General features: G+C 37.1%; 7 protein-coding genes, 2 long non-coding RNA genes and 1 pseudogene across 14 annotated transcripts; 2 read left to right on the top strand and 8 right to left on the bottom strand.

Annotated features, from left to right (window-relative positions):
• Positions 1-34,756: 34,756 nt before the first annotated feature.
• On the bottom strand, positions 34,757-35,275 carry LOC131009585 (uncharacterized). Its single transcript, XM_057937000.1, has one exon. It carries the CDS (start codon positions 35,273-35,275, stop codon positions 34,757-34,759), a length of 519 nt encoding a protein of 172 aa, XP_057792983.1.
• A 16,420-nt stretch (positions 35,276-51,695) lies between these two features.
• On the top strand, positions 51,696-57,916 carry LOC131011643 (cellulose synthase A catalytic subunit 2 [UDP-forming]-like). Its single transcript, XM_057939414.1, has 14 exons — positions 51,696-52,168; positions 52,590-52,785; positions 52,859-53,070; positions 53,152-53,248; positions 53,320-53,494; positions 54,382-54,648; positions 54,738-55,083; positions 55,198-55,335; positions 55,431-55,556; positions 55,646-55,858; positions 55,944-56,226; positions 56,338-56,534; positions 56,621-56,971; positions 57,055-57,916. The coding sequence occupies exons 1-14, from the start codon at positions 52,088-52,090 to the stop codon at positions 57,634-57,636; spliced, it is 3,264 nt and encodes a 1,087-aa protein (XP_057795397.1). The 5' UTR covers positions 51,696-52,087; the 3' UTR covers positions 57,637-57,916.
• Positions 57,917-57,934: 18 nt separating this feature from the next.
• LOC131011641 (uncharacterized) lies at positions 57,935-66,671 on the bottom strand. 3 transcript variants are annotated; one of them, XM_057939411.1, is made up of 13 exons: positions 66,453-66,671; positions 64,229-66,311; positions 63,967-64,137; positions 63,137-63,877; positions 62,577-62,747; positions 62,247-62,471; positions 61,973-62,179; positions 61,185-61,856; positions 60,525-60,830; positions 59,726-60,391; positions 59,143-59,454; positions 58,420-59,049; positions 57,935-58,268 (listed from the first exon to the last, which is right to left on the bottom strand). In XM_057939411.1, the coding sequence occupies exons 1-13, from the start codon at positions 66,564-66,566 to the stop codon at positions 58,060-58,062; spliced, it is 6,507 nt and encodes a 2,168-aa protein (XP_057795394.1). In that variant the 5' UTR covers positions 66,567-66,671; the 3' UTR covers positions 57,935-58,059. The 3 variants fall into 3 exon arrangements, with proteins under 3 accessions (XP_057795394.1, XP_057795395.1, XP_057795396.1); XM_057939412.1 differs by having other exon boundaries at positions 61,185-61,853; XM_057939413.1 differs by having other exon boundaries at positions 62,247-62,447.
• Positions 66,672-73,798: 7,127 nt separating this feature from the next.
• LOC131011640 (protein DETOXIFICATION 14-like) lies at positions 73,799-74,984 on the bottom strand (annotated as a pseudogene).
• Positions 74,985-82,469: 7,485 nt separating this feature from the next.
• LOC131011639 (5-formyltetrahydrofolate cyclo-ligase-like protein COG0212) lies at positions 82,470-86,559 on the top strand. Its single transcript, XM_057939410.1, has 6 exons — positions 82,470-82,998; positions 83,106-83,196; positions 84,806-85,032; positions 85,548-85,623; positions 85,983-86,108; positions 86,194-86,559. Exons 1-6 carry the CDS (start codon positions 82,549-82,551, stop codon positions 86,340-86,342), a joined length of 1,119 nt encoding a protein of 372 aa, XP_057795393.1. The 5' UTR covers positions 82,470-82,548; the 3' UTR covers positions 86,343-86,559.
• An 18,543-nt stretch (positions 86,560-105,102) lies between these two features.
• On the bottom strand, positions 105,103-107,700 carry LOC131011638 (uncharacterized). Of its 2 annotated transcripts, XR_009097059.1 has the most exons (6): positions 106,909-107,700; positions 106,763-106,826; positions 106,547-106,680; positions 105,968-106,027; positions 105,739-105,798; positions 105,103-105,533 (listed from the first exon to the last, which is right to left on the bottom strand). It is a non-coding gene; the product is annotated as an uncharacterized LOC131011638 (long non-coding RNA). The 2 variants fall into 2 exon arrangements; XR_009097060.1 differs by lacking the exon at positions 105,968-106,027.
• A 61-nt stretch (positions 107,701-107,761) lies between these two features.
• Positions 107,762-110,082, bottom strand: LOC131011636 (WAT1-related protein At1g43650-like). Of its 2 annotated transcripts, XM_057939408.1 has the most exons (8): positions 109,567-110,082; positions 109,240-109,471; positions 109,105-109,167; positions 108,911-109,027; positions 108,599-108,833; positions 108,372-108,530; positions 108,157-108,308; positions 107,762-108,080 (listed from the first exon to the last, which is right to left on the bottom strand). In XM_057939408.1, exons 2-8 carry the CDS (start codon positions 109,440-109,442, stop codon positions 107,963-107,965), a joined length of 1,047 nt encoding a protein of 348 aa, XP_057795391.1. In that variant the 5' UTR covers positions 109,443-109,471; positions 109,567-110,082; the 3' UTR covers positions 107,762-107,962. The 2 variants fall into 2 exon arrangements, with proteins under 2 accessions (XP_057795391.1, XP_057795390.1); XM_057939407.1 differs by having other exon boundaries at positions 107,762-108,308.
• Positions 110,083-110,208: 126 nt separating this feature from the next.
• Positions 110,209-114,571, bottom strand: LOC131011637 (protein LIKE COV 2-like). Its single transcript, XM_057939409.1, has 7 exons — positions 114,219-114,571; positions 112,239-112,291; positions 112,033-112,142; positions 111,685-111,852; positions 111,060-111,157; positions 110,752-110,878; positions 110,209-110,576 (listed from the first exon to the last, which is right to left on the bottom strand). The coding sequence occupies exons 1-7, from the start codon at positions 114,375-114,377 to the stop codon at positions 110,473-110,475; spliced, it is 819 nt and encodes a 272-aa protein (XP_057795392.1). The 5' UTR covers positions 114,378-114,571; the 3' UTR covers positions 110,209-110,472.
• A 10,699-nt stretch (positions 114,572-125,270) lies between these two features.
• On the bottom strand, positions 125,271-127,284 carry LOC131011635 (uncharacterized). 2 transcript variants are annotated; one of them, XR_009097058.1, is made up of 3 exons: positions 127,244-127,282; positions 126,221-126,321; positions 125,271-125,946 (listed from the first exon to the last, which is right to left on the bottom strand). It is a non-coding gene; the product is annotated as an uncharacterized LOC131011635 (long non-coding RNA). The 2 variants fall into 2 exon arrangements; XR_009097057.1 differs by having other exon boundaries at positions 125,272-125,946; positions 126,221-126,315; positions 127,244-127,284.
• A 936-nt stretch (positions 127,285-128,220) lies between these two features.
• On the bottom strand, positions 128,221-128,873 carry LOC131009584 (uncharacterized). The gene is made up of 2 exons (XM_057936999.1): positions 128,742-128,873; positions 128,221-128,679 (listed from the first exon to the last, which is right to left on the bottom strand). The coding sequence occupies exons 1-2, from the start codon at positions 128,871-128,873 to the stop codon at positions 128,221-128,223; spliced, it is 591 nt and encodes a 196-aa protein (XP_057792982.1).
• Positions 128,874-141,027: the final 12,154 nt, after the last annotated feature.

Below are 141,027 nucleotides of genomic sequence, written 5' to 3'. Positions count from 1 at the left end.
TCAAATGGCAAAGCTGAAGCACCCGAAGACTCTTATTTATGAGAGGTCTTGCGTGCAGTGTACTTTTTTCACTTTTGTATAAATAATTTTTCCACCTTTATGTGGGTGGTGGTTCCGCCTATTTGCAGTTATTTTTTCATCTTTATATGATGTTGAGATCTCGTCTGCGTGTGAGTGTTTATTTGATTATATTTAGATATATATATATAGGGGAAGGCTAAAATAAGAACGCTTCTTAAAATATAAATTAGGAACTATTTTCAGCCCTTAGATCATCAAGATCTACGGTTGATTCATCACCTTGTTGGATAAATTCATGGTCCTGAGTTCGAATCCCAAAGGTAGCAAAAAATTATTTTTCGCAATTCATGCCTTTATACAGTTTATTCATGCGTGTTATACATAAAATTTATGCATTTTTGCTGGTTCGTAATGCTTAAAATAAGGGTGGTTTATTGAATAACCGCCCCTATATATATATATATATATATATATATATATATATATATATATATATAGGGTTCAATTCTAGTGAGAAGCTGTAAATGAGATTAATGAACTTTTCAATAAATTCTTTGAACTTTTCAATGTAACTAACGAACCCACAAATATATTTAATTTGTTAAAAAAGATGCTACAACCAAGAATTGAACCCCAGATCAACCGCAAGTTCATAAGAATTTACAGTAAAGTTCATCAAAATGTACTAACTTGTAAATTCTTTCTCACTTCTCAACACATTTGAGCTTCTCAATTGAACCTTTACCTATATATATATATATGGGAAGGTTAAAATAAGTACATTTCTTAAGATATAAAATAAGAATCATTTTCAGCCCTTAGGTCATCAAGATCTACGGTTGATTCATCATCCTGTTGGATGAATTCATGGTCATGAGTTCGAATCTCAAAGGTTGCAAAAATTTATTTTTCGCAATTTATACATTTATACAGCGAATTCATACGTGTTCTACTTAAAATTCATACATTTTTTTCTAGTTTTTATTTCTTATTTTAAGAGGGTGCTCTTATATAGGGGAGGGCTATGCTGTAAACACTTTTTAACATATAAAATACGAACTATCTAAATTTGTATCGTTTTCAAATTTCGCCGGTGTTGGTTTTTTTTTTAATTTGACGATATGAACAGCCAGTTTTTTTTTTAATTTGACGATATGAACAGCCGGCGGAGTTTCCGATAATGTTGAACAACCCTTGGTTTTTTGGCGCTTTCCGGCAAAGTGTCGATAATATATAATCATATTTGATTTTCTGTTGGATTTTAGATAATGTATGTGTTGGATTTTTATTCCCTATAAAATGTGAAACCGTTGGACAAGACTTGGTTTTCCTGCGATTTCCGGCGAAGGGTCGAGACTCTATGAACATATTTCATTTTCCGTTGGATTTTCGATAATGTAAGTGTTGGATTTTTTCTCCCTAAAAATAGATGTTATTCATGATTCTGAGTCGTTATTCATATGCTTTGCTCACGACTTCTGTATCTATTGTTCATAAGTTATAAAGGGATGTCTGGATGACGTCTTACTCATATGGATTGAGTTGTTTATTTGTGTTTTTCTTTTAGGTGTAACTCTGAGGATATTATTGAATTGAAGAGTTGATGGAGTTATACCACAAAATTAAGAATATAACGTCGTATCCACGTTCAACAATTTGAATGTCTTGTTCATATAGATGAATGCATGTTATGGAGATGTTATTCATGTGTGTGAGGCGTTATTCATGACCTTTGTTCACGAATTTTGCTATCTGGTTCATAATTGATGAATCTTGTTCATGAGTTTTATTTATGTTCATGTGTGTTCTGATTTATTCATGACTTTTGTTATATTGTTCAAGGGCTGTGAATCATATTTGATCTGGTGTTATTCATGTAATTAATGCGTTTGTTCGTGTTTGTGGGGGATTTCTAATATGTTGGTTTCAAAATGAAAATTGTTCATGTTTGCTCATTTAGGTGAGGCCGACTACGCCACTCTCTGCTGGGACGAGTTACGCATCTGTCATTACTGAAAAGAACTAGACACATGTGCGCTGCGCTAGAATTATCAATAACGACTACAATGAAGTGAGGGAATATGTTATGAGCTGTGCATCGAAGCATTATCTCAGCTTGTGCATGGATACTATGTTCAACGCAAGCTTGTTTTGCTTGGATGAGAGTGCAGGAACATACTGCGATTATTGCTTTGATTTTTGTTATTTCTCTGAATATTTGATGTGGTTTTTATTATCAGAAATAATGATACTATCAGAAATACAATATTTCTTTAAATTAGGTATCGTTTTTGGTCATGTGCAATAATGAAATCCCATTATCTAATTAGTAAGCTCTCATTATCTGATATATGATTATGTTCATAAGTACTAAATAAGTGAACAACATGAATCAACAAGGACAATACACCGAAAAAAAAATAACGAACATACAATACGTGCCCGTGAATATATCAATGATCACTATGAACATATCAATGATATTTATGCATTTTGCTTTTTATTATCATAGATAATGAACATACAATACGTGTCCGTGAACATATCAATGATAAATCTATATTGATACATAACAAGAAAAATTGGGATAACAAAATACTCATGAAATAGGACGAGTACTAATGCATTATTCAATCATACAATGACATTAATCAATGAACACTATTTTTAAGACGCACATTTAGGATTTGTATTAATAAATACAAAAGCAAATTAAACACAAGAACTCAACGCATTATTCAAACATGCCAAAGAACATGTATGATGATTGTCGAATATTAGATATGGAATTCAAGCAACTATGAATTCGACCAAACTTGAGTAAATAATACACCACATCAAAGAATACATACAAATCAAATATTCGATCGTGTGGTAGTGGAGAGAGCAAGATATGGTTGAAAACCAAGATACCATAAATATGAAATATGTATTACATGAAAATAGGAATGTATCGGTTACATTATATTAGTAAATGGCCGAAAAATCCTTAAGTGAGGAAAATAAAGCCTGATTATCAATTTATATATTAGCTGTTAGATTAATGTGGGGATGATGGGCTATGATTAGTTCTTAGATCTCACAGGATCCTATCCCTATATATATATATATATATATATATATATATATATATGGGGTACATTGATCTGTTCATTAAAATTATAGATCTGTTCGTTTTTATTTTACGAATTCTCTATTCTCCACAATATTTAGCTTCTCTGTTGAACCCTTCTCTCTCTCTCTCTCTCTCTCTCTATATATATATATATATATATATATATATATATATATATATATATATATATATAGGGGTGGGCTATCGTGAGAGCACATCTTTAAATAAGAAATAAGAATAATTTTTAATGTATGAATTTTATGTAGAACACGTATGAATTTGCTGTATAAATATATGAATTGTGAAAAATAAATTTTTGCTACCTTTGGGATTCGAACTCAAGACTATAAATCCATCCAACAGGATTACAAATCAATCGTAGATCTTGATGATCTAAGGGCTGAAAATGATTCTTATTTTATATCTTAAGAAATGCTCTTATTTTAGCCCTTCCCTATATATATATATATATATATATATATATATATATATAGGGTGTGGTTCTAGAAAGAACTACATTATTTGTGAGAACGTGAGAACCATAAAATCTAATGCATCCACTGTAAAAATTAATGCATTAGCTGTTAAAATTAATGCACTCAAAAAAATAAAAAAAAATTGTTCTCTTCAGGATTCGAACTCAGGATCTGCATTCATCCAACAAGATGATTCATCCAACAAGATGATGCATCCACCGTAGATCTTGATGATCGAATGGCTGAAAATGGTTCTCCGTTCTTCTTTTATTTAGTGGTTCTTTCTTGAACCTCTGGATGAATGCAGATCCCGAGTTCGAATCCTTTTTTGAGTGCATTAATTTTAACAGCTAATGCATTAATTTTTACAGTGAATGCATTAGATTTGATGGTTCTCACGTTCTCATAAATAATGTAGTTCTTTCTAGAACCACACCATATATTAAATATTTAGTATTCTCTGTTTAACCTTTCTCTCTCTATATATATATATGTAAAAGGGTTAATGTTGAAATAAAATAAAATTATCTTCTCTTTACTATTTTATTATAAACTACTTCCTCCGTTCCAATAATAACGTCATGTCTCAGCCAAAGAAATACTTTACTTTATATATTCTCTCTCTATCTCTTCTCATTTATTTTATCTTTCTCTTACTTTTTCATCATTCTCTCTATCTCTTTCCTTATTTACTTTATTTATAATTTCAACCTTATTATTGGAATGGATGAAGTATTTGTTTCTTAATATTTGTTTCTAACGTATGTATTATTTTAAGTATTTTTGTGTGTAATTATAAAATAATTTGACCATATACTGAATGTGCGATAATATTCACACATTTATACTGCTATACGCAATTAATTTTTTAAAAAAAATCGCCTATAATCTTATGATTTTTATGCGCTATTTATGAAATAATACTTGGTTATTCTTAAATTATAGCTCGATATTTGACTCCATAGTGACTTTTTAACCTAAACTTGAAAATATATGACATATATAGTTTATATATACTTAAATATATTCATTGTTCACTTAATAACTAAAGTTAAAAAAATTCGATCAACTAAGTTGATCTATCTTCGAGAAACATGCATCTAAATAAGTGATTATGCCTACAAACAACCTAAAATAATTTTTTAAATATTAAAAAACCAACAAAAACTCTCTTAAGTTGGCAGAAAATTATGACTCAAACTATTAAGTAAATAACGGATAAAATATTGGCGCGATTGATATGCTTGAAGCCATTATGGTACCCGTTCAGACGGTTACTGAGGGTCTTGTTGAGATAGAGGAGAACTCGGAGGATGCTATAGTAATGAGGCAGAGGATTGTGAAGATAATAATATTGGACAAGAGCCTAATAATACGGAGACTGTGCTGGGAAAATGCTATGAAAGTGTAGAGGCTGGAACAGAATCTGGAGAACTCTATTAAGGTTCAACGTGTTGCCAACATAGTAAACAGTCAAGCTAAGGAGGTTAATCCTCCTGGCAAAGCGAAAGGAATTATGGAAGAGATTCCCTCTGCGACGGATCAGCTTGAAATTGCTAATCGCATTAGCAAGCTGGAGGCACAGGTTAGTCAGGGAATGCAACTTTTAGTTGAAACGTCGCAGGCACCGCCGAAGCAAGGACGAGATCGTCCACCAAAGGGGATGGAACGTGCGGGCGGGGTCGTGCAACATGCTTCCGGTCTTGTGCCAGAAGATAACATAAAATGTCGCCTCAGAAAAGCGATGGAGGAGGGTCATAAGCCGAGGGATTATGTAGTTGATCACAACAACAACGATAGTCTTCATGCTATGAATAATATCGCCAACAAACGATGGTCGGACGAGGTGGAGTTGGATGACACCCACACCATAATTGATAATCTTTATTGGTAGGTGTGGCTAGGGATCTTTATCACGTTTTTGGCGTACTAGATTTTTCTCGTTTATTTGAGTATGTCTTGTGGTACTCTTGGCGGTGCTAGGTAGTGTTGTTGCTTTTTTCATTTTTGATCTCTCTTTTCTGAGGCTCGGACTTTTAGTCTACTCTCTTGTGCTTTCAATGGATTTTTGTTTTCCCTTTTTTTTTTATATAAAACTCAATTTAATTGTATGTATTGTCTAAATTTATAATATTTTAAAGTTCGGCAAAAAAGTAACCTTGAGTTCAAAGTTTAAGCTATAATTTAATAATAACAATATAATTTTGAAATTGCGTTCAATATATTGCAATTTTGAATTGAAATATTCAACTAATAAAAGTAATGAAATTACTTATGACATTATGTAATTATGAATTGAAATTTCTTTGAGCAGTAATTTTCAATCGTATATAAATTGAGAAACACATATATAATTTAAAGTTTCTTTTTAGGATTTTACTTAAGAGCTTCGACTCGAACAATTTATGAACTTGATACAGAGTCATAAGTTATATCCACTTTTTTATGTATAGATAGTATGTAACTAATACGAACAAATATTAAACATTTTAAAGTTAAATTAAATTACTCCCTTTTTCTTAAAGATGTATTAAATTTTTATTTTGTTTTTCATTATAGGACTTTTCACATATATTAAAGTGATTTCTCTCTCATCTCATTATACATATGATATGAGAGCATTAAATAGATAATGAGTAATATATTAATAGTAGGAAGTATGAAATTAGTTTTTCAATAACAATAACTAATGTTGTACGACTAAAGAATCATTATCCAGGTAGCAATTGATGTTTTTTTTAATTATTGTGTAAATAGCCAAAATATCTTATAGAAAATTGAGGGAGTATTGGTGAGATTGGGAAATTAATAATGAAAGGTTATATTTTCATTGAACCAAGAATTCAAATCAAAGAACAGATATTGGGCGAGACTATTTCACTCTAGGACAGATGTAGATTTGAATTGAACTCACATTCAAATGACATTTGTAATATGTGATGATAAAATCTCTACGCGGTTGTTCGTCTGAGTAATAATTGAAAAAAAAATTGTGTCTAAATTTATTATAAACATGTGCTTTTTGATAAAAATACAATATATATAAATATAAACTTATAAAATAAGTTAAAGTTGTAAGTGTCGATAGGTCTGTTACTACAACGTAAACATCTGTAGAATTTAAATGACACCAGAAATACTTTATGCAAATTTATCAAACATGATAAATATATGATTGCTTTAATGACGATAAATCACTATGATGAAAAACATAACATTTTATAACATAAATCAATTCTATATTCAGTCCTTATAAATCTCAAATCTATCTAAGGTTGAATAAAGATATATAATTAATCAAACCTAGATTAATCATATTAAACAAAATGAGAATGACTTTGCAGTCAAAAATCTATGTAAGACATTTTCGATCTAAACTTGATTACTCTTTAAATAATCAAGTAAGATTATCTACGCTTATGTTGTTCGTGTTGGAAATATGGTTTTATGCCATATATGAAAATTATTATTTAATTAAATATTTATTATTTAATTAAAATAATGATTGTATGTTAATCTACATCTCGAGTAGATCAACGTGATATACTTGAAGTCTCAAAACCGATTTCCGATGAGTGAGATATTGTATGTCAAAGTTTGGATGTTGAAGAGGAAAAATAACATTTGTTATGTTATCCCACATTGGAAAACATAGAGATGTTTTTCATGTATAAGAATAGCAAAGCACATGGAGTTAATAAATTGACTTGTGGGCTTGCTAGTGGGCTTGATCTAAGTACTAGCCTCGCGCGCGCCGCCGCCGACGATCGATCGGACGGACGACGACGTCGCCGCCGCCGCCGCCGGACGGGCGGGTCGGGTACGGGCCGCGGCCAAGGACTTGGATCTTGGCAATTGGTGCTTTGGGGTGGTGTTTGGGGCCCAAACTATTTTTTGGACCAACTCCATTGGGCTTTTAATTTTTGGCCCAACAGAATTATTTTCTTGGCCCAACTGAATTATTTCCTAAGCCCAGCCCATAACAGCAACAGTTGACAGCAGCAGCAGAAGAAGCAGGACGCCAACTTCGACTTCTGCATGGCGTCTTCAATTTTGCAACTGAGTTTCTTCAATGGCTGCTGCCACCGGCCACATCTTCAACCTTCCAGCCGTCGGAGTGGAATTCAATGTATTGAATTCATACTTACCACATGTCTATAAATAGGCTTGTGGAGAGCATGCAGAAACTACCCAAAAACACCAACAAATACTGCATTCTGCAATTCTACACACACACCCTCTGCACAAAACTTTGCTCAGTTCTTGATCATATTTAGTTCGCCGGAGCTCGCCGGATTGTGGTGCTACATCCAACGAGACGTAGTCGTTTTACCTTTGGGGAAGATACGCCAAACCGAAGAGCACTACCGGGGCGATAATCTTCTTGCGGGAAGAGATTCATCTCGACTCGACTTTGTTTATACATATAATTTATTTATACAGTGTATTTCAGTTGTATCAAATTATTTGAGTTGTAATTTCTCAAATTATTTACTTTGTAATATTTTTCAATTATTTTGAGTCGTAATTTCTCAAAATAAATATTTTGTAATATCTCGATCGTGTACCCGGTTCTAACAATCGCAAGAAGATTATTTCTCTGTCGTTGATACACGTTCGAGAAATGGCTCACACCGACGTCAATATGGATGGCTCCACCACCTCTGCAACCATCGGTTCAACCACGTCGTCAATATTTTCCTCGTTTGCATCAACGGGGGCTTCTTCGTCAACATCTAGAACTATTGGTCTTGCCGAGAAACCATCAACGTTCTCAGGCAAGAACTTCAAATATTGGCAAGAGAAGATGCTATTCTACCTCACAACCGTGGGGTTTGCTGGATTCTTAATGGAGGATAAACCTCCAACCCCGAGTGAAGGGGAAGGGGAGACAAGCCAAGAAATTCGTGCAGGATATTTGAACTGGTGTCGCGGCGACTACTTGTGCCGTAACACCGTTCTCATGTCTCTGGACGAACGGCTCTACCGTGTTTTCAAGGTTCATGAAACCGCGAAATAATTGTGGGAGGCCCTTGATCTGAAATATCAAGTGGACAAGGCAAATACTACCAAGTATATTGTCGCCAAATGGTTGGAATATAAAATGGTCGACTCCCGGCCATTGATGGACCAAGTGGAAGAATTCCAAAATCTTTCACATGAGGTTCAAGCCGAAGGGATGCCCTTGGCGGATGCATTGCTCGTTGCAATCATCATAGAGAAATTACCTCCTAGTTGGAGGAAATTTCAAAACCTTTTGAAGCATGAGCGCTCGGAGATGTCCGTGCCGATATTAATATCCAAGCTTCAAATGGAGGATCACGTGAGAAGTCGTGATCAAAAGGGAAAAGCTCCGATGGAGGCAAAGGCCAATCTCACCGAGAAAGGCGGTCCCTCCAACAAACGTGGTCGCCCTAACCCTAATAATAAGGGTAAAGGGAAGCAAGGCGGACATCAACCATCAAAGTTTGATGGTGTATGTTATAATTGTGACAAAAAAGGTCACATGGCTAAGGATTGCCGCAAGCCAAAGCGGAAGAAAGCAAATGGCAACGTGAACAACGTCGAGAAGGACTTCGACGATTGGAACCACGATGACTTTGCTGCCATGATCTCCGAGGTGAATCATGTGGATAATCCTAACGCTTGGTTCGTGGATACCGGCGCTACCGTCCATATATGCATAAATCGTGAGTTGTTCCACAACTACAAGGAAGTGGAAAACAAAACGATAATGGAGGCTAGCGAGCGGACATCCCAAGTCCTTGGCATGGGAGATGTGATTCTTCAACTCACGTCGGGCGTGGAGATCACATTGAAAGACGTATTACACGTTCCAACTGTCCGAAAGAATTTAATTTCGGGCTTTAGGCTTACGAATAAGGATTTTGAATTGTTTTTCAAATCTGACTATGTTGTAATACGCAAGTGGGGAAAGTTCCTAGGGAAAGACTATGCCTCCGAAGGACTTTTCAAACTTGGTGTAAGAGCTTGTAAGCCTGCCAAAGCTAAGATCAATAAAGATGCATCAACCTCTTCTGCTTACTTGATTGAGTGTTCTGATTTATGGCATTGTAGACTTGGACATGTTAATCTAAATGCTATAAAGAGATTAGTAAAAATGAATTTACTAAAAGTTGATGAATACAACTCACAAGAAAAATGTGAAGTTTGTGTTGAAGCCAAAATGGCTAAGTTACCGTTTAAATCGGTAGAAAGGAGCACTCAACCATTGGAACTTATTCACACCGATGTTTGTGATTTAAAGTTCGTGCAAACTAGAGGTGGCAAGAAGTACTTTATCACCTTTATAGACGATTGCACAAAGTATTGTTACCTTTACTTATTAAAAAGTAAAGATGAGGCTATTGAAGCTTTTAGAAACTTCAAAAATGAAGCCGAAAATCAACTTGGATGTCGAATTAAGATGGTTCGAAGTGATAGAGGTGGAGAATATGTAGCTCCGTTTGCCGAATTATGCAACGAAAGTGGTATAATCCATCAAACGACGGCTCCTTATTCACCACAATCTAACGGCGTTGCTGAACGTAAGAATCGAACTCTTAAGGAGATGATGAATGCCTTGTTGATTAGTTCAGGATTACCCCAGAACATGTGGGGGGAAGCTGTCTTAACAGCCAACTATATCTTGAACAAGATTCCACTCAAAGGGAAAGATGTAACTCCCTATGAGCTATGGAAAGGAAGGAAACCTTCGTATAAATACCTCAAAGTGTGGGGGTGTTTAGCCAAGGTAGAAGTGCCTTTACCAAAGCAAGTTACAATAGGACCTAAAACGGTGGATTGTATCTTCATTGGTCATGCACTTAATAGCAGTGCCTATCGTTTTATAGTGCACAGATCGGAGATACCTGATATACATGTTGGGACAACGATAGAATCAAGGAATGCTATATTCTTTGAAAATATCTATCCTAATAAGGATAAAGGTACATCGAACTCTAATGATGGAGTTGATGGTGATGCTACAGGTTCTAAACCTATGGAAGTAGCTAGTAATTCTACTCAAGTAGATGATGCCACGGGTTCTAATCATGTACCACCTAATAGGAAAAGACCAAGGTCTAAACCTATGGATGTAGAACCGAGACGTGGGGAACGAGTTAGAAAAGCTAATGTCTATGGACCGGATTATGTTGTCTTGATGCTAGATGGCGAACCGGTGACGATTAAAGAAGCTATGTCTGGCTCAGATGCAGCTCTCTGGAAAGAAGCCATCGATATTGAGATTGATTCCATTATGCAGAATCATACTTGGGTGTTAGTGGATCTACCACCTGGAAGTAAAGCTTTAGGATGCAAATGGATCCTAAAGAAGAAGTACAAATCTGATGGTACTATAGATAAGTACAAAGCCCGACTTGTCGTTCAAGGTTTCAGGCAGAAAGAAGGGTACGATTTCTTCAATACCTATTCACCTGTGACCAGACTAACATCTATTCGGATGCTTCTCGCTATTGCTGCCTTGCACAATCTCGAGATTCACCAAATGGATGTGAAAACTGCGTTCTTGTATGGCGAGTTGGAAGATGAAATATATATGAAGCAACCTGAAGGGTTTGTAGTACCTGGGCAAGAGCACAAAGTATGCAAACTTCAAAGGTCTTTATATGGGTTGAAGCAAGCACCGCTTCAATGGCATTTAAAATTTGACAGTGTAATGTTGTCAAATGGATTCAGAATCAATGAGTGCGATAAATGTGTCTACATTAAGAATTCTAATAACGGATATGTTATTGTTTGTCTTTATGTAGATGACATGCTCATAAAACACGCCGCTGCCACCCCTTACCCACTCAAACCCGCCGCCCAGCCTCACGCCGGACGGCCTGGAGCTTCTCTCGCTGTCACTCCGTCGCCCGCCCCCAGTCCCCAGCAGCAGCTGCCACCCCTCGCCGCCTCGCCCAACGGCCAACGGCCCGGACTCCGACTAGTGCCTATTCCCAGGCACCCACTCCCCAGCAGCCGCAGCTATTCCGGTGAACCCGCGACCACCCCTTGCCGCCTCGTCAACGGCCGCCTCCGCAGCAGATCGGCGCTGTTCTTGCGCCATCCACCAGGCTTCCAGCAGATCTGCAGCCGTGCAGATTTGAGACAGCAGCAGACCGGCGCATCTCCTACGCCACCAAGCAGATCGTTCGGCGCCGCCACCCAGCAGTCCGGCTCCCAGCAGATCTCCGACGCTTAGGAGACAGAGTCGTAGCTGCCACCGGATCCGCCGACGCAGCGTGCAATACTCCCAGCAGACATCACCTTTGCGCAAGATCGGTCAACGCCGGTAGTCACGACGCTATGCTCTGAATCACGCCTACCAGCCACCTATCTCAACGCCTGCAGTCTCTCTCGGCCGATTCCTCCCGCTCTGGCCGGCGTCATCTGCTGTCACTATACCCAAGTTCCAACGCCAATGTAAGCTTTCTAGTAATGGTTGAAAGCTCTGTCGTTGTGCCGTCCTTCATCCTTATCGTAGTCTCTTCTCTACTATGAAAATGGCGTATGGTTTGGAGTTTGAGATTTGGATTTCACAATACTTCGAATAGAGGCAGTTTACGGATTCATCTTCTACAAACTTATTTTCCTTGGATATGAATGCTTACTGGAATGGATATTTGCAATAGTGGATTACCTTGAATGTTTTACAACTGATCAGTGGCTGTTGAGTTGAATTAATTGTGGAGTAACTTGAAGTTGCTTGGTTGAGAGTTTTTTCCTATTTCATTGACCGGAGAGCATGAGTCGCGAGGAGGTTTGGAGGGTGGTGAGGAGAAGAGGGCACGAGAGGACCAGAGAAGAAGGCAATGAGGTGTATCAACGGAGCAATAACTTTCATAGACAGCCGAAGACTTGGAGGACTGGTGCTGGTCGATCGACTGGAGAGGTTAAACCTCCTCCGAGATCACAGAGAATCACCTTCTTCTTCAACAACATCCCCGAACATTGCAGCTTTGATTTCTTAAGAAGGAAGTTTGGTGCCGTCCGCGTTCCGACAGACATTTTCTGTCCCAATAAGAGAGATAAAAAAGGGAAGCCTTTCGGCTTTGTCCGATTCGAAGGTGTCAAGGATACGGAAGGTTTGCTTGAACAGTTGAACAAACTTTGGATTGGAAGCTACAAAATTAGATTTTTTAGACCAAGGTTTGAGAGGGTGGTGAGGGATGAGGAAAAAAAGGGGTTCGACGCCAAAAGAGATATTGGAAAGAAACCGGACTACTTCCATTTTTTGGATTCTGCAAAGAAGAAGCCGGGAATTTCCTTTAAAGAAGTTCTCACTGGAGTCTCTGAAGGAGAACCCAGCACAAGAGAAAAGCTACAATTCAAAACTTCAGAGGAGGATTCAAAGTGGCTTGAAGGAACATTCACAGGTTTCATCAAAGATGATTTCTCCTGGGATGAAATCAAAGAAGAAATCAACAGCGAATGTGCCGGGAAACTGAAAGTTTCGACGATGGGGGGAAGTTTGGTGCTCATCCGAAGTATTTGCGAACTGTCAACACAAGAAGTTCTCATGGAGTTAGATGAATGGAGTGACTTCTGGTTTCTTTGGAAGAGGAAATGGAACTTCGTGGATGTTCACCAGCAGCGATCTATTTGGACGAAATGGATTGGGATCCCGCTTCATGCATGGAACTCTCGTTTCTTTGATTCGGTGACGGCAAAATTTGGGCGGGTTTTGAAAATTCACGAACTCACGAAAGAAAGAGAGAAATTGGACGAAGCTTTGATCCAAATCTCTACAGGTCTCAAATCCATTGAGCAAGTAGTGGAGTGCTGCATTGATGGAGCTAGTTTCACACTTCGCATTGAAGAAATTCAGGATAACCCACTCTCGTCCTTGTTCGGAGAACCGGATTTAGACGAGTCGGAATCGGAATCGGATCCAGGATGGTCGGATGGAGTGGAATCTATGGATCAGGCTAACGCTACCATTGGAATGATGGATGGCATCGGTGTGGAAGATGGAGACATTTCGGTTCTCCAAGAATTGAACTCTTCGATTCCTTCGCAAGACGTCTCAGTTCTCCAAGAATTGAACTCTCCGATTCCTTCGCAACAAACCGTTGCAGATACGTCAGTAGAGGTAACCAATCATGAGGAGAAAACATTGGGAGGCTCGAGACTGCTTTTGAATGCGAGTGCTGTCGCAGTTTTAAGCCAGTCTTCTTGCAGGGCCGAGCAGGCCTCTCTTTGCGAGGTACCTATTTCCTTGCCCACGGTTCCTGCTGTGAGAGAAAAGAGAGAAAAGGAACCCATTCTTCTACAAGGGGGTATTGATGATCTGGAAGATAACAGTGAGAATCTCGACGGGAATGTTTTTGTAGAAGAAAACAACCATTCTGAGGGAGTGTCTAGGACCGAAAAGGATGATTCTTCGGGCTCCCAAGCAGGGGAAGCTAGGCTGCCTTCCAACAACAAAAGGGCTGATCACCGATGCACAAAAGGAAAAAAAGGTAAAGGGAAAAAGAAGAATAGAGCGAGGGAGAAGGAAAATTGGGGGCGTTTCATCTCTGAAATAGAACCACTAAATGGGAGAGAGGAGGAGGCCGCAGAGGAGGAAGACATTGGGGAGAGACAAAAAGGGTTGCTTTTGACAGAGGAGGGGGGAATTTCAGGTCAGAAAATCTGGGACTTTGGGAAGAAGTTAGGTCTTTCAAGTCAGATTGAAGAAGAGGTGATTGTGCGCCAAATCGAGATGCAAGGTAACTTCCTTTCCTTCAATAATGCTGGGAGTCAGATGAATTGTCCATGAATTTACTGTCATACAACATTAGGGGCTTGGGGAGTATTGCGAAACAGCGAGATGTTATGGATCTTGTAAGAGGGCATAAGATTGATATTTGTTGTTTACAAGAGACAAAAATGGAGACTTTTAGTGATGTTTTTTGTAATTCTTGGTGGGGGTTTAATAACACAGATAAGGCAATCAGGAACTCTGAGGGGAGAGCTGGGGGAATTGTGTGTTTATGGAATAGGGAGGTGTTCGAAGCATCTAGTTCTTGGGATTTACCGGGGGCCGTGGTTGTTAACGGTAGGTACAAGGAGGACGGTCTATTGTGTTGCATTATCAATGTTTATGCGCCAACTGAATTAAAGGAAAAGAGGATTCTCTGGGATGCAATTGGTTCTATTGTTGAACAGAATGCGGATCGAAGTGTGTGTATTTTGGGAGATTTTAACGCAGTCAGGAGAAGAGAAGAGAGGGTGGGCAGCGGGGAGACGTTTCGAGCGTCGGATGCGAGGTTTTTCGAGGATTTTATTAGGGGGAACGATCTGAAGGAAATTCATACACAAGGTCGAAAGTACACTTGGTACAAGCCCAATGGCAAATGCAAGAGCAAGATCGATCGTTTCCTTGTTAACGAAACTTGGATGCTTACTTGGGAAGGAAGTTCTGCACGCGGTCTTCAGCGTTCGATCTCGGATCACTGCCCAATTGTTCTCACTACTAGAACGGAGGATTGGGGACCAAGACCTTTTAGGTTCCTAAATGCTTGGACGAATCACCCGGAGTTTGAAGATGTTGTAAAGAAAGTGTGGACGGGGACTGACTATCAGGGATGGAGCTTTTTCGTGGTTAAGGAGAAATTGAAGAAACTTCGCGAGGCTTTAAAAGTTTGGAATCGTACATCCTTTGGTGAGATTGATTCTAAAATTCACGAATTAAAGAAGGAGTTACAACAGAAAGATGAGCTTGACGAGCAGAGTTGTTTAGGCGAAGTGGATGTTATCAGGAGAAATGAGCTCCAAGCTCTCATTTCCCTTCAGATGAAGCATAAGCAGATGACTTTACAACAGAAGGCTAAACTGAAATGGCTTAAGGAGGGAGATGTGAATTCCGGCTTCTTCCATAAGGCGATTAAAGGGAGGCGGTTGAAGAATGACATAGGCGGACTGATCTTTGATAACTCATGGATCTCCAAACCGGAAGAGGTAAAAGCTAGGGTGAGAAATCATTTTGAAACCTTTTTCAAGCGGAAAGATAGACAGATGCCTGTTATTCCCATTGACTTTGTGAGAAGGAAAATCTCTGATGAGGAGAGAAATTGGCTGATTAGAGGTTTCGAACCCGAAGAAGTTAAAGAAGCGGTCTGGAGCTGCTCTGGCGATAAAAGTCCAGGACCTGATGGCTTTAACTTTTCATTCTGGAGATCGGCTTGGCATGTGGTTAAGGAGGATATCCTCCAGGTCTTGAAGGACTTCCACGCGAACGGTAAAATTCCTAAAGGAGGTAATGCTTCTTTCATCGTTTTAATACCGAAGAAAGAAGGGGCTGATTCGTTGAACGAATTTCGTCCAATCTCGCTCATTACCAGCTTGTATAAAATCATTGCAAAGATCTTGGCGGGGAGACTGACGAAGGTGATGGGATCGATCATCTCTGATAATCAAAGCGCTTTCGTTAAAGGGCGGTTCATTCTCGATGGTGCGGTCATTTTGAATGAATTTGTTCTTGAGTAAAAAAAGAAGCGACGAAGCCAGATATTCTTTAAGATTGACTTTGCCAAAGCTTTCGACTCAGTTCAATGGGATTTTTTGGATACTTTGCTGGATAGAATGAACTTCGATGGGATTTGGAGGAAATGGATTCAAGGGTGTCTACAGTCAGCCACGGCAAGTGTCCTTGTTAACGGGTCATCAACGGGAGATTTCAAAATGGAGAGAGGCTTGAGACAGGGTGACCCGATGTCTCCCTTCTTATTCCTCATTGTTGCGGAAGGATTGAATGCGCTTGTTGAGAGAGCAGTGGAACGACAGTTATTGTTTCCTGTTAAGATTGGTAAGGATGAAGTGCCGATTACACACCTCCAGTACGCGGATGACACCATCTTTATTTTAGAGGCTGATGAGCGTAATGTGGAATCACTGAAAAGTCTGTTGCTTCTCTTTCATTTTGTCTCGGGTCTTGCTGTCAACTTTGCGAAGAGCAGCCTGATGACGGTGGGAGTGAATGTGTCAGTCGAGAGGACATGGGCTTCGTTTCTCCATTGCAAGATTGGTTACTTCCCGTGTCTTTACTTGGGAACCAAAATTGGAGGCCGAAGCAATGGTGTTAGCGAGTGGAAGTTCTTGGTGGATAAAGTCTCAAACAAAATTGCAAGCTGGAGAAAAAGACCTCTCTCGTTGGCAGGGAGGATCACTCTTGTCAAAGCGGTGCTTCAATCTATTCCGGTATATCAACTGGCCTACGCTTTCATTCCCAAGACTGTGCTCAAGAACCTTAATTCCTTGTTCTCAAGATTTCTGTGGGGTGGAGACTCTCAGTCGAGAAGAATCACCTGGTTTAAATGGAGCTCCTTGTGTTCCAATAAGAAAACAGGAGGTCTTGGGTTTCGGGATGTGGAATTGTTTAATCATGTTCTGTTAATTAAATGGCTTTGGAGATTTTTGGTGGATGGGGGAGCTTTGTGGGCGAGAGTGATCAAATCGATTTATGGGGAACTTGTCTGGGGCGAAGAGGGGGATTGCTCGATGGTGGGAAGAAGTGGACAGTTGGGGTGGTGGGCGAAAATTGTGGAGAAAGGGGGAGGAAGAGACGATAGATGGTTCATTGATCACCTTCAACACAGTCTCGGGGATGGGATGAATACAATGTTCTGGGAGGACGTGTGGGCTGTTAACAAACCTCTCAAGTTCTCTTTCCCGAGATTGTATAACTTGTGCTCGAATAAGAAAGCCCTTGTCGGAGAGAGTGGGTTTTGGGAAGGAGAAGAGTGGGTGTGGTCGGTGAATTGGAGGAGGGATTTGAGGGAAAGAGAGAATGGACATGTGGAGGAACTTTTGAGACTTGTTGCTGCTTTTGTCCCTTCTACAGGTTTAACTGATGGATGGAGTTGGAGGGCAACTACGGACGGTAAATTCTCAACAAAGTCGGCTTATGATTTGGTGGCGGCTTCCAGAGAGGCGCAACAAACTCAACCGGCTGAGATGGCTATGGTTTGGGAGGCTCCAACATCGCACAAAGCCAAGGTGACAGCGTGGAGATGTCTTAGAAATCGTTTGGCTACATGTGACAACTTAAGAAGACGACAAATTCAAATTAGCTGGGAAGAGAGAGGATGCAACGCCTGTGTCGCTGGAGAGGAGACGACGGAACATCTGTTTCTTCATTGCCCGAAAGCTGCGGCGGTGTGGGACCAAATCTTCCAATGGTTACACATCAAAACGACAAATCCTAGAGGTACTCTCCATCATTACACTTCCTTCATCTCTGCTGCCAAAAAGAAGAAAGGAAGAAGATTGCTAAATGCGTTATGGGTGGGAACGGTTTGGACACTATGGGAAAAAAGAAACGAGAGTCGTTTTCAAGGAAAGATTTGGGATATTGAGAGACTTGTTTTACAGATCAAGGGTAGACTTTGGAGTTGGAATGAGGTCTATAAAGTTTTGGAGTTGAGAATCCCTTTCACCATGTGGTGCTCAAAGGGTTTCAATCTTTCCTTCTTGTTTTGATTGGCATCCCTGGTGCCTTGCTTTTTATCTTAATAAAATTTTAATTTTACTGATAAAAAAAAAAGATGACATGCTCATCATGGGAAGTAATTCCCGAGTGATTCAAGAAACCAAAGGCATGCTAAGTAAAAATTTTAGCATGAAAGATATGGGCTTAGCTGATGTAATCCTTGGAATTAAAATTCTAAGAAGACCTGATGGTATTACTATAACACAATCTCACTACGTTGAGAAAGTGTTAAAGAAATTCAACGCTTTTGACAAGCCAATAGCTAAGACACCATGGGAACCTAGTGTGCATTTGAGTGTACACAAGGGAGAACCTGTTGACGCGATAGAATATGCGAAGATTATTGGGAGCTTGTTGTATCTAACAAATTGCACTCGTCCCGATATAGCATGCTCGGTCAACAAGTTGGGCAGCTTTACAGCTAACCCTAGTAATGAACATTGGAAAGCTCTTGAAAGGGTTTTGAGATATTTGAAATATACTCAAAACTATGCGATTCATTATACTAGGGAACCCTCTGTACTTGAAGGGTACTGTGATGCAAATTGGATATCTGATGCCAAAGACTCGTTTTCAACGAGCGGTTATGTATTCACTGTGGGGGGTGGTGCTGTGTCTTGGAAATCCAAGAAGCAAACATGTATTGCTAGATCGACCATGGAATCAGAATTCATAGCTTTGGATAAAGCTGGTGAAGAAGCCGAGTGGCTTAAAAATTTCCTCGAGGATATTCCATGCTGGTCGAAACCTGTGTCGTCCGTGATAATTCATTGTGATAGTCAAGCTGCTATCGGACGAGCACAAAATCATTTGTATAACGGTAAGTCGAGACATATTCGTCGACGTCATAATACCGTGAGACATCTGATCACTAGTGGAGTTATCACAATTGATTATATAAGATCAATTGATAACATAACGGATCCTTTGACAAAAAGTATCCATCGAGATCAGATGTATAAACTGTTAGGGGGAATGGGTTTGAAGTCCACAAATTAAGGATAATCATAGTGGCAACCCAACCATGATGACTGGAGGATCCCAAGAACTTGGTTCAATGGGACAACTAAGCTATGAAAATCCGTGTGTTGAACACTCGAATTGCCTATTCCTTGTAGAACAGTGAGTGTTCGGAAACCTGCACATGGTGAGGTTAAGTCTTTGACTTTTAATGACTCTAGAACTCCTCGAAGAGGACAAGTATAGCAGGATACTTGAGTTAAGAGTCACCTATGTAAGTGTGAAGTGGGGCCGCTTCGATTGAAACACTTATGAATCCAAAGAGGTGTTCCAAGGCCTGTAATGGACACAAACGTGAGAACGAATAAGGATTGAAGCAATATTGTGTCAATATTGTTGACTTAGTATACACCGAGGAGGACTAGTTCAAGGAACACAATCCACTAGGCCGCCGGTATACTCGATAATATTGACTATGGCAGGTTCAAAGCCACAAGCTACCTTTCCAAATGCAATGTTGTATCTTAAGAGGACTGAGCTAAGTGTTTGTATACTTTCGCATACTGATTTCTCACTCATGTGGGGGATTGTTGGAAATATGGTTTTATGCCATATCTGAAAATTATTATTTAATTAAATATTTATTATTTAATTAAAATAATGATTGTATGTTAATCTACATCTCGAGTAGATCAACGTGATATACTTGAAGTCTCAAAACCGATTTTCGATGAGTGAGATATTGTATGTCAAAGTTTGGATGTTGAAGAGGAAAAATAACATTTGTTATGTTATCCCACATTGGAAAACATAGAGATGTTTTTCATGTATAAGAATAGCAAAGCACATGGAGTTAATAAATTGACTTGTGGGCTTGATCTAAGTACTAGCCTCGCGCGCACACACACACGCGCGCCGCCGCCGACGATCGATCGGACGGACGGACGACGACGTCGTCGCCGCCGCCGCCGCCGCCGCCGCCGCCGCCGGACGGGCGGGTCGGGTACGGGCCGCGGCCAAGGACTTGGATCTTGGCAATTGGTGCTTTGGGGTGGTGTTTGGGGCCCAAACTATTTTTTGGACCAACTCCATTGGGCTTTTAATTTTTGGCCCAACAGAATTATTTTCTTGGCCCAACTGAATTATTTCCTAAGCCCAGCCCATAACAGCAACAGTTGACAGCAGCAGCAGCAGCAGAAGAAGCAGGACGCCAACTTCGACTTCTGCATGGCGTCTTCAATTTTGCAACTGAGTTTCTTCAATGGCTGCTGCCACCGGCCACATCTTCAACCTTCCAGCCGTCGGAGTGGAATTCAATGTATTGAATTCATACTTACCACATGTCTATAAATAGGCTTGTGGAGAGCATGCAGAAACTACCCAAAACACCAACAAATACTGCATTCTGCAATTCTACACACACACCCTCTGCACAACACTTTGCTCAGTTCTTGATCCTATTTAGTTCGCCGGAGCTCGCCGGATTGTGGTGCTACATCCAACGAGACGTAGTCGTTTTACCTTTGGGGAAGATACGCCAAACCGAAGAGCACTACCGGGGCGATAATCTTCTTGCGGGAAGAGATTCATCTCGACTCGACTTTGTTTATACGTATAATTTATTTATACAGTGTATTTCAGTTGTATCAAATTATTTGAGTTGTAATTTCTCAAATTATTTACTTTGTAATATTTTTCAATTATTTTGAGTCGTAATTTCTCAAAATAAATATTTTGTAATATCTCGATCGTGTACCCGGTTCTAACAGTTCGCTGCTTCACAGATTCCACAATCTATTCTGAACTCACATCACCTCTGTCAGAAGATGAAACTGCTAACATAAGTAAGTAGAATGATGTGTTTGGAGGAGCTCTCGAGTTTGCATCTAGCTTTTGAATCTCTAAATGCATAACCCCGCAAATGAGGTACCTTATTTTGTATTTATAACTTATAAGTATTCTATTGGTCGTGGTCTTCATGAAACTCCAGCTGGCAGCTGCACAAGTGGAGATAACTTTCTTTTGTAGTTATTACCCATGATCTTTATAACCGTCACCACTCTTTTGAAAACTACTCACTCGATCTCCTTTATTGTATAAACCTATAAGAACTTGTAATATATAGTGGTACAATATCATATGAAGATAAAATTAATTAAATAAATAAATGTAAAATCCGCATGAAAATATAAATAACAGTTTTCATGTTTGTTAGCTATGATGTATGTAAACACATCAATTAACAGTCAACAACATTGTTGATATGATTGTTGGCAACACATCAACTAACATATCTTAATGATGAGACTTTGGAGTGTGGTTGCTCTGGGAAAGCAGGAATGGTAGTCGTTTCCAGGACAAGGCTTGGGATATTGATAGACTTGTATTACAGATTAAGGGGAGACTTTGGAGTTGGAACGAGGCCTACAAAATCGTGGAGTTAGGAATTTCTTTTACTTCTTGGTGTTCCAAAGATTTCAAACTTGTATTGTAGTGTTGATTGGCATTCCTGATGCCTTGATTCCTTTTCTTTCAATAAAAGTTATATTTTACTGATCAAAAAAAAAAAAAAAAAAAAAAAACATATCTTAATGATGAAAACCTTAACTATAATTAGTAAATATTAAATAATTTATTACTATCATTTAATTACTAGTTAATAGTTAAATAGGAAAATTTAATTTGAATTTATTAATCCCTATTTATTAATTTTTTAATTTTAATTGGAATTTTATTAGTAATGAGTTTAATTAAGATTTTTAATAATTTTAAATTCATAAATATAATATATTAAATCTAAATTAAAATTGATTAATTTTTTTATTAAGATTTATAGTCATATTCAGAGTGAGTCATGCACAATGCCTTTATTGTGATAAATTAATATTAAAATAAAGAAATTTAAAGATCATATTACAATATACTCAAATTTTAAATTTTTGGCCACATTAATTACTCTATCTTAGGTTAACACATGCACATATACGCAGTGTACATATTTCTTCCGTCTCATCAGAGATGATTCATTTTTTATTTTGGATCGTCCCATATCCCATTAAAGATGATTCATTTTCATAAAGGATTAATATTTAATTCTTGAAAAGAAGTAAACACTATTAATTTTATTCAATTTATATATATATTTTTAATTTTTGTGTTGAAAGAGACGAGCCATAGTGATTAGTGGGATGTAATGAGTAAATTATTTTAAAAGTAAATAAAAAATACTCTTTTTATCTAAAAAAAAAAAAGAAGAAATGAAGCAGGTGCAACAGCTCATGACAGCGACGGAGAAGAACCTCGTCTTTTCAGTTAGCTGTAACGTGGCCCATCTGTCCGGCACGTGGCGGTTTCTGCGTCGTCTGATGTGGAAGATTGATATTTGTCGGCGGAGAGTGTGCGCCTTTTAAATATTTCCACCGACGCGCGTGGTTATGAAGCGGGTATATATGTCGCGTGGCATTCCCTACTCCAACACCGGCTTACGTGGATACACCTTTCGGTTTTGACCATATTATATAGTAACAACTGTTCAGTAATTTTTCATATTTGGAGACTAAACAAAAAACCATATCATCATTTTTCTCTCGTATAAATCAGTAAATCAATGCGGTCAAACTTTTTAAATAAATATTTTTTGTTATTTTACTATATTTTTCATGTTATAGTTATTTTTATTTTTTATTGTAATTTTGCTTTAAAATACTCCCTCCGTCCACCAATTCAAGGCCTAGGGCAAGTGTAATTTACACTTGCCCTAGGCCTTGAATTGGTGGACGGAGGGAGTAACTATAATACGAACAATATAATAAAGAAGCTCATTGTTTTTTTGAAAAAAAAATAATGAACCAATTTTTTTTATTTAGCTATTTTATAGCTAACCATAATGTGATGGCATAGCGTCAGTCAAAAAGAATACCATATAGTTTTTATTATCATAAAACGAGTTAGAATTTAGAACTAAATTTATATTGTATTGCTAGCAAAGTAATAGGAATTCTTACTAGCAAAGTAGGAATTCTTACTAGAGCGTTGAACTTGTACGGTGATTTGGGGCAGCAGCCCCCAAGCGAAATTTTTTGGACATTCGGTACAATTTTTTTATAAAAGCAATCATAATACTGCCTGGTCCATCAAAAATATGCCATTTTATTTTTGCCACGTATTTTAATAAAATATGAGTGAAGTTGGTAGTGGACCAATTTAAAGTGGAATAGTGTGGACCCTACTACTAAAAATGGATGTGGCATATACTTTGTGAACGGACGAAAAAGGAAATTATAACATATATTTGGTGGACGGATGGAGTATTTAATTATAGTAATAATAATGAATAATATTTTCATGAATTACAAATAACACAAGACAAATATTCTCGTCGTATTTGATCTCAAATAGTAATATCAAATTCCTCAATTGATTTTCTTAATCTTAAATCTTGAATAACAATATTAAACTCCTCAATTTGATTTTTTTTTTACAGATTCTAATTTTTCAATTACTATTTCCGATGCATAGGTAGAAGTTTTGGAGGCAACAAATGGTGAGAGCATCGAAAATTAATGTTTTCGTATTGTTCTAATTTTTTGGAGGCCAGGGATGATATAAGAACTAAGCCCACATTTAGTGGGACGTTTTTAGAGGTTGGAAAAGAATTTAATTAATTTAATTCATTATTGATTATTTGATTTAAGTAATGAGTTAATCATTATCTTTATTTGAGGGATGAGGGTAATTCAATCACCCAATTTATTACCCTTCAAAATAAAGGGGGAACAAAAGAAATGAAATCCCTTATTAATGATTTCTTTATATTGTTAAACTAAACACTCAATATAAATAATGATTATTGTTATCATGTCACTCCTTTATCTGATTTCATTCCATTTTCATTCATCTACTTGAAACAAACGAGCACTAACACTAAAGAGGTGGTCTCCTGTACATCCGGATGTAACGTACACTCGGATTGCACCCGACCTGAATCCTGACCCAGTTGAATTATCCTAACTCATTTTTTCTTGAAATGACACTAATACTAACACGAAATGACACTAACACTAACACGATCTTGGAATGACATGACTAGCTAATACTATTTTGTTTTATAAATGACACTATTTCGAAAATAACACTAACACTATTTTGTTTTATAAATGACATTATTTCGAAAATAATACTAACATTACGTGTAAAATGATACTAATACTACATGTAAATGACACTAACACCATGAAATGACACTAATAATTGACATTTAAGTAGGTTAATTAGTTTAATTGGATTAGATTTGGGTTAGGATCCGAGTCGAGTACGACCTCAATGTACCGTACATCCGAATATACATGAAATTTTGTGAATACTGAACACTTTATAGAATGAACGACAATTTCCAGCAGTCATTGACTCATTATTAACAAAATATTAAATTATTTTGTATTGAAGGGGAAGCCGAAGGATATTGAATTAGAAAAAGACAATAGTACAAAAAGGAGTCCAAATCCAAAAGTTGTAGAATAATTTATTAGAAGACAATATCACCGTACCTAAATATTTACCCACAAAGTACCAGCATGTTATTAACATATTAATATTTAGTAAATATGATATAAATATTTCTTTTTTTTTTATAAATTAATAGTATTAAATAAAGAAATTTAAAAGTCGTGCTCAGGGGACTCGAACCCAAGACTTTTAACCTTAGGCATTAATCCATTATCGCTTGACCAATACACGCACACAAAAAAATAATATTAATTTGATTACGAAGACTGTGAATTTAGGTGTCAAAATTTACTAATTATTTAAAGACGTTTTTGTCCTACTTAATTTCAAGGCACAGAATGACAGAAATAATATCATTCGTTGGAATGAATATATAATTTCAATTTTAAGAACATTACCCACGTTTATCTAGAGGATTTTTCCTCGCTTTGTTCTACGGTTCTACCTCATATTCATGTTATGGTGAACATTTGTTTCGAAAAGTAAATGATAGTTTGTGCAAAGTTTAATAGTATTAACATGCCTCTAGATGCAATATGTCAATATAATTAAAGATACTATTTATAAAGTCTACGTGCAACGTTTTGCTCGACTCTTCCAAGTTATTATTATTATTATTATTATTATTATTATTATTATTATTATTATTATTATTATTATTATTATTATTATTATTATTATTATTATTATTTTATTTTTTTTGAAGCAAGAAACGTAGCAGTATTATTATTATTAGATTCCCAACTTAATAATTAGAGGAAAAAGTCTTACCAATTTGAGTACTAATTTAATTAACCTTAGCAAAATATCCCAACAACCAAACTAGACGAGTTCCCCAATATTCTACTCTGCTCGAGTTGACACAATCCAACTCGATTTAGACCTTTATCAAATTGACAATTGCTGCACATAAAACAACTTCAATAATATACATATATAGAGAGACAAACAATGTCATTCTCCTATTAATTCGATCCCATGCACGGTGCTTGAACAAATCTTCAGCTAGAACTCAACCAGGAATCACTTTATATTATACTAGACCATCGCTATATTTTGAGGGCTCGTCTCCCACTTGGCATGAGATAATATGTGATATTTTTTATTGTGATATCTATGAATTTATTATATATTAATATTATATTTGATAAGATATAAAAAAAATTGAAATATATAATTAATTGTTTGTTTGGATATATTAACATTCTTTTCAAAATTGTAATTCCTAAAATATCCTTATAATTCAAAAAATTATCACTTCATTTTAAATAAGCTGTTATTCATATATTATTTGAGTCGGGAACGAGCGATTTTGAATATAGTGGATTGTGTTAACAGCTTCAACCCAAAACTTTGGAGGTAACTGAGAACTTGCCAACATGGTCCTAATTGCTTCTTTTAAAGATATGTTCCTTCATTCAGCTACTCCATTATGTTGTAAAGTGTGGTTATGATGATTAATGGGGATTCCTTTCTAGTTGCATACTTCTCAATAGCTAAGTTCAGAAATTCAGTTCGACAATCAATACAATTTATGAATATATCAATTTGTTTCTCTGTGCTCAGCTTCTCCACCAACAAGGGCAAATTCCCCAGTATTTCGCTTTTCTTAAACATAAACACAACCCAAGTGAATCAAGAATAATCATCAGTAATAAAGATGGTATATTTTCTGCCGATACAACTAACTAGAGTTATTGGTCTATAAGCTGAGTGAGCAGGCTTGCTATAGAATGATGCTCTTGTTTGGTTTCCCTGCTGTAAACACAAATTTTATTGTATTCAATTTAATGAAATACAAAAATGTGTACAAAACCAAAATATATGGATTGATATGAATTTGTTGCGGGTTGCGAATCTCTACTTGATCCTCTGATTATCCTCTTCGAAGTTTCTTGAAATCTTTGGAGGGAAGTACGCCTTCTTGATCTCCTTGGATTTGTATTTGATTTGATGACTTGAATTTGGCTTTGATAAAGTCGATCCAGATGGCTTCCACCTTATTTCTGAATCAAACGTTGACTTGACGAATTTGATAAAGAACTTGTTGACTTCCTCGTAGAACACCTTGATTGTTGGAGATGACTTCGTTGTAGTGAATTACTCCTTCAATGCTTGAGCTCTCAAATGATTTGTGTCTGTTCTAATGAGCTTCCTACATCTCATATTTATAGTTGTAGGAAAAGCTAATTAAGGAAGCTTAGGGTTGGGCTTCAAAGCCTGAGCCCGTAAATCTTGGGCCTAGGGCTAAGGTGGCACAATATGATTGGATCTTCTTAATTCATTTCCTTTTATGCAGAATTTGACACATGGCAGCTTATGATTGGCCAATAAATCCACATAATTAAATATCAATTATATATTTATTTAATTTTAGAATTATATTTAATTTAATTCCAAAATATAAAATAAAATATATAATTTAATATTTAATTTATAATTTCCACATGGCACAATTTAATTGGCCATAAATTTTAATTGCCTACACCTGCTGACACGCTTCACACACTTGGTCTTTGTGGAATCCTACGCTACGTAGTCCTTAAATCAAGGAATGTTTGTAAATTTATTGATTATTTTAAGCTCATGTGGCTTAATCATTTGTGCCGTAACCAGTTAAGGTCTGTGCTGCTCTGGGAGACTAAGCATGTCTCGAGTGCGCATTAATCCAAGACCCAAGTTGCAATGTAGAGCCTTCCACTTTGTGAGCCATTTGAGATATTATTCACTGAGCCAATTCTTTTACTAAGCCCCTATCTTTAGAAATCTTAACACATAAACTAGCATCACAAAATTTACTGACAGATAATAAACTCTGATTTAACCCATCAAAATAGCTGACATTTTTAATTCTTGCATTCCCATCAATCATAATATAGCAAACCTTTTAGGTGTAACTTAGAGAGTTATCACCAAAGGCTACATGTGGGCTTTTTTCAGCTTTGAAATATGTGATAAGATCTTGGAAGTCAATCATGTTCTTTCAACATCAACCATCCAAGTACCATCGATTTTTGCTGACTGGCCCATCATTTTTCTTCATTTGCTGGCTCACAAGTCTTAGGTACCCACTTAAGATTGAGTCCTTAAGCTTTAGTAGCCAGACATACTTCACCTTGGACTTAGGGTTTGCAGCTTTGGGGTGTGGTTTGGTTTTGTATGTGTGTTGTTTAGCAGTGTGCTTGTGTTGTGTAATTGAAACTTTACTATTTTTGTGATCTCTTAAATACTGCACCATTTTTGTGAACGTTCTTGGCTAAAGGTAGCTTCAGCTTAGGATTTCTCAGTTGAGGTTGCTTGGACTGACGATACTCGGTTACCAATTTTTGCTACAATTGTACCGTGTTAGTTGCGGTATTTTGTTGCTAATAAATTAGTAATCAGCGTCCATCGAGGTTTTGTTCGACTTGTTGTCAGATAGTCTATTGTCCTCTTCGATTCTCAAACGAACGATCAAGTCTTCAAATCCCATCTCCTTGCGTTTGTACTTGAGATAGTTCTTGAAGTCCTTCCCGTGTGGTGGTAATTTCTCTATCACTGCAGTCACCTGAAAGGATTCAGACAATTCCATACCTTCGGCAAGAATGTCGTGCAAGATTAGTTGAAACTCTTGCACATGTTCGACAACAGTCTTGCTATCCACCATCTTATAGTCCAGAAAACGAACGACTATAAATTTCTTTAAGCCGGCATCTTCTACTTTGTACTTCGTCTCCAATGAGTCTCATAACTCCTTGGACGTCTTGGTGCTAGAATAAACACTATAGAGAGTGTTGTCTAGCCCATTCAGAATGTAGTTGCGACACAGAAAGTCGCTATGATGCCATGCATCATATGCGATATGCACTTGCGGATCAGTTTCGTCTTCCCCTACAGTTGGAGGAGACTCATTCAGAAAACGAGCCATATTCAAAGTAGTAAGATAGAAAAACATCTTTGGTTACCAACGTTTAAATTCAGAACCTGAGAATTTTTCTTGCTTTTCAGCAAGTGCTGGAGCATTTGGAACGTTGACCGGAACAGTTGGAACGTTGTTGTTGTTGGTGATGCTTCATGTCGCCATCTTTCCACACTAATTTTGTATTGTTATTTGGGAGTGTAGAAAATAAATGACGATAAATGGAAAAATATGCAAAACCGAGGCGAGATTAAATCTCTCTCCGTAAGGCAAAATTATTTCTGCTCTATGCTCGCGGATCTATAGTAATTGGCCCCAAGATACAACGGTTTAGTGATGATAGACGAGTCCTTAGCACTAGGAGATCGCTATCCGGTCGAACGGCTTGATACTCGGGACTGAGTATGTAAACTAAACTAATATGACAAGTTGATTATCTGAATTCGTTACTGTGTTTAATCTCATTCTGGAGGGTCCTATTTATAGTGATCCAGGGGTTTTCTTGAAAGGACGTAACTCTTCAGTCCGAAGAGGTGCACCCTTCTGGTTCGAAGAGATGTGTCTCTTGTTACAAAATAATTATGACATTAAATAAGCTATTTATTCCAACACTGACTACCTTTGTTCTTCTCTGCAACTCCAATGCAAAATGAGTGATGCTTATTAGCATGACATCATCGACGACCCAGGCCATAAATAGAAGATGATTTTAAATTCCTGATCGCATTATGGGGGGATTTTGCCATCATTTTCCATTTTCCTCTAAAGATGAAGTCATCAATTAGATTAATTGATATAGTGTTTGAAATAATTTCATATGCAAGAAGAAAACATGTTTTTTGCTAGGCTAGACTATTCGCCCATGTTCCGTTAACATGTTTTTGTGTCTTTCATTTTTCCTCTCCTCTCAATTTGTTTCCAATATGAGATCTTGTAGAAATTTATGTATTTGTCTTATTAATGTGAGCTGGATCACTCCATTTACTTATCTAGTGATTATTTGTGAATTTTATTGGAGAGATCGATTAAAGAGAAAGAAATTTTAAATAATTAATTCATGTTCTTGAATTCACAATCAGATCTATAAATTCACAATTTAATGTTCTTGAACTCACAATCAGATCTATAAATTCACAACTAAAACTAGAATTCACAATCAGCTCGATGAATTCACAACTGAATCATTAGTATTGATTGTGAATTCGAGTTTGAAAGGTCAAATTCACAACTAATTGTTTTAATTGTGAATTCGAGTTAAAACTAGAATTCACAACCAGATTGATGAATTCACAATTAAATTGCTAGTGTTAGTTGTGAATTCGAGTTTTAAAGCTCAAATTCACAACCAACTCTATTGTTGGTTGTGAATTCAAATTTTAAATTTTGAATTTACAACTAGAAATAATGCTAGTCATGAATTTGAATTTTTAAACATTGAATTCATGACTAACAATATTTCTAGTTGTGAATTCAAAATTTAAAACTTGAATTCACGACTAATATTGTTTCTAGTTGTGAATTCAAACTTTAAAACTTGAATTCCCAACTAACATTGTTTCTAGTTGTGAATTCAAACTTTAAAACTCAAATTCACAACCAACACTAGCTATTCAGTTGTGAATTAAAATTTTAAAACTCTATTCAGTTGTGAATTCAAATTTTAAAACTCGAATTCACAGCTAAAATTAGTGCTAGTTGTGAATTCGTGGATAATTTTTAAAGTTTTTATGTGAAGGGTAAAACGGTAAGTGTAGCCAATTTTTAAATTTTTTTATCTTAGTGACCAATTTTTAAATTTACTATTTCAAAGTGGCTATTTTCAAAATTCACTCCGAATTAAATATAAAGTATTAATATTTCTAAATAACTAATTTACTTACGAAAAAGTTAATAACAATCATAAACGTAAAAATATATTAATTTAAACCATTTTTCTATAAATAGACTATTTTATCATTAATGAAAATATAATAAAAATATATAAAAATAAAAATAAAAGAAAGAATAAAAATTTGAACAAAAAATGAACTAAAATTTAACCCATACACTGGCCCCAGGTTTACCACCCCTAACTCCTCCTTTTTCCCCTTCTCACCAATAGAGGGTGAGCAATCGGCCAGTTCGGTTGAAAATCGATTCGACCTCCTATAATCAAATCATCCAAATTTTTAAAAAATATCAATCGATTCAAACAAAAATTTTACTTCCAATCGATCTAATTCGAATCATACTTAAAACTTTGATTTCGATTCAATTTTTTGTTTAGTCGAACTTTGACACAATATTTTATTTTAAAATTTAAAAACCTATTACCTCTCATTACAATAATCAATATTTGATAATAAAATAAATTAAATCAACCTCAACTAAACTATTTATCATAAAGCTAGTCACATACAACTTAAAGAGATATGTCTGAGTTGTGCAACACAATGGAGCAAACAAAATAGATTAGAATCCCTACAAAGATGAATCAACAATTGAGCAAACAAAATATATTGGAACCTTACAAAGATGGTTTAATTATTATCAAATTGTAAGTATAATATACATATATATATATATATATATACACATATAATAATAATAATAATAATAATAATAATAATAATAATAATAATAATAATAATAATAATAATAATAATAATTTATTAAATTAAAAAGGTGCAAATTGGCCCCCGAAGTAGTAGCCCCTATAGCGTATAACCCCTCTTACTCACTGTGTGTGCAACTAAACCCCTAAACTCCGAGAAAAGGGTGCAAATTCCCCCCTCTGACTAACAGCTGTTAACGACGTTAGGTCAGAGGGGGGAATTTGCACCATTTTCTCGGAGTTCAGGGGTTTAGTTGCACACACAGTGACTAAGGGAGGTATTACGCTATAGGGGCTACTACTTCAGGGGCTAATCTGCACATTTTCCCTATTTTAATTAACTCTCATCTCTCTCACTCAGCCTTCTTTCTCTCTCGGCCACTGCACCGCCGCTAACGGTGGTTGAATCACCAAGTTGTTGGATCATCTTTTATCAGCAACACAAACGATTAATCCAATTCCAATTCCAATCAAATCGACATTATATAGAAATAGCGAAAATAAGGAGGTTATGATCGTTACATTGTGAGAGGCGTCAAATTTGGCGATGGCCCCGACGCCTTGCCAAATATCACAAACTCGTGATGCTTCGAGGCGGCTGGCTTGCTTCTGCGGCGTGATTTGGGGGCGACCTTCGCGCTGCCTTTTGTTGAAGCAAAGCACATAGGACAACCGCAAGTTTGACATAGAGCAGCCGGTGGTGATGGGGAGCGTGCACGGCGCTCTTCGTTCGAAATTCGAGCGGTGGAGGCAGGCCGGTGCTAAGGTTCAATCCTTCGTCCTCTTCAGAGGAGAATCGAGCAGGAGGCGGCTCTCTGGCCGGGTGCGGCTGCACTGGAGCCATGGATTGGCTTCTTGCCGACCTTTTAGCAGCGGTGGCGACGATGTCGCCATATTTGAGAGAAAGATGCGACTCCTCATCGAGAAAAGCTAGGGCTCGCGATCTGTCACAGATTGAGATAGAGAGCATGCGGTGGGTGTCGTTGGCGGTAGGTGGCCGGTTTGCCGGATATCGCGGCGGCGATTTCGGACGAAAGGGGGGAATTATTAAGGCTCGCCCTTGACATTGAGCGTGTGCAGCCGAGAGAGCTCCGGGTTTAAGGCCCAGGAGAGAGGGAAAGGGGCGGCGCCCTCGGCCAGCCTCGCCTGGCCTCGTCGGAGCTTGAATCAGCGGCGGCGGCGATCAGATTTTGGAGGAGGAGGGCTCCCTATTTTTTTGTGCGTGACTTTTTGAGAGAAAAAAAAGATGAGAGATAATTAAAAAAAAGGGAAAATGTGCAGATTAGCCCCTGAAGTAGTAGCCCCTGAAGTAGTAGCCCCTATAGCGTAAAACCCCCCTTAGTCACTATGTGTGCAACTAAACCCCTGAACTCCGAGAAAAGGGTGCAAATTCCCCCCTCCGACCTAACGTCGTTAACAGCCGTTAGTCAGAGGGGGGAATTTGCACCATTTTCTCGGAGTTCAGGGGTTTAGTTGCACACACAGTGAGTAAGAGGGGTTATACGCTATAGGGGCTACTACTTCGGGGGCCAATCTGCACCTTTTCCCAATTAAAAAACTTCGGTCGATTTGGTCTCATCTGAATTTCTTAAATACAAAATCGATTTGAGCATTTTTTTTATTTTTTTTAAAATTAGAACCGATCCAAACCAAAACAGTTCAAAACCGAACCAAACCGACCAAATACCAACGGTTCAATTTGGTTATTTGGTTCCAGATCAGTTTTGCTCACCCCTACTCACCAACTATCAAGTTGTAGCTGTCGGCCTTTCTCCCCTAAGCCTCGCCCTTTCAGTTTCCTTATTCTTTGCAACTGCCTCGGTCCACTGTCGTCTTCTTCTTTTCCTTTGTCTCTGTATCAACTACCACGCCCGATTTGATCCTGCTACTATTCTCGTTTCCCCCATTGGCCCATTCTCTTTTCATTTTTCTCTGTAACTGGAATCCAATCCCCCACGATTCCTCTACCATGATTTTGAATTAATTTTTGTAGACTTATTCACCATGATTCCTTGGAGACTTATTCACAAGCCAGATTCCTTGCTCGCAAAAGTTCTTAAAGCAAGGTACTATAGAGACTCGGACATCCTTAACGCTCTTACCCCTCCCAACTGTTCGTTCACGTGGCGCTCCATCTGCTGGGGTCGCGATTTGATCCGCCATGGGCTGGAAGGTTGGAGATGGAAGTCAAATTAACGCATTTAAAGACCCGTGGGTGCCAGGTGCAAGGATCTGCTCGAAGTTTGATCAATCGTTCTCTGCGATGATAATGCTTTGGTGCTACTGAAACTATGATGAGAAAGGACAATACAAAGTGAAATCATGCTACCTTCTTTCCTTAGATTTCTACAAAGCTCTGGCTTCCACCTCGACTGATCGAGGTTCCCAATTGTGGAAGCGTGTGTGGAGCCTTAACATTCCGCCCAAAGTGCGACACTTTGCGTGGCGAGCTCTTAAGAACTTTATTGCTACTGACGTCAACTTGTTGCGGCACCACATCCCGACTAACGGGATATGTTCCTGGTGTTGGAAAGAATGGGGCTCAACCACGCATTGCCTTATGTTCTGTGAGAAAGTCCGTGACGCGTGGAAGAACTCCGAGTTTTGGGATATCATCAAACCAATTCAATGGCTTTCGTTGGAGGATATGTGTGGGGCGATTTGGGACAGCATGGGTAAGGATGGAGTTGAGAAGTGGTTGTCCAAGCTTTGGGCGTCGTGGAAGTGCTTGCGCGAGTTCAAGCATAGCACTGATGGCGTCTCTTTTGTTAGGTATATCCAAATGAGTGATGCTATGTTGAAGGTCTTCAAAGATGCTCAGCACTCTTTAACTATTAAGCAACAGATTTTGGCCAAACGAAGGTGCTGAGGACTGGTTCGCACTGCCTCCGGGCTGCTGCCGGCGTGATGTGGATGTAGCTTTCCAAGAGGATGGACAGAAGGTGGGAGCGGGTTTCATTGTCAGAGACTCCTCAGGTACAATCATTTTTGCTGGTGCCCGACTGATTGGATTCACGCCTACGGTTTTACTTGGGGAACTCCACGCTATGATGATTGCTATTGGCTTTTGCATTGAACAAGATATCGGTCCATTCTTTCTTTACTCCGACTCCCTTCTTGCTATTCATGTGCTTCAGGATGAGAATGGAGGGTCTGATTCTCTTTGTGATGATTTGTGGGAGGTCTTTAAGCATGCGCGCAAGTATGTGGTGTTGGAGTTTTGTCATGCTCGAAGAAGTGCAAATAGAGCAGCTCATGCTTTAGCTGCTTCTGCTGTGGTTTCTCAAGGTGAGCAAATGTGGACGTCAAACTTTCCTATTTGGCTTCTTGATATTGTAAACTCTGATATGTTTTGATTTATATGATATGCCTTTTCTCTCAAAAAGAATTATATAATTATTTATCATTCTAAAATTGAATTATTATTTAATATCCTTCAATTCATAATGCAAATTTCAAAAGTTGGTGAAAGATTTTGAATGTTGATTGCTTGAGAGATTCATTTGTAGTGTTCTCGGGTATTTATTATAGGAGGAAAGATGAATAGTGCCATTGGAGGACACCCTATTCAAAATCTAATCATTTTTTTTAATTAAGAAAATGAATTTATTAAAAAAGACCACTGGTACCAGAGGTACCGTAACCGTTCGCTACACTATGAGAGAAGAATAAATCACTAGAAAACTAAGAAGAAAAACTCAATTACTTATCAAGCTGCCTGAAAGTTTTGTTCCAGCTCCACATTCTTGCTTTCACATCCCCAATCGTATATCGTATTCTTAATGTCCCAAGCTTTACCTTCAAATCTACTTTCGTTGCGTCGCTTCCAGAGAAGCCAAATGATGCAAATCCACAGCGCTGTTAAGAATTTTTGGCTTTTCTTCCCTCTGCCTAGATGTGCAAAAAAATCAAGATGTGAAACGGCGCAATGAGGCCGCGCAGCGCTAACTCCTAGCCATCTCTGGATTTCGTCCCACACCACTCCAGTCTTCGGACATAGAAGAAACAGATGGTTTGTCGTTTCGATTTGGTGGAAACACATATTGCACATAATCTCCTCATCAACCATCGGTATGTTCCTCTTCCGCAAGTTGTCGCATATTGGCAATCTATTCCTCAAGATCCTCCATGCTGTCACTCTTGCTTTCTGAGGAGCAGGTGTATCCCAAACCTTCGCGATCATCTCTTTATTAAAGGTCGTCGGCGTCTCCGCGTTCCTAGTGTCCATGATGACTGAATATGCTGTTTTTGTTGAGAAAATACCATCCTTGGACGTGCACCATGTCCATCCATCGTCACTTCCTGCACTTGGGACAACACTAGATATGACAAATAAAAGCTCGTTAGTAGCCTCAGACTCCCTCTCAAAGAGCTATCGCCTCCATTTCAGATCCCAAACCCATCCCCCATCCACCCATTTCCCCAAGTCGCTAATAAGAGCATCCTTATTGGCACTAAGATAGAACAATCTAGGGAAGACGAACATAAGAGGTTTCAAACCCACCCACCGATGCACCCAGAATTTCGTATCTTTACCATTCTTAATCTTACGCCTAATGTTATCCACAAACCACTTTTCCGACTGACCCCAACCTAAAGACAGGACTTTTGGCCACCAACCAACCCTAGACCTATTTTGCCCCAACAGAATCAGCCCATCTTCCCCCCACTCGACCTCCCCGTAAATCGATCTAATTGTTCTTGCCCATAACTTCCCTTTCCCATCAAGATATTTCCAAACCTATTTCATTACCAAGGCTTTGTTAAACCATTCAATATTTCTGAAGCCCAGCCCCCCTCCCCTCCTTTTTATTGGTGCATAAATCAATCCATTTCACCCACGAAATCGACCCAGAGCTCGCACTCCCACCCCATAAAAATTTGCAACATAAAGAGTTTAGGGATCTCAAAGTTGCTTTTGGAATAAGAGATAAAGAGAGTTGATAGATTGGAATAGCCTGCAGAACCGCTTTCACCAAGGTGATACGACCTGCCAAGGATAGTTTTCTCATCTTCCAACCGTCGATTTTCTTCCTTACTTTCTCCATGAGATAATTCCAGTTACGACTCTTTTACTACAACCTCCGACTTTTACTCCTAAGTACTTGAAAGGAATGGTGCCGACTTTGCAATTCAATTCCGACGCCATCCTCGCGAGCTTTATTTTGTTTACCCTAATTCCCATCAAACAGCTCTTGTTGAAGTTCACCGCAAGGCCCGATTGAAGCTCGAAAAGCTTCAGGATATTCTTCACCGCCTCTGCGTTGCTTTTATTATCATCCAAGATGAATATAGTGTCGTCCGCTTATTGAAGGTGCGAGATCTTTATTTTATCCTTACCAATCTCGGCAGGCTGCACTAGTTGCCTTTCCACAGCTCTGTCGATCAGAGATTGAAGGTCTTTAGCCGCAATGAGAAAGAGAAACAGGGACAACGGGTCCCTCTGTCTAAGGCCTCTTTCCAAACTAAACTCCCCCGAGGGAGATCCATTGATCAGGACGTTCGCCGAGGCTGAAGAGAGACAACCTTTAATCCACTTCCTCCAGGTGAGATCGAAATTGAACCGGTCAAGCATAGTGTCGATGTAGTCCCACTCCACCGAGTCATATGCCTTTGCAAAATTGATTTTGAAAATAAATCTCCCCTTGCCTCTTCTCTTAGCTTTAGCAACAACCTCGTTCAAAATCACCACTCCATCAAGAATATAATGGTCGCTGATAAAGGCACTTTGATTTTCTGAGATGATTGAGTCCATAACGACCCTCATTCTGCCTGCTAGTATCTTGGCGATGACCTTGTAGAGACTACAGATAAGTGAAATAGGTCTAAACTCGTCAAGAGAGCACGCCTCCTCATTCTTGGGGATGAGAACGATGAATGATGAGTTACAACCTCTGGGGATTTTACCATGAGCGTGAAATTCTTTCATAACCTGTATAAAGTCCTTCTTGATTAATTACCTCCCACGATGATTTCCAAAAATTGATATTAAAACCATCCGACCCCGGGCTTTTGCTTCCTTCACAATTCCAAATGGCGTCTTTAATCTCCTCTTCTGTGAACGGTCTGATCATCCATCTCTTATCCTCAGTTGAGAGTTTCCGAGCAGCAAAATTCTGGGGAATATTCGGTAAAACTCTATTTCTTTTCCTGTAAAATTTTTCAAAAAAGCTCTTGACTCTCGCCTTAACATTAGCCGGCTCCTCTATCCACTGGTTCTCAAGCAGCCCTGCCATTTCGTTCTTCTTTCTCCGACCGACAATTACTCTATGATAGAAGCTGGAATTCAGGTCGTCTTCCTTAAGCCGTCGGACCTTTGTTTTCTGCTGTAGTAGACTGATCTTGTTCCTCGTTTGAAGGATGAGATTTGCTCTGATTTCATTCCTCCTTATGATCTCATTCTCCTCAAGGCCGAACACATCGTCGAGGGTGTCCCATTCTTGAAACTCATCCTTCAAAGATTTGATCTTCTGTTCAATGATTCCGAATGAGCTCTTGTTCCATTCTTTCAATGCAACTTCTTCCCATTTAGCTCACAGCAAATCGCTTTTGGCACCTACAACATCTTGCAGTGGTGTTCTGAAAAGGTTTTACATCGTTCTACAAGTGTTGTCTCCACTTTTGACTTTGTTTTTTTTAGTAGACCTTGGGTAGCTGATTATTAGCTAATCTCATTAATTGATGCGAGTAGATTAACTTAGTCTTTAGCTTTATTCTTCAAGACTTGATCTTCTATCTTCTGATGACATTTGTTGACATTCATTATCAGCTTGTCTGTAGATTAGTAGACTCCTTTTCATGCACCATTAATAGACTTGTGTTGTAAGCTAAAAAGATAATTTGAGAGCTTTGCACTTGCTCATAATCTTGATTCACTGATTCTTCTTTGCTGAAACTTGTAAACATAAGAAGCAAACTCCCTAACAAGTGAAATTGCGATCTACAAGTACATTAACTAGCCATCATCATCAGGAATTTTGGTATATATTCAAAACATGCATGAAATATTTCCCACACATCCAATTAAATAATTATTTAACACTCCAAATATATATATATATATATATATATATATATTTAATAATTCTTTAATTAATCCTATTATCCACCAAATCAAACGTCCCCTCGATCTAAACTGCCTTGAATGTTTTAGTTTTGATGGCTTTTTTTGGAACAGTTTATTTAATTATGTGTTGTATGTCTATTGATGATATGTCCCGACCCTTCTTGATAATTAGTTGTTTAATATGATTTAATTTGTTTGGAGAAGTAGTTTATTATGACGAATCTGAATAAATTTCATCTTTTAATTGGTGTCAATAAACATCCACTCATTTTGGCAGCATATTAATAAAATTAAATGTTAACATGTAATATCTCTTTCCCCTAAAAAAAACATGTAATCTCTCTTTGTACTAAGACAAATATTCACTAATTAATGTATAAGTTTTATTTTAATGCCGATCATTTTTAGTTTACTTTCAGGACAAAGATCAGAATATTTTGACTATATAGATAAAATTCATCGTGATGTATAAACTTATTTTGAAAATTTCCAATTTACACCCTATATGATACTCAATTGTTTTCCTAACAAAAAATTAAAATTAAGAAGTATGAATCTATATCATTTCTCTTTTTTTTTTCTGTCTTGAAATTATATATGCGCCACATGTCTAATGATAATTTTTTGTCTTTTTGAACCAACTTTTTTTGGTTTTTATGAACCAATTTTATTTGTTTTTTTAGAAAAATGATAAATTAGATTAGATAATATAGCCGAAATATTCCAAAATAGATATTAATTGTAGTGGCCCAATGTTTCACGAGTCACACACGCCTACTAATATAGAGATAGGAAGGTGAAGCGTCAGATCAAGATGATAATGAATCGCACAAATAATATATGATGCAATGAGACTCTCTCTCTCTCTCTTTTTCGTAATACAATGATATATACTCTTTTAAGTTTTAACAAACCAACTCATTTATTTACTTTATAATGAAAAGACATTTGTGCCCTGTGTAATAGCAAATTTACAGTAAATAATATGTGGTCAATATGCAAATCGAACAAGAAAATACTATAATAATATATATTAAGTAAATATAATAGGGGAGTTGATGATTTTTTTTATCTCAAACTCTCATATCCTTTACTTACTAGTGTAGTAGTAGTTCACGTTAAAGGGAAGCAATTTCGTCACTCAATTATTTAGTTATTACATTCCACACACAAACACGCACTCGTTGTGTGAAAATGGACAACCCAACTAAAGTTTATGTGTCGGTGTGTCTACACATGTAAAATTTATATACATATATGCCACATGACATCACATCATTTGCGCGGCTACTGTGATTGTATGATAAATATACAAATAAGGGAGGATGCACAAAAAAATGTTGTTAGGGATTCCATTATTTATATATATTTTTCTCATATTTAAATATATCTATTATAAAGTACTAATGTATATTAAAATGCATAAACATTTGATACATTGAAAATCGTATCCATTGTTTATTTATTTCTTATTTTATTAAATAAATAAAAAAATCGATCTTTCGATAGTGTTATTTGTCTTGTCTAGCTATTTTTCTTTCTCTCACACTCTAATTTTAACCTCTCCTAATCTTCAACGATTCGATCTTCAATGGCGTCGGTTCAATAAGAATTGAAGATAATTTCGTATAGCTTCAAAAAATTTAATAATTAAAAGAAAAAGAAAAGGTTGGCATCTACTTGTGTCTGCCATTGGAGATGTATCTTTTTACCTTATGTTAAATGGCAAGAGCCCAAACAATGCTGACAAGTACGTTACTATTTACTACAATTTATCACATATATGAAAAAACAATATATAAATTAATGAGTTACGTTCCATGAATCTTGATGCATATTTCTTTTTGGGTCGTCCCACGAATCTTCATGCATTTATAAATATAGTAACAATTAGCTAAAAAATAAGGGTTCTTAATTATACTTAATTATCACTTTTCTATTTTATTACTCACACACTTCTACTTTATCACTTTTCTACTTAATTTATTACCTACACATTTAAAATACTAATCTACAATTCCTTAATTCTCGTGCCGAAAACAAATGCATCAAGATTCGTGGGACAACGGGAGTATATATTACCAGGAATTAGATTGGAAGATGATATATATGCCATCACTAGAGACAAACATACATATTGCAAAAGTGATCATTAAACAATTGATTCAATTCATGCCAACTATGCCTAATGTCAAATTAATTAATTAATTTGCCCTAAACTTTGATTAAGATTCATTTCACTGTTTTTTTTAAAGTAGATTCATTTCATTGTGGGCAAAGCATACGATTTTTTTTTTTTTTTTGATCAGGCAAGAGAAATCATTTAATAAAATGAGGTACCAGAAGTACCTAAGAGTTCAAAACAAAGAAAAGAGAGAGGAAAAGAACATAACAATTACACACTTACACAAAACAGTTAAAACCACTCCAACACCAAGAAACCTTGAGCTGACGGAAACAATAACTATCCAGACAATGTGGCTGCAACGAACCAACATCTGAATCCTGTTACCGGCAACTTGAAATCGAAAGCCATCCTCCAACTCCACAGTATAGACTTGATTTCTGCAATCAGTTTATCTTTGTTCCATGGCTCTTGATTGAACTTGCAACCATTTCTTTGTTTCCACATACACCAAATAGTACAACTCCAAAGACCAGTAAGAAAGGAAATTTCCTCCTTCCTGCCAAGATTTGTGAAAGCTAAGAAATGACCTTTTGCCGAATGATGATTGACTGCCACTTTTCCAATCCAAACCAAAATCTCATTCCAAATTTCCACCGCCCTTTGGCACTCAAAGAAAAGGTGATCAATCGACTCTTGATTCGACTTACACAGGGTACACCTCGCCTCAGAATAAGAAATAGGTACCTGTCTTCTTAGAAGATTGTCACAAGTCGCCAACCTTTGCTTAAGAACTTTCCAAGCTGTTAAAACAGCCTTAAAAGAAGCCGGGGCTTTCCATATCTGCTGCCAATCAAAACCGTCTGAGCTGGGACTACCCGGCCTTGCTACCATGCTCAAAGATTTGTAAGCCGTTTTAACAGAAAAGGCTCCGGATACGCCCGCCTTCCACTTCCAAGCATCTCTCTTTCCTGCGACCATATGAATATTGCAAATCAAAGAGTTTAGAGAAGACAAAAGATCAAGTTCTCTCCCCCTTAGGTCCCGATTCCACGATAACCCCCAACTCCACACTCCCTCAAACCATTCTCCCATTTCACTAATGAATCCATCTTTATTGGAGCTCAGATGAAAAAGTCTAGGGAAGATATCCACCAAACTCCTCTCCCCAACCCATCGTTGTTGCCAAAATCTGGTCGACTCCCCCTCCCCAACTTGTAAAACCATATTCTCCCTGAACCAGTTCCCTCCGTCACCCCAACTAATACTCAACACCTTTTTCCACCACCCACTTGTTCCGCCTCTTCCTCCCTTCACTCGGAACCCATCCCCCTCCTTCTCTATTTCCCCTTGACTTGCCCTGATTACCCTAGCCCACAAAAGTTCTTTTTCAGTTAGGAATCGCCAAATCCATTTTGACATGAGAGCGATATTAAACCACTCCAAATTTTTTATGGCCAAACCCCCTTCCTTAAGATCTAAACACAACTCCTCCCACTTGATCCAACAGATTTTTCGCTCCCCAAAACTCCCACTTCCCCACAAAAACTTACAAAAAAGAGAGCGTATTTCAGCCAACACACTCTTAGGAAGCTTAGCAAAAGAAAGTTGGTAAATCGGCAATGAGAAGAGGACCGATCGTAAAAGAGTTAACCTGCCGGCAAACGAGATTTTTTTGTTGTTCCAGTTAGCAATCTTCTTTTTAATCTTGTCAACCAAATACTCCCAGTTCATCGCTCGGCATAAGCTGATCCCAATTTTGACTCCCAGATATTTCGTTGGAAGCTCCCCCTTTGTGCATTCAAGAATCTCTGCCATCTCCCTGCAATTTTCACCAACATCTCCAATTCCCATGAGGTTGCTTTTCTCGAAGTTAACTTTCAAACCTGAGAGGAGCTCAAATAACTTAAGGATGCACTTGAAGGCCCATGCGTTCTCAATCTTTGCGGAAGATACAAAAATTGTATCGTCCGCGTATTGAAGGTGAGATATCTCCAATCTGTCCCTCCCAAATTTGAATGGTTCCAGGGTCCCATTAGAAACTGATCTTTTGACCAAGAGGTTCAGTCCCTCAGCTGCGACGAGAAAAAGGAAACGGTGATAGTGGATCTCCCTGTCTCAACCCTCTTTCCATTTGGAAGTCCCCCGAAGGGCTTCCATTTACCAAGACATTAGTTGTCGCTGAACTGAGGCAGCCGACAATCCAATTTCTCCATCTTTCCCCAAAATTCATCACTGCCAACATTCTATCAAGAAATCTCCAATCGACTGTATCGTAGGCCTTTGCAAAATCGACTTTGAACAGCAAAGTGTCAATCTTTTTCCTTTTAGCCTCTTCCACAATCTCGTTCAGGATAACCACTCCATCAAGAATGTATCTTCCCTCAATAAAAGCACTCTGACTTTCTGAAATAATGAAGTTCATCACTTTTTTCATTCTAGAAGCCAGAGTTTTTGCAATTACCTTGTAAAGACAATTGATTAAAGAAATAGGTCTGAAGTCCTTCAGTTCTGAAGCGGCGTCTTTCTTTGGAATAAGAACAATAAACGACGGGTTGCAACCTCTAGCTATCTTTCCATTTGAATGAAACTCTTTGAAAACGTTAATCAGATCCTCATTGATGATCTCCCAACACCTCTTCATGAAATGGAAGTTAAATCCATCCGGACCCGGGCTCTTCCCACTATCACAATTCCAAACTGCTTCTTTGATTTCTTCTTCAGTAAACGGTGCTTCAAGTAAATCTCTGTTGTCATCTGAAATTCTCTTTTGACCGAACACCTCTGGAACAGTTGGTCTCCACCTGTTCCTGTTACTAAACTGCAGTTTGAAATGTTCTCTCACCTTTCTTTTCACTTCCGTTGGATCGTCGATCCAATCCCCTTCGAGAAGCAGCCCCGCCATCTCATTCTTGATTTTTCGCCCCCTGATTGCCTTGTGAAAAACACTGCTGTTGACGTCCCCTTCCTTAATCCATCTAACCCTTGATTTTTGAGCAAGTAGGCTGTCACGATTATTTAGCTGGATAATGAGATCAGCGTTGGCTTCGTTCCTTTTGATGACCTCTTCCTCATCCAGTCCCAAAGCATCATCAATAGCATCCCATTTCATAATCTGATCTTTCAGTTGAATAATGTTGTCCTCGATGTGCCCGAATGTTGATTTATTCCATTTCCTAAGATCCTCCTTCAGCCTTTTCATCTTTTCTTTGAACACGTAACAACTCCATCCGGTGATACCACTTTTTTGCCATGACTCTCTGACCACTTGCTCAAAACTTTGGTGATTAGTCCAAGCATTTAAGAATCGGAAAGGCTGTGGTCCCCAAAAAACCGCCTTTGTCTCCATAAGGATAGGAACATGATCTGAGACCGACCTTTGTAGACCTCTCACCTTAGAATGCGGCCAAGCCTCCAACCATTTATCATTTACCAAGAATCTGTCAAGCTTTGTCTTGCACTGCCCCTGTGGTTGATACCACGTGAATTTCCTGTCTTGTAACGGTAGTTCAACCAAATTGTTGTTCCTAATAAAAGAATCGAACGACTGCACATCTCTCAACTGGAACTGAGACCCTCTACCAACCCTTTCAGATCCGTTTCTAATAGAGTTGAAATCGCCGACAACACAGACACACACATCTTTATTCTGTTCCACCACCAAACTGATCTGATCCCATAACACAACTCTATCTGAAAAACTTTGGGGAGCGTAAATATTAACCAAACAACAATCAACATTACCTGAGAGCCATCGACCGTTAACAATTGATGCTCCCGGCAAATCCCACTGGCTCGAACTATGAAAGCGAACGTTATTCCACATTGTAAGGATTCCCCCTGATCTACCGTCCGCTTGTCTCTCTGCCACTCCCACATTATCTGATCCCCAAATTAGCTTGATGTCCATATCGCTTATCTTCCCCATTTTTGTCTCTTGGATGAAGGAAAAATCAAGGTCGTGATGTTTAACGAGCTCTCTAATTTCTCTCTTTTTCATCTTACTCCCCAGCCCTCTGATGTTGAATGAGAGCATCTTCATTTATCACTTAAAATGTTTTTCTCCCTGACCCCTGCAATCTCTCTACATTCCGCCAGCTCCTTTGCGATTTCCAAGTCCGCATGAGAGCTAATCAACCCCAGATTTTTCCCAAATTCCCATATTTTCTTCCCTTCTTCCAAGGAACTCGAAACAATTTCGATTGAAGTTTCCTCATCTGCTTGTTCCTTTGCAAACGTTGCAGTTGATCTGTCACTGAAAAGCTCACCTTCCATCTCACTGCCCTCGATCACCCTACCTTTCTCTTTCCTTCGATCTTGTGATTTATTTGGATTCTTCTTGAGTTTGAATTGAAGAAAACGATTGGCCCCCATTTTTAAAGAAAAGTCACCCCCCACTCTTCTTTTTTGATGATTTCGATTTCCACTACCAATCCTTAGGGAATCTGCTTTTTGCTTTTCCTCAATTAGGTGAGTTTCCTTTCCAGCTTCCTTGTCCTTACTCGTCGGTGAAGTAGGCCCACAAAATTCACAAGGCTGAATTTCGCCTCCTTCTACAGTTTGCGGCAATAGTGATTCGCAGATAATTGGGCTGCTCTCTCTTGCACAATGGGCTTTGGGATCCGTTTCTTTTAGTGGGCTTATATCCACTGTTGCTTTGAGAGACTCAGCTTGAGAGCTGCTTGGGCCGAGAACAGTAGGTGAGAATTGATCTCCGTAAATCTCCCCTCCACTTTTCGAAATCTCCACCTCTGGGTTGCCAGCTGTCATTTCTTTATTCAACGTCTCCTCTAGAAATAAGCCGCCTAAAGATTGTGCCGTATCTGAGCCGTAACAAATCTTTTCGGGGTTCGAGAAGGCGGCTGCATGTCTGTTGGGAATTGAAAGCTCGGCCAACTGTGTCGTCTTCCCGCATGAACTTCCTCCGTCTCCATCGGGTGGTGAAATTTCTCCGATCTGAGCTTTTGCCGGTGACGTCGAGACCTGCTCCGCCTCCTCCTCCTCATCCGTTTCCTCCTCAAACTCCGAAACTGACTGTCCATCGTGTTCCATCGGTTGAATCTCTAATGGCAGGTCTTCAACTTCAACAATATTGATCTTAAAATGAGCACCATCGATGATGCATTCAAAACACCTATTAATGGTAACAAATCCCGTTGATAGTTGGATAAATGCAAAATCCAACCTTTTCTTAGATTTTGTATTCTCATGAATCTTGAGTAGCCTCCCCAATCGAGAGCTTGTAATCTCGAAGAACCTAGTACTCCACGCCTGCAAAGGCACCCCATGCCATCTAGTCCAAACTGTTCTTTGCGTGTTTACATCAACGTATGACCATGGACGGATCCATTCTAACCAAAAATTCACCCATTCATCAAGTTCCTTCAACAGCTCCTCCACCGGTGACTTATTCAGGCTTTGAATCAACACGAGATTGCCTCCCAAAGAAGAAATCTTCAAGTTGTTTGCACATTCACTACTTATTTCCTCCTGATAGTCTTCCCAAATAAACTCCGATTTCATGAAACCTGTGAAAGAATTTCGGAGCCATTCGGTCTCACCCTCCGTTGTTTGGAATCCGATGATTTCATCTGCCGGAAAGGTCGAGGGCTTTTTTGCTCCTCGAAGAGCATCGACAAATGTTTTTCCTGCTTCCCTTCCGCTGTTCACCGTTAAGATTCTTCCGAAATTCGCCTTTGGGTGTTTTTCCTTTACCAGAATTTCATTCTTCTCCAGATTCTCCTTGTAACCTGAGTAATCTGCTATGTGTGGTCTTTGAAATCTTGGAGTATATGCTCTCAACTTGTAGCTACCGAACCATATGTTGTTCAAATCTCCCAGAATCTTCTCCGCATCTAAACCCTTCTCGAAACGCACGAATCCAAAAGATTTTCCTCGAACGTCTTTTTTCCTGGGTCGAAAAATATCAATGACCTTACCAATCTTATTGAAGCTCTTCTCCAGTGTTTCAATCCAGGTTCCTTCTGGAAAATTATTAAAGAAGAAAGTATCTCCTTGATTGGACTTCCAGATCTCCTGCCGATCAACCGCTGACTTGGGTTTAGGATAAGCCCTATGGTTAGGAAAATTTTGCTGCCTCACCGGAGTTCTCTCGGGACAAGGACGACCTACCCTTCTCCTCCTCACCACACTCCACTCTCTCTCCATTTCTCTAGCTTGCAGAAGGTTGATACAGAGTATATTGCTCTCTCAGTTGCAAAGCATACGATTAGATCTAACTCTTCGTTTTTCACATGGCAATGTAAGTGTGAAGCGATGAGAGACAGAGCGCGCGCGCGAGAGAATTTACTTTTGTATAATTCTCTTGTTTCCAACATGCAGTTGCGTGTCCTTGCATTTCTTCAATTATTTTTCATAATGTGTATATATATAAAAATACCCCCACCCCTTTCATAATTATCGCCATTATTTACTTTTAATTTTTTTTATAGAGTGCTCCTTTATTTTATATTTACTATTACGTCTATCCGTGTGATGCACGGCAAAATTGAATTAAACGATATGATTAAATAAATAAATAAATATAAATATTAAACAGAAATAAAATATAACAAATGCAAAATATGGTTTAAATTTATAAATGCAATTTTCAATTATGTATAAAGTGTAATGATAATTATAGTTATTAAATTATTTTAAATTATTTGATAATGAATATTAATATTACACGTTATTATTATAGAGAATTTCACATAATAATAATAAAGAAATATTTTCATACATAAACATAAACAAAAAGTTGTAAAATTTTAACAAAGAAAAAGATCTTCTGCCGAACTTAAATTAAGATGCACATTGAATGTTTTTTCATAAAATAAATTTGACGATGTTTAGAAAAGAATTAAAATTATAAATAAAAAAAGAGAATAAAATAGTAAAAAATTGATAGGAGAAGGGAGAGAAAAGATGGAGAGAGAAAACTCCTCTTTTATATATTTTATAGATTTCCATTTTATGGCTAATATATGAAACTTGTTTTTCTACAAAAGGTGTAAATTAGCGTATGAAAACTGAGCAAAATGCTCGAAATTCAAATATTTGATAACGAAATCGAAATTTAAAGTTTGGTTTGGATTTTTCAGATTTTCGAATCCGATTGATAGGTTTAAAATTAAAAATATATATATATTCAAAATCCGAAGTATATTTATAATATTATAATATTATACATAAATTTATATAGATTAGTTCTTATATATAGTTAAATATTTCTAAATATTAACACTATACTCTTATCTTCGTTAATTATAATTAATGATTTATTAATTAAGACCTTAATTCAATCTTAATTAAATAATTGGTTAGGTTGATATGCATTTTGGATTTTTTTTGAATTTTGGAATTTGTTTATATTTTGGATTTTTTTTTACATTTCTGATTTTTCGATTCGGATCGAATTTTTTAAAATTTTTGGATTCGAATTTTCGAATAATATAATTCAGATCGAATTAAATTTTAAGAAAATTTCAAATTTTTATATCGAATCGAATTTGACAAAAATTCAATTAGAAATGCGAATGCTCAGCCATATGGAGACCCAACTATAGAGAATCATAACATATTATAATTGAATAACGATATCGCATGATGTTTGTATGTCGAGTTTGTGCAGCATTTAGAATTGCTAATACACTATTACATGCCAGAAAAAGATTTTTATGTGCTCCATAACCATATATATACATACCAACGACTCTTGTACTAAAAGCTCAATAACCACTTCGAAATAAATATGTGTGTGGCCACGTTGTCCTTTACTTTATTATTATGACATTTTTTGTTGCACCCAAATTTTAACTTCATGTTGGGGGATTTCTGGATAAATGTTGTTGGTATTTAAAATATTGGCATTTTGGACCACTTCTTGGCCTAAGATTTCATACCTTTATGTCGCACTTAAATGGGAAACTTAAACTTCGAATTTCCTTCCATTTTACTTTCTTAGTGTTTTTAGCATTTTTTTATTATAAAATAATACATTTAGCATTTTTTTTAAACTATATAAGAGACCTCTTATATAGTTTTATCTAATAGAAAATTAGTTATTCATGTATTAGTTAAATAAATGTAAACATTTTAGAGGCAAGGGATACGTATGTTTACACATTGCTCCAATTTCACCCGACTTTTTGCTACTATAAATGTTTTACTATTTCGTCCAAAAATCCAAATTCAACAAAATAGAAGTGACAAACTCTCAAACTACGCCAATGAATTAACGTTTTCTGCGAATTGGTAAGCGGGATATTTTCGTCACTACGCTAAAACAATATTTTTTTAAAATTACAAGAGGTGTATAAATATAATCAAATGAGCAATCTGCACGCAGAAGAGACCTCTACACCACATAAAGGTGGAAAACCCAAGACATCTCTCACAAATGAGAGTTTTTGGGTGCCTCAGTTTTGCCATTTAAATTAGGCTTCATTGGCATCATTACAATAAAACAAAATTAAACTATATAATGTTTGAATTCTTATATTTCCTAATGCACTCTCATTTAACCAAATAAAAGAAGTGTTCGATTTAGGATTTTCAACTACATAAGAAAAATATCTAAAAAATTCTTTTTTTGTTAATCTTCCTTCAAATCTATGCTATATATTAAAGCAAGATATATAGTTGACGGTATTTAATAGATCTTTCACTTGATACTAACTTAATTGCTAACAAATACTCCTTATGTACCCTTAAATTATGCATTTATTTTATTTTTGTAAGTTCTCTAACTATAAGCATTTTCTATTTTAGATACTATCTCACCAATAATTGGACAATTTTATCCTTATAACTTACATTTATTTACAAATTTTGCTCTTAATGTAAAGCTCTTTATCCACTATCAATACAATTAATAACTTTTTATTAAGTGTGCGTGTGATAGTCTAACAATAAGTGGTTAATGTCAAAACCTGAGGTACTGGGTTCGAGTGTCGACCTCCGTGTGGTCTTTGAATTTCTTTATTTACTTAATTTATCAAAAAAAAATTGTATTATAACTCAGTGTCAAAAGATTTCCTTTATAATTTTAGTGAACAGGGGGAGTAACATTTAATATAAACCTATTTATTGGAATATATATTTGAAAATTTATGAAAGTGTGTTTAACATAATATATAGTTATAGCACAATTTTTTTTCCAACCGAAAAGTAGCTTAATTTTGTACTCCAGTGAAATATTTTTTGGATAAAATCCCTCCAAATTTTTAAAAAATAAGATATTGTTTGTAAATGTTAGCATTCGACTTCGCATTATAAATAACACTAGCATATAGATTTTTAAGAATAATATCACACTGTGGTGTATATGTAAATATATGACATATATATATGTACACCTTTGCAAATAAAGCTAGCTATATAATTTTTGTGTAAATTCTAATTTGTATACTTTTAATTATACTTTAAAAATAAAGAATAGTACATCCCATGTATGATGTTTGTATGACACGGAAGTACTACTAGTATAACTTAAATTTCTTAAGTATAAGATAAGATGTAAGGTCACCATTTGTTAGTTGTTACATTACAAAGATTTTCTATTTTAGCTCTATTTTTCTTTGGCCCAATTTTTAAAAATAAAGATCGCACTGGAATATTGTGCTTTCTTATCTCAAGAATCCATAAGAAAATGTAAGACAAAGAAGGAAGAAAAATTGCAGTATTTTGTAAGTAGTCATCATAAATTATTTCAATCTTCAAATTAATAAATGAAAATAAATACGATACCTGAAAACCCCGATCCATGCGATAAAATAAATTTCAAACAGAATATGAAAGTATGAAACCATGTATGTTATTCTTATATTAATGTAGCCATTTCACTCAAACCTAAGAACTAATTTTGTTTATTTCCATTAAAAAAAAGATAGTTAAAAGCTAGCTAGCTAGCAAATCAAAATATAATTTCCCCCTTTATCACCAGTCGTTTTTATGAAGACGAGCTACCAAATCAGGGAAATTACATCAATTTGAAAATGAAAACCTTGATATAAGTAAAAATCTAGAGTTGTTTTAGATTTTGTTAGATACACGGGTTTATTATCCTCATAACTATATTTTTTTCGTGAAAATTTGGCATTAAACCTATAAAGTTATTGTGTTCGTCATTAATTAATTTATTTAAAAATAGAATTTACGCTCTGTATGAAATTCGAATCAAAATGTTGCATTCATTTATCAAGAAGATTCATTAACCATAAATATTGACGATCAAGTAACTGAAACTAAATTTTCGTTCTCACAATAATTAAAGATTGTCATTTTAATAGTATATACATTTATATAGAGAGATTATGTATAAAAAGTATTTGCATATGATACAAAACATCATTATTTCTTTTGAATATCTAATTAAATATTTGTAGATCTTATTCATTTTAGAACAACTTCAACCTTTTTCATTTTTGAGAATAAAACAACTTCAATCTTGAAAGACTAAAACTAAAATTTTAACCGCATTAATCATAAATGTGAAGAAGTTGAGAAAAATGTTGCTGGTTCATTATTTTTATTTTTAATAATGTTTGTTATGAAAAGTGTGCAAGAAAGAACAAATACATGAAAGTTACAAAAACACCCTTTCCCCACAGCTCCAAGCGCCACCGGTGGCGCCGCCGGCCCACCACCACAGACTGGGTCCCACTCTCTAAAACCCCTCTTTACATTACTCTCGACCCTTATCTCTTCTTCCTCACGCGTTGAACTTTCAAACCCTCCCTCTTTCTCTCACTCATTTATTTTCTTTGTATATTATTGGATTATTTTTTAACTATAGCTCAAAATTTGATGTGAAGGTGATTTTTTAACTTGAATTTTTGCAATACTATAAATATAATTTATATTTATTCTTTACATAATAACTCAAGTTAAAACTTTCGACTAAAATTGAATGTTGAAAAGAAAAATAATGCGTTGTCAAATCAGCTTTCGACTATATATATATATATATGAAACAATATGGCCAAATTTTAATCATATATATATAATATATGATTTTGACTTGAATTATAAAATAAACATAGAATACATTTATAATATTTATAAATTCGGTCAAAAAATGGCTGTAGAGTGTAGATAAAAATTATATTTAAAATAAAATTATATTACTTCCTCTATTCACAAAAATAGAGAAGAAGTCAGATAAAAGTTTTAATAAAAATGATTAGTGAATTGTTAATAAAAAAAATTATCTCATTAAAAAAATAATACCAATAATGATAATTAATTGTATTTTGAGTAGAGAAAAATGTTTATTATGTGATAAAAAAATTAAAAATAAAAAGAAAATAATTTTTGTGAATATTATAAAAAAATGACTATTTTTTTAATTGAGGGAGAGCATATTGTATTATAAAGAATTTAGCAAATTGTTTTTTGTCTTTGTTGGCACTTGGTCCTCTGATCCACACACCACAATCCCCTACAGCTCACATCAACTCAGAGAGAGAGAGTGAGTCTTCTCTCATCTCTCAAGAAAAGAATCAAGAAACACCATACAAACAAATACCCACCCACCAAAACCCATAAGCTTTCTCTCTCTAGATATATATTTTTTATATTAAACCGACACTTCTCTTCACCGAATGCAATAATACGTCTGTGTGTTTCTCTTTGGGTCGTCTGTTAATCCGTCGTTTTCAGTTCATTGTTAATGCGAAGGGGTTATTTAAGTAGCAGAGGAAAAAAAGGATAAAATAAAGCACGGAAGCAATCACATTTCCTTCTCGCTTTGCTTTGCTGTGCGCCAATGGGGATTTTCTCCCTTCTTTCTCTCTCTTTCTATTGATTGAAGCTGTGTGAGTTGAAGGAGGCTTCGATTCTTGGCCATGGATACTAAAGGGAGGCTCGTTGCTGGCTCCCATAACAGGAATGAGTTTGTTCTCATCAATGCCGATGACATTGGAAGAGTAATCCCTCTCCCTCTCTCTCAAAATGGCTCATCTCTTTGAGTTTTTCTTGTTAAAGTTGGAATCTTTTTCAAATGGATTCAAGCTGATATGTTGAAGTTTGACATTCACAAAACCAACTTCTTTCCTACTGTCATTATAATCGATCATTTCAGTTTAACAACTTTTTTCCCGATTTAGTTTCTCTCAGCTCTTTTTGAGCTTTTCTAGATTTCCGGGCCATTCCACATTCTTGTCATTTAGTTTTCACTCAACTGAATTTTTCCAATTTTTTTTCTTTCTTTCTCCAGATTTTCTCACTTTTTCCACAAATCTGTAATAGTCTTACCGGAGCCACGTATCTTTGCTACCAATCAAGTTCCATCTTTCTTGAAATTTCCCATTTCTGATCTAGTGTTATTTGATCTACTGTATCTTGCAGGTGACTTCTGTGAAAGAGTTGACTGGTCAGATTTGCCAGATTTGTGGAGATGAGATTGAATTCAGTGTAGATGGAGAGCCTTTTGTTGCTTGCAATGAATGTGCATTCCCTGTTTGTAGACCTTGCTATGAGTATGAAAGAAGGGAGGGCAATCAAGCCTGCCCTCAATGCAAAACCAGATACAAGCGTATCAAAGGTTGTTCTTTAATTGCTCTTTTATCACTAATCCTACCTTTTGAATCGGCTACTGATTTTCTTGAAATTCTCAGGGAGTCCCAGAGTGGATGGAGATGAAGATGAGGATGAGTTTGATGATTTGGAGCATGAATTTGATTACAATGAGTATGAGCAGCAGCACATGGCCGGAGCACCTCTGTCGTCTCGGGGCATTGGCCGGACTGCCTCCGGCATCACCACCCACTCGGAGATGGATCCCTCGGCTCTTAACTCGGAGATCCCTCTCCTCACTTATGGTCAAGAGGTAGATGTCATATTATAAATCTATTGTGTTTCTTCATCTTATAATTAGTGTTTCTTTACTAAAAATTGATTCTTGATGAAGGATGACACGATTTCAGCCGATAAGCACGCCCTAATTATCCCCCCGTTTCGAGGGAAGCGAGTCCATCCTATGCCCTCTTCTGATTCATCCATGACCTGTGAGTGTTTTGTGGTGTGATTGTTGATGAATTATGTTTAGTGATGTTTCTTGATTACAAGTTAAATGTAGTTCCACCACGGCCGATGGATCCGAAGAAGGACTTAGCCGTGTACGGCTACGGCACCGTGGCGTGGAAGGAGAGAATGGAAGAATGGAAGAGGAAGCAAAATGAGAAGCTTCAAGTTGTGAAGCATCAAGGAGGAAAAGGGAGTGGAGATGAGCTGGATGATGCTGATTTACCCAAGTAGGTCCACCCTTTTTCAATTTTGTGCTTTCTTCCTTTTTCATGTGCTTCATCGAGTGTCGGTGGCCCTGCATTTAATGGCTTTATTTCGTTTGCTTTTAATACTTGTGATGAAACTGTGTACTGGTTGACTTGTAGCTTTTGCAATCACTACTTTGTAGCCGTTGTTAACAGTGTATAAAAGCTTCTTAGTTTAATGGTATTTAATATTGACCTATACATGCTAACTTCTATTATTGAATTGATCGGCTGCCGTATAAAGTAGGTCTTACTTAGCAAGAAAATGAAATATGGTTCCTACATTCGATTTATAGCTATGCATGCAGAGAAATTCAGCTGCGGAGGCGAACATCCGAGAGCCCTATAGGCTATAAGTAACACGATGATTCTCCTTTGGAAACATGAATGGAGAATCGGACATTGATATGATTGAATTGTCTATGAATCTTGATAAAGAGACAGAGCATGAAATAATTCAAGCTGGGATACAATGTGGCAGATAAAATGTTGGACGGTTGAGATTAATGAAACTTGAGCTGATGTAGAAGACTTAAGAAAGCTAATTTAGGTCTTTGTGTATACTTAATCTATAATTTCATATACCATTACAAGACTAAGCTAATAGAGAGGAGAAGAAGCATGGCAAGTCAATCTCAAAATATTCTTTTCAGAGGTACAAAATGAATAAGCTCAGCTCACTTCTGCCATTTTAGATTTGTCAAAACTGCTCAATTCTCTAATGTTGCATGATTAATATGCTTAGGTAAACCGTAAACGTATAATCAGTATTTGCCATTTACGTTTTCTTCTAAAAGATAGAATGTCCTTTCCTTTTAGCTCCCTGTTGTATTTATATAATGTCAAATTTATTTTTTCCTTGTCAACAGGATGGATGAAGGCCGACAACCACTTTCGAGGAAGATACCAATTCCTTCGAGCAAGATAAGCCCATACAGAATCGTCATTTTGCTGCGTATGGCAATTCTTGGATTGTTCTTTCATTATAGAATCCTTCACCCCGTCAATGATGCATATGGATTGTGGCTAACATCAATTATATGTGAGATATGGTTTGCCATCTCCTGGATCTTCGATCAGTTCCCGAAGTGGTTTCCAATCAAGCGAGAAACATACCTCGATAGACTCTCGTTAAGGTATACATTTTCTCCTTTTGTGTGCGAGATGCTCCTTTGCCATCTCTCTCTCTCATGTTCATGCTTCTGACCACTGACATGCATACCAGGTACGAGAAAGAGGGCAAGCCCTCTGAGCTAGCTCCCGTAGACATATTTGTGAGTACGGTGGATCCTTTGAAGGAACCTCCGCTAATTACGGCCAATACCGTTCTTTCTATACTTGCCGTGGATTACCCCATTGACAAGGTTGCCTGCTATGTGTCTGATGATGGTGCTGCAATGCTTACTTTCGAAGCTCTCTCAGAGACGTCTGAGTTCGCTAGGAAATGGGTCCCGTTCTGCAAAAAGTTCAAAATAGAGCCTCGTGCTCCCGAATGGTACTTTGCTCAAAAGGTTGACTATTTGAGAGACAAAGTGGAACCAACATTTGTGAGGGAACGTCGTGCAATGAAGGTATCTTCCCTCTTCTTTGTCTCGTATTATTTACATTTGTCTGCAAGATGAGATTCCTTACTAATCATAAACCATTCTAATGCGAAAACACTCGCTGTAACTGTTTTGATGCAGAGAGAGTACGAAGAGTTTAAAGTTCGGATAAATGCGCTGGTTGCAATGGCGCAGAAGGTTCCCGAGGAGGGTTGGACGATGCAAGACGGTACTCCATGGCCAGGAAATAATGTCAGGGATCATCCCGGCATGATCCAGGTATATTCTACGTCCTGTCTTCATCCCGTCTGTCGGCACAATGAATGAACTGCCCAATAATTATTTGATATTAACTTTATATATCTGCTCGAAAGGTATTCCTGGGTCAAAATGGTGTTCGGGATATTGAAGGTAATGAGCTACCTCGTCTTATATACGTTTCTCGTGAGAAGAGGCCTGGATACGAGCATCACAAAAAAGCCGGTGCTATGAATTCCTTGGTAACTACCTTTCCTGCTATTTTGCTTTTTTTGAATTCTGTATAATGATAATCTATCTGACCCTGAGTTTGTTTCTTTCTAATTTGAAGATACGGGTGTCGGCTGTCATCTCAAATGCTCCTTACTTGCTCAATGTTGATTGTGATCACTACATAAATAACAGTAAGGCTCTCAGAGAAGCTATGTGTTTCATGATGGATCCGCAAGCAGGCAAGAAAATATGCTACGTGCAGTTTCCTCAAAGGTTTGATGGAATTGATAGGCACGACAGATATTCGAATCGCAATGTTGTCTTCTTTGATGTATGTATACAAGCCTTTTCTCAAATTACAAGCTTCTGAGTTGTGGTTTGGATTCATGAATGAATTTATGTGTTCTTGGCGACAGATAAATATGAAAGGGCTCGACGGAATCCAAGGTCCAATTTATGTCGGAACTGGATGCGTCTTCAGGAGGCAAGCACTTTATGGATACGATGCCCCCAAGAAAGCAAAACCCCCGGGCAAAACATGCAATTGCTGGCCAAAATGGTGTTGCTGCTGCTTTGGATCAAGAAAGAAGACTAAGAAAGGAAAATCAGGAAAATCGAAGGATAATAAGAAAAAGACCAAGAACAGTCAAGCTTTGACACAGATCCATGCTCTTGAAAACATCGAGGAAGGAATTGAAGGTGAGGAAATACATCTATTTCAACACTTATATACAACGCTAATATAAAAACGACAACAATTTAAATGTTTTTTTTTTTGTTTTTGACAATTTCTCCCTTATTGCGTGGCAGGAATTGACAGTGAGAAGTCAGCCCTGATGCCCCAAGTAAAATTTGAGAAGAAATTTGGACAATCACCGGTTTTCATTGCTTCAGTTCTCCTAGAAAACGGTGGTGTCCCTGCAGGAGCAACGTCTGCATCGCTCTTGAAAGAAGCTATTCATGTGATCAGTTGTGGCTATGAAGATAAAACAGAATGGGGAAAAGAGGTACATACTCACTGCTCGAGAGCATTTGTTTCCCTCGTATAGTTTCTAATCCCGATCTTACTTCTCACAACGTTATAAATTGCCAGGTCGGGTGGATTTATGGTTCGGTGACAGAAGATATCTTGACCGGGTTCAAGATGCATTGCCACGGCTGGCGGTCAGTTTACTGTATGCCCAAAAGACCGGCATTCAAAGGGTCTGCCCCAATCAATCTTTCTGATCGTCTCCACCAGGTTCTCCGATGGGCCTTGGGATCAGTCGAAATCTTATTGAGCAGGCACTGCCCCATTTGGTATGGATACGGATGTGGTCTGAAACCGCTGGAGAGATTCTCTTACATAAACTCGGTTGTCTATCCATTGACTTCACTTCCATTGCTTGCTTACTGCGCCTTACCAGCTGTCTGCCTGCTTACCGGCAAATTCATCGTCCCAGAGGTGAGTGATCCGATCCTTGGTGCGATCATTTTTCAACCATGAGAACAAGCTTATATGAAGTTTTTTTGTGTTTGTATCTACAGATCAGTAACTATGCCAGTATAATCTTTATGGGGATGTTCATATCCATCGCTGTGACCAGCGTGTTGGAGATGCAGTGGGGAGGCGTTGGGATCGACGACCTGTGGAGAAATGAGCAGTTCTGGGTGATCGGTGGCGTCTCGTCTCACTTCTTTGCTCTAATCCAAGGTCTTCTCAAAGTTCTGGCTGGTGTGAACACAAACTTCACTGTGACTTCAAAAGCAGCTGATGATGGTGAGTTCTCGGATCTGTACCTCTTCAAGTGGACGTCTCTGTTGATCCCGCCCATGACGCTGATGATCATCAACATCATCGGAGTCGTGGTTGGAGTCTCGGACGCCATAAACAACGGGTATGAATCGTGGGGGCCTCTCTTCGGGAGGCTCTTCTTCGCCCTTTGGGTGATTGTCCATTTGTACCCCTTCCTCAAAGGTTTCATGGGGCGGCAAGATCGCCTCCCTACCATCATCGTCGTGTGGTCGATTCTTTTGGCTTCGATCTTCTCCTTGCTCTGGGTTCGTATCAATCCCTTTTTGTCGAGGGATGGCATCGTCTTAGAAGTTTGTGGCTTGGACTGTAATTAGATACAAAGGTTAAAACTTAGGTGGTGTCTTGAGTTTATATGTAGAAAAGAAGCTGCAAAATCGAGATCAACATCGGGGCGAGAATGTCAGAAACTGCAGCTCTCCGGTGGCCTGATCTCTGTGTCTGTGTAGATAAAATGATGCGAGCTCACACATTTTTATTTCTCATGCAAAAAGTTTTTTGTTTTTGTTGTATTCTTTGGATCAAGTTGTGTTCTGTAATCCCAAAAGAACGTTATAATTTATATTTCCTTCTCAATAAAAAGGTCTGATGCGAGAATGTGCTTTCGCCTTTGCAAACATCAAATATTGTCTATTTTACTGAATTTAGTATCCAAGGTAACACGACATAATTCATAAATACATATTTGCATGAGAAATGCAGCACTAAAATACATAGAACAAAAGATAATCTATTTCTCTCTACTGAAGATCCCGCAAGGCTCTCCTTTTTGCTGGTCTTACTGCAGTGATATCAGCGACGTTGGAGCGCTTCTGCATCGGCATGTTCTCCTTCATGTCCGCCATAGCTAGAAGCTTACCTGGGGTCCCATGGATCAAAATAGTTCTAGCATTCTTTCTCATGGTTGAACTCTGCCCATCTTCACCACCCTCAAGCTTAACACTAGTGCCTAAAAAACCAAAAAATTCAAGCTTGTTACAAAGGTTCACTGATGAATACAAGTTATGAAGGAGAATGCAATTAATTGATGGCTTCGTAGCAGAGAGTAAATCTAGAGATGCAACCGAATGAAGAGAAAACATGGATAATACGTTGTATACCTTCTTCATCGACACGTTCAGGCAAATTTGCTGCATTCCTGGAGACTTGGGAAGGTCTGGTTGATGATGTTGCTTTCTCCTGTTCTTTGATTTCTGTATTCAGGCAGTCAACCATTGGCACATTATCTTTATCCTTGGAGCTTGAGTCGCACGATATCTTCATCGTGGGAGTTAGACTGTCAAGCCTTGCAGCAATATCCTTTTCGTAGGGCGAAGCTGGTTTTTCACTACCAAATCCTTCATCAGTATCTGCCAACATGTCACTTGGAAGGCCGGCTCCGGAGTTCTCAAAGATGACAGGCAGAGAAGATTCAGAATCAATGTACTCTTTAATGGTATCGGCCACATCACTTTCCCTTAAAATTGAATCATATCCGGAGGAGGCTGGCAAATTTGACATTATGTGAGTATCATTCTCAAAGTCTTCCGCATTTTCCTCAAAATGAAGCTCGTGAATGGGAAACTGAACGATTTGAGCAGTTGGATTCTCCTCGGTCCTTCCACTATCCTTCTTATCATTATCTCCACTCAAATTGAAGACCGGTTTCCACATATCCAAATTCTCGATGTCATTATTTTCACCTCTTAGATGGATATGCAGTTCTGCACCGCAGACAGAAGAACTGAGGTCTGTGACATGACAAAATATAAAAATTAGTTATCGGTTTTGATAAGAACAGTTAATGAATTCAGCAAATTAGAATTGGCAAGGCAAGTGCTGACCTGTAGGAGCAGCAACATTGTTAGGATACTGTGTGGTTGTTCCTGTCTCTTTTGTCTCCAGGAACGTGCTCTCAAGTTCAAGACTGCAAGCAAGACCAGCTTCCTCAGACTGGCCGTTAGTATCTGAAACGTGTTTTTGAATGGCCACTTCACTGTTGATATGCGACTCATTAGTCATATCTTCTTGGCAGGATTTTGCTTTGGTATTCATCTCATCGCAAATCTTGGCTCCATTAAGATCATCAGTATCTGTGCTTTCTGTAAGTTCATCATAGACAGGGGAAGCCTTTGAAGAAAGAAGCAGATAGGTACCTACAAAATAAGTGAATGAGAAGCATAACTAGGCGAAGTTCTCAGGAAGCATGCAAGAAAAATTGTTCAACTCAAAAAAGAGATCCATCATTCATCAAATTTCACAAGTTCAGAATAGCCTTTTCTGCAACATAAGCAGTTTGAAACAGGAATCTCACTATTAGCCTTTCTATTATAAGAAATCCTCAAATATGAAGTATTTTTCATATTTTAGCATCAGAATGCAGCATAAGACCCCCGAAGCCCCTAAACACAAAGAAACTTGACCTACCTTCGTCTATGACGTTCTGATTGATTTCAGAAATGTTAGACTTTTGAAGATCAGCATCAGATAACTCAACTGCACCTTCACCACTTTGTATCATTTCCTGCTCAGATTTGTGATAAACTCTACTCTTACAGCTGACACTTTCGGACAGAGCAGTATCAATTAACATGTCTTGACAGCCTCCAAGTTTATCCAAATTGTTGGGTGTACCAAACAAGCTATTAGTATTTTCCTGTGTCGATTCACTGTCACTATCTGTTTCTCCATCATAAAGATAGGATTGTCCTAGAGGAACGACCTTTTCTTCATTGTCTTCTGCAATGAAGTCAGTTCCTTTCTGGCACTCCCCTGTGTTCTCAGTCAGCTGCCCCTCAGAAGCTTCACAGCCATCATATTCTGTTCTAGTGAAGGTAACTTCTAACCCAACACTCTCAACATCGTTCATCTTTCCACAAGTGTCTTCTCCACCATCATCTGATAATAAATCTCCAAGGCCTAAACTGTTTCCAAGTTCAAATCCAGCCTCTTGCACCTTTTCCTCATCTAAACTGGAGACAGGTTCCCCAGCTTCTAATTTTTTATCACCACTTCCATGATATCCTAAATTGATGTGCATTGGCGAATTGCTGAGGAGACCAGATACTGCCCCGGAGACAAAGGATCCATGTTCTGTTAGAAAGACAGAAACAATTAAGTCACCTTCAAATTCAAGCAAACATCATGCAATTATTCAGTGCCTATGGTATAAGACCTTTCAACAATTGCAATATAGTAATAATAGATCATATACAAGCTGCTCAACCTGCAACAACATCTGAGTTACTTAAAGTCTGTGTGGTCATTTCCCTCCCTTTTGCCTCCTTACATGTGCTCTCAAGTTCATCAGAACTTACAAGATGATCCAGTTCCCGACATATATTGTAACCAGTTGAAACACTTTCCTGAATTGCCACTTCACTGTTGGTATGCAACTCATCAGAAATATCCTGAGAGGAAGTTGAATCACCAACTTTCTCATCCAATTTCTTGGCTTCATATTGATCATCACTCTCAAATATGGATTCTTTAGAATCAGGGGAGGCTTTCAAAGAAACAAGGGGAGATATACCTACAAAATAAGAGAAGTGTAACTTGGCAATATAGACAAGAAGCATCCAAAACAATGATATGCAACATCCAACTTAAAAACCAGAAAAAACTAATCGTTCACTTATTATCACCCTATAAAACTTTACAACTTCAAAATTCTAAACCCCCATGTGGAAAAACAAATATTAAATCCCTTTCTTGTATGACTGGTGCAGTAAATAAATTATTGGAATTCTTGTTGAGCCTTCAAAAAGTTCAGCTCAACTCTGCATAATTCATAGCACTCAGTAAAGAGCAAACCTCATAATTGCTTTCATATATTGCCATCTAAAATAGTGAAATACTCCTACATGACAATCAAATTAACTGTTACCTTTCTTGGAGCTGCCAATTTTTGCTACTTCTGGATCACTAGAAGTCTCAATCAATGTTTCCCTCAAAATGTCGCCATCATTAGAACAGGCAGTGGGAAGATGACTACTCTCAGGAACGACAGACTTCTGAGGATCGGCATCAGATAACTCAGATATAGTACATATTTCTGACATGTGTGTGCAGCTTTCAAGTTCATAAAAATTCCGTTGTGACCCAGATGCATTAATAAAACTTTTCTCTGTTGCTTCGTCATTAAGACAGGATTCTGCTAGAGGAATGACATGACCTTCCCTGTCTTCTTGCGTTACTGAAATAATTTCTTGAAGGCACTCCTCTTTTCTATGGGTCAATTGATCCTCCAAAGCTTCACAACCGTCATACTCAGCTCCAGAAAGAACTCCGGTGGATGTATTCAGCAATTCAAATCTCTCAACCTCGTTTGTATCCTCACAAATGTCATCTCCACCATTATCTGATAATGAAGCTCCAATGCCTAAGTTGTTCTCAATCTCATATCCAATATTCTGTGCCTTTTCATAGGACGTACTTCCTGCAGCAACATTTTCCTTCATTGCTTCAGAGCATTCCTTAATCGATGTCACACTTCCATCCAATACTCTGTCATGAAAATAGTTTTCTTCTGTCTTGTAGGGAGTCGTAACCTTGACTGCTGTTGCAAACAGAAATTTAAACTCATTTTCTACATAGATGATCAAACGAACAACAATAAGGAATAGCATAATTTTGACAGCAACACTGAGCAATGTAATGATGAATATATATTACCATAGATGTCAACATCACTCTCGATACCGTTTTCTCCCTCCCTCTCTTTTTCCTGCTTCTTGGTCAAGATGCCACTACTATTGCTGGCAGTCGATATGTTCTTTGAGATTGTCATATTGGCGGTTTCAGATCCTTCACAGAAAGTGTCACTTAGTCCAGGAGAAGCATCTTCGTCCGAGGTTCCAAACAGATTCTGAAGTTCAGCTTCTGCAATAGAAAACAGAAATTAGTTTACTGTGAATCGTATGTTGGTGAAAACAATTTCTCAACCAACCTGTCCAACTTTGCCTGGATATCCCAGGAGTAGCCTCTTCATCTTCATCTGACTCTGACTGCCTTGCTACCAGGTTTCTATGTTGATGTTCAGTTTCCACGGTGTCTTGAAACTTCACACCACCGGAACTCTCATCCGCTATCTTGCTGACAGGGCAACTTTTGACATCGGAAATGCTTGCCTCAGCAGAAACCTCTTTATCTGTGCCATAGTTTTCATGATTGACTATACGAACAAACAACATATTATGCAATAAGTCCTCAAAATGCTGGCCAAAAATAACATTCTATTAGTGATATAATATTGTGAAAGTTCGTATCTGAAACTAACCATCTTCATCAGCAATGAGGCCTTCAGCAATCTGACTAATTTTCCCCTCAGAACTCTTTAAGAAGCACACTGCATTTCCTGCCAGTTCACTTTCATTACTCCAAGTTCCCTGCCTCTGATTAGCGTATGCAAGTGCACTGGACTTGGCCAATAGACTCTTTTGATTCTCCGCTGAAGCAAAGTAATGTAAACTGATAACTTAATTTGACAGAGAACATCAAGATTAAATAATTACAAAAAGAACTTCCGGGTGCAACTTGTTTGTATGTAAATTCATAGGCATACTTTCATGTGCTTTGGCACTGATAATGGAGTTAGCAATCAATTAGACTGTTATTTTGTAAGTAGCAAATTTTACTCTTGAACAAAAAAAGGACTTGAAGGTAGAAAAAGTAAAATCAGTTTCTGACAGTATAACTTGCAAGTTTAAATTATTACTACTATGCAAAGCATAATACGTTACGTGTGATGAGGACAAATCAAATACTTAGATGAAAAGCACTGTAAATCTGCCTTAAATAAGAGAAAATAAGTTTAAAAAAAAAAACCAAATTATCTACCTTTAGTTTCAGAAACATTAGAGGGTGTAGAGGGATTTGTTTCCTGTGAGTTAGAGCTCTTGTCACTCTTCAAGCATTCACTTTCATCAGCTTCAGTTAATTCTAACTGTTTGTTCTCAAAATGATAGGCTTCGCCTCCTTCAGTTGAGAGGTTTGCCTTATGATCTCCAGTACTGTTGCAGATAGTTGTGGGTGCTATAGAAGGGGAACCATGTGACATCCCTTGCTCATCAAAATTCTTGACTGAGTGTTCACCAGAAAAGTTTTCTTCCACTTGTGGTGTGATTCCATATCTTCCCTCTTCATCAAATAAATTAACCAAACAAAATTCCCCATCTTCATCACGCTTGCTCTTGTGACCCTTAGAGGATTCACTTTCACGAGTTTCAACAACATCTGAATCTATACCTCTCTTTTGATTAACACAAGTGCTATCTGTACAATGCTCTTCAGAGTTCATAACTAAATATTCACCTGGAAAGATTCCTCTATCTGGTGAGACTGTTCTAGCATCTCTTTCACCATGACATAGATCAGGCATATAGGATTCACTGAAATGGTCACTTGCATTTCTTTGATCTTTTGAGCAACCACCTTCATCAGCTTCAGCCTGTTCTGAAGCTCCACCTTTATGGAAGAAGGTTTCATTTCCTTCGGCCACATTATCACCATGATGCCTAGTCATGCCTAAAGATGGTGCCTTCAGTTTTGAAGTACTCTTTGAGTGGGTATAATGGGTCCCTGATTTAGACAAGATGAATCATGAGAGCTAAGGAAAAATGTCAAGAAAATGAAATCATAAATATTTATGTTCTAGTACAACTACTTACCGCAAGACTCAAATGCTCCATCTTCTCCAGATGTTTGGGATGTACCTTCGTTATTGTTGTCCAGAATGTTACTGGGTGATCCTAAGTGGTCTAGATCATTATGGCAATCATCCACTCTGAGACATGGTTGTACGCGTTCATCCACAGCAGTCTCTGCTACTTCTAGATCAGCTGCATGCACGGTATATAGAATGTTTACATTGGCATTCTTAAAGTATTTAAAAGATAAATACCACATAAACATCTGGTTAGAAACACTTACTCTTAACATGTGTTTGATCACCAAGTAAAAAGCTGTCAGCAGAAGTGTGAGTCTCAGCAGAACCTTCCTCTCCTGAAACATATAAGCCTTCTTCAAGTACTTGGTCATTGATTTTGTTGTTGCAGCCAGAATCATCCGCTTGGCTATACACCTGAGCTCCAGGGTCATCCTTATCCACGCCTGTTATATTTTGTTCAACTGATTCCTGGACATCAAACTCCATCAGTAACTTGCCCTTTTCCACTTCCACAGTCTTGCTGCTAGAAATTTGATCCTCAGAAACTGAAGACTCAATTCCCAGTTCTGCACTCCTGGATGCTGCATTTGTGGCTGATTTCACAAAATCTTCTTCATTGGCCAAGTTCATACAAGAACTGTCCGCACTATCAGCAACAGAGACCGCTTCTTTCTTTTCACAAGTATCTCTGATAAATGTCAGATCCACATCACTAATGATATTTTTGGAACACGGTTTGTTAGCATTCTCTGAATCTTTAGAGACAGACAGCTGAACATCCAAGAACAATGATTCCCCAATCCCTGAAGAATCACGATGCGATGAAGCATCCAGCATATTAGGCTTGTCTAATCTGTGTGGTTGGTTCTTCTCATCAGCAAATATTCCTGTGTCAGCTGAAGACACAACTTTCTCACTGCTACTTCCTTTCAAGGACTGTTCTTCAGAAATTTGATCATTGTGGTTTTTTATGACATCTCCTGTGACATGGCCTCTTTTTCTCTTCATTACTTTGTTCTTCTGGTGAATATTAGAATCTCCACTAATCTTGTCTAGAGACCCTGGTGGCTTACATTTGGAAGTATTCCTTGTTAATCGCGTTTTCTTCTCAACTGCATAATTCTCCTTCTCTACTAGACACGATTCACTTATATGCTTTTCTGCTTCGAGATTCTCAACAGCTGAATCAGTATCAGTAGCAGAAACCAATTTAAGACTTAAAGTTTTACGCCTAGACCTCCTCATAATTCCGATAGGCTGGATAACTATCTTCTCATCTTTAGATACTTCGGGAACAATATCTGATTGTGGCAGTGAGCTCCTCAATGTGTCAACTCTAAGACTATCAGATGCAATCATAGTCTTCCTCCTGTTACTTCTTCGGGGTTCCATCTTTTGAATGGGTTCTTCAAATTTCAGAACTACTCTTCTACCTGGATTAGCTTCAAGTCCACTAATTTCTGTATCCACTTTTGAAACACCTGATGCCGACAACTTTGAGGTTTTCCTTGAGCCCTTGACCTCGGCATTTTCATGTTTCCTTGTATCAATCGTAAACATTTCAGATTCATCAACCCCGTTCGCTCTCCTTTTAGATCTCCTAAAACGAATTTGAGGTTCAACAGTCGCATGTTCCCCTGCAATTTGCTTATTCACCAAACTCTCTTTCAACCCTTTTTCATTTCCTTTTCTTCTCTCATCTGATTTTCCTTCACTCTCATCCCCTCTCTTACTCAAAGAATCTGCATTGTCGCCAGTTTCAGCTCTAACAGGAGCTGCCTTACCAATGTTTTTCACTACTTTTCTCCCTCTTTTCTCCTCTGCTGCAGGAGCCTCAGTCAATTTCTGTGCCCTAGACCTGGTAACCCTACTATGGTTCTCCACAATCTCCTCTTGACGCTCGTCGTTCTTGACCTTATCTGGAGCTTTCTCGCCTCTCTTATCATCACCTTTTCCCTCTCTTTTGCTTGCGTTACTGACGCCCTCTGCTACCATCTTCCCTCTCAACCGCGTCATTCTGCCTGACCTAACTACATCACCCTCCTCCGTTTCCAACGCGCCATCTTCAAAACTATCAACAGCAGAAGCAATTTTTTGCCCATCATTACATTTTACAGCTTTCCTCCCTCTCTTCTTCTGCTTTACCTCTGCCTCCATTAACTTCAACTCTCCAGTCTGCATGGTGCTACTATGTCTACCCATAGAATTCCTCCTACTTCTTTTTATTATTTCAGGAGATCTGGTAAACTCAATCAGTTCATGCTCCGGACTAAATCGTACTTTCTTACCTGTTTTACTCACAACCTCGCCAGTCGATTCGATTTCGCTCACATTATCTTCCTGCTCCTGAATCACCGAAAAAGAAAAAAAAACAATCAATCAATTTCAATCCACCAAATTCCATAAACAACCCCCTACCACGGACACCCCAAAAGTATTCCCAAACAACACATTATTACACACAAAGCAAAAGCACATAAAAATAACCTGAAGAAAGTCCGTAAGCCGGTTGATCATCTGGAGATTGGACAAATTGGCCGGAATCTTGTGCTTCTTGCATAATGCCTGCAGCTGTTTGCGCTTCATACAGTGGAAATCCATCCCTACATCTAGTAGAATTAGATAGAGAGTTTTCGCTTTTATATCATCAAATGCGCTCTCTTCCAAGAAATGTTTGAATTAAATGTTTTGAGTGAAAACTAGAATGAGTGTCGTTGTGGAAATGTGCTGTTAAATATGCTTCATTTTTTGAATTTTGAACGAAAGGGTTTTTGGCGCTCAAATTTGGCAAACAAGTGGTCTACTTCTTTTTACTACACTATACTTTTTCAGATAAAGACGAATATGAATATGATTGGATAGAAATTGAAAATGGATTTTGGATTTGAAAGTGGATATTGGATACCACTTATCTATACTATATTAGAATTGGAGTTTTCAATTTCAAATTGATTTCAAATCAATTTCAAAATTAAATGATAATTTTGTAGTTAAAATAAAATTGAAAGTTTACTTTTCAAAAAAAAAAAATTAAAGGTTTATTTATAAGCTATACATTTTTTCTTCTTTTTCTTTAACTTCTTATTTTTCGATTTTATTTCTTTTTTAAAATTGTGAAATTCGGCTAATTATAAAATACAGTATTTTATATGTATATCAAATTAAAGACCATGACAAGAGCTTTAATTTGATATATGTTATGTAAATATTGGATTTAAAATATAGAAGTTATATTTATTTAAAGATTAAAACGTAAGAAAATTATCTCTCCTCTCTCCTCTTTTTTTTGAATAAATCTATTTTTTTCAATTATCTTTTAACTTATATTATTTTCTTTTTTCACAATATTATTTTTTATTAATATGAATTATTCTTTATTATTTTTTATATTAAACTAAAATATATTAATCTTAAATTATATTATTTTTAATTATATTTAGATTTTTTATATAATAATAAAATAATATCAATTTTATATATAATAAAATATAAAAATATTTTTCGTGCGTTGCATGAGTGCAAATGTTAGTATATAAGAGAAGTAAATGTCAATAAATCTATACTATATTAAAAAGGGAGTTTTCGATTTCAAATTGATTTCAAATTAATTTCAAAATTGAGTGGCAATTTTGTAGTTAGAATAAAATTGAAGGTTTATTTATAAGCTATACATCTTCTTTTCTTCTTTTTCTTTAACTTCTTATTTTTCTATTTTATTTTATTTTATTGTTAATTTTGAAATTCGACTAATTATAAAATATTTGATATGCATATCAAATTAAAGATCATGACATATGTTATGTAAACATTGGATTTAAAATATAAAAATTATATTTATTTAAAGATTAAAACTTAAGAAAATTCTCTCTCATATCTCCCCCTTTTTTTTGAATAAATCTATTTTTTTCCAATTATCTTTTAACTTATATTGTTTTCTTTTTTTACAATTTCAATTATTATTAATATGAATTATTCTTTATTATTTTTATATTAAACTAAAATATATTTATCTTAAATTATAGTATTTTTAATTATATTTAGAATTTTTATATAATAATCAAATTAATATCAATTTTATATATAATAAAATATAAAATATTTTTCGTGCGTTGCACGAATGCAAATGCTAGTTCAATTAGAGAGAAAAAATTGGAATTTATATAATATATAAAAGACCACTTTAACGGTACCGCTTAAACCAAAAAAAATTCCGCTAAAATTGAATTGCCGTTGTAGCAATTGTATTGCTAAAAACATGGTTATCAAAATCGTGAATAGATTCAACAAAAATAAAACTAAATATATTAAAATTTTGGTAATACATATCCCAAACTCACGTCCCATACACCCACGATAATCAACAAGTGCAGTTATTAATTGTGTACAAAAAACTAACTTTTGAATTATTGTTGTAAATATATATAAAATATATATTTCCCTATTAAATGACTTAACCCTAAACCCTAACCCTAGCTTTGTATCTCCTATAAATAGAGGCATTTAGTCCTCATAATAAGAAGCTCCTGCAAATTTATTCTCTCTACGCTCTCTACGCTATTCTCTCTTCTTCTACTTTTCTCTCTACTTTCAACACGTTATCAGCACGAGCCTCTAGCCATGAGTATCTAATTGATTTAGATTGGAGGTATGCCCTAGTCTCGAGTCTCAAATAAATTGATTTAGATTAATGGAGGTGTGCCCTAGGAAAGAATCGTGTCTTTCCGACAAGGTAAAACAATTACACTCCTGTTAAATGAAATTATTAATTTTGATCGAGATCTAGTTTTCTAAAATCGAAGAACATATATATAGCTTTAATAATGGAGAAACTTTAAATTGTTGTAGAAACTATCTCCTGTTACCTTTTATACTTTTATTGTCCTTGATATCACAATGATTCGGCTATTTTTCTCTAGTTCTGTTTATGAATTCAGTCATATATGTTTGATCGCCTATTTGCAATTAAATCAATCCACGAAGGATTGCTGCAATTTCAAATGTAGTTTTTAGATCTTGTTCTGTTTCTTACTTGGCCGCTAATTTTCTCTGAATTTTTTTTCAAATTGAACTGATTGTCACTTTGGTGTGTTGATGATATCGGGTCTCAATTAATCCAATACATTCTTTGCCTCTTGGAACATTTTGTTTGGTTATAGTTTTGCATCTATGTTTTTAAGTGGAATCGAAGTGTTGTTTAACATGCCTCATATGGTTCATGATTCTCTACCAAGTTTGTAGTTATTAATTGTTTTACCAATCAAATTGCTTGTTTGATTAATTTAAATCTTGATTAGTTAAGCAATCGAATTGACTATTGTTTAACCAATGGAGATCTTAAATTGCTTCACATATTTATTGCTTAATTTCTTGTACATTAAGCTATACTGCTTGACAATATTTCGATTGATTGTCATATTTTGATTGTTTGTCATAAATTATAATATATAATATTAATTTTTTTTTATAGTTTCCTGAAGAAATGTGAATTTACAATTCTTAATAATCCGGAAGATTATTAAAAGATAAATCGTTGAAGTTTTTGATGAAACACAACGATATCCCTTAAGTTTAAATATAATGTGTTTCCGATGAACACATTTGAATTGATTTATTAATACAATCCCTGAAGGATTGCTTTATTTTTTTAATTCATCATTGTGGAATGAATTTATGATTCTTAATAATCTTGAAGATTATTAAAATTAAATCGTTGAAGTGTTTGATGAAAACACAACGATATAGCTTCATATTAAATATGAAATATAATGTGTTCCCGATGAACATGTGAGATAAAATTAATATTCCGGAAGAATATTAAAATATTGAGATTGAATTTTTATTTTAAGCTTTAATTTGATATTTCCTTATTATTTAGTATTTAATTTATTATTAAATTGCTTTACTTTATATTGAATTAATATTGATGCTCCCGAAGTAGCACAATTAATATTCCTAAAGAATATACATGTTCTTGAAGAACAATTTATATTTTAGGTGATATATGTTTATTCTTGAAGAAAAACAACATATACACATAATTTAAATATTACAAAGCTCTTGAAGAGCAACTGATCTTCTCAATTCAATTGTTTTTTGAACTATTATTGAGAATATGAGTTATACAATTAAAAATTGATAACATTTTTGTATGGGCTCCGGAAGAGCTTCATTGATTTTCCCATGAGTATTGAATAATTACACATGATTTATTATTTAATTCAATAATCATGTCGTGATGAATTTCAAATTCATATACCCAAAAGATTTTAAAATAACTCAAGACTTGAGTATTTGAGTTGTCTACATTACAATTAGTGCGTGATTAAAATACCTCCTGAAGAGGATTTCCCATCTACTAAATTATTTTATCACCATTCAAATGCACTTATCCAACTTAAAACCATTTTCGGCATTAGGGGGAGATATGAATGATGAATTGTACAATGCCGTAAATTTCTCGTTAGATTAATTATGTTATATTCACGCATAATGAACTAGAAGTTCAACAAATTATTATTGACTGCCAAATGAGTATATTATATATATGTCATATTGCACCACAAATAATTGAAGTCCACGAATGACAAAATTGATTTAATTCTTATTGACGCCAGAAGCGTAAACGACTTATTGGTGCCCAAGATAAAACATCTGCGGATTACAAAATCAAATCATTCCAAAAACCTCATGAAGAGGATCGTCCTGAAGACGATAATCCCAATATATTTTGCATGTGCACTAAATTATCGTAATATTGGGATTACGAAACAACTAGACCAAATATTATGGGAAATGGTGAAAATTTAGTTTTACTAAAGTTGCCATGAACTTTGGGAATACGTGAGAATCGTATAAAAGAAAAATGATAGTTGTCGACAACACTTTTTGCCTCAACAAATTGTTAGTTCAATTTGAAGATTATTTGGATCCAAAACAAATGATATTAGAGTGCCAGAAGCACTGAAAAATATAGAAATAAACAATGAGGCAGAGCCTAACTCGCTAAATGAAAGTAATAAGATGTTAAGCGAGATTAGTAGCTCAAGGGTTTGAGAAACCCAAAATCAATCAAATATATTCTCATGTTATACGTGGCACTATGTTTCGTTATTTATATAACATTTATGGCAGTAATCATTGACATAGATATCAAATTTATGGACGTTATGATTATATTATTATATAGGCCATTAAACATGGACATATATGTGAAAGTCCATAACCGATTAAATGAATTCTTTCCGAAGAAAGAACATTTGTGAATACTCAAAACTTGAGAAAGTTAACTCATGTCTAAAGATGAGTTTTGAAAAACTTAGTTAAAACTAAGTATTGTCTCGACTTGTAGATCGAGCATCTTTTCGATAAAGTATTTCAAACTAATCGATTTAATCGACCTACCCAAAGAAGGCTTTCATGAATATGAATATATCACATTCATTCACCTAGACCAAAAGAAAACAACGAAATTACTTAGGACCCGAAGTTCCTTACTTGTGTGCTATTGAAGCACTACTTTTATCATGCATGATATACAATTCGAAGTTGACTTGCTAGCAAAATTTAATGTTTCTCTAAGAAAGAGAATTTTAAATGATATTAACCATGTTATTGGTTATATTCAAAGCAAATTACAATTGGTCTATGTTATGAAAGAAATCGAAATTCAAAAATTGGTGGATGATGTTGATAATTTATTTAATTTCGAAAACTATATTGAACACATTCAAGATTGTTATCTTGAGGGGGAGCATGATCTTTTAAATAGTTTCGAAAATTAGACTTTGAAGGTCAATGGCCCTGAAGGCCAAATGGTTGTACTCTTTTTTTCCTACAAGGTTTTCTTAGTTAAGGTTTTTAATGAGGCAACTAGTCTAATATATAAGTAAATATACGTCTTGTACTTTTTTCCTCTACCGAATTTTTCCCACAGGATTTTTACGGAGAGGTTTTTAACAAGACATGAACATCTAGACTCTAACATCAAATGAGGAGTTTTCTTTGAAGTCAAATTGCACACAACTCAAATGATACATGAAGTTCGATCAAGTGATAAATTGGTGGACTTATTCACAAAGGCATTACCAACATCAACTTTCAGAAAGCTAGTACACAAGATTGACATGCATCGACTCAAAGATATACAATGATCATTTTCAGGGGAGTAGCTGTACTCTTTTTCCTTAGATTAGGTTTTTGTTCCATTGAATTTTTCCTAGCAAGGTTTTAATGAGGCAGCATATTTTTAGGGTTAGTCATTTAAGGGGGAGTGTTGTAAATATATATAAAATATATATTTCCCTATTAAATGACTTAACCCTAAACCCTAACCCTAGCTTTGTATCTCCTATAAATAGAGGCATTTAGTCCTCATAATAAGAAGCTCCTGCAAATTTATTCTCTCTACGCTCTCTACGTTATTCTCTCTTCTTCTACTTTTCTCTCTACTTTCAACAATTATCTATATATTCACTACTCATCTATACAACATATAAAAGAGGACTTTTCTTCCTTTATATTTTCTCTCCATTTTTTCTCTCTCTTCTCCCATCAATTTTTTTATAAATTTAATTCTTTTCTAAACATTATCAAATATAATTTATAAAAAAAAATATTTAATATGGTATAAAGGATATTTAATATGGTATAAAAATTAACAAAAATAAATTTAAATCGAATAGGTGATTAAAATTTTAATACATTTTATTTTTGTTTCTCTTTGTTAAAATTTGAATACTTTTATTTATGTTTGTGTATGAAAATAACATATCATTCAATTATATTTTATTTATGTTTAATATTTATATTTATTTATTTAAATAACATATCATTTAATTTTGATTTCACCGTGCATTGCACGGATGGTCGTGCTAGTTGGAAAAAATAAATAGTCAATAGTCAAAAACAAAATTCAATATATACACCCACTTAAAAAAAACTGCCGAGAACTTAATTATGGAATACAAACCGCCAAATTCATTTGTGTGGTATATTATTTTTAGTGTGGATTTGTAAAATGTCCACTTTCATATTGTAAAGATAAAAAATGTTCATTAAAATAAAAAATTTTAAAAATGTCTACTGTTACCAAAATGCCATTCACATTAAAAATTAAAAAAATGTCCACTTCATTTTACCTTTAAACACTACCCCTTTAAAAAATCCCGCATTTCACAACCAGTCGAATTCACAACCAAAATTTGGTTGTGAATTATACTGAATTCACAACTAGTCAAATTCACAATTTGAATTTAATTCACAACCAGAAATTTTTGATTGTGAATTCACAACCAGTCAAATTCACAACCAAAATTTAATTCACAATCATAATTTTTTGATTGTGAATTTCACAACTAGTCAAATTCAGAACCAAAATTTAATTCACAATCAGAATTTTTTGGTTGTGAATTCACAACCAAAATTTAATTCGCATCTAGAATTTATTTTGGTTGTGAATTCACAACCAGTCGAATTCACAACCAGAATTTAATTCACAACAAGAATTTATTTTGGTTGTGAATTCAAAATTTGAATTTTTAAAGTTTGAATTCACGACTAAAACTATAGTAATTTATTTTGGTTGTGAATTCGAGTTTTAGTTGTGAATTCATAGATTTGATTGTGAATTCAATAATATTAAGTTGTGAATTCATCGAGTTGGTTGTGAATTCAATAACATTAAGTTGTGAATTCATCGAGCTGGTTGTGAATTCATAGATCTAGTTCTAAATTTAAAAACATAAAGTTGTGAATTCATAGATCTGGTTGTGAGTTTAAAAACATAAAGTTGTGAATTCATAGATCTGATTGTGAATTCAAGAATATTAAGTTGTGAATTCATTGATTTGATCGTAAAATCAAATTAAAATGGAGAAATAAGAAGAACATGGCGAAATAAGAGAAATATTAATTAGATTGGGTGGAATTCACCATCACACATCAATTCTACTCATCATTTTTTTAGAACACAGAAAAAAAAAACAAAAAAAACAAAAAACAAACACTAACTCTTCTAAGTAAGAGTCGGCCGTTCAATATGTAAATCCACATATTTAAATTAAATTTCCAACTAATTATGGATTAAACTTTGATCCTGGACAAACAACACAAAATAGTTAGACATCACACTCCAACTCAAAAAAGGCCAGACATCGTTGAAATCGTCCTGGAATGAGTTGAAGAAATCTGCATCGGCCAAGCGGTGGACGTCCAAAATTGGCCTCTTTTAGCGACGGCTGCCGCACCAAATTGTGGATTTGGCAACACTCCTGACAGCAACAGTATTATCTCAAAAGACCACCATTCCAAGCTGTAAAAATACCATATGAATTTAAGACCAATCCAAATTTGAAAAGATAAAAACAAAAATGAAAGCAAACTCAAACTCACCATACCATGGCAGCAGATGGTATAGCAAGCTGAAAGAATTCCCTCATGGTGACAAGCACATCCCATGACAAGGGAGCTCGTGTTTCTCGGCAGGCAGGCGAATACATAACATAAAGCACAAGCAGAACAACATTAAACCAAGAGGATATGGCTATGGAGATAGCAGCTCCATAATTTCCGAGATGGAATCTGAATATGAAAGCCCAACAGAGAGGTAGCTGGAAGCACAGAGATGCTAATGAGCTCCAAACCATATGGAAAATAATGCTCTGGCTCTGCAGGTAACGAACAATGCACTGAAGAAATGCGTTGGGGAACAGCGTTGGCGAACTTCCCTGCTGCAGCTGAAATTGAAGGATCTTGGCCCGTCACAAGCAGCACTCTCTCCGTCAAGATGAAGAAAAGAGATAGAGCTACACAAAAAAAAAAAACAGACATATGATTGCACCATAAGTAAGAGTTCCCACTGTTTTGTATTGCTTAGCACCGTATGCCTGGCCGCATAGAGTTTCCAGAGCACTAGACATCCCAATCTGCACAGTATCATTCACTTAATTAACCAACATCTAACATGTCATTCTATTCTACATGAAGCAAAGCAACCAAGTTGTAGCAATTGGAACTATGTTACGTATAGCTAGAGATTTAGGTTAGTGTGACCAGATCAATGGATAGAACATATGATTAAGTATTTAAAAGATTATGTGATCAACTATAGGTTCAAAGTAAATGATACAGTATTTTGTATCTATCTAAGCATCCTACCACACATAGTAAACGCTCAATATACTTGGATGATGAGGCAATGCTTTGTCAATGTTGGTTTTGAGTGTAGAGTTATTTATAATCTTTCATTTTGGGAGGTGAATTCGGTGGCAATTCCTAGAAAACACAAAAAATAGATAATGAAATTTGGATATGAATAGATGACAACTTACAACGACACTGAATCCGATGACGTTGCAAAGAGAGGTGGCGATGGAGGCACTGGAAATGGAGAGTTGGTCAACGTGGCCGAGCATGAACATGGGCGAAACCTACAGTAGAAACTACGACACCGTCACCACGATCATCGGCAGAGCGATCCAATTCACACGATTAACCTCCGTCGTGAAGGCGATTTTCCTCGCCGCCGCCGAATGGACTCGAGAGTTGCGAGCTCCGCGTCTTGATTAGGAAACTGAGAACATTTCAAGATCATAATGGTAATCAAATTCCTTCTACACAGAGCCAGAAATAACAAAATTGAACAGCTTAAAAGATTATATTTGTGAAAGCTAGCAATGATGAAACAAAGGAGTAACAATTCACAATCAATCAAATTCATAAAACGAGACAAAGTATCATTCAACCATAAAGAAAAAATTGGCAACTAAGCCCTAGCACGTTATAACAATCACCACACAAAAAATTGTCTTTCAGAAGATAATTCCAAAGAAGAAAAATGAATTGTGCAGTGAATTGTAGAGAGAGAAAGGTTAGCAGCAATCCCCCCTATTCGAATTTGATTTCAGAGAGAGAAAGGCTTCGCCAGCAATTCCTCACCTCTGAATTGTGCCACCGTCGTGCCTCCACTTCAAGCTCAACCCTAGATCTGCGTAGAAGATGACCGAAAAATTGAAAATCGGCAACAAGAACGCCGAATCGCTGGCGGCGAAGGGGGAAAACCTCGCGGAGCTCGAAGCACCACCGCACTCATCCTCCTCAGCTTCGAAGGAATTGGTGGCGGGGGGAGGCTAAAGTCGCGGCGGGGGGTGAAGCAGGAGATGGCGGAGGCGACGAGGTCGGGGCAGCGGCGCTTCACCGACGATCTGAGCTCGAAGGAAGAGAGAGAGAGAGGAGGGGGGGAATGGAGAGTGAAACCGTGAAAGAGGGAGAGGAGATGAAATGGGCTATTTTAGGCTGAGGGGCATTTCCGTCCTTTCAACCACAAAGTGGACAGTTTTTATTATTTTTATCTTAGTGGACATTTTTTATCTTTACAATATGAAAGTGGACAGTTTTATATATTTACTCTTATTTTTATCTTTTACTTCTTTATTTTTTTAGTTTATAGATATAATGCATTTTTTTTTCATTTTTAAGTCATTATGTGTTAAATAAAATATGCAATCTATATCTTCAATGAAAGCTCATTAAATAACATTTAATTTGATGTATAATATGTAAAAATTAGATTTAAAATAAGAATGTTATGATAATTTAAAGTTATAATACACAATAAAATTTATATTTATAAATAATATATTTTCCTTAAAAAATTAATGATATTTTACTTGAACTTATAATCGTATAGCTTTTTAATATTATCAAATTATGTATTTTTATTTTTTTATATTAAAAATTTATTCATAGCATATTATGTAATTATCATAAAATGATAACATATTATTTATTATAATTTGTTTTAAGGAAAGTGATGAGGAGTAAATCCCACATCAAATAATAAATGTCGATTTTTCACCTAAATATTTATTAAGTCCACGATTGAGGATAAGCCCATGAGCCAAGGGTAAAATAGCTCATACTAAAATAAGGAGTTGAGCAAGCCTCTTCTAAATTTAAAGAAGGGGGTTCACGGTATCCTCCAATATTAGGGAATAAAGAGTAGAGTTGGATTTTTGCTCACACTTGAATACATTCTTATGCCTAAATCGTGAAAAGCTTAGGAGTGCCATGGTGGCCCATGCAAGACGCCTCAAAATCACGAGGATAAGAAGATTGATTGAGTGCCACGGTGGCACCATAGGATGCCTAAGTCACGAAGGCACCCAAGTCATGATCTCGGTCGAGAATATCAAGGCATCATTCACGAGGTGCCCAATTCATGGAGCATATCAAATGCCACAATGGAGAGTGCCACGGTGGCATCTCCAAACATCAAAGTTTTGTGCCCGATCAAGTGTAATGGTAGAACTTGCAAGGTGCTTAAGTCATGAAGAATGACCAAGCACCATGGTGGCACTTGCAAGGTGCTTTAGTCATGAAGATTGAATTAAATGCCACGGTGCACCCATGCGGTGTCCAAATCATGAAGATTGAATTAAGTGTCATGATGGCACCCATGAGGTGCCCAATTCATGAAGATTGAATTAAGTGCCATGGTGTCACCCATAAGGTGCTCAAGTCATGAGGATTGACCAAGCGCCACGGTAGCACCCGCAAGATGCTCAAGCCATGAGGATTGCTTGGAGCCCGTGGTGAAGCCCGCGAAGAGCTCAAGTCTTGAAGATTGATCAAGGGACTATAGTAGAACTCCCAAGGCGCTCAAATTTAGAAAAGGGATAGAAGCCACGGTGGAGCTTACGAGTCACACGAGTTATGGTGCCATTAAATGCCACGGTGGAGCCTGCGAGTCTATATCAAAGTGGAGGTTATCAAATGTTGAACCCAAGATCGAATTCGCCAAGACCGAAATTAGAGACGAGCTTGCCAAATACCTTACCTTCTAAAGTCCAGAGTCGGAATTGCCTTCCCACCCTGACAAAAGCTGCAAAAACAGTTACAACATGAATGAAGGGAGCTGATTACAACGGGGAAGTCAGCATACACGCGGAGTACGTGAGGAGCAGATTTTACAGTTATACCCCTCTGTGTGATTTGTTCATATAAATAGAGGAATCATCGTCACTTTACATTCATTCTATCTTCAAGCTGAAAATTAATACAAACTGAGTTCTCTCATTTTTCCTACTGTGTTTAATACTCGGGTTTTAATTCCATTTTCTCTTTTATTCTTACTTATTACTTTGATGTGTTGATTCTTGATTTATCAAATTGAGGTGGCACAATAAAGCTGATGTATCTATGAATTCAAAATCCTTCCCGCTTAGATGTCAAAAGATCTAAGTTAAAAAGCCCTAAATCTTCACATCTCTCACGCTTACGGAATTTGAGAATGAGCGTGAGTTGTTGCCCATGGACATGATTATCTCAATTGGGAGCCCTAAATTGCTGAAGATGCTAAGATGTTTTGAGGATGAACAAATTCGTTGTTGGATTTTGAGAGCCGCAATTTCGTATTTGAAGATGCTCATATGTTATTTTGTCATAAAACAATGTCATTTCATACAATTGAGAATGACGCCGTTTTAGTTCGTCGATGATTATGCCACGCTGGAAATTCAGTGGTCCAACTCAACTGTGCACACCCGTGAAAAAATAAGCAAAATAATTATAATTTATAATTTAAAAATAATTTAATTTTTTTTGTTAGTTAAATGAGATTATTAAATCAGTGTTCCTTAAAATAAAGTATAATCTATACTAATATATAATCATTTTATGATAATTGCATAATATGCTATTAATAATATTTAGGTATAAGATAAAAAATAAAACATAATTTGATCATATTAAAAAACTGAAATATCGGTTCTAATTTTAAGTAAAATATCTTTACATCTTGAAGGAAAATATTATTGTTTATAAACATAAATTATTTTTATGTATTACAAATTTAAATTATCATATCTTGCTTATTTTAAAGTTATTTTTACATATTATACATCAACTTAAATGTCGTTTTATGAGCTTTCATTAAATATGTATATTATATATTTTATCTAACACACAAATACTTGAAAATGAGAAAAATGCATTCTATCTATAAAATAAGAAAATAAAGAAATTAAAATTTTAAATAATATATTACACAACATGATTTGGCGGTTTGTATTAATTCCTTAAATTGTCAGCGGTTTTCTTGTTTTTATTTTTAAGTGGAGTAAGATATTTAATTTGATTTTTACTTTTTAACTGCTTATTTTTTTCCTAATTGAATTTATTTACATTTACTTCTCTTTTTTATATATATATAGATATAGATTTTTTCAAGACACGATAGAACAAGTCGTTGCATGTTCGAGACGAATCTCTCTATATATATAGGGGCGCGCTCCAGTAAGACCCCCTATTTTTCATGTCAAATGAGGACAATGAATAAGACATATAATACTAATGAACAAGACTTATATCTAACGAACAAGACGTATATACTGAAGAAAAATAAAATTTTAAAAATTGGTAATGAATAAGACATATATACTGATAAACAAGGCAGTATATACTGATGAATAATGCAGTATATACTGATAAATAACAAAATTTAAAATATTATTCTCCCTCCAGGATTCGAACCCTGCGAAAAAAATCTCCCTCCAGATACAGTATCAGCCATATGATTGATAAAATAAACGTACCAAATCGTCCCCTATATCTCATTAAAATTAGGGTCCAAATCCATAAGATTCACAGGGTCTCGGGTCCAAACCCGGATCCATACTTTTTGTCTTTTAAAATAAATTTATAAATCTTAAATTAATCCCAAATAAAATTATAATTATTGTCTAGATTTTCAACAATTATTCAAAATAAATGAATTAACCATATTCTATAAAAATATTATCAAAGTTTAATAACAATAAGAATATAATAATCAAGTACTAAATAACAGTGGAACAATGTGTCCTCTATTTTACATAGAAAAAAGAAAACTAATGTTATCAATACAAATAATAATAATAATAATAATAATAATAATAATAATAATAATAATAATAATAATAATAATAATAATAATAATAATAATAATAATAATAATGATGATGAAAACTAAAATTTAAATTAAAATAAAAGTAAAATATTATCTTTAATTGCATTATATATTATTTATGAAAAGAGATATATAGATTAGTCATAGATATTAGATTAGAGTTAGATAAAAATAAATAACATTATATATATATATATATATATATATATATATATAGGGATGGGCTAGAATAAAAATACGTGTATAAAATATAAACGTTTCTTAATGTACGAATTTTATGTAGAACACGTATGAATTTATTCAACAGAGTTACGAATTGCGAAAAATAAATTTTTGTTACCTTTGGGATTCGAACTCAGGACCACGAATTCATCCAACAGGGTTACGAATCAACCGTAGATCTTGATGATCTAAGGGCTGAAAATCATTTATATTTTATACACTTAAGAGTGTTTTTATTCTAGCCCTCCCCTATATATATATATATATATATATAGGGAGAGGTTCAAATAAGAACCACTAATTAAAATTAGAACGGAGAACCATTTTAAGCCATTCGATCATCAAGATCTACGGTGGATGCATCATCTTGGTGGATTAATGCAGATCCTGGGTTCGAATCCTGAAGGGAGCAAAAAATTTATTTTTTTCGGATGCATTAAATTTAACAACGAATGCATTAATTTATATAGCAGATGCATTAATTTTAATGGTTCTTATGTTCTCACGATAATTATGGTTCTCACTATAACCGCACCCTATATATATATATATATATAAATGGATCCATGGACCGTATCTTGACCGGATCTGGGTCTAAGATTTTTTGCTCCAGATCCGAAAATTATAGGAATAACCCAGATTCGATCCAGATCCATTGGGTCTATTTTTCCTAAGGTCCATATCCTAAAAAAAGGATCTAGATCCGCGGATCTGGACCGGGTCTAGGATCCATTTCCATCCCTAAATGCGCGCAAGAAGTTTTTTATATGACTGTTTGTTTTGCTATGTCGACAATAAATAAAAGTAATGGATAATCTCTTTCAAATGTAGGATTATACATGTCGAAACCTATTTTTAGTTATGGGAAACTCTACACGACAATCTCAAAAGTCACTAAAAAAGAGGTCATACGCAAGACGCAACAACTAACGTGGTGTATGATGAAAATTTCAATAAATTATGAGGTAATTGCAAATTTAATAATTTATTCAAACTTTTAAAGTTTAAGTCATTAGTAGGGGTGTCAAAACGCGATGCGGGTATCGAGTATACCCGACCTGGCCCCGATACCCGTGCGGGTATCGGGTACCTGATACCCGCTAGACACGGGAATCGGGTCGGGATCGAGGTTCAGGATGTCAAAATTTGCGAGTATCGGGTAAAGCCGGATATCCGCATAAAAAATTAATTTAATTTTATACTTTATTTTATTTATTAATTTATAATAATAGTTTAATAGAATTTCAATTAAATCCCTAAATTCTAAAACTCTCTCTATTCTCTAACGTCAATTGCTGTGAACAACAGAATGTGAAGCTTTTTGTTTTAACATTTATTTAAGCTTTTTGTTGTAACATTTATTTATGAGACAGACTAATAATAATTTTCTTCAAAACATATTGAATCTTTTTGTTGTAACATTTATTTAATGACTTTATTATCTAATTGCTACTATACTCGTTGGGAACTTCAATAAATATAGTACTCCAGCAATTATAATATCTCCCATGTGAGATATCGTGACTACATCCTTTTTCATTAAGAAAATAATTACATAATTATTTTTCTTCAAGTAGTCAATAAAGAATATTATATACATAAGCTGTTAATTAACTTGAATTTTGTTTTATATAATATACTTATGAGGTGAATTATAAAACTCACCCTTCGTGGTAATTAATTATCAATTTATACTCCGTTAATCTTTATATAATTATATTTATCAAACAAAAAGAAATTATTGCACATAAGCACTAATCCATACGAAAATCAACCATGATAATTTATTCATCGAAAAAAACTAAAAGGGAAAAAATTCGCAAAGTTCATTTTAGGCGGGTATGCAGGTACCCTAATACCCGCGTCGGGTATTAGGGTACCCGACGACAATGTCGGGTTGGGTATTGGGTAGGAGGATTGCACAAAAATCGGGGTCGGGTAGGGTACCCGACCCGACCCCGTTTAGACACCCCTGACTCATTAGTACTATTATCTAATTTATTCTTTTCTTATTTTTTTTAATTACTGGTTCCAACTATAGACATATTATGTTTCAAATAATTGTTTCAATTTCTCTTTTAATATTTTTTGGATCAAAACTCTGCTTACATATAAATTTTATAAAATATTTAAATTAGGTCGGTCAATTTTAAATAAATATTATAATTTTTTATTTTAAAAAATAATTTCATTAAATTTTTTATTTTAATAAAAAAAATTCATGAAATAAAAAATATATTAATAATTTTATAAATTTATATTTTAATAGAAAATATATTAAAAATATTTTAATAGACTCCGTCGAATTTTGACGGGTCACTTGCTAGTTTATCCAAAAACGTTTGGTTAGAAATCAGCCAAACACGACCTGAAGAAACCAAAAGCAAAAAAAGAAATCAGCCAAACGCGATTCTTGAGATGAGAAACCGCGACATCATCCAACATGGCTTCGCGAGTCCCAACCGCCATTTTTGTATGGATGTGCAATTGCTCAAGCTCTCTCACGCATCTCCGCTGTCAATCAAATGGACTCCTGCTTCCAGTTCCAGACCACCCCTTAACCTCCCTTCAATTTCCCGGACAATAACCCCTATTTCCCCACTGTTTTCGAGAACGACGGCCTCCCGCCGCAGCGACGCCACTTTCGACGAGGCGGCGTACGAGGCGAAGCGGCTGAGCTTGGACGCCGCCGCCCGGGAGTCCATGGCCGAGAAATCCGCTGTCGAAGGCGACGACCCGAAGGCGTGGAAATGGGTCATCAGGAAGCGGGTTTGGGACTTTATGGAGGCCCGGAATATAGCTCAGTTCCCCCGCCCCGTTCACCACCGCATTCCCAATTTCGTCGGCGCCCACATTGCTGCTCAAAAAGTATTCGCTTCAATTTGAATTCTAATTTTTCATTTTCCTCCCCCCCGCAAAAAAGAAAAGAAAAAGAAAGTTATAATTTTTGATGTATTTCTTCTCGACTGTGGCAGTTGAGTGAGTTGCAGGTGTTTAAGGAGGCGAAATGCGTGAAAGTTAATCCGGATACGCCCCAAAAACAAGTCAGATTCCTCACACTTAATGGTAGTATAGCAGCTGCTGCTTATGCGTAAAGCCCTTTGCATTTATTTCTGCGTTTTGTTTCGTATATATAGAATATGATGTTTGGCTAATAACTTTGGAGGAGTGGACGTCGTTCCCCATGGATGCGAATCTTTGAGACTCGCGTAGAACACGCCAAGCGTCGTAATATTTTAAAAAGGACTCGTGCTCGGATTGATATATTTGTTGCGCCGCCATAGTGATTTGGTCATCACTCATGCCGCTCCCCCAATTTGAACGGCCTTTTTGCGTATATTGCCCACATACCTTTACGTTCTTTTTAACTCATTCGAATGCGACTTGATTTGCTTCATGTAGCGTGGAATTGTGTTGGGAGACCGTTGGTAGTTGTATTTTCTTGTAATTTCCCCTAATAGACGAGAGCCTTTTGATCGGCTCCCTTGGTGGCATTCAGCGTTGCCTCGGCCCACAGGGTGTATATGAGCTTCGTTTTCCCCGGAGTGTAGCCGCATTGCTTGGTCGACTTTGGCATGGCGGGTTGTTCCACCAATTTTCAAATTCACGCTCCATTTTTTTAAAACAAAGAAGAGAGGAAAAGCTTGAATGTAAGATGAAGTAGAAGGAGAAGATGAATTTGAGAGTGGTGTAAAACAAATGAGGGAGAATGGGGTATTTATAGAAGAAAATTAGGAATAAGAAAAAAAAAAATCAATTTACCGTTGAGAGCCAAACGGCTTTTTCAATTTTAACAAAAAAATAAATTCAATTGCTCAAAAGAGCCTGCTGCCTCAAATCTTCAGATTTTAATTTTTTTGTTTTTTTTCTTTAATTTTGACTGGGTAGTGGAGCGCACGCGCCATAACCTCTCTCCTCGCGCACCGAGTGTGCAACTTCGTGCCGCATCTCGAGCCCCTCTGGCATCAGTCTCTGCGGCTCGTGCTCGCACCGCAAGCTGCACTGTGGCTGCTCTAACAAATCCTAGTAGGGTCATTTTGGAGAATTGATTATTGTATGTAAGATCATGAAAAACTAAAATGGGGTTAATGTTCTTTTATTTTTTGGAGCTTATTTTTAGATCTAATAAACTACTTAGGAACTATTTTGCCAACTAAGTACTTTTTAAGAGACTATAAGCTTCTAAACATCTTATAAGTTGTTTTAAGAAGCTTATAAGCTCAGCTATGATGTGGTTGCATTGAAGAATTGGAGCATATGATTATCTTTGATGTGGTTGCATTGAAGAATTGGAGCATATGATTATCACCTAGCTCTCTAGTGTCTCAATCTCTGTTTTTTCCTCGTAACTGCACTTTATAGCTTCCTATGTTATTTGCCATGCTGCATCAACTGTTCCAGTTTCACTATCTAAAAGTTTTAGTTTCTATGGTTGCGAATTTTAGTTAATTGTGTACATTTGAAATATCCTAGGCATAATGATTTTATGTATTGTTATGTTCTTGAAGCTCTTTTGAATATCAAACTATGAAGATATTCTACATTTAGGATTAATCTCTTAGGTTACATTTTGTTAACAGTAGGCAGGCTATAATCAGAGCTGCAGTATGCCTGAAATATTAATCTAGTATGGAGGGTTTGGGCTTAGCATTTTGATACTTGTGTCCACTGGCAGGTGGGAAAAAGCTTTTGACTCCACAGCCACGTCTGAGGACCGGATTCTTCTCTATACTGGAATACTCAATGTTAATTCCTGAGACTATTAAGGAGGCATGCACATCTGTCGGAGTTGCCAAGTATGGCAAGCCTATAGGACTGGAGGAAAAGATAAAAGTGGACTTAATTGTTGTTGGTTCTGTTGCTGTCGACCCAAAGACAGGGGCAAGACTTGGCAAGGGTGAGGTATAATATGCTACTATGTTTTTTGGGTCCACTATTCTTGTTCAATTAAGCTAGGACGTCGGTTTCCTTTTGGTCTGATTTGGATTATGTCAAAGCTTTTGTAGCGTCTTGCATCAATCTTCTCCTATTAAATGCGAGGTCAGTGATGAGCATATCAGAAATTTCATAAATAGGATTTAGAGATGCTTTCAGTTTTTTCAGAGTTTTGTCGTAATCTTTCAGTCTCGGAGGTTTATTAAATGTTGTTTTACTTGGGTTGCTACTCTGTCAAATCAAGTATAGTTTTGGCCCGATCTTATCTATGATTTTAGTTACTAGGGTATTATAGTATAAGAGTTTTTTCTCGTTACAATTGTAGAGCAGTGGAGAAGATAATTTTTAGGTGACGTAAGTGGTTACACATTTCTTGGGACGTTTTCCTTCATTTCCCTCCTACTATCACAAATCACAATCTTTTTGTCTTGTTTGTAAACATTAGGCTTCAGTTGGAGTTATAATAATTATTTATGGTGCAGGGATTTGCTGAACTTGAATATGGTATGCTACGTTACATGGGTTCCATTGATGACTCGACACCAATTGTCACATCTGGTACAATCTGTAGCTTTTCCTCTCAAATTTGTATGTTTTTTCTCCTGAAATATTTTCAAGTCAGTAACTGTAACTGTCTTGACGCCGAGTGATGCAAATGCACAACAATTGATCAATCAATATAAGCTTCACTTGATCATGGCAAGCGCTTCTACATCTTCTCTACATAACACACATACGGCATACCTTTTCGAATTATTACCAGATATTGATATTCGGCATCTTCCTTGTTATAATAGATACATGCTTCCAATGTGAATGTCTCAATGATCCTTAAGTTGGTCGTGTTGATGCTATAGGACATTGAAAATATATACTCTTGATGAAATAAATGCATCTCATCATGTACATATATATAGTGCATGATGAACAATTGGTGGATGAGATTCCCATGGACAAATTGCTGGTTCATGATGTACCTGTCGACATCATTTGCACTCCAACCCAAATTATCTTCACCAACACCTCAATTCCAAAACCTCAAGGTCAGTTCCGGATTTCCCTCTCTTAATGTTTCTCTAATTTTCATGATCTGCTTAGTTAAGATTGGGAGAAATTGTGCATTCCTAGGAATATACTGGGATAAACTATCTCCAGAAAAGCTTGGTCAAATAAAAATACTAAGGGAGCTAAAGAGTAAAATTGAACGCGAAACTGGGGAAAAGCTTCCCACCGCCAAGGAAGCGCTGATGCATCTCGTTTTTTTCTCAATCATGTAAACATTTCTTCTTCTTCTTCTTTGTAAACAATAATTTATGCGTTGAGAAAATCATGTTGAGGTTGATCTTGTTTGAATGATTTTTGAGAGTGATGTAAAATGTGGTTATGTCAACCTTGTAATTGTGCTAGACATTGATGTATGGAGACACGTCGTCGAAAGCAGCTGCTGAAATTAATTGTCATAATTTATATGCACATGCATGAATAGTTTCAGCATCATGGAATTTGGGCATTGACTTGCCTGAAACCTAATCTTGATAAGAAGCAAGACTGTTGAATCTAAGATAATCCAATCATGTACTTCTCACTTTGTCTTGTTTTTCCCCAGTTTTCTTATCATGGTTTCGCATATTTCATGATAGATTCTGACACCGCACCCACACCTAGGGCTACGGTTGTATTCAAACTAAGCCGATCGAATACCTTTAGGTTTGGGCTCGGCTCTCTAAATTTTTACTAGGCTCGAGCTCGGCTGGAGTTCGAATTCGATCTTTAAATTGAGCTCAAGCTCGGTTCGAGAGGTCAATATTAAGCTTGAGCTCGGCTGGAGTTCGAATTCGATCTTTAAATCGAGCTCGATTCGTATTTGGCTCGACAATGTTTTTTTTTCAATTGTTACTCAAGCTCGAATTCTACCTCAACTCGCAAAAAATATATATATATATATATATATATATATATATATATATATATAGGGTAGGGTTAATATAAAAACCCCTCTTAAGATGAAAACTAGGAACCAATTTAAAGGCATTGATTTAAATAAAATAGATGGTTGAGATTAAACTACAGATGCACAATTTCGATTGCATAGATGCACAGTTTCAATTGCATAGATCACAATTTCGATTTGCTTGAGTATTTTGCATTGTTGGTTTCAATTGCATAAATTGCATATTTTTTAAGTGCACAGTAAAATATAATAGATGCACAGTTTCTTTTGTTGACTAAATTCTAACCATTAGATCTAATATTTAAAAGGTGAAGATTAGGTTCCTAGTTCTCATTTTAACAGAGGTTTTTATTAGAACCTCTTCCTATATATATATATATATATATATATATATATATATATATATATATATATATATATATTGTTTGAGCTCAAGCTCATGCTCGAGATCTGGCTCAATTGAATCTACAAGTTTCAATCCACAAACTACAATTTATCATTTATATACTCAAGCCCATTTTCACAAAACAAATTCCCATAACACAGCACACGAGTATTATGAAATAAACTTAATACGAGGATCATGAAACATATGACACTTGATCTCGAAGCTCCTTGCGAATCTCATCCTACAAATACCAATTTTATGAATTATAATGATAAATTGTTAGCTTTTATGCTTTTTCAATTTTAATTTAGGGTTATACTATAATTCAGACAGCCCGACCATCATCGCCGGTTGAGCATTGGGAGAGTTTCAGCCACTGTAGCAAGGAGAAGAAGATTGGGAAGCTTCTCAAGTCGATTTGGGTTGGGTGTTGTTGGCTGTTATAGAAAAAACGGAACGAGAAAAGATTCGAAGGTAAGGAGTGGGAGAGCAAGAGCTTGGTTATGGAGTTAAAAGCTAGACTGTGGAGTTGGAACAAAAGTTTTGGAATTTTGAACAATGAGATGGAGTTCACCTTGTGGAGCTCCAACGATTTAATTTCTCGAATTATGTCTCCACACATTGAGCTCGTGCTCGTGTAGCTGCTCCTCATCAAGATGCTCTTTTTACTCCCATTCTACCTCACAGATGCAGATTCGAGCTTTCAAGTCGAGTCTGGTCTGGAGGCTGGAATTTTGTAGATGATGTTGTTGGAGTTTTGTTTCCTTGTTTGTTCTCTTTGTTTCGACCATATGGTACCTCTGGTGCCTTATGGAGTGTTTTAATAAAATTCTTTTCCTGATAAAAATAATATATATATATATATATATATATATATATATATATATATATATATATATATATATATATAGGGAGAGGTTCAAGAAATAACCATAAATAAAAAAAGAACGGAGAACCATTTTCAGCCATTCGATCATCAAGATCTACGGTGGATGCATCATCTTGTTGGATGAATATAGAACCTGGGTTCAAATCCTGAAGGGAGCATTTTTTTTAAAAAAATTTTAGTGCATTAGTTTTAACAGCGAATGCATTAATTTTTACCGTGAATGCATTAGAATTGATGGTTCTCCCGTTCTCACAAATAATGTAGTTCTCTCTAGAACCACACCCTATATATATATATATATATATATATATATATTACTTTGTATATTTATTTTCTAAATCTGTTTATGAGTTATAACTTATAATTTAATTTTATCTCATAGATAATTTGTCATATTCACAAACATATTCGATAGCGAGCTTATTCAAGAACCAATTTGCGAGCATATTCGCAAATAAGCTCGCGAATAGGGTTGTTATGTTTCGAGCCGAACATATGCAAGCTCGAGTTCGGTTTGATAATTTTATCGAGTTCGGCTCATTTAGGAGACGAACAAATTTTAAATGAATTTTTTCTTAATCGAGTCGTGAATAGTTTACGAACGACTTGGTTCGTTTACAGCCTTGCCCTGCGGCCCCTGCCCATCTCTGAGGATATTGAGTATTAAAATACCAATTCGATCAAAATCTAATTTTTCTTTTTTTGAACCTTTTGTTTATATTTAACTGAATTGAACCAAGAACAATATAAATTGAACCTTTCCCACTTAAATGTGTTGGCTCTGATTTTCTTTTTCTTTTCTCAAATGTACTAATCCCACCCCAACGAACAAATGATTTGACTACAAAATGAGACCTTATCGTTGAATTAAATAAGCTAAAGACACTACACAAAAGAGTAGTCTTAACCTAATTAGTATAAATTTATGAAACGTTTACTTTGCATGATTGATAAAATTCATGATTAAATATTTTTTATCCCTAAGAGTAGGAGTTTTCTAATTCCACCCTTTGAATGTGTGATATGAATAAAGCAAAACTAGTTTAAATGATAGAAATAAGGGCCTTATAATATCCCAAAGTTTCAATCCACAAAAATAAACAAAAACCTTAGTATTTTTATCTTGATTAATCCTTCAAAGTAAACGCCCTCTTAAAAAATAGTGTAACCTATGAGCAGGTGGCATTTGGTGGCGTTGTGGTCGGCAGGCGACAACCTTAGTGAACAGGGCAGGGTGACTGGGGGTGGTTGGAACGTGGTGGCAAAGGTCACGGACAATGGCAGAACTAAGGGGACAGTGGGGGTACTGGGCCCTATTGAATTAAAAAAAAATGAAAAAAAAGCATTTTAGTAATTTCTCATTTCACAATTAAAAATAATAAAATAAAGCTAAAATTGTGAATTTCAAGCCTCCAACGAAAAAAAACAAAAAATGCAGCAGTTGAAATTCTTGGCCGTAGAAAATGGTAAAAGGTGGCAGACTGGCAGTAGAGAATTAAAAGTTAAAACCAACACAACTTCCACATACTGATATCACCATGTTCGTATAGTATAGTCTCTTCCTCTCCAAATAATTTTCTATTTTTTTATAGCCATTTTGAGACACTATATTTGTATATTAATAATACCTTATTTATTCTTATATTTCACATTTTCAATATTAATTACTTCCTCTGTCTCATTACAAATATCTCATTATTTAAATATTAGGCATAAAGAGATATATTGCTAAAAAATGAATGAAACATCTCATTATAGAAAGTGAGACATTTGTAATGGAACATAGTGAATATACTACTTTTTCACTACTTTCAATACTAATTATAATATTTTTTTTCACCACTTCCAATACACTCAACAATTCACCTATATAAATTGATTAGTTGGTCCCTTTTTTTGATAAATTAATAGTATTAAATAAAAAAAATTAAAGGCCGCGTCACAGATACTCGATCCCAAAGACCTTTAGCTTTAGACATTAACTCCTTATCGCTTGTCAACACACGCATACATTAGTTGGTCCTCTTTTTTTCTTTTTAGATAAATTAATAGTATTAAATAAAGAAATTTTAAAAGGACTCTGTTGGTATCAAATGCAAATCCATACAATAATACCAATGCAGCGGAAACAATTTATAACGCACATACAACCGAGAAACGTCCCCAATCTTAGCAAACAAGAATATCTCCACAAGTAATCAAGATAATATGCAAGACGATAAATGAGATAAGAGATTTACGTGGTTCGGCAAATGCCTACGTCCACGGGAGCAACACCAATCGTAATATTGAAGAACTCCGACGATTCGCACAACCCGCGAACTCGTCACACAATGAATCGAGAATTACACCCAAGATGAGATCAACCTCTCACTCTCGTACACTCTCAAACCCACGCTGGAAAAACCCTCTTCAAATACCTCACAATCTCTCGTGTATATCACACCCCAATTCTCTCTGTTTTTCTCTCACAGCTCTCTCTGCTCTCACCTTGATGTCTGAAGCAAGAAGTGAGTATTCACTTACGCTCCCTCTCTCCCCTTACGACTTTCACTACAAAAAGCAAAAGGAAAAAGCAAAAAGTAAAAGCAAAAGAGAAAAGGGTTGTCCCCTTGTCTGCCACCAACAATTCTCCACCTCGTACTTCATTTGATAAACCTCAAATGTAGGACGAATACGAGCACCGCCCACGAACATGGACACCCGTACAAGCTGCACCACTTTTCCATGGTTGCCTACATACCCAATCCAGGGATCAAGCTCCTGTAGTTCGAACACAAAAGGATAAGCTCCACCTCACCCCAACACCGCCCCGAAAGGCTGCCCCGTTTGATTATCAACACGGGTTGATATGTAGCAAGTCCAAACAGTGTTGAAACTTGCCACCAGTCACCACCTTGGTTAACATGTCTGCTGGGTTTTCATCTGTGTGCACTTTCATAAGAGAAATATCACCTTCCTCTATGACATCCCGCACAAAATGATACCTGATATCAATATGCTTGGTACGAGCATGATGAACCTGATTCTTTGCCAAATGTATAGCACTCTGGCTATCACACCACAGGTCCACGCGATCCTGCTTAATCCCAAAATCACCCAGAAGACTCCACAGCCACAAAGCTTCCTTAACCCCCTCTGCCAAAGCCATGTACTCAGCCTCGGTAGTGGAAAGAGCCACTGTAGCCTGCAACATCGATCTCCAACTAACGGGGGCACCGTGTACACAGAACACATATCCCGTAGTAGATCGTCGTCTGTCTAGATCACCCGCATAATCCGAGTCCACAAACCCATTAACCTGACATGTATTTCCACTAAAACACAATCCTGTGTCGCTGGTACCCTTCAAGTACCTAAGGATCCACTTCACAGCTTCCCAGTGTGTCTTTCCAGGATTAGCCATAAACCTGCTCACAACACTAACTGCTTGTGAAATGTCCGGACGTGTACACACCATAGCATACATCAAACTGTCAACTACACTAGTGTAAGGCACTTTCTCCATCAATTTTTCCTCTTCAGGTGAAGTGGGAGATTGCTTTCTAGAGAGCCTGAAATGAGGAGCTAATGGAGTTGCCACCGATTTTGCATCTTGCATCCCAAATCTCTGCACAACCCGCTCAATGTAGCTTTTCTGGCCCAGGAACAAAACACAGTTTGTCCTCTCTCTTCTAATCTCCATACCTAGTATTTTCTTAGCAGTGCCCAAATCCTTCATCTCAAACTCTTTACCAAGTTGAGATTTCAGTCTATCTATCTCCACCTTGCTCTTCGAGGCAATAAGCATGTCATCCACATACAACAAAAGATAGATATACTCACCTCCAGGAAGTCTCCGAATATAGACACAACAGTCATAATCACTTCTGGAATAACCATGCTTCAGCATGAAAGAATCAAACCGCTTGTACCACTGTCGAGGAGATTGCTTCAATCCATACATGGATTTCCTCAAGCGATAAACATGATCCTCTTTACCCTCAACCTTGTAGCCCTCAGGTTGACGCATATAAATCTCCTCCTCCAAGTCTCCGTGCAGGAAAGCGGTTTTGACATCGAGTTGTTCCAGCTCAAGATCACTGTGAGCCACAACACTCAACAACACCCGAATAGAAGTGTGCTTCACTACTGGAGAGAAAATCTCATTGTAGTCCACTCCCTCCTTCTGTGCATATCCCTTTGCTACTAACCTCGCCTTGTACCTGATCCCACCGAGCTCAGAATTATCCTCTTTCTTCTTGTAGATCCACTTACAACCAATAGCCTTCTTTCCTTTGGGCAAAGGTAGAACCCCTTCCAAAACTTGATTCTTCCGAAAAGACTCCATCTCTTCTTCATTCGCAGCCAACCAGCTTGCGCTATTCTTATCCTGAATAGCTTCCTGGTATGATGTTGGTACCGCATCATCCTCTGGTAGTGCGCACCTGACCAAGTTTGCCTGCCCATAATGCTTCAAAGGCTGATCTGACCCCAGCTTTTGAACTCTCTTGTATGCTCGCTTTGGCCTAGTGGAAGCCAAATCATCCGCGAGCCGCTGTTGGTGTAAAACATCTACATTCTCTTGATCAAGAGCCTCGAGCTCAGACTCCTCATCACTCTGTTCTCGAGTGTCTCCATGACCTACTTCTTGAACACGACTAGAACCTGGTTGATCCTTAGGTTCTATCTCGATCACCTGAGACTTGACCGTCTCATTTTCATCTTCACCGGGCATTGTAGCTTTAAACTTAGCTGCCATGGAATACTCATCAAAGATAACATCCCTGCTGATTATGAACTTTGAATTTTCCAAACACCACAAGCGATATCCCTTCACTCCAGTTGCATACCCCAAGAATATTGCCTTCTTGGCCCTCGCCTCAAGCTTTCCCTCGCTGACGTGATAGTATGCTGTGCATCCAAAAGTTCCGAGTCTCTCATAATCTGCATGTTCCCCAGACCATAGCCTGTATGGAGTATCTCCACCTAAGCTCGAATGTGGAGATCGATTTATGACATGAAGTGCTGTAAACATCGATTCTGCCCACCATTCTCTGCCTAGCCCTGCATGAGACCGCATGGACATTGCTCGCTCTCGCAGCGTGCGATTCAGTCTCTCCGCGACCCCATTCTGCTGCGGTGTATTCCTGACAGTCCAGTGCCTAGCAATTCCCTCCTGGTCACAGAACTTCTTGAAGTCACCATCTGTATACTCTGTACCGTTATCAGATCTCAATGTCTTCAATTTCTTTCCTGTCCTGTTTTCAACCATTGCTTTCCACTTCTTGAATGTGTCAAACACCTCATTCTTATGCTTCAAGAAATAAATCCAAGCAAATCTAGAATAATCATCAATAAACGTGACATAGTACCTGGAGCCTCCCTTGGTGGTAACTGTAGCTGGCCCCCAGACATCAGTGTGCACATAATCTAAGATGCCTTTGCTCCTGTGTTTGCTGGCCCTGAACTGAACTCGGTGTGTTTTCCCGTACACGCAATGCTCGCAAAATTCCATGCAAGGCTTCTTCAAGTTCTTCAGCAAACCTTCTTGACAAAGTAGATGCAGACCCTTCTCTGACATGTGTCCGAGTCTCCTGTGCCATAACCGGGTGTAGTCCCCTGGATTTCTACTAGTTCCATCTGCTCCAACTGCCGCACTTCCCGTCACTGTTGTGCCCAAAAGCGTATACAAATTTCTTTGACGGATACCCTTCATCACAACTAAAGAACCCCGAACAACCTCTCCATGACTCCATTCCAAGTGATAATTTTGCATCCACCAGAGTCCAAAGCACCAGCGGAAATAAGGTTCTTACATAGTTCCGGGATATGTCTCACATCCTTTAAGGTTCTGATAACCCCATCATGCATCCTGATTCTGATCGAACCGACCCCCACTGTTTTGCAGGAATGGTTGTTTCCCATCAAAACAGTTCCACCATCTATTTCCTCATAGGTAGTAAACCACTTCCTATTCGGAGACATATGATAAGAGCATCCCGAATCAAGTATCCACTTACCGGAGATTTCCTCGTTACCCGTGGAATTGAAACACTCACCGATATCCCTTTCCTGCGAAGCAAAACCAGCTTCTTGTGTCCCTTGTACCTTCCCGCTGTTGTTGTACTTGTTCTTGTTCTTCTTCCAAGTTGTCTTCTTGCTGGGGCAATTTGCTTTGAAATGCCCAAGTTCCCCGCACTTAAAACATGGTCTCTCTGCAAGAGGTTTTGAACTGGATCTAGCCTTTACTCCCTTGCCTTTCTCTCGATCACTTGTCTTGCCCCTCGTATACAATCCCTGTGCCTGCTCCTTGCTCCCACTAGTAGCCATGCCACTAGTTGCAATCTTTCGAAGATCATCCGCCAGGAGTGAAGTCCTAGTTTCATCCATCGTCAGAGTGTCGCCCATGAGCATCAAGGTTTGTACAAGATTTTCATACGATTTTGGCAATGAGAGTAGTAGCATGAGAGCTTGATCCTCATCTTCCACCTTCACATCAATATCCTTCAAGTCCGATATGCATCTATCAAACTTGTTTAAATGTTCCTGGATAGGTGTACCTTCCTCCATCTTGCAAGTGTACAATTTTGATTTCAAGTAGATCCGATTCGTTAGAGTCTTCGTCATGAAGTTCGCCTCTAACTTCAACCATACTCCCGCGGCGGTTACCTCATTGTCCACCAAGAAAGCAACATCCCTCTCTAGGCAGAGAATGATCGACGCTCGTGCTTCAAGATCTAACTCTTCCCAATCCTCATTCGACATGTCTTCGTGCTTCTTTTCTTTTCCCGCCAAAGCTTTGTGTAGCTTTTGTGAAATTAGCAAATTCTTCATTTGCATCCTCCAATAGGAAAAATCATTCTTCCCATTGAACCTTGCTATCTCATACTTTCTTATCTTGACCGCACCACTCGTAGACGTCATTTTTCAGCTTGTTTCAGATTTTCGTTTCTCTCAGGAATTTCGTCGAACACCTGGTATGCGCCTCTGCTAGGACCAGCTCAATACCCCTCAAATATGAGCTCAACCACCCGAATTTGATATCAAGCTCTGATACCAATTGTTGGTATCAAATGCAAATCCATACAATAATACCAATGCAGCGGAAACAATTTATAACGCACATACAACCGAGAAACGTCCCCAATCTTAGCAAACAAGAATATCTCCACAAGTAATCAAGATAATATGCAAGACGATAAATGAGACAAGAGATTTACGTGGTTCGGCAAATGCCTACGTCCACGGGAGCAACACCAATCGTAATATTGAAGAACTCTGACGATTCGCACAACCCGCGAACTCGTCACACAATGAATCGAGAATTACACCCAAGATGAGATCAACCTCTCACTCTCGTACACTCTCAAACCCACGCTGGAAAAACCCTCTTCAAATACCTCACAATCTCTCGTGTATATCACACCCCAATTCTCTCTGTTTTTCTCTCACAGCTCTCTCTGCTCTCACCTTGATGTCTGAAGCAAGAAGTGAGTATTCACTTACGCTCCCTCTCTCCCCTTACGACTTTCACTACAAAAAGCAAAAGGAAAAAGCAAAAAGTAAAAGCAAAAGAGAAAAGGGTTGTCCCCTTGTCTGCCACCAACAATTCTCCACCTCGTACTTCATTTGATAAACCTCAAATGTAGGACGAATACGAGCACCGCCCACGAACATGGACACCCGTACAAGCTGCACCACTTTTCCATGGTTGCCTACATACCCAATCCAGGGATCAAGCTCCTGTAGTTCGAACACAAAGTTCATGGTAAATTTGGAAATTGGGGTATAGTTTATGGTTTTTGGCGTAATTAACCCTAAAATTAACGATGCATCTACTAAAAAAACAAATTAGCGACTACTGCACAACGGAATCTTTTGTTAATAAAAAATTTCAAATCATCCTTTGTTTGATGCGGCAACAATGAAAGATTAATATATATGGTGTATTAATTTTGTATAAATGGCTCCAACGTTTTATGTAGTTAATTTAATTTAAAATTTGTAAAATTATGTAAAACGTTGGAGTGATGGTGATATAAGGCCCAAGAATTAAAGATGGAAAGTAATTCTTGGTTAGTACATACGATAGTGACAACATTTACTCTAGTGGTGGTTTTATTGTCTGTGCTTTAAAAAAAAGAATTGTAAAAATTCATTTATTGGGTGGAGAGGAAATATTTGGGCAAGAGAATAATATGACGTGGAGTGGGAGCACCAAAATGAATAGTAGTGAATTAATTATGGTAGAGTTGAGAGTTTGTGGCCAATCTATAAATGGGTGCAGCAGAATATTGAATATTACTTGACCTATTTCTAACTGTGCTTTTATCTTTTAATTCGATTTGGAGAATCATAATGGATTTTCTGGCCAGGAATCATCGCATACGAATAGATTCCATTATGAGAGACTTCATTCAAAATGCACCATCTCACTAAAAAGTACCTTCAAATATGCCGATTTCTTCTCTCAAAAACCTTTTTCGGTGTATGGGTCATATGCAAATTCTTCAAATTAACCTATTTATTAATGGTTTACAAGTAAAAAAATAGTAATAAAATAGAAATGGAAGTAAAACTGCGATTCAAGCCCTTCTTAAATCTAGAAAATCATCCCTCAAAAAAAAAAAAAAAATCTAGAAAATCTAATTTACACATAGTTTGGGTCCTTTTCGAAAAAGGCCTTCGAATCACCTGTATGTGGTAGGGCTGGAAAATCGTGCGTGTCAAATCGTTATCGGGTCGAGCTCATATTGACACGATCTAATAAGACCAAATCTGAATACGACCTGTTAAGAAAGTGCTCGACACGAACACGAATTCGATACGATTTACTCAAATCCGAACCCGACACGAATACGATAACAAGACGATTTGAATCATGTTGACTGTAAAGAAAAAACGACGAAGAAATTGCGATGAACACAAGGTGTTATTGATTGATTCGCGAACTGAGAATTTTACAAGGTGTTACAAGTGTTGACTGGTGGTACTACTTTAGACACCCAATTGCTCATTATATAGCAAGCTTTGAAAATAACGAGCTGTAAACAACCATCAAAGAAACCGTTGTGCAAAACAGTGATAACTTTTAGCTCTGCAAAGGAAACTTTGACTCTGTCTCTGGAGTGTTGACTCTGCCTTGGCAACTCTGACTCTGATATGCCTCGGCTCTGACTCTGGCAGCAGCGCGATCTCTCTGCTCTGCCAGTAGCACGATCTCTCTGCTCTGGCAGCAGCGTGATCTCTCTGCTCTGGCAGAAGACCGATTTCCCTGGCGAAGGCAGCGGCGCGATCTCTCTGCTCTGGCAACTTCACCAGAGGAAACTAGGGGTGAGCAAAATACCCGAAATCCGAATATCCGATCCGATCCAATCCGAAATTTAAATTTTGGTTCGGATTAATCGGATCTGCGGATCGGATCGGATCAAATTTTAAGAAAAATTCGGATTTTCGGATCGGATCGGATCAGTACTTTTCAAATCCGAACTAATCCGAAATCCGAATTGTATTTAATATATATATATATATATATATATAATTATATATAATATAAAATTTTGAATTATTGAATATACTAAAAAGTAAAACCTAAACCCTAATTCCCTAAACTAAATCAGCGATCCGGCGCCGCACAGCTCCAAACCTCCACCACCACGCCTTCTCTGACTCTCATCGTTCTCTCCAGTCTCCACCACCACGCGGACCGCGCCGTCCCACCCCGTCGACCGCCACCCCACCTACTCTGCGCTTGCAATCCCCAGAGCAGCTCGAGGCTCGAGCACTGCAAATCTGCGCCTCTCTCCCCGAGTCCCCGACGGCCGACGCCCTCCACCTCTGACCTCAACGGCGCGTCATTCCTTCAGGCTGCCAGGTAGGTTCGATTTTAGCTTTTTAGTGAACCTCAAGAATGTTGAAAATTGATGCTTAATTATGACTTATGATTGTGTTCGAATTTTGTTGATTCTTATTTTGATTTGAAATTCTGAAATGATGCAGCTGTACCAGGCAAAAATCGGATTTGAAATTCTGAAATGGATGCTTAATTATGGATTCTTGTATTTCGGATTTTTTCGGTTTGGATCGGATTTCATCTGAAAACTTCGGATTTTCGGATTCGGATCCACGGACTATATGGTTCGGATTGGATTTTATTTTCTTCAAACTTCAGATTTTCGGATCGGATCGGATCGGATCAGGCAAAAATCCGATCCGTAATCCGAATGCTCACCCCTAGAGGAAACTTTACAACACCAGAGTATACAAACTGGATTATAAGCTTAGGAAATCATAAACAACAAATCTCCACCTGATTTCTAAGCTAATAATAGACAACAATAACAAAGGCTCCAGTTCTTCCTCCGAAACATTTTAATTCTGTATCAAACTTCAAATCAGCAGATTTACCAACTTAAGACAATGCTCAAACTTAGCAGTAGGCAAAGCCTTAGTCAGCGCATCAGCTGCATTCTCCTCTGTCCCAACTTTCTCCATCTTCACCAATCCTTGATCAACTATATCTCTTATGAAATGCATTCTGACATCTATATGCTTAGATCTCTCATGAAAAGTTTGATGTTTCATAAGATACAAAGCACTCTGACTGTCACACTTCAAAATTACAAAACTTTCCTCAATACCAAAATCGTGCACTAATCCTTTGAGCCACACAACTTCATTGACAGCTTCGGTTGCAGCCATGTACTCTGCTTCAGTGGTTGATAATGCAACTACAGATTGTAGTGAAGATTTCCAACTAACAACTGATCCAAAGAGTGTGAAAATGTAACCTGACTGAGATCTCATGTTGTCTGTGTTAGCAGCATAGTCAGAGTCAGTGTATCCCATCAAGAAAGGCTTGCTGATGTCTTCCTTCCTCTGGAACAAAATAGCTCTGTCTGCACTGCCCTTTAGATACCTCAGCACCTTCTTGAGAGCTTCCCAATGCTCTCTACCAGGATCCACCATATACCTGCTCATAACACTTATAGCTTGTGCAATGTCTGGCCTAGTGCAGACCATTGTGTACATCAAGCTTCCCACTAAATTTGAGTAAGATATATTTATCATTTGGTGTCTCTCTGCATCATTCTTTGGCTTTTGTTTATCTGAGAGTTGCAGATGAACAGCTAGGGGCACTGTAACAGCATTTGATTCATGCATATTGAATTTCCTTAACATCTTCAATATGTAATCTTTTTGACATAACCATAGCTTTCCAGCCTTCATATCTCTCACGATATACATCCCAAGAATCCTTTTAGCTGCACCAAGATCTTTCATTTCAAACTCTTGATTCAAACCATCTTTGATTACCTTGATTTCAGCCTTATCTTTGCTAGCTATTAACATGTCATCTACATATAGCAGCAAATATGCAACAGTAACTTCATTCATTTTCTTCAAATAAACGCAGCTATCATATGCAGATTTTGTGAATCCCATCAACTCCATATGCTCATCAAACCTTTTGTACCATTGCCTTGAACTCTGTTTGAGACCATATAAGCTTTTCTGAAGTAAACACACCTTGTTGCTTGTCTCTGGAAGTACAAACCCCTCAGGCTGGACCATATGTATCTTCTCCTCCAACTCTCCATATAGAAATGCGGTTTTAACATCCATCTGCTCAAGCTCCATATCAAACTGAGCTACAACTGACAACATAACTCTGATGGAAGTATGCTTAACCACAGGTGAGAATACTTCATTATAATCAATTCCCTCCTTTTGAGTGAAACCTCTTGCCACCAATCTTGCTTTGTACCTAGTCTGCTCCTTTCCAATAACCTCAATATTCTTCTTGAAGATCCATTTGCAGCTTACTAATTTCTTGTTCAGTGGCTTTGACACCAGTATCCAGGTACCATTCCTTTCAAGAGAGTTCATCTCCTCTTTCATGGCTAAGAGCTATTGTTCTCTCTCTGGTCCCTTCATAGCCTCGGCATAGGATTTGGGCTCCTGATACTCCAGCTCCTCTGCAATGCTCAGAGCAAAGTATACCATCTCAGCTTGGTTATATCTTTGAGGTGGCTTGGGCTGCCTCCTTGCTCGATCCCTTGCCAGTTGATATGAGCTTAGATTGTCAGAGCTGCTCCCAACATCTTCATCATCTGCAGCTTGTTGAGGGACTTCAGTTGCTCCACCTGATTCATTATCAGCATGGTTCCTATCAAGCAATTCATCCAACAGAATTTTACCATCTGCATTTTCTTTCTCTGGATCAGATCTTACTTTATAAGGCATGAGAGCTTCATCAAAGACTACATCTCTGCTGATGTATACTCTCCCCATTCCTGGTTCAGTGCACCACAACTTGTACCCCTTCACACCCTTGGGGTAGTCCAACATTACACATTTTAAGGCCCTTGGTTCAAGCTTCTCTTGTCTAACATGTATGTATGCTCTGCACCCAAAGGTTTTCAAATGTGAATAGTTGGATGTAGAACCATACCAGAGCTCATCTGGAATTCTGAATTCAACAACGGATGAAGGAGATTTGTTGATCAAATAGGCTGCAGTGACAGCAGCCTCTGCCCAGAATTTCTTTGGCAGCCCTGAGTCAAACAACATACACCTTATCCTTTCCAGAATGGTCCTATTCATCCTCTCAACAACCCCATTCTGCTGTGGAGTTCCTGGGACTGTCTTGTGTCTCTGGATTCCCCTTCCAGAGCAGAAATCATTGAACTCCTTGGACACAAATTCCCAACCATTATCAGTCCTCAAGCACTTCACCTTGGTTGCCTTTTCAGTCTCCACCTCATTACACCACACTTTAAATTTCTCTAGTGCCTCAGTTTTATCCTTCAAGATGAAAATCCACAACTTCCTAGAGTAATCATCCATTATAGACATGTAATATCTCCCTTTTCCAAGACTTTCAGTTTGTGTTGGTCCCCACAAATCAGAGTAAACATAATCCAGAGGAGCTTTAGATGTATGTTTACCTGTATCAAATGGGAGTCTCTTGCTTTTGCTTAAGATGCACTGCTCACACATGTCCACCTTGAATGGAATAAGGTTGCTGATCTTGTTCTGTTTCAGTAACTGATTGAGCCCTTCTCTCCAACATGAGCCAATCTTTTATGCCACAAGATTGAATCATCCTTCTTCATGGAGTCAGACTGCCCTGTGATGGCTGTAGCTTCTAAGTAATACAAACCATTCCTCCTCATCCCCTTCAAAATGACCTTGTTGTCTTTGGTGACAACAACTCCACCCTTTACAGATCTCCATTCATACCCCTTCGTTTCAAGAGATCCAAGGGATATCAGATTCCTTTTCAGACTAGGGATGTACCTCACCTCCATCAAAGTCCTGATGGTGCCATCATGCAGTCTGAACTTTATACTCCCCTTTCCTTTGATTTCACAGGTCTGGTTATTTCCAAGAACCACTGTTCCTTCCGATTGAAAATGTAAATCAGTAAACCAACTTTTAACTGGACACATGTGGAAGGAGCATCCTGAATCCAGTATCCATTGGTCATCCAAATCACCTTGCATCACATTCAAAGCCTCTGCAGTGTCACACTGCTCTTGCTCCTTGGGCTCTTGCTTCTTGGTAGTGTTGGACTGCTTTTGGCTTTTATTCCAAATGTGGCAGTCCCTCTTCCAATGGCCCGGTTTCTTGCAGTGATAGCAAGTTTGAACATCATCATCAGAGTTCTTGTTTCCCTTCTCCTGTTTACCTTTTTGAATTCCTTCTTGGATTTCTTGGATTTATCCCCTTTCTGTTTTACAGTCAAGCCCTCACCAACAGCCTCTTTCTTGTGAAATGATGTTGATGATGCCTTCTGCAGTTCCTTAGATTTCAGAGCAGACTGAACCTCCTCCACAGTGATGTCACTTTCTCTCCCATACAACATAGCATCCTTGAGTTGATCATATGAACTCGAGAGAGCATTGAGTAGGATAATTGCTTGATCCTCATCTCCTATTCGCACATCAACATTTTCAAGATCATCAATGATCTTATTGAATACCTCCAGTTGATCATCAATCGGTTTTCCATCCAAGATTATGTAGGAGTACAGCCTTTGCTTCAAGAACAACCGATTCGCAAGCGATTTTGTCATGTAAATCGCCTCCAACTTTGCCCACACCGCCGCTGCAGATTTCTCCCTGGCTACCTCCCTCAAAACCTTATCACCTAGGCATAGGATGATAAGGCTATGGGCCCTCTCACGCATTTCTGCTTTCTTGAGTTCTGTCTCCACAGCTGCCGCGGAATCCCTTGTAACCGCCGATGAAGAAGATTCATCATCCCCTTTCAGAGCTGCCGCCAAACCTTGCTAGGTCAACAATGCACGCATCTTGATGCGCCATAACCCAAAATCATTTTTCCCCGTAAACTTCTCGGTCTCAATTCGTGGCATCGACATTCCTGCGTCGGTTGTGGATTTGTACGGCGGCAGAATATTGAAGAGGGATTTGGAGGTAGGATTTTATGTGAATCACTTCGTCAAGGATTTGGGGATTTGCTTGAGGGAATGCCAGAACATGGGATTGGCGCTGCCTGGGCTGGCGCTGGCTCAGCAGCTCTACGTGTCGCTTCAGGCTCATGGCGAGGGTGATTTGGGAACTCAGGCTCTCATTCTGGCGCTGGAGAGGCTCAACAACGCCTCGCTTAATGTAAGCTGCTAAATCAGAATATCTACTTCCTTTCACGTTGTTTTTCTATGGAATGTTGCTGTAATTCATCAGAATAAATTAAATGTTGGCAAAAACTTGTTTGCATTTGGATGTAGCGATAATCGGCAATCCAAGTAGAAGAGATTATTGATCTCTAATTAATACTAACATCAAATGTGAAAAGGACGATAGCGGAAGTTGCAAAATCCCCCTCTCCCAGTTTCATCCTCTTCTTCAGATATGTTTTTTACAGCACAAAATTCACGTTGTATATGAAGCTGAAATCAGATATTGTTTATTCGTACAAAAGTATAATATCATTCATGCATGATAACATAGTTATTATAATCGTATAGCCATGTAGTTATGTCCTGATGTCGGACTTCCATGAGTTATTCCAGATATTGCTCTTAATTTTAGATAAAAAAAATGAATTTGTATAGTTGAATAATTATTTGCACTCTGCGTATATCTACTTGAAATTGATCATTAGCAATATTTGAGAATAGATGTATGTGTTTATATTATTTTCAACGCTACGTCAAAATTTTGTTCATACTATTGCGTTGTAATTCACATAGTTTTTGTTCAATGAAGACAACTTTTTATAAATTGTTTAGTAATGTTCCTGAATATATTACTCAGGTGTATTTTATAAATTGTTTAGTCATATTTGATCCATCAGTTGATACTTGATACGTAAGATTTTTAATGTTTACACAAATTTAATTAGTAGATGACATGCATAATTAAATTTGACAGGTGCTGAAAATAATCATGTCCAAGCCGACACTTTCCCTTCATACCTACCGATCTGTGATGATTCTCTGAAGCCATATGTAGGCCAAACTTTCAATTCAGTAGATGATGTGTTTGACTTCTATGGACTGTATGGATATTCATCTGAATTTGATGTTCGGAAAGGTAAATATGGTCAGATAATATATCAGATATTCGTTTGCATCAGGGAAGGGATTAATCCCGGCAACAATGAGGAGCATCCAGAAAATCAGCCGAAAACTACTAAGAGGCGACGTAAGCCATCTACCTGGAATGACTGTCATGCACGGGTCATAACTAGAATATTGGATGGGGGTGAATTCATTGTTAGCAGATTTGATGAAGCTCACAATCACAAATTAATATCTCCAGATTGTCGTCACTTAATGAAATACAATCGGAAGGTTGATGCTTCACACCATATGATCATGCTAAGAGTTGATTGATAACTATGAGGATGTTGGTTGCACAAGCAATGATTTCAAGAACTTGTACACGATGAATAAAAAGTTTAACTTCAAATCTTACACATGCCGTGATGAAAAATTCATCGCATGAATATTCACGTTGTTACAATTAATATGTATTAATATTCATGTTGTTATGCAGATTATTCATGCGTACGCATTAAAATATTCGTGCCATACTTATACTCGCAATATGACACATCTGTATAATGTGCTAAGTCAAAATATTCATGCGTAATTACAATATATTCACACACCTTCTCAATGTGTTATAGACGATTACAATATATTCACACACCTTCTCAAAGTTTAACTCCAAATCTTACACATGTCGTGATGAAATATTCATCGCATGAATATTCACGTTGTTACAATTAATATGTATTAATATTCACGTTGTTATGCAGATTATTCATGCGTACGCATTAAAATATTCGTGCCATACTTATACTCGCAATATGACACATCTGTATAATGTGCTAAGCCAAAATATTCATGCGTAATGACAATATATTCGTACACCTAACTAGTCAAAAACAGTGGATTTGAGTGTTCGATGCACGTTCCTTCCTCTGAAAGTTTAAGTAATATGTATCAGTTCATATGGGAATAAAAGAAGATTTAGGTGAATGCATTTAAACAATAGCAATGATTATCCAGTTCCCAACTGTATTGTAGATTTAATCGATTTTTTTTAAAACATCAAGATACAATTCACGCATTAAAGTTGGGTTAATCAATCAAAATCGAATCTTTAATTTGGTAGGTATCCAGACGCCAAAATCGGAAGAGTTATAATGGTAGGTATCCAGACGCCAAAATCGGAAGAGTTATATGGCAAACATTCCCAGCATTTTTTCTTTCATAGTCAGTCTCTTGCTTGCATTGACACTCCTTTCAATGTACGGCGATAAATTGAAATTAGTTTTCTTAAGCATATCCTTCCCCCTGCATCTATTTGCCAATATAGGCGTTTCGAATGAAACCACCTAAATGTGCATCAATATACCCAACAATTCTTAGTTTATCATTCAAAATTCACATGTAATTATAGAAACAAAATATTATCTTAAACATTCCATCAACAGTACCACACAAAATATTTTGAATAGCCATGCATACATTTTCTACCAGGGGCTTCAATATTGTACGCCTTCCTGTTTTTGCCCCAATGCACACACCCAAGTCCTGATTAAGATATCATGTATTACAACCATATCGAATAATCTCAAATTCTACCACGACGGAGTCGTTTTACCACGTTATTGATATTTTCAAATATCGGATTCTCTTTCCCAAAATTTGTTATGTTTGTCTTCACACCAGTCCTCGTATATACTTCTTCAGCCATGTTCACATCGTTGACGCACCCAATCTGCAAATGATCACATAAAATTCGTATAATAACCAATATAATTCGCTCACAAAATTCATACCACTTAACTAAATTCACATGCCAACAAAATTCGTTTTAATAAAACACCAAACTTCACATACTACTTAACTATTGTCACATTGTATACAATTTACACTATCTTCACATTGTACACAATTCACACTTAACTACTCGTTTTACAAACCTGAACATTGGATGGGCCACCACCATCTACACTTTTTGAGGCAGTTATCCCCTGAGCATGCTGTTGAAGGCACATATAATTTAGTTTGGATCTTTGTCATGCTTCAGACACAAATCTTCACATATAACTTAACTTTATTCACATGCCAGCAAAATTCATTTGGAACAACACATAGCTTATGAAAACCACTAAACTATCTTTATATTGGACTCAATTTATTATTACAAACCTGTACATTTGATTGGCCACCACCGTCAACGCTATTCGGTTCAAGGATCCCCTGAACATGCTGCTTAAGACAAAATAAAATAAAAAAACACCAAAAAAACATATAATTAACTTGGTTCTTTTTAATTGAAATATTAGCTCCAACATTATGTCATTGAAAATAAACTCCTCTGCTTAAATATCTAAATCATAATGACATGTAACCCAAACCAAATATATCATTTAACTTAAAAATAAAACTCAGACAAAATAACATGTAATACACTATATTCGCACTATACTCATAATAATTCGCACACACACATATAATTAGTTTGATACTTCCCTAATCAAGATCTATAAACTCCCACACAAAAAATCCTTCTGTTTAAATATCTCAATCAAAATCACACGTAACACAAACCAAATTTCTCATTAGACTTAAAAAATAAAACTCCATCAACCACATAAACCAGATAATACCATATATTCGCACTGCATTCATAAATATTCACACAATCGTTCATACATATTCCCACATAAACTACGGGTTCCTGGACTTAAAAAAAACAAAACCATCAAACTACTGCCAATAACATACCGTATCACCCGTGGCTACACCCGAACTTCCAGCACCTGTATTGTCCTCCACACCGAGTACAGATGCCCCCTACATTCTAGAAAAATCTCTGAAAAATCTCTGTTGAACCATCCACCACCATTCTAGAAAAATCTCTGAAAAATTGTTTCACCGAAAACTCCTTGAAATTGCGAAAAAATTCAGATGAATAACAATGACCATTCATACAAATCTCACCGCTCTGACCGCCGCCCTTGGTTCAATTTCTGTTGAACCATCCACCACCATTCTAGAAAAATCTCTGAAAAATTGTTTCACCGAAAACTCCTTAAAATTGCGAAAAAATTCAGATGAAGAACAATGACCATTCATACAAATCTCACCGCTCTGACCGTCGCCCTTGGTTCGTGCCATCGCCGGAAAATGGATTTAAGAAGACCGGAAATATGATCAAACTCAGTTCACGCCGCCTCAAGAAATCTCCTTGCCAAGAACAATAGATATTGAAAATAGTAATAGGGTTTAACTTTTTTTAGTTGGGTGCATTTAATTGGAAGTCATATTTTCAAACCTTTCTTCTCACTAATTCACGCTATTCATATCTTTGGTATATCATTTCAATCAAATCAAATCTATTCTCTAAATTAATTAGGCATATTAATCGGACAAGTCAACATGTCATTCCAAAATTACCCTTTCTATACTATTCGCGTGAATCAACTAATAAAACATAATGAATAATCTGATATTGTTTAAACCTTAATCTCAGTCGTTAATTAAGTATAGATCTAAGGTTAAGATTAGTTCTTAAGTTATATTCTAAGAGGGGTTTGTGGAATAACTGCACCCTATATATATATATATATATATATATATATATATATATATATATAAATACCGTAAAATAGATAATTATTTGGTTTCGAGCTGTCACAATCCTACCCTCTAAAAGAAAATTCAGTGACGGAAAGATGACTTATATCGCCGAATGCAATATTTTGGGGATCGTCATTGTTGGAAAACCATATTAGAAATCATCATTGTTGAAAAAATATTGAAAGTTCGAGGTTAACGTCATCTTTCCATCATCAAATTTTGTATAGCGGAACATTTATTAGAAAAAACTAAAAATTTGGGATTTCTTAGGAGAATGAAAGTTCGGGATATTTTATGGAATAAACTGAAAATTCGAACATAAAATTCTATTAATCTATAATAGAAAAAAACATAAAAATATAAATATAAAGTTGATGATTGGAATGAATATATGATTAGTCTATAAAAGAGTTAATTATTGGAGATGCTCTAATAGTAATGCTAGTTACATTACCGAAAGGGGGTATTGTTGATTAAAAAAAGGCAACAATACCTGTTTGGAATTTGCATAAATTATTACAAATGAAAATAGTATGTAGTTGGAATTTGGTTGTTTGTGTGTCATGGAGTAGTTTCCTTTGGTACGCTTTGTTGATTGGTTACTGCTATTTTGGTTTCTTTAGACTTCCCCCAGAGAATGCCATAAAGCCCAATCACCAGCAAAACAGCTCCACCAACACTGCAAATACAAGCAAAACATACTCAAATGATCCATCAACTTAAAAAAGTAAGGTATGGTGTGTTGGAGGAGAAACCTTCCCCAGTGAAGCGTCTCCTGCAACAATATGGCTGAGAAAACCGCCGTGATGATCAGTGCTAACGGCGAGAACGCTGCGCCAAACACCGGCCCTTTCTTCTCCACCACCCAAACAATTAGCCAGTAACAGATTGCAGTCGAAATCGCCCCCTACATGTTCATCATCATCATGGTCTGTATGTAAATTGCAAGAGGAGGATTTAGTGACTTTACACAATAAAAGACTGAAACAAGGTTGATGTTCCATCCAAGCCTCCAAGATTCTCTCTCTCTTTGCTTTGCTGCAGCCCAGATTGCCGACAATGCACAGCTAGAGAGACATTGCAGAGCTGTGAGACGTAGTTTGGCAGGATACTGCTTGATCAATGGGCCCTACAACACAAACAACAACGGTGAGGATTCAACCCTAGTCGGAAAAAAACTGAAGGCCAACCACCAACCTGCATGATGAACCACATGCACCACGCCCCGTTGGCTCCTAGCATGATGAGGGACCCCTTCATCCAGTCGCCTCTCGAGTAGCTTTGCTTGTAGGCGCGCAGGAAGTCTTTCCGGCTCTCTGAGTAGATCGCGGGCCCTTGGACGAAAGTGCACACCATAGCTCCTGCAAAGCCTAATGCAGAACCAACCACTTTAGCCATTCCATGCCCTTGTTTTATTGACAGCCTTTCCATTCTGACAAAAACCATCCATTTTAATATTATTATTACATCATCTGAATCTGATCCCAATCTACTTAACTGTGATCTTACCGGAAGCAGAGAGCTAAGATGAACGTCATGGCCGGGCACATATTGACTAACGCACTAGCAAACGTTGCAGAGACATAGCTGAGGGCAAAGTGGAAGAGATTCAAGCTCACTGCGATCCTGCAAAGTTTGATCAAGACAGAACATGAAAAAAATTCAGGGAAGGTTAGCATCTAGAATGTTGGAGAATCACGTACCCTGTCGAAACCAAGACTATCTTGCAGAACAAGGTGAATGGCAGTGGAGGAGACTTGTTGCCTCTGAAAGCAAACACAAGTTTTCAATCAGAAAAAAAACAAATGCGATGAAATATGACTATCTTGAAAGGAAACCTCTCAAGGAAGAATGCGAAAGGGGCCAATGCAAACGTAGCAAATGCTTGGCGATAGACTACAAAGACGTAAGGGTCCATCCCCGTAGTGATGGCGGCCTTAGACAGCAAAGACATGCCAGCAGAGATGAACTGTATGAGTATCATGGCCAGGTATGGCTTCTTCGTCTCCAGAGACGCCAGCAGACTTCGCAAGCCAGCCATGCTGTATAGCTTCTGTTGCTGCAGCAACCCTATAATAATGGAAGGAGGAGAGCATATAAAGAATCTTATCCAAAACACAAGGTATTCATCACTCAGTACTCAGTACTCATCCCCATGTATATACCAGTCTTTTTTGTCTGTCAAGACAAAAACCTGCGAGCCTGTCGGTCACATGACATTAAAAATAGAATACCCCAACAGCATCTACAGCTTTCAATCAGAGAATCCTCGTACAGAAAGAAGACTCCTGCGTCAGTAGAAACATGCGATTGATTTCTAAGCAAAGCAAAGCAGACAGTCGGGGTGTGTGAGTTGCGTAGAGTTTACTAAGGCTAGAGGGAAGATGAGGATGAGCAATCCAACAACAAGTGATTTTGTCATTATATAGACAACAAAGATTCCATCGTCCCATCACATCACACATGACTGAAATGCTTTTGTCACTATTCAATTAAAGCAAGCTGTTACAGGAGATGGGCAGCCGCTGGCCTCAAAATATTCTTTACTGGGAAAAAGACAACAATTATAATCACCTCTTCCAATCAATGAGTCCACCAGCATCTGCTTGTCTACCACGCTCTAAACAGTCCATAACGGCGCATAAAAATCACGAATCTCAACATCAAGAAAGAAAACTCAGATGCTGAATAGAAAAGGCATTATTTAGCCAATTTCATTTTAATTTATGCAATCCCTGTCGATCGATGTAGCTTGGGCAGTTTCTTGTTGTAGTACAGAATACGACGAGAATGAACAGACAAACAGCTTTGGAACGAACATTTCATTTTCCTTTGTACAAAACAAAAGAATATAAGTCTGGAATAGGTATACATTTTTGTCGGATAGAGTAAACTCACCTGGCCTAGATCTATCCAAAACAAGTTCCATTTCTACAGCAAGAAAGAAAATAAGAAAATACTAGCTATAAGCAGAGGAATTTCTATCGTTATCAGAGGGAAAAAAACAAATTAAATTATGCCCCGGAATAGCACATTGGCTGAGAAACAGGATGTAACGCGCAAATGTGTTGCTAAATCAACATTCTACTAGGAGGGATCCGGTCATTCAGACGCGCATGCTCTTCAATTGGAGAAATGATCTGAGGCATTGACATCCCCACAGAGACGATGATCTCTGCAACAAAAAGGGAAATGAATTCAGACAGAGGCTAGAGGATGAAGTGCAGATTAGGTATTGGAATTAGCTTAGCAGACAAAAATTTGTTGTAAATTTGATGTGTCACAAGATCACGAAAATCATCAAATCCACTTTTTTTCCTTAGAAACATGAAAGGTACCCCCCTACTTACCAATGCCCTCTCGGATAGACAAGTTTGGCCGAATGATGTCTTTTGAGTTAACTAGAAATATGTCCCCGATGTATAAATGATTTGTTGGCACGTACACAGAGCATAGTTCTTCATCCTCATTATCTCTCTGCCATGAAAGAGAACAAATCCATGAAAAACAAAATTCAAAGGAAAATTTCAAGATGTAAAACATGGACCACTATCGAACATCTTTCTTTTTTTATGCCGCAGTGAAATACAAATATTTCGGAGTCCAGAACCTACAGCTTAATGTTAGATAATACTTAAAAGAGATATATTTCACGAACCTGAAGAACTACAGATGATGTAATAAAGCCAAAAGCATATTCTCCGACACGAGGATGGCGGATAATAGCAACCTCCTTGAAAGCAGTTGTATTCTGATCTGTATACACAAAATATAAATCAACATCAAAATCATGTGTGAAGAGGAATCCTGCGTATACCATGACATCTGATAATGCAGGACGAAACATACCAGTAGACAGCATACAGCAAACTCAGGGTCAAGTTGGAATTTTCATTTATGAGATCAAAAACAAAAACGATACTCCCTCTGTCCACGGAAAAATTGCCACAATTCCCTTTTCGGTCTGTCCACGAAAAATTTACCGTGTCCATTTATAGTAAAAGGGTCCACACAACTCACCATCTTATTAACCTTCAATTCCCTATTATTTACAAAATTTTCCATTAAGGGGACTCTTACTCCACTTACAACACTACTAACCATTTTATTAAAACCCATGCCGTCTACAATGTGTCGTGGACAGAGGGAGTATCTAACATCCTAAGATTGTCTAAGATTAAAAAATACCTTTATCAGCTAACACTTAGGAAGCCCTCAGTCAAGCAGTTACTTGAAATGCTGCTTTTTGACATCGATACATGAACACCAAAAATGACAATTACCTGGTGAGATTGCAGAACTAATTTGCTTCGATGCTGAATATATATGTTTTACAAAGGGCATTCGCTTTATAAACCATTCTCCTATCAAGAAAACGGTGGAACCCAACCATGACGAAGCAAATATTCCAACAAAGAAGATAAAAAAAATTGATGTAATGAATCCAAGGCCTGCACCAGATATAAAGGAAAAATTAGACTTCTAACTTGAGGAACAATCTATATGTTTGTGACCAATGGATCCAAGAATTACGGTCCCCATAAAAAATGTTGACAATTGATAATCAAACAGGACCCAAGGATGTATACACTCTTAAGAGCTTCAAATAGTACCATGACCAAACAACTTACCAAATATGTCAATGCCAAGCCTCTCATAGATAGGGCTGAAGAAACCATCAACGAACTGGATAAACCACCAAGTGATAAAAAATGTAACAGCAACTGGAAATAGAACCACACTGCAATATAAATTTTCATTAGAAAGGGAAGAAAAGAAAAAAAAAAAGTGAACAAGATGGTAAACAGTATCAATATATTAAAGCCAAAGTCATTACCATCCAGTCATGAACTTCTTGGAAACCCAACTCTGAAGAACAGCATAGCAAGCCTGACAAAGCACATACATCAGGGTGATTTCACTTTACAATGACATAAGCTCTAGCTATTTAGTGACCCTATAGCAAATATATAAGCTTTCTTAGTAACACCTGGACTTTCTAAATCATACTTTAGGTCTGGGGATGCATAAGTAAGCTGACTCCTCATCATTTGGTGTCGGTATTTCACCTCGAACTTAATTGGTTGATTGTTATTTTCAAGAAAACATTGGAATAATTTATCTATTATAAAATTAAGATTTTATTGAAAATAATTTTAATCATCATGGACCATTTTTATGTTATCAATAGTAAAACAAAAAAATACCACAAAAAAATAATTAAAATACAATTAAGGTAAATAATTAAGTATTTTAAGGTAAATATATAATTCATAAATCCGATATATATTATTCAATAATGTAAATAAAACAGAAAAGTCTACGGGACCACCCTTGCCCAAATTGTCATTAGATAATTATATTTTCTTACAGCAGATCGAACAAGTTATCTAACTGACCCACAATATAGCAGGGTGGAACAACCCAAGAGAGAACTCAATTATTGTCATTTCTATCAATACAATGAAACAGTGTTACTCTAAATTCACTTTACACCAAGTAAACAAAGAACACAAGATATTATTCTAGGATGAAACCTTAAACATGAAATGATTGTATCAAGTAGATTACTTATGCAATTGTAGGCAAACCATCAATATACTATGTCAGGGGAGAATTTACTCTTTAGTCATGTAGTTAGCAAGATGCCAAGTACCTTAGCAGCTGGATAGTAAGGGGAACGTTTCATAGGTCTTATAGGTTTACCCCTACATCTTGCTTCTATATGGGATACATAAGACATATTTAATAGAGATTTCTCAAACTGTGATGTGTAAGAGTTTGCAACCATTCTTTTGTTTCTTCCTTTGGAATATTCATCAGCTAATTTTAGGCTCTGAGGGCTCCTTTTCGGCTCCCACTACTACATCAAAGTAAAATGGCATCAGTTCTGCAACAAACACTGAACTAGAATCAATGGACAAGGATCACTAAAGAACCATCATTCTTTTGTTTCTTCCTTTGGAATATTCATCAGCTAATTTCTCTGTCGGCAAGTCTGATAAGTTTACTAAAGGTTCAATAAACAGAAAAAGAACTACCGTGAATAGTAAAAAAAGGAAGCCAACATGCCAACTCTGCCACTTTGAATCTACAAAAGGGGCTTATCCTTTTGAATAAGTTCTTATTTCCCATAATTAATACTCCCATAAAGAGGTAGTATGCCCGCAGACCACTCATGGAGTATTTACCTCCAACACGACAACATCACAATATTATGATCCAATTATGGGAAATATTAATTATGGGAAATATTATGATATTGTGATGCTATACCAGTATATTACATTATAGAATTTTGTATAATTCATCCCCCTCCCTTGTTTTGTCTTTAATTACAAGACCTTTTCTTTCTATAATCTATATCGTGGTCAAATGAGTAATTCTTCAGGATCACATCCATGACCATCCTTATACACTAACACAAATCTCGGTAACCAGGAAAAAGAAAAGAAAAGAAAAAACAACATGGGTGGTACTTGATAGTGGTTAATTAGTGAGGTAGTCATTGGACAAAAGGAGAGTTCGCACATACAATTATATCATCACTCACTGAATCAAAGTATACAGTTACGAATAGCAAACTCCAATTTTTTCCCTCAGAATTCAACTGATCTACTCAACTAACATCCAACTCCAATTCATGCGAACAGCTAATGTAACAACAACGAGCAAGTAAACCACAGAAAGCAGCGATAACCTCCCCAAATAATTCTTTTTTTGTTTTTTTTTTCAAATGGACCAAATACCACTTATTTAAAAAACTTAAAACAGCAAGCAATTCTTCAATAAGAATAGTGGAAAGGTGATCTGAGACCTTGCGCGTAGAGGAATTGTTGGGGGAGGGCGGCGGGGATTTGACGGGATCTTCAACGTCGTCGTTTAGACGCGTCGGCGAATTCAACAACCCTGATGCCGTTGACTCTTTCTTGCCCCGATTGCTGCTGCTCTCCGCCGCCATTAATTCCACTCTCATCGGCCGACAAGATCGTCAGAGTTGAAAGAAGTACAATCTAAGAGAGTGAATTTTGGGGGAGTTCTGCAGCGGAGTGAGTTTCGTAGATTTTGTCAAATTCGGCATTTAACTTTTTATCTCTCCACAGATGCCCCAATAGATACGGATATTTCATAATCTCCCCCTCATCTATTCACAACTTGTCAAATACTACCATTACCCAAATTCTTCCACATTCAATTTTAAACAGTTCTTTTTTTTTCTTTTAATTATTATTGTATTTAATAATCACTATTATTGTCAAAATGTACCCTTAAGAGCGTTTACATTGGAGGATTAACTTTTATAGATAAAAGTTATAAGATTAATCCCTTGTTTATTTTGGTGAATTGAAACTTTGGAATTTTCCAAGATCCTTAATTATTTTTATCATTTAAGCTAGTTTGACTTGATTTTTATCTCATTGAAAGAATGAGATTAGAGAAATTCTATTATTAGGGATAAAAATACACAATCATGCAAAACAAACGCCCCTAAGTATATATAGATTTCAGAATTGTTCATGTTTTTTTTTCCACTTGCAAAACTGTTCATGTTAAAGAACAAGAAAATTTACTTTTTGGCGGTGACGAGTTGTTGCTTCAATTTCAAAGCTTAGAGCATCCATATCCGTTGAGTCAGTTGTTGGCTCATTCATGCTCCGTGACCACTTATGAGCCAAGGCCTGCATTGGGCTGGCTCATCATTCTGCTGGCTCATATCCATTAGCTTTGATTTTTATTCTTTTTCATTTAATTTAAATTATACCAATTTAAATGACAAATTTAAATAATACAATTTTTAAAATTAAAATTTCATTAATCTAAAATACTAAAAACTAAAATTACATAAAATAAAAATGCATAAATTAAAAGACATAATTAAAAATTGCATAAATTTAAAACTAGATTACTTTTGGCCCTATACCTCGCGAGAATCATCACGACCCGTTCTCGATGGAATTCGAGTTGCTCGGGTGTCATGTTCGACATATCCATGAATATGGTACGGTCGTCGTGGATTTCCCTCTTGAGATGATTCTTCGTCTCGTATTTCTCGGCAATTTTGTCGAGGGTGGAGCGCGTCGAGCCCATGAATTCGACACACTGGGGTGGAGCCTCCAAGCTTTGCGACGCGGTGCCCTTCGCCTTGCCCTTCCCCTTCGCTGCTTTGTTTCTTATTGGTCGGGAAGACGAAATTTCCTCACCCGAAGCTAAGGTAGGGAAGTCGCTGCTCTCCAACGTCTTTGTCCTCTTCGAAGAATGCACGTCTCCCTCCAGGTACAAGCTCTTGAACTTCCGGTTCTCCCGAAGAATCCTCCACGAGTTCCACCACTTGAATGAAACACCCTTGCTACGTGATGTGTAGAGCATTTAGGATTTTTCCCGGATCATGTCATCGGAGTGCTCGGATGGCCACTTAGCGTTGGCTTCTACCCATGTCACCTCTCAAAATTTGACCTCCGAACTCACAGGGGCTCAGTGAGATTTGATTTGCCAGAGGATGAACGACGCATTCAAGAGGGCGTTCACTTTTTCGACGACTCGACCCCAATAGTGCTTGCCTTTTTTATCGACACCACAAATGGCGTTGTTGGTCTCCTCCACCCATACTTGAGCGATGAGATCGATCTCATCGAGAGTGTAAGAGTGACTACCCTTCTTCTCGCCTTGTGGCGACACCGGTGCCGCTTCCTTGAAAGCCCAAGCCTGCTGGCGGTGTCGTGGTTGTGGCTCCGGCGCCTCCTCGCCTTCGCTCGTCGCCTAAATTAACCGCAGATAGGTCGGGATGGTAGTATTTACCGGAAAGATCACTGGTCCAATGAGGCGAAAAATAATCAGGGTATTTGAGACGTTGGGATCCATTTGAATTTAAGAGAGAAATTGAGAGTGAATTGAGAGATGAGATAGATGAGAGATTGGAGATAGGAGTGTGGGAGAGTGAATTTGAAGGTAGGAGGGAGGGGGTTTTATAAGAGAAGACATTAAATAAAAAAAGTAAAAAAGGCAACAATGTCGTTGGATAAAGAAAAATAATAATTTAAAAAAACTACTGACTGTTGCAAAAAGAAAAAGAAAAAGAAAAAAATACGAAATCGCACTCATAGCCGTTGAAAAATTCAAATTTTGATTTTTATTTATTTATTTAAGGTCGTGCATTGCATGTTTTTACACAAAAGAGCGGATGAGACTCATATGAATGAGCCGCAGATCGAGTCATGGGGGGCTGCATCGGTCGGCTCATAGCTTGAGCTGACTCAAGTCAGCCTTATGAGCCGACTGATGCAGATGCTCTTACCAACGTCGTATAAATTAAATAATCCGCACATATCATGACTTTTCTACTGCAATTTATCTTTATTACGTAAGTTGTGTTTGTAAGTTATTATATGAAAATGAGATTTATCCCCAACTGTTACATTACAGGAGAGTAAGATTTAATTCAAATACATTATTAAAAGAATTCACAACAAAGAGTTGGATTCTCTAAAGAGCCAATTTTTTATAGTGACTCCTCCATACCAAGGGATCTATAAAGAACTCTATAAAAATTTATCCTATTTTTAAAATAAAATATTCACTAAGTTTATATTCAAAAATTATTATAATTAAAATATAAAATTATATTAGAAATTCAAAATTACATGATATGAATAAAAATAAATAAATAACAACAACTTCACTAAATTTAAACTAAAAAATTATAACAATTAAAATATAATACTCCCTCCATCCACAAAAAGATGTCCTAAGGGAAGATGATATGAGTTTGAAGAAAACTTGTAGTATTGTTTATTTAGGTGAGTGAAGAAATGGACCCACAAATTAAAAAAATAAAAGGTTAATTAAATTAGTGAGTGGAGAAAGGGCCCCACAGGTTATTGCTAAAAATATATTCGAACATCTTTTTGTGAACAGACCAAAATAACAAATTAGAACATCTTTTTGTGGACGGAGGGAGTACTATATTAGATATTGAAAATTACATGATTGAATAAAAATAAATAAAAAACAACTACGGTCGATTTTTTTTTAAATAACGCATGCAAGCACGCACCTAACTTCTTCGTCTTCAAACTGAACTCAATTTTGACAGCGCAACAAGGCTCGTCGAGGTGGAGCTCGAGGATCGAGCTCCACTGTGAATGCTCTGAATATGAGTTCTTTCGTTTAAAAAAAAAAAAAAAAAAAAGAAGGCCTAGGTAGGAAGAGGAAGTCAAGTTTTTGCATATTGTTGTATGCAAATGGCCACTAAGCAAAAATAACAAGAGAAGTAGGGGTAAGTTGGGGTGAGCAAACCTGGATCGTACCCGCAAAATCGACCTGAATCGATGGGTTCGGGATAGGTCGGTCCGACTCGTAAGAGAGATAAAGTTCGGGTCGGGATAGATATTTAGGACCGAAATTATACCAGGTCGGTTTGGGTCTAAATCCGCTTGAACCCAGACCGACCTGTATAAGTAAAATATATATTTATTTTTTATTTTTACAATAAGAATAATTCTTAAATCCTAAATTCCTAATAGACGGTGGTAGAGAAATTGTGGGAAGCGGTAACAAATTTTTGATGTGAATTAAAGTACTGAATGAGTTAACATTAATGAAAAAAGAGAGAATTCTTGAAGTGGCAATTGCACGAATTGCAGAGGAAGAAGACGCGAAGCGAAGCATATCTGCACACAAAGGTCTAGGGTTCATTTCCCGAATCCTGAAACCCTAGTACCCTCCTGCTGTGTCTCTTGGACTTTCACGCCTCACGTCTGAGTAGCCATCGGCGCCGCCTTAGCCACCAGTGCTCACCCAACTTCACGCAAGCAGAGCCTCCACGACTTCAGCCTCCAATCACCCTCATCTCGTCGGTGCCGCTCTTCAGAGTCCAGACGACTCCAGCAGCTTCTAGTCGTCGTCGGCCGTCACGGTCGTCGTCTCCACGAGTTATGACTACAGCCTTTAGTTGGGTCTGGAAATTATGTCCGGATTGGACCCAGACCGAACCGAACCCGATGTTTGGTTTTGGGCCGATTCGGCTCGGTCTTATTTTAAAAAAAATTGGTATTCAGTTTGGGCGGGTCGGTCCAGTTTGGACCTAATGCACAACCCTAAATAGAAGGTTTGTCTATAAAATGCTTCATACATTAAGAGAGTGTTTGGTTTGGTGGATGTGATAGAGAAAATTGATAGGATTGAGGGAGAGATTAAATAATCTATCCAATATAGAGTGATAAATAATCATTTAATTGAATAATTAGATGCAGACCAAATGCAAATCAAACACTTGATATGAGGTGAGTTGCAAATTACTTTCTCTATTAAGGAAAATATAGCCCTTTTATTTATAAATTATACATGAAAATATTATACTTTTTGTGAATGGTTGGAACAGGACTTACTATGTGCATTGAATTTTTAGGTATTAATTACACATTTGCCGGATTTGAATAATCCAGCCTAGCCATTTCAATTGAATTACCAATTTTATCCTTCCAAATCGAATGGCAAGTATTCAACTGCTCTCCATAATAATAATACAAAAGAAGCGGTGAAGAAAAATAAGAGGTTCCAACTCCAAGTTCTCTGTGTATATCTAGTGTGTCACACTTTACGAACCTAAGTTTTTGTGTTTCTATCATGGATTTGTGGGTACGCAGATAATCATGTTTTTTTAGTTAGTATATTTAGGAACCTAAGTTTGTTTTTTTTTTTTCTTCGTTGTTTCTTTGTGAGATTTTTTGTGAAACCGAACATTTATTTATATGAATTAGTCAACAATTTAGTGCGCCACAAAACAAATAAAGTTTTAAAAAAATAATGTTGTCTTGTAGTACAGACGGAATAGATTTTTTTTGAGGGCCGGAATAGATTTTTATTCAAAACCGCAAGTTAACGCATTCCAACTAAAAAAGTTACATATTCGGATTCTAACCAACGGCGAATCAGCAACCTATCTATCGGTATTATCTGTGCCTAATATGATTTTTTCCCCTTTTTTATCCCCCCTTTCTTTTAATGTTCTTCTATTAATTTTCTCTCTCTTTTTAAAAAAAATATTCAATATAAGTTTGAAAATTTTAAATATTTCATTTATCTCCCTTCATTAAAATTTACTTTTTTAATATTTTCTCTCTTTCCTATTAATGTTGAACATATGATTTTTTTCTCATTGTTTTCTTTTTCTATATTGATTTATTTTATTTTTTATATTTTTATTAGATATCAATTTTTTATTTTTATTTATAGTCATTTTAATTATAATAATGTTTAATGCAACTAAGAAAACTAAGATTAAATTTAAAAATAAAATTTGAAAATGTAGGATTTATAGTAATTTTAATATAAATATATAGATGAATAATTAATAATATATCTAAAAAACAAAATATATTGTCTAGTTTAATTTTTTGTTGTTGTTATGTTTGTCAATACATTATTTATTATTTATATAAACTTATTTGCTATTATCTTTTCTTAAATTTAATTGACACACACACACACACACATATATATATATATATAATAAAAATGAAATATGTTATACTTTTTCTTTATAATTTAATTATTACTATACGATACTCATTAAATTTATTAATTTAGTATACAAACTAGGTTGATTATCCATATTTATATATAAGATACTCATTAAATTTATTAATTTAGTATACAAACTAGGTTGATTATCCATATTTATATATAATATGAATCCATAATTTTTTAATAATCTATTTCTCGCCAAATTGATGGCAAATATTGAATTACTTGAGGGTAACATTTTAGAATGTAAAGAGACATGGGTGAAGAGAGAGTAGAGAAGAGATAATAGAAGTTGATATGCGAAAATAGAAAATAGAGGGAGAGGGAGAGGGAGAGTTACATTTGATTTATGAAAAAAATATTCAATATACGTTTTAAATTAAAGATTAGGACAAAATCTTTAATTTGGTATAAAAATAATTTAAACTAAATTTAGAAAGAATAAGTTATGGTTATTCAAAGTTCGAGAATAAACATTTTCATTTATCCTATTTCTCTCTCCTTAATGTTGAACAATGAACATACTATAATTTTTCTTTAAGTTTTTATGTTTATTTTATTTTAATTTTTAATATCAATTTTATGATTTTATTTACATATTTTTTTAATTATAATAATTTTTAGTGCAATTAAGGAGAAAGAAACTATATTGATTCATTTTAGAACTCTTTTAAAAACCATAAAAAAATAAATTTAGAATGAATAAGTTTTGGTAATTTAAAATTTTAAAATATTTTTTTTTCTCTTTCCTCTCTTCTCTCTCTCTCTCTTTTTAAATATCATCTCTCCTTAATGAGATGCTACTTTTTTTTCACTATATTTAATATCTTTTTCTATATATTTATTTATTTCGTAAGTAGATAATGTGTTTGTATTTTGCATGTTTTTTTTATATAATTATAATAGTTTAGAATGTAACAGATGTGAAGAAAATTATTTTGATTCATTTTATAACTTTTTTTTACGGATGGAACTCGAAAGAAGCGGGTGGAGGCAAGGCCCGAATGCGAGTGACGACATCAGTCGTCGATAAGGCGGTCACAACAACAAGGACGGATTTTGGAGAGTGGAGACTAGAGTTGCGTACTAGTATTTCAATTTTTTTTATTGATAAATTACATAAGTAAATAAATAAATTTTAAAGACTGCGCGACGAAGGACTCGAACTCAAGATCTCAGGTCTTGAGCATTAACCTCCTACCGTTAAGTCAACACTTGCACACAAATTTGAAGTGTGTTTGGTTTGAAAACGAAAACAAAAATAATTTCTTTTATGTTTTAATTGATTAAATCTTAATATATATTAATTTAAAAATAAATAAATTGAATATTCAGGTATAACTGCAAATCTATTGAGTACCTAAAATTTTAGTATTCGATCCCAACCCTCAACTCAATTTTAGCGGGTATTGAGTACCTCACGTCCTAATGGGATGGGGTGGGGGCAAATTATTGGGATGAGGTCGGAGTTGCATATATATTTTCATTACTCGTTTCGTATCGGAGCGGGTGCATGATATAGATCTATGTCAAGATGAAGTTCAAAGGAGAACTCTTCAATAAAATGGAAACATAAAATAATTCTCAATCCTTCGATCATGAAGCTCTATAATGAATGCATTATTTTGATGGATGAATCATTAAATGAAATAAAAGCGAAGAACCATTTTCAGTCATTCTATCATTAAAATATATGGTAGATGTATCATATTTCTGAATGAATGCATCACACATGAGTTCGAATCCTGGAGAGAGCGAAAATTTTATGCTTTTTCAAGTGCATTAATTTAATAGTGAATGCATTAATTATTGCAGTGAATGCATTAATTTGAAATATATATATATATATATATATATATATATATATATATATATATATATATAGGAATTGGTTCAATTGAGATTTATATATATTTTGAGATTTTGAGATAAATGAACATATAAGTACATTTTGATGAACTTGTCAATTAATTTTTATGAACGCGCGTTGGTCTGGGGTTCAATCCCTACAAGTGGCGTGTTTTTTAAATAAATTAAATAGATTCATATGTTCATGAGTTATATTGGTTATGTTCAAAGAATTTATTGATATGTTCATTTATCTCAAAATCTCAAAATATTTAAAATCTCAATATAAGCTAACCCTATATATATATATATATATATATATATATATATAGGGTTGGGTTCATGTAGATCCCTATGCTTATAATAGATCCGTAGATCCAAATCTAGACCACACATTTATGACATGTGGCGCATCAAGATGGTGACACGTGGCAAGGCATTTCAAGGCAAAATCTGGAGAGGGGTAAAATTGGAATGTAATTTTCGAAATTAAAAAAAAAATTAGATTTTCTCAAAATAGGTATATTTTAGATGTCACACCCCAATTTATGAAGGAATAATGAACAAGGAAAAAACCTTGTAAAATACGAATAATGGGTTGTTAAATCGGGCTTCGCCCCTTTGGATGAAGAGAGACAGATATCCAAACGATACTAATCCATCGACAAACATTACAACTTCAGGATCACAAGTTTAGTTTCATGCCTCGGATAACCAACATTTATTAATCAAAATACTTAAGAGTCAAGAGTCTAAGCTTATCAAAAGATATCATTTAGAGTAATGTCTTGAGTCAAGGAAACGAAAGACAAATAAAGGCTAGTACTACAGCGGAAGTCAAAACACGGAGTTGAACCCTAGCCTCAGCTCTCCCCGTCAACACCAGCCATCAACCTAAAAAACATTTGAAAATATTTGGGCTAAGTACTAATGTACTTAGTGGGCTGCAACTTTTGAAACATTTCATAATCTGAAGGGCAGTTTATCCAATCATACTTGACATGACTTAGAAGGTTTTTAAAGTGAAAGAACTTCTAAGCATGTTAAAATATTTCATTATATATATATATATATATATATATATACTTAATTTGCGCGCAGTTGTCACACTCATTTCTGTTACTCGCTATGATCCCGGACCTTTTAGCCACCGACGGATCCATTTCTCCCGTTTACTTGAACTGAGGGCGTAACCCAGACAAGTTTACTTTTGACCTCGGGACGATACCCAGGCAGGCCCTTACATTCTATGCTTCGGAACACATCCAGCAAGCATCCTTATAACGCCTCTTAGTTAGTGCCCGAATGGAGATCAACCCACCGAGTCAGCTAACGGTGTACACAATTCTCAAATAACGTGTTAGGCTATAAGAGAACCTCAATTGATTCGTTGTGGCGAGCCTTAAACAGAGCAGAGTGCACAAAAATATTTATTGGATAAACAATTTATATTTCACGAAACATTTAAGCTCATTAGCTCAATCATACATTTGGAAAATAAGCCCACCTGTATAGGCAAAGCCTGTCGTTTAACGTTATCTCTGAATCGGAAAAGCAGTGCTAATCCTCCTGACGTTCAAAGCCTACAAGAAATCTATTCTCAATAGGTCACCTTGAATCTAATCTTAAGTCGTGGTGAAGTGCTTAACATTCTATGATTCACTTAGCCGGGTTTTCAAAATTTAAAGAATAAATAATTGAAAACGTTTGTCCTGAGTTAAGAACACCAACAATATTCTTACTCATATTTCTTTAGTAATTGGAATTATAAATAAAACCAATTAAATTATAAATACTTTTATTGCAAAATAAAAATGCAATTTCATGTCATGCTTGTAAAATTATATACGAACAGAGTGTATGCACTTGCAAAAACTTATACTGGTATGTTGGTTTACTGGAATGACACCATTGATATGCTTGAATTTACAGTTGAGTAAATGAGATAAGGGCTCAAGAGGGAACCTTAAGAGTTTTCGGTTGAGATTCGTTCTTGTTGTTGCTTGAATGAGGAGTTGATGGTTTAACTTCTTACAGAAGGGATAATGAATGTGCCGAGAAGGGTGGAGTAATCTCATCAATGGTGTTGGGTGATGACAGTCGAGAGAGGAGAGAGAGAAGAGAGAGGAAAAAGACGTCTGTTATGAGGGATGAAAGAGAAAGGTGTTGTTTTATTTAACCCCATTTACTTAGCCATCAAGTATTGGATAAATAACACATGCTTAATTATCCACTTGCACAAAATATCTTATCCGTTAACTTTGTTTATCCACTTGCTTTGACTCCTCTCTCTCTAAAGTTAGTTCCGCACCAGAGCAGAGGAATGGTGATTTCTCTGTCAGAGCAGAGGAATGGTGATACCAGGGGAATCACGGGGAGCAGCGAGATGGCTTTCGCCAGAGGAATCACTCTCGCCAGAGGAATCATACTCGCCAGAGGAATCACTCTCGCCAGAGGAATCACCCGGCAGAGGAATCACTCGCCAGAGGAATCACTCGCCAGAGGAATCACCCAACAGAGGAATCACTCGCCAGAGGAATCACCCGGCAGAGGAATCACTCGCCAGAGGAATCACTCGGCAGAGGCATCACTCGGCAGAGGAATCACTCGTATTTAAATTAATATGCAATGCACAAAATAAAATTTAAATAACTTGAAAATTTACAAATGCTTTCGTAAATCATTTTTGTTGGAATTAAATAAATTCTTTTTTTTTCTCAATCCGGCGTGAATCATCTTAAATCTAAGTTCAAAATTATTCTAAACTTAGCTCGAGGAAACGGGGTATTACATTAGATGCATAAAGTTTCATACGAGAATGCATGAACTTTCATATAAAAATGCATAAAGTTTCATATAAAAATGCATAAGATTTCACCCCACCCCAACCCCACCCCACCCACCCCCCACCCCCTCCCCCAAATTTTTTTTTAATTTTTTTAAAAACTGATTTTCTGACCACTGACCCACCCCTACCCCCCACCCCCCCACCCACCCACTCCCCCCCACCAAAAAAAAGTTTTAAAAAATATAATTTTTTTGGGCTGGAGGGTGGGTGGGGGGTTAGCGGTCAGAAAATCAGTTTTTAAAAAAATAAGAAAATTTTTTTGGGGGGGGGTGGGTGGGTCAGCGACTCAACAATCAGAAAATCAGTTTTGAAAAAAAAAATTTGGGGGGGGGGTGGGGGGTCAGTGGTTAGAAAATCAGTTTAAAAAAAAAAAAAAAATTTGGGTGGGGTGGGGGGTCACTGGTGCATGCATGATGTCCCCCTCTCTATAATATCGTGCTTGGAAAACCTTTACAACCAAGGAGTCGGGGTGTAACAGCCCGGCTCCAGACTTGACGACTGTCCCCACAGACCAACACAAGTCTTTTCTAGCGTGTTTTGTCCTCACTCGCACACTCCCCGAGAAACTTCCCAGGGGGTCACCCATCCTGAAATTGCTGCAAACCAAGCACACTTATCTTCCATGTGGGCACCAGAAAAGAAGATGCATCTTGTTGATATGAATAGCACATATCAAATCATTTAAGCTCTCCTGGAATATGCAGTCCCATACCTGCATATTCTCAGAATCCCTCTCGTTCTGGTGTGTTTCGGTTCATCCCTGCGCCCCTTCGCTTGGAAGTCTTAATCGGAGCCGCTCCTTGTCCGTGCCTCTTTTGCACCGACAATCACTCCGCACTTCGTCCCCGGGAGTCACTGGCCCACCAGCTTCCGCTTGGTTTGTCCTTGAACCACACCGTACTGTGAGAGGTTCAGCTCTGATACCAAACTGTAACGTTCTCACAATTTTAAAATGAGCAACATTACAAAATCTTACTTCTAATAAATATTTATCTATATTAAAGCAAATCAAAGCCAATGAATAATTAAAACAAGACAAAAACTCTTTCTCTATATATATTTCAAACAAAATATAGGCATGCCTAAGTAGCCATTTAACACAAAGCATGGCACATATATAAACATCAACTATTGGATCAAAGCCCATTAGTCACCATTAGGTCACAGCCCTCAACTACTCGCATATTCAAATACTAAATCATTGGGTCACAGCCCACCACAAACTCTTCCAGTAGTATATAAAGCAAAATATTATAATTTGCACAAAATAGTATAAGTATGAGAATATGAGCTCATCTGTGCTTACCTTGCTCGTCGACTCCTTAACCTGAAAGCAACATTAAAAAGTAGGGCGTGAGTATGCTAGCACACTCAGTGAGGTAAACGCTGCAATCTGTTATAAACAATTGTGTGATGCAGCAAACATAATGAACTTCTTTAACTTAGCCGATTTCTAGTCTCGGTCCCTCGTGGACTTGACCCCTTGTGGGTAAATCAACTTAATTGATCCCTTGTGGATCTAACCCATTGTGGGCTATATTAGCTCATATGCATGATGCACAACACAACAATGATTATAACAATGTAACCATTATGCTTACAGATTAAAGTAAACCCCGCCTCAAAAGATGTAATTCGAAAGAACCTCTTCAAATTTTGTATGGTTGTCTGTCCTTGAGCCTTGATTGCGCCGCTCCTAGCACTTAAGAATACTTTAGCTTAGTGATGAGGTTTTCATGTGTTAACTCTAAAGTTTAGATAATTTCCTTGTAACATTCCAAAAGCTTAAGGCATATTTACAAAACTAAACTCAATAAGTGCTCATTTGAAACATTCAATTCAGTTATGCAATCAAACTATGTTTATGATATAGTAATATCTCCAATTAATCCAATTTTATGCTACTATTTTTTAAGTTAATAGCACAATATTGCATGTAAATGATCTAACAATTTATCTAAGGTTCTATGAGCTCACAATACAATCTATTATAAAAGAATTAGAGCTTAAATAGATCAAAATTCCTTAAATAGGTTGAAATCAATACAAGGTTAACTCAAATAGAAACCCAAAGTCTGATCCTAAATCCGACATCGATTTGATGTTGAAATTTCAATTTTAGCAATAGCGAAACCCTTGCTTCGTTAAGCCGATTTTATGACTCTATTTCTCCTTCATCGGACACTCAAAAACAAAATTGAAGACATCAAGTTGTAGCCCAGACCATAGGCTTCAAAACCCCTCATATTGCTTCATTTTTAGACTTCAAAGAGACATAGAAAACACTACAACAAAGTCGTGCTGGATTTCCCGTCGGAATCGCGCGCACAGATTTGGTACCCTAACTTTGCAGGATCATAACTCCCTCGTCCGGTGTCGGATTGACAATCCGAAGGTACCATTGGAAAGGTATCGACGAGAGATTTCCAATGGTACCTATCTTCCTATGTTTTGATTGCCAGAGCTTACCGAAAATCCACCGGAAAGTCACGGCCGTACAGACTCACCCACCCACAGAAAAATGTACACTCATGCACAACACAAATCAAAAATATCAACAACCCTAACCAAAATCCCAACAAAGAAGATACTTGAAACCAGAGAATGAATGAAGAAAATCTTACCTCTAATTGCTGGAGTGAAACTGACGAGAGAGAGAGAGAGAGATATAAGAATGAATGTTTAACCCTCTAGAGAATTCTTATAATTAATAAAAGTTGTGGTTTCCTTTTGAAGTCATTTTATAATAATAATAATAATAATAATAATAATAATAATAATAATAATAATAATAATATAAAAATAAAGGTATTTCTATTTTGTTATAACTAATATTAAGATTCTAGATTAGCCAAGAAAATTGAATTCAGTAACTTATTCACATATGTCTCAAAATCTTAATTTTTGCCAGGGGCGCATCGTAGCTCCAAGAATCGGACAACCTACCACCATAAAATGCAAAACTCATGACAATAGGGATTATAAAATAAATAGATTAACATTTATATGAAATAGTAAAGGGCCTAGAAATAATAATTATAAAATTTTTGAATAAAAATTATAATTTAAATTTCAAAAAAGTGTAGGGGTATTACACGGGGGTTTTAATCAATCGCCACAAGGAGAGCCTTATTAAAACTCTGTATATCTCTAAAGCCCATACCTCCTCATTCTTTAGGTCTACACATTGCATCCCACTTACACCAGTGGACCTTCCTCTAATCGACCTTATCCCCCCACCAAAAGGATGCACATAAACAATCAATATCGGAACATATAGATTCCGGAAGTTTGAAGCACTGCATCGTGTAGGTAGGTATAGCCTGTATCATAGCCTTGATAAGCACTTCTCAACCCCCACCAGAGAACTCTCGCTGATTCCACCCTAGGAGCTTCTTTAGTATTTTCTCAACAATATACCCGAACTAAAGTTTTTTCTGCTTGAGTGAGAAAGCTGGTAACCCAAGGTATTTTTGCATCCCCCCTATTTCCTTGACATTCATAATTTGCATCACCTCTTCCTGGTCCCTTCTATACGTGTTTGGCCTAAAGGACGCGGACGATTTCTCGAAGTTTATGTGCTGCCCCAGAATCTCTTTAATCACCATTGTTTAGTCCCCTTAGCTTGAAAGAATAGCAAGCTATTATCCGCAAAAAAAAGGTGAGTTATGTTAAGAGTTCTCAATATGAGCGGCACCCCACGGATCCTGTCATTCATTGCAGCTTTGTGGAATAAAGATGGCAAGCCTTGCGCGCACAAGGCGAAAAGAAATGGATACACACTCCGGTTCAGTAGAAAGCTGAACGAGACCGACCTCACACATCTCATGATCAGTCTTTTAGCATTCTCTGGGAACCTCATCTTCATCATGACATCTTCAAGGTAGTCCCACTCTACCCGGTCATACGCTTTGCTCATATCAAGCTTTAGCGCCACCGTACCCTCATTCCCTTTCTTCTTATTACGTATCCAGTGCCGATACTCGAAGCTAATGAGAATATTATCTGGTGGCCTTTGATGAATGCGCTTTGATTCTAGTCTAATAGTCGCCCCAAGGCCCTGCGCATTCGGTTGACATTAGCTTTCGAGACTATCTTATAGATAGTATTACACATGCTAACCAGCCTGAAATCCGCAACCTCTTCCGGCTTATCTTTCTTGGGGATAAGGCCTATCAAAGTGTGGTTCCAATCCCTTATGCCCGCCTCACTATTGAACACCCGCAACACTTGGCGAGTGATGAATCTTCCCATTGTCAGCAAAAAATGTTGGAAAAATCAGGCGTTAAAGCCATCCGACCCCGATGCCTTAGACGGGTGCATGTCAAACACGGTTCGCTTCACTTCATCCTCTTGAAATGGTTTGCTGAGCTCCACATAATCATCCTCCTGAATCCGCTCCTCAATAGCATCAACCACTAAGTCAATGTCAGCCCGAGAGGGTCTGCTCGACGTAAATAGTGACTTAAAGTAATTGTTGATCACTTCCGTCTTCTCCCTTTCCTTCTCTATCCATTCTTCTCGCTCGTTTTTCAGTTTTCGAATGGTGTTTTTCTTTCTGTGCTTCGAGGCTTGAGCATGAAATGCTTCCCGTATTTCGCTCTCTATTGGCCAACCAATTAACCCGAGCTCATTGTTTCCAATGACACGATGCCTCCTCCACCGCCTTCTCTATTTGTCTCGAAAGTTCAAGCATCTCTATCTCTGATATTTTAGAGTTGACCCCCTTCATTAATTTGTTTCGTTCTTTCCTTAGCTTCTTGACTCTTTTAGCTAAATCATCCACTTTCTTTCCAAACCACTGCTTCAAGAAACGCTAGCATCAGTGTAATTTCATTGGTAGATCACTATCATATTTAAGGGATGACCACTCACAAATGAAATCTGGTACAAAATCCTTCTCCAAACACCACTTGTTCTTCCACATGAAATCTGCCTTTGCCTTTGCATATCACCGGCGCAGCAGCCACATCGAATTTACAGAGGATCAACCTGTGGTCAGATCTAATGAAGTCCAGCGCAAAAGATTCCACACACGAAAATTGGGCTTGCCATTCCGTATTCGCCACAACCGGTCCAGCCTCTCAAGAATAAGGTCACCCTTTCTTTTGTTGCACTATGTGAACTCCTTATTCGGATTCTCCATTTCCCTTAGTCCGCAATACAGAAGCGTGTCCAGAAACTCATTCATTTGTCTCGGTGGCCTACCTTTCCCTCCTCGTTTCCCTAACTCATTCAAATTCTAATTAAAATCCCCCGCCACCAACCATGGTGTATTCTCCATCCCCACACATTCACTCATCCATTTAAGGAGGGTCCATGAGAATCATCTCTGGTTCGTCATGGGGTTTCCGTAGAAGCTCGTAAATGATAAAGCATATCATCCATAGAGATTATACAATCAACGTGCCCGACTGAGTACAAAAGGATCCTAACATTAAGTGGAAGTCTCTACATCAAGATCAATCCCCCACTTTTACCCTTTGCGTCAACCACCAACTTTCCATCATAATTCAAAATCGTCTTCCAATTAGTGCATTTAGCAGTTACAAGTCGTGTCTCGCACAAAAAGACAAGACTCGGGGAATATTCGGTGAGCAGGCACCGCAACTCATGGAACGCATTGGAGTTTCCCATCCCTCGCGCGTTCTAAGCTAAGCAATTCATTGGTCCTGCACGGGGCTGCATGGTAGCATCTGCCGATGATAATTCAATGCTTTCATTATCCGCCATTAAACGTATCAGTTTCTGGTTCCTACTTCATACCTCTAACATATCCTCGTCACCCGCCTCCCTCTCTCTCTGGACCATTCCAACTCCACTCTCGCTTCCTTCCCCTTTGTGATGTTGTCCTTCTATACTAGAGTGTCTCGTGCTAACCTCTTCCACCCTCTAGCACGTGAATTCTTTTTTTTTGACAGGTGAGATGATATTAATAGTGATCGGGGATGTCAGAGGTAGATCCTTTAGCCCCCCATCTCCCTCCCATCTCGGTGTTCCCTCACATCTCCCATCTTCCTCCTCTGACTCCCTCACCTTCCCTCTATTTCTCCCCTCTCCCCACCGCCTCCTCCTCATTCGCGTTTGATGAGACTTCACTCGCCTCTACCTCCATCCTCGCCTCCGCTACTCCCTCTCCACTGCCACTCACTTCAGTCTCCCTAACATCCTTTCCCTTATTCCCCTCCATATCATTCAATGGTCTTGGTTGTATCTCATCGTCCTTAGGATGTGGTCTAGGCCCTTTGATGTTTTTCTTCGCCACCAACATCCTCCCTGGACCCCCTCCCCGACTGTGAGTATGGTTTTTAGTTTTTCGTTTATCTTCTATAGTCCACTTCGCGTCCTGCTCTTAGCCAGGTTCCATATTGCAGTTTGGTTTTTATCTCCGGCCCCGCATCACAATGCTTAACAAAATGACCAATCTTTCCACACGCGTAACAAAATAGTTTCGGCAGCCTCTCATAAAGGATTAAGGCCATACCTTCCTTTGTGGACTCCGTGGGTAGAATCGGAATACACCTTACAAGCGGATCATTGATGAAACGTGTCACCCTCACCCTTGCGTACCGTCCCAAGCGCAAACCCCCATCACTCATGTCTACTTCCAACACCCGCCCTACTTGCGCCCCCACCCTCCTCACAATACTATTCTCCGTGCATGGGTTATAAATTTGGATCCACGTGGTGATCTCTTCAAACTTCATGGCTGCTGCGGTGACCATCGAATCTGCTTCCTTAAACAATATTAGGTCATGGTAGAAGTGCCACTGGCCATCCACAAAAATTCTATCTCGGTCCAATTCCAAATCTAAGGATAGTGCAAACACGTTGTGCTTGACATATTCGACTTACGACCACCCTCTCAACCCCAGTATGACCGACATCTTCTCCCACAGTATATCTCGAGGCGACTGGCGTTCCGCAAAGATCTTTCCAACAATGATCTTCTTTAGCCTCGATCTGCCCTTCTCCTCTTCCCTCTTCCGGAGGTGTAAGTTTTATCGCCTTCGTTAGGGCTTTCGATGAAAGTTTTAAATATGCTACTCTCTTTACTATTTCTTCGGCCAATCACTTTTTCATACGTCACACTGTAGTAAAACAAAAAAACTACGCCCCCAAGTGTGATATCCGGACCTTTTCATAGGAAATATAGAAAATCAGAATTTAGTATGCTATTGATACACGCCCGATATCCAATAATTATATTATATCAAGGAAATTGATATAGATATACTCTCAACATTTTTATTTTCGATCAATTAAATTTTAATCCATTGCTGGATTATATGAGAAATATTGTTACTAATATTCCTCATTTTATTTATTCATTTATCCATCATCTAGCTTGTTTATTATGATTATTTTGAGTCTAAGGCCCAAATATATGTATGTATTTAAATAGCTATGGGATTATTTTTTACTTGTGTCTTTAAGCCCAAACAATTGTGGACTTGAGTACTTGAGTATTTTTTTTAGGGCCCAAAGTAGTTACTGCAGCGTAAGAGGATGAATGATTACAATCTGACAGAATCAGATTTCTTTTCTGCCACCTGCGTCTTTTCACCTCCCAAGAAATCTCTTATCCCAAATCCAAATCTGCTCAAAAATATTCTTTTTCCCTACCGAGGCAGCATCTTTTCTTCACTCCCTCACTCCTTTAAACTCTCTCAAATCCATCAGAACATTCCCTGTCCTTTTCCATCTCTGAATCTGTAGGTAATTTCTCCTTCTTCTCCACTATCTTGGAACATTAAACTTTTCTATTGCATTCACTTTTCACCTAAAGAAAAATCTATTTTCACTTGTCCAACAGAATCTGCCATTAAAATATTTTCTACCTCAGGAGTTCAAGACACCCATCAAGCTTATCAAGGTGATATTTTATTCCTTCTTACGGGATGTACCAACTTTCTTTTTGTCACTTTGCAGAACCAATTTTGTTCATTTTTCTTTAATACAGCCAAATAAGCAAATACTACAGCACATTCATCATAACCAAACTGAACAAGGTTCGTTCTGTTCTTTCAACTCATACATTGAATATGTATTCCTCTATACCAAGGCCAGAAATAGACTTCGAATCTCATGCAGTGACATAAACAAACTTGGACAATAGACATTTTCTTTCTTCTTTCCCATGACTATGTTAGGAATCTGTAAATCATAAACTTCTACTACAATAGATGATTTTACATAAAAATCTGTACAAATCAAGAACTCAACATTACAAGACCTCCAAATTTCTGAACTGCAGCACCAAGATAGAATTTTTAAATCAAGAGCAAACCTTCATTTCCACTTGCAAGTTTCGTTTCTTCTTTTTGGGCCGGGTCTAGAGTGTGAGAGTGAGAGAAGGGGATTCCCGTTCCTTTCTTTTGGTGGTTGCAAGAGCACCACCTGCCAGAAAAGGCGGCGGCGGCGGCCCCCCCTCCTGAGCCGGCTGTCGCCGGCTTCGCATGAGGAAAGGGGGGGAAGGCGAACGACGGCTGAAGGCCAGGCGCCGCCGGTCACGGCCGGAATGGAGCAGCAGCAGCGGCGGCCCTGCTTGGCCGTCCGCTGCAGAGGGCGCAAGGTGACTGGCGGCTGGCGGCTGACAGCGACTCTCGCCGGAGTGGCTGCGGCGGCGCGGCTGGGCTGGAGAGGGAGCCCGAGAGTGTGAGAGAGGGAGAGAGAGAGGCGTGAATTGAGTGGGTGAGAGGAGAGAGAGAAAGCTTGTTTCTTTTATTTATAATTTATTTTTACTTTAGGGTTTAATTTAAGTTTTGTATTGAATTTGGGCTTCTCTTTAAAATCTGATGGGCTCTGTCTGAATGGGCCAAATTTCTTTTAATAACTTGTGCTATTTTTTATTTTTATGGGGCTATGATAAAATTTTTAGAACACTTGGGCTTAATTGATTATTATAAGCCTTCTAAATCAATTTCTTTGAGCTCTAATTATTTTGATTTAGCCATTAATAATAATCATATTTATTTCCTCATAAGAACAAAATTTTATTTTTAATCACTAAGTATTTATTTTATATAAATATAATACCCCTAATCTATTATTTATTTTCATTGAGTTATAAATTGCCTAATTATTAAATGACTCTTAATTATTCCCTATAATTACTTAAATTTTACCCGTAATCATTCCATGAATAATTATATTCGGGCGAAGTGTATCAATAGTTAGATTTTCCCTATCCTTGAGGATTAGAAAAGAACCTCGAAACCTACTTAAGGATTTAATTTCTTGTAGGTCCGAATAACCAAGAACAGTGAGGCTTCACACGAGCTGAGCTTTGAATCTCCCCTTTCGAGGTGGGCTTTATTTTACATACAATGTATCTTGAGTTACATAAGCTCTGATATTTCATGAAAATTATCTGTTTATCCAATATAAATATTTTTATGTGCGTTCTGTAATTGTTTAAGGCTCGCTTAAGCATCGATCGAGATTCTCATTTGGCCTAACACGCTAAATGAAGATTGTGTACACAAGGTTAGTGGCTCGATGGGTTGATCACCATCGTGCATTAACAGATTTAGAACGTTATAAGGATGGGTTCTTGTCTGGACGTGTTCCGAAGCACAATTAAGGTTATTGATTCTAACTGGGTGCGTCCCGAGATCAATAACAGATTCTTGGATCTGACTGGGCGTGTCCTGAGATCAGTGAATGAAGGAAGGGAAGCGAGTAACAATCGAACGTACATGGGCGCCCTCAACTAGAAAATATTTTGTCATGCTTAGAAGTGAGATTTCCGTTTTAAAATCTTCTAAGTCATGATGGTGATATTGGATAAACTGCCTTATCATTTCATAAATATTTTGAAAACTTGTGCCTACTGAGTACATTAGTACTCAGCCCAAACTATTTTCAAATGTTTTTCAGGTTAGGCGGATGGTGCGTACGGTGCTGAGCTGGGGAGTGTTTCATATCCCAACGACTATCTACTCCTTAGCTAATCTAGCTAAATTCCTGAATAACATCAAATCTAATTTGTTGAGCTCAGACTCATTATTTCTATTCCGCTGCATTGTTTGAATGTTAAAGTATCATGGTTGTGAAACTAAACCTCTTTAGATCCTTGGGGATTTCTCCGTATGATGAACCCATTCTATGTCATCATTATCCATCTATATAATAAGCTCTTTTATTTATTGTATTCTATTTCACCCCAAGCCTGGGCTGTCACACCAAGTGATCGGGGGAGAACTCCAATGCCAGGCAAATAATACCACGCTCTCAAAACCCTAGGCGGCTAGGGTTCTAGAGGAAAGGTGGGTTTGTATGATATAGATAAGGTTAGGTGTACTAGTGACACGTTTGATTTAAGCATACAACACTTCAATTATTTAGATGAACAATACAAGCACATAATATAATACAAAATGTTGCACATACCAATTTAATCTTGTAAGTTAATCATGAATAATAAGGTAAGCAATATTCCATAACTAACGTAGCATATTCGCATGAAAAACAAATTATTTGAGATGTACAACAAAATAAGTAAATACGAATAATACAGCTGATTGACACGAACAAGATAAGTAGCCTGAATAATACAATAGCTCCATGAATAATACATCCAACTTACATTAATAAAATAATAATAATGCATAATACAATTGAATCACATTAACAACTTGGTTATTAAACACCTCACCTAGTAAGCTTTCTTCGATTTTTTTTTTATCGCTGGTCATTTATAAACCAAATGAACAAATTAAGCTTATTTTATTGAATCGAATATCTGACGAAGATCTACAATCAATTTATAGCAACGTAAATATGAAAAACATGAACATTAGAACATTCTATTATTCATCAACAATCATTTTTTTTTTCAAAACCGTCCAAGGCCGAACCAATAAAACCATCAGATTTTCATTGTTCATCAAAACAAAGAGATTATTCATGAATAATAGTAAATCCCTTGAATAATCATATTAAGAGACAACACCATGTCAAAAAATTGATCCTGCTAACATTATAAATATAACAAACCATAGTGATTGAGAGCATTGATATATATATAATATTCGTATAAATCAAGAATTATAAACGATTACAGTCTAAATTGATAAGATTTTTTTTTCCATACTAATTAATTATAAACTTGAGATTTTTCTTCAATGGACTCTAATTCGTGAATCTGCCCGTTTTCGATGAACAAAATGGTTATAGGTTATATATAGCATACTAGTACGCTCATTTGTGCGATGCAAGACGAACATCGAAATTAAATAACATGTTTAAATAAACAAATATAAATATTAAATAGTATTAAAATATAAATAAACACAAAATATGTTTTATAAATAAAATAAAATAAGATAATCCACATCAATTACTCAATAAAATCAGGAATTTAAAAACATAAATTTTCAAACTCTGTATAAAGTGAATTGACAATTGTAGTTATTAAATCATTTTAAATCATTTGATAGTGTAAATTAACATTACACGTTATTATCATTATAGAGTATTACATGACATAATAAATAAATAAATATTTTTCATACACAAACATAAATAAAAAGTGTAAAATTTTAACGAAAAGAAAGAAAATAAAACATTTTAAAGTTTTTATAACTTATCCGTTTTAAATTCATTTTGATGATTTTTACCATATTAAAGATTTTGTCATGAACTTAAATTTAAGATGCATATTAAATATTTCTTCATAAATCAAATTTAACAATAATTAGAAAACAATTAAATTATATATAAAAAAATAAAGATAAAAATAGTGAAAAATTTGGCGAGAGAAGAGATAGTAGAAAAAAAAAAGAGAGGAAAAAAGTCCATCTTTTATATACTTCCTTCATCCACAAAGAATACTCATAGAAGAAGACGACACAGATTTTAATAATGTATTGTGGCGGGAGAATGTGCTTCAATTAAAAAGTAGTACTCCCTCAGTACACGATATCCTTTCCATTTTGTGGACGGTACGAGTTTTAAGAAAATAGTGGATAATAGTGGGTATTATTGTAAGTGGAGTTTGAGTCCCACTATTATTGTGATTGATGTTTGTGGACCCTACTGCTATAAATGAAAGTGACAACGATATCGTAGACGGACCAAAATGAAATGATAACGTGTACGGAATGAATATTAGAGCATCCGCAACGCATTACACGATACCCTCTACTCGAGTAGAGGCGAGATCGTGTAAGGCGTTGCAGCCTCCCCTTACACGAGGGCTACACGTTTTATCGTGCATGCCCGATATGCTTCAAAATTCGGCGCGTGTTCTACACGCGCCATATTTTAAAAATAAATAAATTCAAAAATTTCAACGGCTATTTAGCCGATTTGACTTTATTTTTCTTTAATATCCAACAGCTATTTTGGCCGTTTAAAATTTATTATTATTATTTTTCCTATCTATATATATCCCTACCAATACTTTCATTCATATACCAATTCCACTTCTTCAAACTCCCCAAATTTCTCTTTCAATATTTCCTTCTTTTTTCTTCAAAAAATGGCGGAACCCCAACACGATGCTTCGTCCGATTCATCCGACGGTGTAGCTCAAGCGATCATAGACGAGATCGAGTTGAAGAAACAATTGCTTGCTCAAATCTACACCCAACCGGCTCCGGAGCCGGGACGTGTTAAACGTCCCCGGTCTTACGTCCACCGTGATCGTGAGGAGGCCCATTTACGTCTTATACAAGACTACTTCAATGATAATCCGACGTACGAGCCTACATTTTTCCGACATCATTTTTGAATGCAGAAGGAGTTGTTCTTGTGCATCGTCGAGGCTGTTCAAGATGAAGATACTTACTTCCAGATGACCACTGATGCAATAGATCGGGACTCTCTTTCCCCTTTGTAGAAATGCACGGCGGCTATTCGCCAATTGGCCACCGGCGTCAGTGCGGATACTTTCGACGAGTAACTCAAAGTTGCCGACTGGACCGGGCATGTTGCCTCAAGAAGTTCTGCAAGGCTGTCATCCGGACTTTTGGAAGCCATTATCTGCGGCGTCCAACGATGGAGGACATCACACGCCTTACTCAGATGCACGAGGCGCGACATGGATTTCCCGGGATGCTCGGGAGTCTTGATTGTATGCATTGGGGGGTGGAAGAATTGCTCAAAGGCGTGGCACGACGCATATACACGCGGTGATCAAGGGGAGCCAACCTTGATCTTGGAGGCTATTGCATCCCACGATCTGTGGATTTGGCATGCCTTCTTCGGTGTCGCTAGTTCGAACAACGACATCAACGTTCTCAACCAGTCGCCTCTAGGGGTGAGCAAAAATCGAGTCGGCCGAAAAAACCGATCAAAAATTGGCCGAACCGATCAGTTTTCGATCGATTTTTTTTAATGGTTCGGTCGGTTCGGCCGATTTTTTTGAAAATTTTTGGTTTTTTCGGTCGGTTCGGTTTTTTTTAATTTGGTCGGTCGAAAACCGAACCGACCGAACATATATGTATTTTAATATTTTTTTGTTTTTTTAACCTAACCTATCTATCTCTCACTATCTATCTTCCGCCTCCCCCAAGCCCCAAACCCCAATCCCCAATCCAACTTGTCTTCCCTCACCCCTAGTCCGCCTCCCGTCAACCCCACCCCCACCCCCACCCCCACCCCAAGCCCCAAACCCCAATCCAATCTGCCTTCCCTTACCCCCAGTCAGCCTCCCGTCAACCCCACCCCCACCCCCACTTCGCCGCCGGCCCGAAATTGCCGCAGCCCGCAGCTGCGCTGCCCTCCAGAGTCCAGACCGCCACCTCACCATCCTCTAGTGATAGATTATGAAACAGTTGCTGAAAAGAGGCCTATCTCTATCGCCGTTGATTCTCAGGAGAAAGAGGTTCTCGCTGATAGCAACACCACCGCGCCGGCGCCGCCCTCTGTGCTTGAAACAGCCATAGCCGACCTGCAAATTTGAAGTAAGTGCACAAGTGGGCGGTCGGGTCGGTTCGATCGGCCGAAAACCGAAATTTGACCGGTTCGGCTTTTGGCCGGTTTGGAAATCAGTTTTCGGTCGGCTGGTTATTTTTTTGGGGGGTCGATCGGTCGATCGGTTGGCTAAAATTTGGTCGGTCGGCCGGCCGAACCGACCGATGCACACCCTTAGTCGCCTCTCTTTACCGACGTGTTGGATGGAACGGCGGTCCCCGTGCTCTTTCAGGTGAACTATCGCTACTACCAGATGGGCTACTACTTGTACGACGACATATATCCGGAGTGGCGTTGCTTCGTCAAGAGTCCACCAATGGCGACCAATCCGAAGGAGGCGAGGTTCAAGAAGATGCAAGAATTGGCACGGAAGGATGTCGAACGTGCCTTTGGAGTCCTTCAAGCTCGGTGGGGAATCATTCGAAGTCCGGTATGCAATTGGTACGTGGAGCACCTCAAGGACATCATGTTGTGTTGCATCATTATCCACAACATGATTGTGGAGCACAAAGGTGAAGAAGCTACCAATTGGAGAGATGACGATGCAGGACACGGGGCGTCTAGCAGTGACTAGACGGAGAGTGGTCGAGCAACCCCAGTTTCCTTCGAGGAATATGTGCAAAGAGATACTATTCTCCGAGATAGGCAGTTGCACGCCGCGCTCCAACGTGATTTGATGGAGTGTGTTTGGGCACGTTTCGGACCTCTAGACCAGGAAAAGTTATTTTTAGGATTTGTTTTTATTTATTAAGTTTTATGTAATTTTTAGAATTTCAAAATTAATGCAATTTAAATTTGAAGTAAATTGTGTGATTTAAATTTATGCAATTAAACTTAAATGAAAAATAGAAAAATCAAAACTAAAAAAATCAAATAGGCAATCATGTAATCCCAATGCGGCCTCCTTACTCAATGTGGTCCCCCCTTATCAAGTAAGCTATCATGTAACCCCAATGCCGATGATGTTAATAATGATAATTAATTGTATTGTGAGTGGAGAAAATGGCCTATCATGTTATAGAAAATTTTCAAATATAAAAATAAGTTAATTGTTATGAACGTCATAACATAACAAAATTTGAACTATTTTTTTGTGGATCAATAGTATAGATTCATGATTGCCGTGAGATTTGATCGGATTTATAAATTGTGTAGCGTAAAATAATAAAAACTATACTAACTACTACTTGTTCAGCAAGCCCATTTTCTGTGTAGTAAATGGGCCTATATCAATCCTCTTTTATTTTGGACTCACAAAAGGTAATATACCAATTTCAGAAGCCCCGGCCCTTTCGAAATCTCCACCGGAAACCCCCCCCCCCCCCCCCCCACCCCCCCCCCCCCCCCCCCCGCCAACAAAAAAAAGAGCTACTTTCATGTTTCTTCAATAAAACTTAAAAAATTAGCAATAGTAGTTGACAAAAACTTCCATGGGGACGTCCACATGGAGTCCTCCTCGTATTAGTTGTATGGATATTTTATAATTATTTTGAAAATAAACAAGTAAATTAAAATTAATTAACCACAATAACATATAACAATAAGTAATTTAAAGTAATGGTCTTCTAATTATTATTACATGTTATTGTAAAGCAGGCTTTTATGTGATACTATCACATGTATCTCAGTACAATTCACAAGGATAAGAATAAACGTAACAATAATTATTAGTACATTACTATTTCATTTCATATGACACCAATAATATCCATATAAACTTACACCGAACAATTGTAATCATAAACTATATATTACATTCATTTTGTATCTTATATTCAATTGAATGGCACGTGTATATTGGTGATATGATTATTGTGAGTTCTTCATTATTATTCTTTATATTTTTCTATATTCAATTCAAATATGTTCGGCTAAAACTATATACTTTTATTATATTTATAAATATGATAATTGAGTTAGTATTAATTATATATATATATATATATATATATATATATAGGGAATGGATCAATGAAGAATGCTAAATGTAGAAGGAAACAACGAAGGCTGAATAAATCAATATATTTACTGAATAAATCACGCGAGCGCATGAACGAAAAATGTAAGCGTTTATTCAGTAAAATAACTATTCGTGCGGTCGCGTGATTTATTCGGTAAATTTATTGACTTATTCAGAACGAAATATAGTTACTTCTTCATAGATCCCAATCCTATATATATATATATATATATATATATATATATATATATATATATATATATATATATATATAGGGAGAGGTTCAAATAAGAACCACTAAATAAAATTAGAACGGATAACCATTTTAAGTCATTCGATCATCAAGATCTACGGTGTATGCATCATCTTGGTGAATGAATGCAGATCCTGGGTTCGAATCCTGAAGGGAACACAAATTTTATTATTTTCGGATGCATTAAATTTAATAGCGAATGCATTAATTTATATAGCAGATGCATTGATTTTAATGGTTCTTATGTTCTCACGATAAGTGTGGTTCTCATT

The sequence above is a fragment of the Salvia miltiorrhiza genome, chromosome 2, assembly GCF_028751815.1.
Source record: "Salvia miltiorrhiza cultivar Shanhuang (shh) chromosome 2, IMPLAD_Smil_shh, whole genome shotgun sequence".
NCBI classification, from domain to species: domain Eukaryota; kingdom Viridiplantae; phylum Streptophyta; class Magnoliopsida; order Lamiales; family Lamiaceae; genus Salvia; species Salvia miltiorrhiza.
Note: the sequence above shows the minus strand (reverse complement) of the source record. Positions and strands in the feature narration are given on the sequence as shown.

Bases quoted from the DNA above. Each gene is read 5' to 3' on its own strand.
- LOC131009585 (XM_057937000.1), bottom strand. From the start codon at position 35,275: ATGGACACTAGGAACGCGGAGACGCCGACGACCTTTAATAAAGAGATG.
- LOC131011643 (XM_057939414.1), top strand. From the start codon at position 52,088: ATGGATACTAAAGGGAGGCTCGTTGCTGGCTCCCATAACAGGAATGAG. The intron at 53,495-54,381 runs GTAGGTCCACCC...CCTTGTCAACAG, and splicing joins GATGATGCTGATTTACCCAA to GATGGATGAAGGCCGACAAC. The intron at 55,084-55,197 runs GTATCTTCCCTC...GTTTTGATGCAG, and splicing joins GGGAACGTCGTGCAATGAAG to AGAGAGTACGAAGAGTTTAA.
- LOC131011641 (XM_057939411.1), bottom strand. From the start codon at position 66,566: ATGGATTTCCACTGTATGAAGCGCAAACAGCTGCAGGCATTATGCAAG. The intron at 66,312-66,452 runs GTTATTTTTATG...TCGGTGATTCAG, and splicing joins GGCTTACGGACTTTCTTCAG to GAGCAGGAAGATAATGTGAG. The intron at 59,455-59,725 runs GTAGGTCAAGTT...CTTATTTTGTAG, and splicing joins TCAGAACGTCATAGACGAAG to GTACCTATCTGCTTCTTTCT.
- LOC131011639 (XM_057939410.1), top strand. From the start codon at position 82,549: ATGAGAAACCGCGACATCATCCAACATGGCTTCGCGAGTCCCAACCGC. The intron at 82,999-83,105 runs GTATTCGCTTCA...CGACTGTGGCAG, and splicing joins CCCACATTGCTGCTCAAAAA to TTGAGTGAGTTGCAGGTGTT. The intron at 85,033-85,547 runs GTATAATATGCT...TTTATGGTGCAG, and splicing joins CAAGACTTGGCAAGGGTGAG to GGATTTGCTGAACTTGAATA.
- LOC131011636 (XM_057939407.1), bottom strand. From the start codon at position 109,442: ATGGCTGGCTTGCGAAGTCTGCTGGCGTCTCTGGAGACGAAGAAGCCA. The intron at 109,028-109,104 runs GTACGTGATTCT...CAAACTTTGCAG, and splicing joins ATAGTCTTGGTTTCGACAGG to GATCGCAGTGAGCTTGAATC. The intron at 108,834-108,910 runs GTAAGATCACAG...GGTTTTTGTCAG, and splicing joins ATCTTAGCTCTCTGCTTCCG to AATGGAAAGGCTGTCAATAA.
- LOC131011637 (XM_057939409.1), bottom strand. From the start codon at position 114,377: ATGAGAGTGGAATTAATGGCGGCGGAGAGCAGCAGCAATCGGGGCAAG. The intron at 112,292-114,218 runs GTCTCAGATCAC...GTGCTTTGTCAG, and splicing joins ACAATTCCTCTACGCGCAAG to GCTTGCTATGCTGTTCTTCA. The intron at 112,143-112,238 runs GTAATGACTTTG...TTTATATTGCAG, and splicing joins AAGAAGTTCATGACTGGATG to TGTGGTTCTATTTCCAGTTG.
- LOC131009584 (XM_057936999.1), bottom strand. From the start codon at position 128,873: ATGGGAAGATTCATCACTCGCCAAGTGTTGCGGGTGTTCAATAGTGAG. The intron at 128,680-128,741 runs GTTAGCATGTGT...CCGAATGCGCAG, and splicing joins AGGTTGCGGATTTCAGGCTG to GGCCTTGGGGCGACTATTAG.